At 41.5% G+C, this 144,179-nt stretch overlaps 4 protein-coding genes across 6 annotated transcripts in view; 2 read left to right on the forward strand and 2 right to left on the reverse strand.

The window, feature by feature from the left end:
* Positions 1-3,175: 3,175 nt before the first annotated feature.
* On the forward strand, positions 3,176-48,623 carry DAP (death associated protein). Its single transcript, XM_082752598.1, has 4 exons — positions 3,176-3,314; positions 9,393-9,489; positions 44,236-44,278; positions 45,983-48,623. Exons 1-4 carry the CDS (start codon positions 3,260-3,262, stop codon positions 46,100-46,102), a joined length of 315 nt encoding a protein of 104 aa, XP_082608724.1. The 5' UTR covers positions 3,176-3,259; the 3' UTR covers positions 46,103-48,623.
* A 17,046-nt stretch (positions 48,624-65,669) lies between these two features.
* On the reverse strand, positions 65,670-104,382 carry ANKRD33B (ankyrin repeat domain 33B; the record flags this gene model as incomplete). The annotated part of the gene is made up of 4 exons (XM_082752332.1): positions 65,670-67,189; positions 72,312-72,452; positions 77,619-77,748; positions 103,954-104,382. The coding sequence occupies 4 exons, from the start codon at positions 104,380-104,382 to the stop codon at positions 66,339-66,341; spliced, it is 1,551 nt and encodes a 516-aa protein (XP_082608458.1). The 3' UTR covers positions 65,670-66,338.
* A 32,394-nt stretch (positions 104,383-136,776) lies between these two features.
* On the forward strand, positions 136,777-143,124 carry SNRNP48 (small nuclear ribonucleoprotein U11/U12 subunit 48). Of its 2 annotated transcripts, none has more exons than XM_082755310.1 (9): positions 136,777-136,919; positions 137,032-137,145; positions 137,344-137,404; positions 138,222-138,296; positions 139,832-140,020; positions 140,941-141,062; positions 141,429-141,544; positions 142,533-142,697; positions 142,827-143,124. In XM_082755310.1, exons 1-9 carry the CDS (start codon positions 136,884-136,886, stop codon positions 142,864-142,866), a joined length of 918 nt encoding a protein of 305 aa, XP_082611436.1. In that variant the 5' UTR covers positions 136,777-136,883; the 3' UTR covers positions 142,867-143,124. The 2 variants fall into 2 exon arrangements, with proteins under 2 accessions (XP_082611436.1, XP_082611437.1); XM_082755311.1 differs by having other exon boundaries at positions 142,536-142,697.
* A 108-nt stretch (positions 143,125-143,232) lies between these two features.
* ROPN1L (rhophilin associated tail protein 1 like) overlaps positions 143,233-144,179 on the reverse strand; it is an 8,227-nt gene continuing 7,280 nt past the window's right edge. For both annotated transcript variants that reach the window (XM_082755313.1, XM_082755312.1), the window contains one exon: positions 143,233-143,616. In XM_082755313.1, coding sequence (XP_082611439.1) covers positions 143,553-143,616 — 64 coding nt within the window. In that variant the 3' untranslated portion in view covers positions 143,233-143,552. The remainder of the gene's footprint in view (positions 143,617-144,179) is intronic.

Below are 144,179 nucleotides of genomic sequence, written 5' to 3' on the forward strand. Positions count from 1 at the left end.
TTTATTTTTTCCTTTAACTGTGGGATGGGAAGGAACATGGAAAGCTGGGCTTTTGCCTCCACCATTGCCACAAAACACATAGCTACTTTCTGCTTGTTATTTTAGCTAAAATTAATAGTGGCTGGAGAGTGTTCTTTCCTGGTTGTCCCGGTTAGCACTGTCGATGCTTGAGATGCCTGTTAGGAGCTCTTAACCGTGAACTGAAGAGCTGTGCTGTGGAACCTTTCACAAGAGTGCTCTTATTCTAAAATAAACAATCGTCTTCAAAACAGGTTAAAGCAGGAAATAAAAATATTCTAAGCAGCCTGACTTATGTACTCTTCCCTCACCATGCTTCTGCATTTTGATGCCCTGTCCTGTGAAGCTCTTGTTTACTGCTTTTCCAGTAGAAACTTGCCTTTGCTACAACCCCTGAGACACGGGTGTCAGCACCAGGTATGGCTGGCGTGGCAGTGGAAGTTGGGCCAACTTTTTGTAAATGCTCTGCCTGTTTTCCTCACAAGTTTCCCACAGTTGTTATCCTTCGTGCCTCCTGGTAGAAATAACAGGACTGTTAGAAATGTCAGTGACTGACAGCTCCTGGCATTTTAATGTCTACCACCCACCTCTGTACTTCTTGCTTGTTGGCATCATCGGGAAGGACATTACTGCAATGCCTCGAGCAGGAGGAATGCCTGTAGCCTTAGATCTGCCAAGAAACCAAGTGCTCTGTTGCACAAAAATGAAATTTCTCTTAGAACCTTTATGTCATTTTCTCATTTGTTTGATTTTCCAAACCTCAATATATTATATATGTATGTATTTATTTATTTATTTATTTATTTTTAATTTGGATTTTTGCTTCTCTTGAAACACTTCAAATACACTAAAAAATTTAATAACTCAAAATTAAATTTTATCCTATGGCATACTGAAACCTATATAGCTCTTTTGCCAGCACAGAGACAGCTTTTGCACAGGCCCATTACTTATGCAAATGAGTAATTATACGAACACGTAAGTACAACACCACCCAAGAATCTTCAGGCTCTGGAAGGCAGCAAAGATCCTTTCCTCTCCCTTTCGGCAGCTTGATCCTTTGGGTGTTGTTCCTGCCTGACCTACCTTTGGCCTTTCCTCTCTCCCTCTGGGCTTCCCATCCTAGCCACATCCAGCCAGCCAGCTTCCCTTCACTGCACAACAAGAGGTGTTTCTGCTCTCCCACCCTGGTACTCTCCCTGCTGCCACAATTCTCATTTCACCTCTCAGCCGCCTCCTACTCAACTCTTTCTCGTCACCTCCTTGTCCACCCAGGCCAAGTCCTCCTGCACCTTGGCATCTCTGTTTCTTATCTCTATTCCCCCATGCCAGTTCTTGCACCAGGATGATTTGCTTGGCAATCCCTGCTCCCAAATCTGACGCACAGCTGCGTTTGCAGGAAATGCCCTGTTCCAGCCCTGCATTTCTGACACGTACTCAGGGTGGATGTTACGTTTTAGGAGTGAAGCCGCAGCAAGCCTTTATACAAGGACTTGTATTAACAGCAACATCCAAGTGTTGGAGCGTTATGAAATGTTGGCAGCTTTCCCAACAACAGCCAAGTACAACTTTGATGCAATGCTTCCTTGCAGCGCACCCCCACACATCAAATCCTTGCACTGAAATATGAAAGTATTACTGATTCTCGGAGGAAAAAAAAATTAATGTCATAAAGCACATTTTCTTGAATTTCACTTCTATAATGTTATCCTGGTTTAAATAAAACCTGCAACAGCAAAAAATCATACTGACTGCCATAACCAGCAGAGGGAATTCCAAGCCAAGCATACCTGGGAAAACCAAGAACAACCAAACACGTAATCTTTTCATTCAAATCAAGAGGAAAGTAGACAGGGAAACATTATAATCTCCATTTAGGAGATAATTCTGTCCTAGAAAAAGAATTATAATCTGAACAGACTTTGACAGAGACTGGAAGGGGAATTGGAGTAATTTGTGTTAGGCTACAGAGAAGGTGACAACTGAAAATATAATCTGAGACTTCAAAGTGCCGTATGTGTAAGGAAATTAAATTACCCGGCAGCAAAATGCAACAACTAAGTTACAGTATTTTGATAACATTTGTTCATGCAGACTGCTAAGGATACTATGATGTGATTATACTTTGGTCTGTTGCCAAAAATCCCCTCATGCCATTACCCATTACTTATATTTTGGCAAGGGTAATATAGTAATTGCAAAAAAAGACCTGCACCACATGGCTACATTAATTTCCCTGTGGTACACCTGGAAGGCAGTATGACTGCAGCGCTTTTGGGGGGTTCAACTTGCAGCCATTACCCGCTCAGCTTTTGGGGGCTAGATTTCCTTACGGCAAGTTGTACGAGAAAACCCAAACAGCTTGTACGGTTTACGCTTTGCTGATAATATAATTGATTTTGGCACTGTGCTCAATACCTTTCTGTGTTGTTTTGATAGTGTAACCAAAGTGTTTGGAAAAAAAAAAGAAATCTTGGATGGGTGTGAATCAGCAGGGTGATTTTAAAGGAAAAGGTAGGGAGATCTGAGGTGCAAGATGAGCGCTGTACACGCCACTTCACACGTGTGTGGTTGGCAGAACAAGGTGAAGGGGAAGGCCTGAGCTGCTGATGAGTTGCTGAGGATATGTTTCTTCTCAGAAAGAGAGGTTGGGCATTGGGACGAGTTGCCCAGGGGGGTGGTGGGGTCACCGTCCCTGGGGGTGTTCAAGGCAAGGTTGGACGTGGTGCTTGGGGACATGGTGACATTGGTGGTAGGGGGGTGGTTGGACCAGGTGATCTTGGAGGTCTCTTCCAACCTTAATGATGAAATAGAAAGGCGTACTGCCCTCTAAAGCAGCAGGCGCTACCCAAACGCGGTTTTCAGAGGCAGGAACCGGCTGCACAAACCGCGCGCGCGCAAAAAAAAATAAAAAATAATAAAAAAAAATAAAATGAAACCAGCAAGGCGGCGGCTTCACAGCGCTCACTTCACGGCGCAGAGGAAGCGCTGAGCCCCGGGCCCTGCCAACACCGAGAGCCTCCAGCCCCGGGCGGGGGGTCTGGGGGCTGCGGGCTGGGTCCGGGCTCCCCCCGCTCCGTGCCCGGGGAGGCCTCGCAGGGCCGGGCCGGGCCCGGAGCCGCCCCCACGGTGCCTGGGCGCGGCCTGGCGGAGCCCCGGGGCGGCCACGTTGACAGGGGGCGGGGAGCGGGGTCGGGGCGCTGCCAGCACCGCCAGCAGCAGCACCAGCACCGCCACCACCATGTCTTCGCCCCCCAAGGAGAAAGCCGAGACGCGGGCCGGACACCCTCCTGCCGGTACTGCCGCCGCCGCCCCGCTCCTTGCTGCGCTGCGCTGCTCGCCTCCGGGGACGGGGACGGGGACGGGGCTGGGAGGGGGGGGACGCAGCGGGGCTGGGCGGGCAGGGGCTGCTCCGGCAAAGCCCGAGGTGGGCAGGGGGGAGGCGAGCTGCCAGACCCTGCCCCTGCCCCTGCCCCTGCCCCTGCCCAGCCCGGCCGTGCTGGGCAGTGCTCGGGCATGGGGAGCAGCCGGGCCTGCCTCTGGGGGGGCGGCCAGCCGCAGCTCCGCAGCACGGTGTGGCCGGGCTGTGCCTTGCTGCTGCTTGGTTTTCTTCCTCTTCATCGCTGCTTTATGAAAAGGGGAACCTCAGTCCCCTGCACCGGCAGCTTTTTCCTAGTTTGCAACGTTGCCTGTTACACAGCAGTCCTCGTACCCGAACTGAATTCTGCTTCCTTCCTATAGCGACCTGAAATTCCTTTAAATAGATTTTAAAAAAGCGAGAGGTAATCGCTTTCCTGTGCGTGGCAAACACAATTCAGCAGCCGAGTTAAACTGATCCCCTGGCAAAAGCGGAGTTGTCCCCCCTTCTGCAGCCTGCCCTGTCCCAGCCTTAGCCCGTGCCTGCCCTGCTGGTGAGCTGGTTCAGGTAATTAAGGCAAATTAATTTGCCAGATGTCGATGGTTTTTGCTGCTGTAGCTCCTCAATTTCACTCACTTTCAGGTCACTTTCGGTGTGAAGAAATTATTGAGATGTTAGAGTGGTGCAGCCAGAGGACACAGCTAAACCATCGGCTGACAGGGAGGAAGGATGAATGGCATCTATATCTAGTTAGTTGCTTTGGGACCATGTTATTTATTTTGTTGTATGTTTTCAAGTTTTGTTTCAAAACCTGTGTTTTTTAAACAGGGGGAATTTCTTTTTTTAAAGGCCTAGTTCAGCCTTCACAAGCCACCTTTAGAAACAACCAGTGCACAGTGCTCAGTTGTAATTGCAGTACAATACAGGTTTTCATTGCTGCCAGAGCATTTTAGTATTTTCTTTTCCCTATTAAGACTTGCATCCACATACGAGCTGAAGACCTTTGTACCTCTTAAGGTCTGTAGCAACCCTGAGGGTATTCTGTGGGTATGCACCAATTCCGCTTTGGAAGGGGATCACCAGCCCTGTCTTTGAGGCCAGAGACAACCCATGTTTTGCAGTATCCTCAAGGCATTCCTGCAGGAGGGTGGTTTTGAACTGGTTGGCAGAAGAAGGTCCCTCTGACGTGTTGTCCTTTTAACACTTTGAGAATCCACAATAAACGTGCTGACTAATGGCAGTTTATACTTACTGCACAGGCTGAAGCTGGGTTTTAATCCTCTATCCCAAGCCGTTTTAGATCCTCGAATAATAACGTAAAGCCATATGGCAGTTTGCACAGAAGTTTTAATAAAACAGAAGTAAGGAATTCTTGAGAACAACAACAAAAAATGACTGCTTGTATACAGCTGGAATAGCACTCATAAATAAAAAGGCTAATTCCTAGCAAGGCGAAGATGCAAATGGGGGAACTCTTGACTAATGGCTCGACAGCTCTGTTTTTGCTGCATATGGTTGTTTCTGTAATTAGGGATGTATTACCCCACTGAGTATGAATCGCGTGCATAAAAGTTAGGAAAGATTTGGATCGTGAAATTGAAGCTGAATTGACAAACTCATAGTATTTCACATGTGCTGTTAGCCTTCGCTTACTGACTGCATGCAGTCTGTTAGCTTCCTCTCCACATTGATCTTTCCCATGGGGGGTGAGGGGGAAAGACAAGAAAAACACTTGAAAATAGAAAGGATAATGAAATGGAAGGAAACCTTAAGACCCCAGGTTGGCAACAGGGTACATGAAGCGACTTTGAACTCCGTTCTGAAACTTAATAAAGCTTAAGTTGGGACCCATATATATATATTTCCATCTGTCAGTAAGATCAATGCGTCCATAATACCATGCTGACTAGGTTTGTATGGCTTGCAGTCACTCTGCAAAGGGCTGTGTAATTACGCTTTCAGCTGTTCATTTCTTCTAATAGCTACTGTGGATGAATAAAGCAAGGTGATTGTATTAATAGTTTATTTATGAAGCTTTACAATAGATTAATGGAAATGGTTATGTGCTTTTGTTCTACATTTAAAAAAATAGCTCTAAGCCAGGATTTCTATGAAATAGTGGCATATAATAACTCTTACTTCTATTCTTGTTTTGTCAGACACTAATGTATGTTCCCTTAAGCGTGTGGAAGGGCTTGTTTAAAGTTTCCCTCAATATTAGCTTTTCATGCATCTTATAATAACAGATTCTATTATATTGATATGGTTCATGAGAAATAAATTCTGTATTAATATTTAACACTACGCTGAAGGAAAACAGGGAGGTGCTAAAGGTCTTGGTTGTACTGTTGATTTCTAGCACAGTGGGTGACTTCTCTTGCACCAGGAAGTTTGCCCAGAAGGGGCTGCCTCAGGCCATGACACTGAACATCACCTACCTAAATGAGCAGCGGCCAGGCAGCGGTGGTTCTGCAGGTACCTGGTGCTGTCTCTGACTTATTTCAGAAGTAAGTCTTGGAAACTAGGAGGAAGGAAGGGGTAAGTAAAATGAGAATGATTACTGATTCCAGAGCGTCTTAAATATTAATCGATTGACGTGGTTGCTTAATGCATTTCCAATAGGGTGTCTGGCAGAGGTGTACCCTTTAGAGGAACACAGGCTGCCAGTCACAGAATAAACAAGACGCTCCTGTCTGCCCCTCAAAGCAAACAAGGCAAGCGATAGCTAATAACCAAAGCTAAGCTGTCATCCAGCAACTAGGCAAACAGACTTCTGCTGTTGCTGGTAGCTGATCCCCTCTTTATTTCTCACCTTAGGAGCTGGTGGCTTCTCGTCAGCTCCCCACACCACCTGCAGCTGCTCCCTGGGCTCCTGCCCTTGCCGGGATCCCCCTCAGTAACTGCAGCCTGAGGCCCGTGAGTTCCCATCTTCAGTGCGGGAACTGGCGTCTTCCCACCCCCAGTCCAACTGTTGACACGTTCCTGTTTTGGGCATTTATTTTTGGCAGTGTTTTGGAAGGTGATTTCTCAGTTATTTAAATCCTTTTTCCGCTCTGTGAAGGGTTTGCTGTAGGAAAATCTGAGCTCATGTTCTCTTAAGAATAATGTTTAAGCAACAAAATGACTGTAGTAAGCATCTGTGAAGCTATAAGGTAAAAACCAGGCAAATAAGAAATAGATGAATCCTCTTAATCCAAGAAAATCTCACAAATGGAGCATTTTTTACTTTAGGTTGGTGCATATAATCATTTCTTCTCTGCCCAACACTGGCACGTAGCTGGGTTGAAATCTGTTGAAAACAGAAGTGCTTTATGTGGCAAAGAGATGCTTTCTCTTCCAAGGTGGAGTCTTTTGAAACCAGATTGGGTATGGCTGTATTGTATCTTGGGTGGCATAGATGCACCTCAGCTCCACGTACAGGATGTTTATATAAATATTTCACTTTTGTTCTCAGACATTCAGATTATTACTGTACTTGTTAGCCGGATTCTTCTTTTAGTTTCCAGATTTGCACAGTAACCCTGGGTTACTGAAGATCATTCAATTATGCACCAATGTGCTTCTAGATGACTATGTCAGTAGATATTAGTGAGGGGGAAAAAGACCCAAACCTGTTGCACTGGTCACTTGCTATCATGCCTTTTAATCGTCTGCTTATTTGTTTTTTAATCCTTCGTAACTCTATCTGCAGAAAAATCTGATGGTGTTAGCTGGATGTCCTTGCGAGTGACAAATAGCAAAAACAAGGGGTTGGTGGCCTGATGATAGATTATGTAGGCAGGGAGGGATTTTGGCCAGCTAAGTTAGTGCTAAGTCCTTGGATGTTGTTTCCCTTAGTTCTCTGTTAGGTGGTGAAAAGCTGCAGAGTGGGAGCGTGCAGGTGTTGTCTGGAAATGCTGTTTTGTGACCTGGCAGATGGGCAATAGCATCTTCCACAAAAAAAGTGATTTTAAATTGAGCTAAGAGGAAGTGATTGTGCAATGCTTTGAGTCTATAAACTACTGCTAATAAAAAAATATTGAAGGTAAAGTAAAACAAGTGCTGCAAGTAAGGATTTTAGGATTTTTTTTGCAGATTGATGCTGTCCCATCAGATTGTAGATTAAAAATAAATCATTTCTATAGCCTTGTACTCTTTTTAGTTCAATTGATAGGTTTTCTACAGACTGCAGATGAATACTTGGATTTGTAAAAGCATAAGTGTTTAGATGTAGTTTATTTCTGTCTCAGATGTGGCATACAGTGTCAGCTATTTAGATGATCAGTCTTGCTCTTATTCTAGCTTGTGGATGTATCAAGCACTTTGATTAAGTTAAATGGAGGCATTAGAACAGGACAGCACTCGACAGAATTCAGCGTTTGCTTTTATGAGCCAACTTGAATGCATAAGGACTTTGCATCAGGAAAAAATAATAGGGATTTTTATTTTTGTGCCATCTCTGAAGTTACGTTTATTTGATACCTCATCTTTCTGCCTTTCCCTGTGCCATGTCAACCATTTCACAAATTTAAGTATTGTAGATTTTATGCTGGAGAGAATACAAAAGCGGATAATACGTTGCGTGTTTGTTTTGTTTTGTGTTTTTTTTTGTTGTTTTTTTTTTTTTTCAATGCATGATAATGCCATAATTTTTATGGTCTACAGAAGTTGTGTTTTTTTCCCCTCTGTTAATTGCTTGTCTTTAAGGTCCTTTATCAAATCAGAATTCTGTCTTTCACATATCACAAAGCTTAAAAATATCTTTAACAAATCCAGGGACCAAACGTGTGGTTCTTCTTGGGGCAGGTCACTTTCCCTTTGTTTCCTTCCCTGAAGCAGGCTGCGAAACCTGTGCCCGGGAGTGTCTGCTCGTCCCAGCTCTGAAAAACTAAGTTAAAAACTAAGAACTTCATCTGCTCCTAGGCTTCAGAGATTGGTATTGAGTGAGGTGCCTTAATCTCTCTGTGGCTGGGTACAAAAGGGCTGTCAGAGGTCCCAGCCTCCCCTAACCACACACAGGCAAGCTGCTTCAGCTCCTTTTCAGTCACCCACTTCTGTGCTGTGGCAGTGTGTGATGCCCGTGGCCTTTCCAGCACAAACCAGCACATCTGTAGGTGTTCTCATTGACTTTTGGCTGCCCGAGGGGTTTTCTGGCTGGTTACTCGTTGCAGTGTTGTAACTAATCCAGTTAGCTACCAAGATGCCTCATACATCCCGTGTTTCACTGTAAGCACCTATAGCAATAGCTGAAGCACACAAAACCCTGCAGTATTAAAACAGAAAGCAGGTCAAAACCATCCTGCCTGTTGCTCCACTTTGTAGCTGCAGTGTTAAAGTCTGGGTTTAGCTCCTATTTCAAATTTAAGCATCACTGTGGATAGATGACGAACATCAGTGGATTTGCTTTCGCTTCTTGTTTTGTGTCTCAGAGAGATTCTTTTGTGTTTGCATCATTTCTAAAACTAAATCATGACAAGGATCTGAAATGTGGTAATTGTTCTGCAAAATTAAAAGCTCTGTTCTAAATGCAAGTTAGCAGGCCTCCTAAACTTTGCTTTTTACTGTGCTATTTACAAAATATGGCTATATAATAGCTGTAGTTTTTAACTTGAAATGACAAGTGAGATTCCTCAGCCCTTCTTGTTTTATGAGAGTATTTAATTTTTGAGTTTGTGGACTTTTGTGTAGTGTTATGCAAGCCATCACCTTGGTTTCTTCTGATTGCTACAAGTTAACAGAGGTGGGGGGAAGAGTTAAAACGGAGTTGAGTTTTCTAAAACTGTTGAAAGTGGGTGATAAAACAAGCTGCTGCCTCTCAGGATGAGTGGAGATGGCAGATACAGGCCTGAAGTAGCTGCTCCTTAGATTTGCCACTTCTAAACAGCTTGGGCCCCTTTCTCAAACTGTGATTATTATTAAATTACTGTGCAAAATACAGTGTGTATGAGGGGGATGTGTCACCCTTAAAAGTGTTGTTCTTTGCATACACTGGTTTGACTGAGACTTGTTGTGTCTTTCTCCATTATTTTTTTTCCAGTGAAAGCAGGGGGGATGCGGATTGTGCAGAAACACCCACACAATTCTGATGCCAAAGAAGAAAAAGATAAGGATGACCAAGACTGGGAAACCAGCAGGTGAGCATTTTGTTTTCGTGCATATGCTGCAGCTAATTTCCATCACCTTGAACGTTATCAGCAGTTTTTCCTTGCAGATAGTAAACAAATGGTACGGATGGCTGGTATCAAAATCGATTTCAAGCAGTAGCAAGTTGTATGTTCTTTTGAGATATTTGGGGAATTTAGGTATTTTTCCCTTGTCAAGCCTCCTTTATATGATTCTGTCAGGTAAGAGAAGGATAGAGGGGAAAAAAATGCAGTTAAAGAAAGACATCAACTTTCCTAAAAATCTCTGAACATCATTTCAGACTGTGCAGAAACAGTCTGGGTTCATTTGGACACAAGCATTAGACCGTCAGCCTACATATCCCACACGTGAAGTCTTCTTGCCATGTGCTAGTTGATTCCTTCTGCTGTTCAGTTCATAATCCCTCTTCTGAGTGGTATTTGATAATATGGCAGTCAAAGACAAGTAAAAATCAAGTCATTAATATTAGCCACTTTTATTTATATGGTAATTTCACTTTTGGTGCTGGAGGATACCAAGAGAGACAGCTGCTACACAGCAAATCTAAGTAGAAATGAAGGCAGGAAAGGTTCGACAAAGTAAGCTATGTGTTTATACAAAAGCTTTCTTTTTTTTTTTTTTCTGTTTTCCTTGGCTTATTGTTTTTCTTTGTAGCCAATAATATATTTACCCCAAATCCTTATGTAGTAGCATTGCTTTGTCCTTGCAATTTGCTCAAGGCAAAAAAAAAAAAAAAAAAAGCATAGCTATTCTTGTACTTTGGTAAGTAGGCAGACTTACATAATGCTTATTTAACATCTAGAACAATGGTAAGAAAATACAGGCGTTGTGAAAATGTCTGTGAATAAAACTAATTTATTTACTACATCAGAATGTGAATAGGAAAGAAGTGACATGTTTATGTGAAAGAGAAAGTAATTTTAATTTATATATTTAAATGCAAACTAAACTTTAACCAAATTAGTCATCTTGTAATTCTGCTTAGTGGAACTTAAGTTGCAACAGAGTTTGTATTGCACTTGAGTTTTGTCCAAAGGAAGAGATTGTATTTTGTAGTTAAATTTGGGAATGCATGCTTTTAATTACGGTATGTTTTATACCTGCCATTTCTTCCTTTTTCTTGGCATGCCGGTGTTGTGTTGAGGCAATCTCATTAGGATCCAAATGAGAGGACTTTTTGTGGCTGCTCGCAGATCTAAACCTGTAGTACAGCATAGCTATCTGCTTTATTCATTTCTTCAAACAAGTTTATCACTTTCGTCTCTCAGTCAAACAGTGTAGGGAAAAGTTAAAGTTTTACCTTGATATATTTGGCTGTGCCTGGTCGGGCAAGTACTGTGGCACAGTAAAAGCAAATCTACAGAGGGAAAAGATGTACAGAAAGAAACAGTGCTGGGAACTTAATGTTCACACACATGTGTTCTGGAGATTAGTTAGCCTGGTTCTCTGCTCCAGATGCCCAATAATAGCTGGCACGTATGAGGTGTGTCCTTGGAGTTCAGCTTTCTCTGCAGCAAGTCCAGGTCAGGTGCCCCGAGATCAATCCATGATGCAAAACAGAGCACAGCCAACAGAATGATTAGGAGGGGAAGTCCATGGTCTTAAATAAAAGGTTGGCAAATACATGCCCCCTATTAATACCATAAAGCTGGTCCAGGAGCAATTTTTGTGCCTAAAGGAGAGTAGAAAGTTGAATGATTTCCGGAGCTACTTCATTAACTAGGGTATAGTTAGCTGTTGCACCTCAAAATCCATTGCTTTAGCCATCCGATCGATTCATTGTCAAAATACACGCTTACACGCTTTTTACTTTGGTTTTCTTGTAGATAATCCTTTATCTGTCCCTTAGGCACTCATATGCATACAATTATTCTTGAGCATGTGTTTTAATACAAACAGCTTTGGTCTGAATTTCCTTTCTTTGATTTAAATCAAAGCTATAGGCAGAAAAAGCAAATTCCATGGGCCATAGTACATAAAGCAGTTGGCCAATTTTAAATTACATGGTTGCAGTGTGCCCTCTGCTTTCATTCTGGGAGGTGCAGTCCCTTAGAGTTTCTCTGACTGCTCATGGCGATCCATGGTGATGTTCTAAAACATTTGTATTTCTGATGCCAATGGAGAGAGGTTTATCAGCAGGGGTAGAAGAAGCCACTAGCCGCCTGTTCTGGTTTCTCTGGCATCAGTGTAGCTTTTGGTCACTGCTAGCTGGTCTTTTATGTCTCCTTGCTAAGCAGAGGAGGAGAGCAGATGTTTAACTTTCTCCTGTTACATTTTCAGTCTGCCATTTTAAGACAACAATTTTAAGGTAGTATTTTTGATATGATGCAATCTGTGCTCCCTGTTGCATTCAAAGTCAAAAGAAACAGTAGACCTTCAAGCAGTTCTTACTAGGTGATACTGTCAGCTGACAACAAAAAATAATAAAACACAGTAACAATTTGTGCATGTTAAGAGGGAGGCTAAGATTGACCTAGTGATTATTTTAATCTCACTGTAGGCTTAGTTAAGGACAGAATAGTGGAAATGGCAATAAATTGCAGCAGCAGATTTCAAATTCTTTCAGAATTCCCTGGGAACTCTAAGAATGTGTCCTGTCTGAGGTTGCACATCAGCATGGGAATCTAAATAGTTGCTGAGTGAAAAAGCTTTCTCAGCTAGAGCTCATAAAAGTACCTGTTGCTTTTGAGACAGAGAACATTGTTTTTGCAGTGTTTTTGCAGAATAAGGCATTGGGTTCGTGTTCCTAGCATTGATGTAAGCAAAGCTGAGACAGGTAGCTGAAGTAACTAACAGTGCAGTGACAAAGATGCCTTTAAAATAACATTCACCATGTAGATCTTAAATAATTCTTTCTTAGTTACTTAACACCTTGCAATCCAGTTACTGTAATTTACTTTGCAAAGTATTCTATTCGGTCTTGGTTTCTAAAATAAAAATGTTATGACAACCTGCCGTTTTATGGTAGGTTGACTTGTCATCGTGGCGGTTTGTGATTCCTTAAAACAATATGTGGTAAGACGATCTTATACTAATTTTAAATTCTTCCTACAAGACAATTCTCAGCCTTGAATGGTAATGGAAGTATTTTTATATGTCTGCTATAAATAAAGTTCTACTTAGAGGAATCGCTGGATCTGATTATATGGAGAAGAGCACAGTGAAGGAAGGGAAGAGGTGCATTGCTGGATTTAGGTAAACTAAAAATCACGTGTTCATGGCATCCAAAACCAGTGGCACCACTGTGGTCAGGATGTCAGCAGTGAACTTGAATGTGAGGGTGAGTGAGGTCTGTGGCCCACATGTTCTTTAGGACAACAGTGATTTTTGATCACAATGATTTTGATCAGCTTGGTTGGAGATAGTGTACTGTCTGGATGAACTTTGGTGTGATCATGTATTGTTTTTCTTGTGTTTCTGTAATTGCTTAAGACTTGCATTGACTTTTTTTAAAAAAAAAAAAAAAAAAAAAACTGCACCAGACATGGCTGCAGTTTTGATTGACAGTCATACTGATTACATACTGCTGGAAAGTTTTGTGCTACTGGATGAAGGTGAAACAATTAGCAGTAGGGTTATGAGTAGAAACCGTCATTTTTCAGGACTGTTTGTCATTTGGAACAAATAGGCTGCTCGTAATTCAGGACTTTATTAGAATGCATGTTTAACTGAGATTTGTAACGTCGTGCTCAGTCCTGTGCCAAAATCTGCCTGTAGCCATAATAAATACTGAAAAGCAGATAACTTGACGTAAGAATTACTCGTTCAGTTTTCGCACAACAGCTTCATTTAACTGTCACTCCAGGACCTCAGGAAGAAGAAACTATAATCATATATTGGTATCTGGATGGTTTCAGAAAAAGTAAAGCAAATCTGGCTCATTTTGTTCTGTAACAAACAGGATAAACTGCAAAGCCATTCATGACTAAAGAGTGTTTCCTTTTCTTTTGTTGTATTTCTAATACAAACTGGGGTAATTACAGGGATCTAATTACTGAATATAAATGCAGTAGTGGTATTTCAGTATACATACGTAAATTGTATGTGGTTTGTATCTTCAGCTTACCTGGAAATTGTGAATCTAGCATAACGTCTGACTTTCCCCTGAACTATGGAAAGAATAAATTATGCAGCCTGGATTTTAATTCAGTTTAGGATCTGGGTATTGGCCTTGGCTGTATTTATTGTGCAATAGAACAAGAAAAATTGAAGAGGATAATCTAGAACGTGGGGACTCAAAAGCAAAACCATGCTAATGAAGCATATGGGTGACCATATGTCAGAGAGCCTGTCTCTGTTCTTACTCAGTTTCACAGTGAGAGAGGAATTGTTGAAGGTCCCTGTCATTCTTCAGGTCTCTCTGTTATTTAAGCCTGAATATTCTAGTTAAGCTACACATGCTTTTTTTTCTTCCAGAAGTGCAGTGGAAATCTTTTAAGTCTAGGCTGTGGCTTTATACTTTCATTCAGAAATCAATTTGTTTTTCCTTTCCCTCGCTTAGCCTTCTTGTAACTGACAAGAAGTAAGCTGCAGGCAATATTTCCATTTTTCATTTGCCACTGAAGAGTCTGCTGTCACTGAAATATTTATTTTTTTGCCATGTAGTGTCCCTTGTTATGCAAACTTCTGACAGAAAAAAAAAAATATGATACAACTAAGCCATTAGAGCAGACGTGTATACTTCTTTACACCCTAAATATGGGAAGGCTGGAAATTATTTCTGTTCCTTGTTACTTCACCCTTTTCTGGTTATTTTAACTGGGGCAGGAGCTGTAGAGTCTAAGTCTTGACCCTTCAGTTTTGAAGCAGCTGCCATTCACTGTAGCCAGGAACTGGAAATGACATCTGGTGTTCAGTTCACTTGCACTGGCTTGTAGGAGGTAATTAACATCATGGGTGAAGATGTTTCAGTCCAATTTGTGCTAATATTGTCTGTGTTAGAGACAGAGATGCTTGACAGAAGGAAACCTTGAAAGTTCTAACTAAAAACAAAAGAGAGAGAGAGAATTTACAGCTTGTTAAGCACAGAAACCAGAGCCCTGTGAACGTGTAGCACTGCTGCACATGCTCAGAATGAATAGCGCATTAGTGTTTGTCTCATTTAGTTCACCAACATACACTTGAACAAACTCTATGTTCCTATATCTATAAAAACAAAACGCTGGAAAAATGGGCATTGATTTAGTGTAGTGAATATTCAAAACAATTTTTTTTTTTAAGAGGTGGAGTAGGACAGGCTCTATCATCTGCTTTAATTTTTTGAGAGGAAAATCTCTGGGTAGGTCGAGGATTGACTGGGACTCCTTTTCTGGCAACAGTGCCACCTTGCTGCCTTAAGAGGCCCCTTGTGCTACTGTGCTAGTGGAGACAGCTCTGAAGGAGTAAATTGATAGTATGTACAAGCATTAGTCATCTACATGCAGTTTCTTTTCTTTGACAGTATTCACATTTCTTTTACCACTCTTTTTCCTGATCTTTTGGGGGCCTCATTCTGTTACCTCTGCAAGCTAGGTTGGCTTGATACAAAGTTTATGTACAAAGAGTGAGTTTTCACATGGTCAAGCAAAAAAACAAAAAACTATTTAAATTAACTGTATGGGTACAGTGGATATGACTCCTGAGGATTTTATTCATGTCTTCGGTCTTTTAGCTCTGATTACTTAGGTATGGAATTTGGAGGCAGTTAGCCTTAGAGAATGAAATGTCTGGGGATAATGCAATGGAAAACGCAACCTGGCTGCAAATGCCATGCTTGCAGTTTCTGGAAAAGATGCAAGCTTCAGCAAACGTTGGGCATTATCTCCTTTTCATAAAAGAATTTGCTGTGACTTGAACTTTTTCTTTACTTGGTTAAATATTCCAAAGAGTAGAAGGAAGTTCTGCTGCAAAAAGGCTGCAAAAATCTGCAACTATAATTTTTGTGATACTATTAAGCAGAGAATAGAACATCTTAGCACAGTGAGGGAAAGTAGCTTTCAACTTCTCAAAGACATCTTTCTTTTCACAAAAGATGGTACTTTATGTTGTTTTGTTTTGATCCCCCCATCCTCTTCATCTCTACTTCAGTCTTAAATTTGCTTCACAGTAAAGAGAACAGCTTCTTACACATCACATTCTTCTCCTCTCCATAAGTGGTACTGCTCTCAACATATTTTCCCACCTCCTTCTTCATTTTCATGTCTTAATCTTTTGCATAGTGCTTATGATTAACTTTATTAGGCTTGAGCATCTGTTAATCCATGCATAATTTGTTTAATTATGAAAACAAAAACAGTATTAGCAATGTTCATGCAATTGTTTCAGGACAATACCTTCTCCAGATGACAAGTCACTAGGAGAAGTAGCAAAATAATTACCATGACCTGTGTTGAACCTTATCAAGTGCATGTATGGTTATAGATTCAACTATAAATACAAAAATAGCATACATAATACTGATTTTCAAATGCAGAACTTTCGTAAAGCAAGAAAAGAGTTTGTGAATATCTCTGATTCAGTGAAAACATCTGTGCATGTTGGGAATGGAAGAGAAGCTAAACGAGATTGTGAATGAAGCATTCTCTTACAGAAAGATACGAGTTTACTGAAACACTGTTGCGTGCTTCCAGTATTTCTTGATGCTTGAAGCAGTAAGTTGATAAATCCATCAATGTAAGTGCTAGTTATGGTATTATATGGATAGCTCTTTGCATATTCACCAAGTACTGTGTGCATGTGTGAAAAGAACTAAGAAAAGATCTGATGTTTCCCCCCCTCAAAGTGAATAAGAAGATACACCATCCATCTCAGTGAGAGCAGGGTTCAGTCCCAAAGAAACATATGTTGTCTTATGAAATTAGCTGGAAAGCTGAGTTGAATTGTCAGCCAAGCTGGTATAAGAAAATGATTTTAGAAGAATGAAAGCCTGTGATTTGTATTCTGTGTGATGAAGAAAGTGAGAAAAGCTTAGTCATATGCGGGAGTAAAATGATCTGAAGGGAAGTAGTGCCTTGAGCGACATAGCTTATTTAGCACGACACTGTGTCTGTACAAAAAGTAAAATACCTTAAGCCAATAACATTAGCAGTTATTTTGCATTGTGCTTTTCTCTTGGTTTCTTTCCAAAGTAGTGCAATACATGGAATGAAGGTCACTCTGCTAATTTGAAGGCAGAAAACAATGTTGAAAGATGTATTACATAGGCATTATAACACACAGGAATCTCCAAACCCAACAGTATAATCAAATGTTTTTCATTATGCCAACTAAGCCCAAATTGTTGTTATTTAAATATGCGGCAACTCTGGGGGCCTTTCTGAAGCTAAAGGTATGAATTTCTATGAAGAAAAAGCTGCCAAAGGACCAGATGCTATTCATTTATTTAGAATCAAAAACCTATGTTTGAAGTGAAATTGCCATGAGCTAAAAATGAGTAGGAGGTGTGACTGACACTATGTGTGCCAAGGGGGGCTCTAGTTTTTCAAGTAGCACCTTCCTCTCCCTTGTTAAGTTTCTTCTGCCTCAACTGTGTCAGGCACTGAATGCTGAAGCAATTGAGCATTAAAATAAACTTAGGATTTATCTTTAAAAAAAAAAAAAACTGTCATTGGGCAAAACAGAAAGGAATTTCACTCAGCTGCTTCCAGGACACTGGTACCAGAAGCCAGAAAGGCATGAGAGAATTAAAGAAAACATTGAAAACACTTGCTGTATCATCAGAGTTTTATTTAGTCTGCTGTTGCAGTTGATAGAGCTAGCTGTTCCATTGCAGCAGATTACTTGCCAGGAAGGCGTTTGCTGCAGTAGACTTGCTGCCTTCTGACTTTATTGTAATATTTATACGATTGCAGTTTGGTCAGAGGCATCCTGTTAAACTGCAACTAGCAAAAAATACTTAAGCAAGATTCACATAAATCTTAATTCTAATGAGTTCGAGTTTCTTTGGGACTCATTTCCTTAGCATGTATGCAGTACTGTAAGCCTAGGACTGCTAATGCATTGAAAGAGGAGATGCTTTCGTTGCTGTGGAGTATGACCAAATTCCAAGACATAGTCTCTAGGTTTAGATGCTGTGAGTTTTCTTTAATACAAAACAATATACAAGTTTTTTTTTTCTTCTTCTTCTTAAACTTTAGGTTTGATTGCCGGTGAGTTCTTCCTTGACTTCGGTTTTGGCACATCAATACGTGGGTCAGCATCTTAACTCATCTAGGCTTTATTTAGATTTGTTTCCATTATCTTTAATCTGCAGCATAAATTTAATATTAATTCTTTCCTTCTTTTTTCAGACTACAGTCACATGCATAAGTACAGACTGAGCTTTTGTATCAGAAAAGAGAGAAGAATGAAAATGATCATTAAAGCAAAGGGAATAGCAGCCTCAATTTATACAATTTCGTTTGATTTCTTCTTTTTTAAGATAAAGGGAGGTATGAGTTGCAGTGTTGGTTGATGATTCATGATCTGTCAAACACAGCTTGATTAAAAAGAGAACAAAAAAAACCCTAACATCACGTTTTAGCTTTCGAAATATGGAAAAGGAAGGAAATGTTAGAGTAGCGGAAAAAAAAAATTAAAAATCTTGCAGAGGTTTTGTACAGATTTGTCTGTTTTTTCAGTTGAAGACTGAGAAAACCTGATAAATATAGATGAGAAACTTAAGTATCATGTTAGTCTAACTAGCATAGTCTCTGCAAATAAATCCTGCAGTGAAGCTAGTCGGTCTTTGGATAGATGGCAAGGCATGGATGTTTTTGATCTAGAAGTTTAATTTGGTTCTGTACTCCTTCGTGTACTTTGATTTCCGTAAAGTAAACTGTTGGAATAGATGAAATGCCAGTGTATGTGAAGAAACCTTAAAAATATGCATGTGGAATACAGTTGCTGTAATTCAGTGTTTGGTACTTGATGTTCATGACTTGCTACTTGGTAATGAGCTTCTCTGCGTGTCCTCCTTACTGCACTCCTGGTGTGATAATTCTCATTTAGGGTGCAAGTCTCTGGTGCATCTGTTGCAAGGCATTTTGAAATAATTTGGAAATGATGTTTTGGAGGCAGTGTCCTCAAAGTGTTCCTATTTGATTGGCAGAGTAAACACTGACTTCTGTGGTAGCACTCGTGAACTAGTAATTACAGACAATCTTATAACTTTTCAGAACTGATGTCCGTCACTTACTCACATAGTAGTTGGGACCAGAGACACTTCTCCAACATCGTTAGAAAGTAAATCCTTTTAAGCTAGGGCAATAGAAGCATTTCCTGAGGCAAGAATTGCATTCTGAAGACGTTTGGCCTCTTACCTCTGGGAGTGCTAGCCAAGCAAGTGCTGGAAGCCTGCTTGTTATGTGGCTCGTACTGCGTGCTGGGAACCAAGCCAAAACCTCCCAGTTCAAAGTGCATACCTGGCCTGGAGCTGCCACGGTGCAGCAAGGCAGTGCCCCCAGTCCCACAGCAGGGACAGGGGGTCCTGGGGCAGCTCCCATCGCAGCCAGGTGAGGTGGTGGGTCAGGGCTGGGGTCTGCCTGGGAGCAGAGGTCAGCGAGCTGGGCCTCATGGCAGCCTGCAGCTCCCTCACGAGGGGAGCGGAGGGGCAGGCGCTGAGCTCTGCTCTCTGGGGACAGTGACAGGACCCGAGGGAATGGCATGGAGCTGGGACAGGGGAGGGTCAGGCTGGGGGTTAGGGAAAGGGTCTGCATCCAGAGGGTGATCAGGAACTAGAACAGGCTGCCCAGGGCAGTGGTCACAGCACTGAGCCTGCTGGAGTTCAAGAAACATTTGGACAGTGCTCTCAGACACATGGTCTGATTTTTGGGTGGTCTGTGTGGAGCCAGGAATTGGACTCTATGATCCTTGTAGGTCCCTTCCAACTTGGGATATTCTGTGATTATACTCAAAAATTTCACTAACAAAGGTTGTAAAAACAAAACAAACAAAAAAGTTGGTTGAAACAAATTAGTATCTTGTACCAATATTTTCAAAGTGCATTTGAAACAGCCTTCATGGGCAAAGGCTCTCCCTTTTAGAGAGCCTGATCACTGCATTATCTGTTAAGTAAACAGCTTAATGAGTGATTGTAGAGAAGATGGGGGTGGATTTTTCCCAGCAGTCCACAGTGAGAGGCAAGGATTGCAAATGGCAGCAAAGGAAAATCTGACTAGGTATTAGAGGGGGGAAAAAGATAATCTGTAATGATGATGGTGTCCAGGCCCCGAAGATGTCTGGAGATTTTCAGAATCCTTCTTGAAGGTATGCAAAAATTGACAGGTCAAATCACAGTAATGTTGCAGCACTTGGAAGTGACCAGCCCAACCTTCTGCTGCAAGTTCCTTGCAGTCTATCCTGTAATACTATGAAATAAGAAGGACCTAACAGAAGTAGCAGTAAATCAGGTCGAGAGGTGATGTGCGATGCTTTTATTTGCCCTCTTCCATAACACAAGACAAATATCCAGTGAACATAAAAATATTGAACATGTGTCCATTCTCAGATAAGCTAGAAAGAAATGACTGAAGTTTTTTTGGTAGGTCTCCTAGCAAACTGATCTATGTGTAGAGAATTTTTTATGATCATGCATCACAGCAATGTGAGAAGCTGATAAAGATTCCTTCAAGTGCACTGTAGTCTCTGTATTGCCTCACACATGGTAACACTTCTGAGATGCTTGCAGTCTGATTACTGTCTGAAATGTTCATGTGGTACCTTGCCATCTTTGCTAGATTCCTGTCTCTGGTATGGTAGTAGGAAAAGAAAGAAAGATGGAGTTAGAAATAGTGTGCTGTGAGCAGGGTAAGACAACTGATAAAATACTTGAATCTCTCTGTTCTGTAGCAAGAGCTCTGCTTTTGTTAGAAGCTTTAACCTTTGAGCCCTAATCATGGGCTAACACAATTTTATGCTAGTTAACAGATAAAATTACTCAAATCTAGGCTGCAGCCAGAAAGTGAATCATCCTCTTCCCCTTGCATCCACCTGCAAGGAAGAGTTTCAGTGCAGAAAGATGCAGAAGTTGACTTTGTCAATAAGTTTAACAGTAGTCTGTGCAGATGTGTTGGTTCTTACTTAAGTTAATGAAGCAAATGTGGCGTTTTGGTTTTGTCTGTAAATCCTAAATAGTTTTATTCTTCAGTACCTGGCATGCAATAAATATTGCTGCTGAACTTGATATTTTTCAATGCATTGTGCTGTAAGAGTGCTCTGAGGAGGTCGTAAAAATCTGACATACTCCAAATCTGTTAAAGAGACAGATCAGCTTTGTAAGATACTCTGGAACTTCCTGTCTAAGAGAGTGTAAGGACTGAGTTGAGACAGATTATATCTACAGTTAGTACTTTAATTATGTTGTTTCCTAGTTTGGTGAAATGTCAGATGACTGGGTAGCTTTTAACTGTATTTTTAGATGTCCAAGCAAAAAAATGACAGAAGCATGTTTGAGAAATGTGATGTCATTGCAAGTGAGAGCTTTGCAGGGTTTAAAAAGACTTAAAATAGCAATATTTATAGTATCATTTATGTATCAACTGTCCTAAAAGAAAAAACAAAAACAACTTACATGTGATATAGAAGGAATACATTTCCTTATCAGATTCTTACATAATTTGCTAACTGCTGTGTGTCTGACACTTTTTCCTGAGGCAAGATGAGCCTGTGAATGAAAGGGAACACTGGCTGATGCTAAATGAAAAAGAGGAAATCTTTAAGGCTAATTTTGCTAGTATTTCTCTAAGTGTTTCTTTTCATTTAGATATGGGAAGACAGCTGTCCTTCAGTGTCCTTAATTTCTGGTAGCTAAGTGGCCACTGTCCTCGTTGTGTTACTTTGGTTCTTGTTGCTCTCTCTCCTGGAGCAGCTTTGTAGATCTCAGCTGCAAAAGCATTAAGGGCATTGATAATTGCCTTCAATGAATCTGGCTGAGGATAAACAATGAAGTATAGAGGACACTGTGTTTGTTAAGCATCAGCTCCTCAGAGTATAGTGTCATCCTCCCTTAGTAGACTAATGTAGAAGTTCTCTCTGTCATTCTATTTTTATAAATTATTAGCTGCTACACTAGTGAATTATGGGGAGCCATAAGTCCAGATTTTATGTCCCTTTCTTTAGGGATGGAGGAAGGGAAGTCTTCATTTTGTATACCACCTAAGGGTAAGTTAGAGCTTTGCTGTGTTCACGGTAAGAATTTGTGGGATGACAGGAAGAACAAAGTCACCTAGTAGGAAGAGGCTATTGCAAAAGCTGTGTGCTTGGTGAAGGAGGTATTTCGAAAGAGAAGAGATGTTTTAGTTAATTTAACACATGTTCTTTCATCAAGGAACTGCCTGTCAGGTTTAATTTGAAATGAAACTAATTGTTAGGCTGACAGCTTGATGTGCTGGGAAACTCAATACATGGGTACCAAAATTGTTTTCAGCTGTATTATCTAACTGTTGTTTGACTTAATGAGAAAGGAAGAGCTGAAACATGCATGTTTTCAGGAATGAGTGCCTATAAATTGCACTTCTGTAGAAATAATGTAAGTTTTCGTACTCTTTTCATCAAAGGCTTTAAAAACTGTTTTGTTTTGTAATCTTTGCTAACTAGCGCAAGCATAAAAATACTGCTAGTTCTGGTGACATATTAGTATGTTTAGCCCTATGTTTTTGGTCTTGTTCGTGTTTCCTTTCCTTTGGTGTATCTGGGACAGAGAACAATCTGAATTCCCTAAACTATCAAGATGTAGAACTATCAAGATGTAGAATGCATTAATTTGCATTTTTGGTCATAAGAGATTTCATTAGAATCACTTGAACTTTAAAGAACTAATTGCAAGCTTATTTTACAGTTGGAATTAAAAGGACAACAAAGCCGTTTTCTCTGATCAAACCAGAGACTGAAAAGAACTGCTTGGCAACTGGTATAGGTAAGCTTGGAACCAGCTGAATGAGTAATCAGTTTTACTGCGATCTCTTCATACGAGTGCTATTAGGCATTACCTTTTAGGCAGTCACGGAACGCACTTGGTTCTCTCCAAAATGAAAAGAATCTTGCAAAACAGTTCTGCGAGACCAACTTTGAAGTTAGAAGCACAGTGTTTTCTCAGCAAAGTAAGACTTCAGGCACCAACCTGGATTAAGTGCTGTCTTTGAAGACAGCTGCCTTTACCTTTACCACTAGTTTCTTATCTTTGCTTTGTTCCACCAGTTATTTAGTTTTCCTGAAGAAGTAATGTACATTGATCAGCTCTTGCTTTGTGATAGTGGCCACATCTGCACAACAGTACCAGAAAGATTTTAGCACAACTTGTCAAGTTAAATTGACATTTAAATAAATATATGTAGGCATTTGTTTCTTCCTGAAGAATTATTTTTTTTTTTTCTTCTTCTTTGCAATCTGTTAAATTTTCAGTTTAGGAGTGTTACTGGTTATTGGCAGCAGAGAAATGTGCCACTTCCTGAATTTCCACTTTGCTTCTGCAACAAGATGTAAATCAGCAGAGGATCCTGGCTGTAGAAATATGCAGGGCCTAATGTCTCCAAGCAGCGATTTATCAGAGCTCGTTAATAAGGAGAAGAATTAAACGTCCTGAGGGGATGAGTGTCTTTCTAGGACGAAAGCAAGATTCAGGGCACTTGGAAGAAGAGATTGTAATTGTCTGAAAAGATAATGGGAAGGTGAAGCTGTTCAAGTATGAGACCTGAACTGTACTCAATAGTGCAGAGGGCCCACTAGTGAGTGAGAAGCCTGCTGAAATTTATATGGAGCTAGGTAGGAAGGGGGAAAGGAAGGAGGAGACTGAAATCAATATTCAAAGTGGAATGGCAGAAGAGATTAAACTTGAAGAACAGAAAGGAGTGCAGAGAAGCTTATTTGCTTCTAATTTTGCTACTACTATGTGGCCAGGAATTAGATGCAAAGTACTAGCAGTGTCCTTACCTCATGCAGTGCTGGCCAGTGCAGAGGATGACAGCTCATTGCTGCTATCATTTACTCGTCTGGCTGAAGTGAGAAATACTTACAGTGAATATAAGAAACTGCAGATGTTCATTGTTGTGATGGTCATTATGGTGATGTGTGATAAAACCGGTTCTCAGATTTCTCCAGTTTGTTTTTTAAAAGCACGCAGACCCCATGCAGACTTAACATCTGATGATCTGTGTGCAGTCCTTCAACCCTTGAAAAGTGATCTTCAGAAGAACAAAAGCTATCCTCCTTTTACTCACCCTGCTGCTGCAAGAGGGATTTCAGGTAGCCTGAATAATATTACTAGGTGAAACTAAGCTTAATACAAATAAATCTGTTTAACCTTCACTGAGCTTTGATTTAGCAATTTTCTTATAAAAACAGCAGGAGCTGTGAAAGACCTGTCTATTTTTTTTCAGACTATTGTTAAATGGAAGCATAAGTTGCGTTTTGGAGCTGATTACAGGTGTGTGCTGACAGCAAAGGCAATGGCGAGACTTCAAAAAATCTCTCAACTGCGGATTGCCAAGCTGGAGGGGAACAGATGAAGGCAAATAGCTGTTGATGAGATAAATAGCAGGGAACTGATTACAGTATGCTTTCATTAGCTATTATCAGCTTTGTTAAAGGTTTGTTGTTGATCATGGGAACCAAATTGCCTGGTGTAGGTTGGTTTAGGGTACTATGCTTCTAAATTTCTTGTGAACTACAGTGTGTTACTACCATGCTCCAGGCTCTGGACTATAGGATAATTCATGTTCAAGAGGACCTCAAGTCTGGACTGAAATCAGAGTCAGCTATGAAATCAGACCAGGATACTCAGGGCTATATCCAGTGTGGTCTTGAAAAGACGGAGCCCACAGAATCCCCCTGAGCAACCTGTTTCACTGCTCGACTGTCCTCAGAGCAAGTTCCTCCTTACAGCCCATGTGGACCTCTCGTTTCAATTTATGCCCATTGCCTGTTATCCTGCTACCATGAACTGCTGTTTAGAGCATGGCTCCATTTTCTTGATAGCCTCCTTGTAGGCATTGGCAGGCTATTGTTAGGTTTCCCCCAAAGCAGCTGAACAAACCCAGTTCGTTGTGCCTTTCCTCACAGGCTGAGTGGTCCAATGCCCTGGTAATCTAGGTGGCTCTACGGAGCTCACTCTACTATACTGATGTGTTACATATTTGAAGCCCAAAACTGTATACAGTATTCCAGATGTGGTCCAGTGAGTACTCAGCAGAAGGAGATAATCTCCAACGCAATCTCCCCATATTCCTCTCTGCTGGCAGGGAACACTGCTGGCGTGTTCAGTTTGCTGTTCACCAGGACAAGAAAAACACAGTATTAGATGTAAAACTTTCTGATCTCTTTTTTGGCCTTGTCACCTACAGCCTGTATTTTATCACTTAGCACTCTGTGTTAGGTTTCTCTCTGGTTTAGCTTCAGGTGTCTCTTCCTCTCTTCTGCAAATCCCAATCTGTCTTTTTTTTTTTTTTTTTTTTTGTATTCATCTGTTCCGGCTTTTCCTGTGAAGCTCATATTTTCTGCACTTAGACCTCTTGGGATTTGTCTGTGTAAGGGTATATAATAGGGACAACACAGAAGCAATGATAATAAAGATTAGATGGTGTTTTATGTGTTGTTCTTGGTAGATATTGCAGTCTGCTGAAATTGCAGGAAGTCCCATTTGACCTATGAAGCTTTGAGGAATCTTGTACAGGGTGAGCTGTATTCACTGTACCTGAGCAGAGGCCCAGTAAATAATTGCAAGCACAAATATTTTCAAAGCATAACTTACAAACACAGATGAAATATCTCATTAGACCATTGGAAATTTAGACAAGCTTTTGGGCTTGTGTACTTTTTTTATATTTCAAATATGAAGACTTCTGTTTCACACCTGAAAGCACCTACGCATCTTGCCTTGTCCGTGTTCTTATGCCATTGTGTGATGAATGCTATCTTCTATCACCTCAAGGACCCCTTATATTTTTTTTTGCCCCCCTCTCACAAATGCTGGAGGGAACATTCCTGACAAGGAAGCATCAGCTGAGGCTCTCCTCTAAGCTGTGGTAATGCTCCTGCTTCTTAAAGTTCCAGTTTTCATGTGGCAGAACAACTTACCTTCCCATTGAAGTTAGTTATTCAAACAGCTGGGCTACACCCTACTTTTTTTTTTTTCTCCTGTGAGAAGAATTCTACCTGCAGAGGGTAAGTAGCCTCTTTGCTGTGTGGGAAGTCAAGTCCCGGTGGGATCTGTCTGAGTTCTGCTGTCAGTCATACATGAATATTTCAAGAAGCATCAGGTTGAATTTTTTTAAAAGTTGAGTAGTAATATGCTCTGACTTCTGTATAGCTAGAGGTGTTCCAGTGAATCACGTTATGTGAATCCAACCCTTCTGAAGTCACCTCATGTGACTTTTGGTGTGCACCTTTTTTTTTTTAACCTTCCCTTACTTGATAAATTACAAGAATTATCTATTTCTGGAAAACAATCCTTAGCCAATCTGTATGGTGTTCTTAAACTACCTTTTTTTTTTTTCTCTCAGATACCTTGTCCTGTGTGTCATTTCTCAATTTGTAGAATACGTAATGCAGAGCATGTGGGATTATCGTTCCTCTGTTGCAAGTACTTTAGTGCCTCAGAACAGTTCCTGCAATGGATAAGGATTCATTTTCACTGGGACAGACATCTTGGATGAAGTTTCTAAAACTAGAGAAAGTGAGGAGTAATGCATGAAGTTACGCTGCCAGAGTACAGAACAGGAATACACAGGAAAGTTGGATCAAGTGAATCGAGGCTGGGCCCTAGAAGGTACTTTGCTTTGTTAGGATTGGCAACTTACCTTCTTGCACTGACACGCAGCCTCGTCAGTTGTGAGAAACAAGAAATGAAATGACCTCTCAGGGCTGCCCTGTCTGTACGGTATGCTTCCCAATGTTTCCTCTGCATCCCAGTAGGAAGCAGTTTAAAACATTGCTGGGCAGAGGGTGTGTGATTTACAGGTTTGATTACTGGCACTTAGGATTGCAGAATGCCATTGGCTTCCAGTTCTTGGTAGCACAGGTGAGCATCCCATCCAGCTGTTAGCACGATCAGAAATGATTCTTGATTGAAGTGGCTAATAATTGTAGACCTTATGAAGAAGTACCTTCATAGATTTTATTGTACAGTCTGTCATTTGACCTTCTTAGAGTCTGGAGACTCATCTCAAGATTGCTGATGATTTTGAAAGTTTTCTTTGTGTTCCTTCTTGGTTTAACTTTCAGTTCTTGCGATGTTCTTTCCTCACCCTGACAGAATATCCTTCAACAAGTAGATACTGGCAGTGTTCAGTCCTGGGCTGAACCCTAGCTGTTCATCAGACTAGTGCTGGTCAATCTACGAAACATAACAAAAACACGTCTTTTAAGGCAGTCAATCCATTAAGTATCTGTGTAAAAGTATCCTAATTACACACTCCTATACTTCAGTGTGCCCCTATGTGCTTATAGCTCCTCTAAGCAAAGCAGGCTAGGATATTAGAATGCTTGAATTCTTTTAGCAGAAGCTAAGTTCATGAATGCCAGGAAAGAGAAAATTGAATGCTGTTGTGCAGATAGTGCTATGTAAAAACTGTTTTATCTAGGTAGTAATTTTAAAACCTTGTGTAAATCCCAAACTTTTGGGGGGATGCAAGTGTTCTACTGCTGAAACTTCCTATTCTGCTTTTTGTAGAGGAATGTGTATGTGCATAGTTGATCGTAAACCACAGGGAAAAGTAAATGTGTATATTATAATTTATTTGTAGTTCATTGGTTATGTTTGGTATTTATTGCAGAATAATACTATGTAATCTTGTATATGTCTCAACTTCAAAAATTCTAATTGCTCTACATGGAGCTATCTTTGGCACTTAAAAGTTTCACTTAAGTGAAAAGCTGTGAGCCAAATTCATCAAACTACATGAAAATAAAATGTTTTGAAGAAAAGATCTTATTTGTATGTACCAGTAAAGTCCATTAATCTTCAAAAAAATTTTGTTTGTAACTGGCATATCAATCCCACCCTTGCAGTTGAATTTTTGTTTTCATGAAGTACACAAGATAAACTTGCAATACAGTAAGAATTGTACTTGACTCAGAGTTGATTAAGGGTCTGGAGCACCTCTCTGATGAGGAAAGGCTGAGAGAGCCAGGACTGTTCAGGCTTGAGAAGAGAAGGCTAAAATACCTAAAGGGGGGTGTAAGAAGATGGAGCCAGGCTCTTTTCAGTGGTGCCCAGTGCCAGGATGAGAGGCAGTGGGAACAAACTGGAAGGCAAGAGAGATTCTTTCTGTATAAACACCAAGAAGGCCTTCTTTACTGTGCCATGATGGAGCACTGGCAAAGGTTGCCCAGAGGGTTTGTCTTCCTCTTTGGAGATCTTCAGTAGCCACCTGGACGTGGTTTGAAACAGATGACTCCAGAGGTCCCCTGCAATTATCAGCCCTTCTGTAATTCTGTAATGGACTGCTCCGTAATTACAGCTCTGCGATTTTTTATTATTTGTGGTGTTTGTCTTCCAGATTTAGTGGTTCTTGTAGTTCTTAAAAGTCAGGGGAATCACTGAAGACAGTTTTACTTTATGAATTGTGTAAACAGTAAGTACGGTGAATAGGTTAGGAATTATTTTTTTCCGGTACTGTGAGCAGCCTTAAGAGACGTGTATCATTTTAAAGGAGTAATATAATCCAAGACAGCAATTTTAAATCAATCCAAAGTGCAGTGACCTTTAGTGAGAGTTGTCTGGGAGGAAGCACTTTCCTTTGTGCCACTGTCTAGGAGGAGCCAACTAAGCAGCAAATGCTGGAGCCTGGATGATCTAGCAGAGTCACTTAGCTTTTTCAGGGTGAAGCTTTGTGTAGGTATTCCCGGATGTTACTAATTGTGGGTGGAGTAACTGTGGTTACTGATTCCGGTGGGACAACTGAAAGCTACTTCTTGGTTATCTCTACAAGCCCACTGGTCCAAACTGTCTGATTTGATTTCTGACCAACAGAGTGCCAGTGTGAGATAACTGTGTCTGCAAAAAACGCTCGTATGCAGTGACACACTGTATAAAATATAATCAAATATAACAGTGACATACAAAGGAAGAAAAACCCAGTGGTCTTCCAAGTGGAACATGCTGCAAATTGCCATGGGCATTTGAATCTCCAGAGATATTCTGCCCTGAGCACTGAGCAAGTGCAACAGTGTAGTGATGAGCCTGTTATCTGTAGCCTGGTGCCTGTTGGCATGGCCAGCAGAGCCTGAGCTAACAGTCAGGAAAACCACCAGGGAAGATCACGAAGTGCAGGTCAGGAACAAGGTCACGATAGCAATGGTGTTTGAGGTTTGCCTCTGATTTCTTTGTCTCTTCTGTACTTTGAAGGACTGAGCTCTCTTGGCTGTCAAGTCTGCGTTTTGCACAATGTTGCATTTCCTTATCGCAGCCAAATTGTTCATAGGAGAATATTGGTTAGATACAGAAAACCAGCTTACATAGACTAGAAGAAGCAAGACCAAGCTGTGGACAACAGGCTCTCTTGCTTTGTCCGCTTTAATCAGCGCATTCGCTCTCAACTTCTGTTGGCATTTTATCCAAGGATTATGTCAGATGTTTGCCTTTTGCTGTGCTTCTCTGACAGCGGTCATTCAGGCTACGTTCTACTGAAAATTCAGAAGCGGTTTCTTGAGTGCAAGTACCCTGCTTGAGACTCTTCACAGTTTTCAGAGATACAGTATTCCTATTTACATCAGATGGAATTGTGAACGCCTAATCTGTGTGAAAACTAGGGCAGGTTATATTCATGTAAATACCCACATTTCAAGTCAGCCTGGTTTAGATTTTTAATTGATTTTTTCCTCAAGATTACAGTACCTAAAAGAAATAGTAGTAACAGGTGATCAAGTTGCTTCCTATGCCAAGAATGTCAGTGAGACCATTAAGTGAAATCAATATGAGAATTTTTGAGCACTTGATGAGTTGATGGGAAGGTTATGTGAGACTGCTTGCCGGTGTGTGAGGTGCAGCTTTGCAGAGGCAGCTGGATAGGCTAGATCAGTGGGCTGAGTCCAATTGCGTGATATTCAGCAAGGTTAAATGCAGGATCCTGCTCTTGGGGCATAACAACCCGATGCAGTAGTATAGCAACTGGGAAACTTGCCCAGCTGAGAAGGAGCAGGGGTGCTGTTTGACAGCTGGCTGAATGTGAGCTAGCAATGTACCCAGGTGGCCCAGAAGGTGAATGGCATCCTGCTCTGTGTCAGAAATAGTGTGGCCAAGACTAGGGAAGTGATTGTCCCCTTGTCCGTGGCACTGGTGAGACTGCACCTCAAATACTGTGTTCAGTTTTGGGTCCCCATGAAGGCTACTGAGTTGCTTGAGTGTGGAAAAGAGCAATAAAGCTGGTGAAGGGAATAGAAAACGTGGCTTCTGAGGAGCAGCTGAGGGAAGTGGGGTTGTTTCTTCTGGAGAAGAGGAGGCTCAGGGGAGACGTCATTGCCCTCTACAACTACCTGAAAGGAAGTTGTATTGAGGTGAGTGTCAGTTTCTCTTCTCAGGTGACAAGTGTTAGGACTAGAGGAAATGGCCTCAAGATGTGTCAAGGGAGGTTCAGGTTGTATGTGAGGAAGAGTTTCTTCGTGGAGAGGATGGTGAAGCATTGTAGCTGGAGGTGTTTAAGAGATGTGTGGATGTGGCATGAAGGGACAAGGTTTAGTGATGGCACTTGATAGGTCAGGTTGATGATCTTGAAGGTCTTTTCCAGCATAGACGATTATGATTCTGTGATTCTGTCTAAAGAAGGACGGGAATTACACAGAGGTGTGCTTTCTTAATAATGAATGGGTCCAACTAATGTTTTCATGTAGAATTTAATGTAGAGTTTCCATTCTGCCTTGGCACCCTACTATTACTTGAAGCTTTGCAAAGCAAATGCAGATGCAAATCAGCATGACTTCTTTTACTTCTGATAATGATCACAGCTCGCTCCCCCTTTAGCACAGGCTGGGAATATCCTTCATGTCACGCATTGTGATCGCGCTGTGCCAGAACAGAACAGATTCCAAGGCTGGGTGATTGCCTGCTGTTGACACTTGCTGGCTTCCTATTTGCAAGTGCATCTTTTGGTGCTCTCTTTTGGCAGAATGAGAGTGCTCGTTGTCCCTGCATAGACTACAAAACACTTGGATCACTTCTTCGTGTGACATGAATAAAATACATGTTTGAGGGGGAAACACGTGGAAAAGGGGGAAGAAAGTGCACAAAAATTCTAATGTTTGCTCCCTTTGTACGCTTAATAAGGTTGTAGCTGAGTTCTTTGTTTGGACCAGGCAGTAAGCCCATGGCAATATACCCATTAGTGATGCCCTGCAACATCTACAACAAAGGTTTTCATGGACAAATCAATGGCATTTTTGCAACGTATTTTCATAATCTTTCTCTACTATTTGTATTATCTACAAAACAAGGTACATTTATGGCTAATAATTCTAAGTGGCTTTGATTAGGCAGGATTTGCATTTAGAAAGGTTAACAAAAGTTAGCAAATTTAATACCATTTTAGCAGAAAGATCAGAAGCTAAGGTGTCTTTTCAGTTTATCAGTGTTCCCTGTAGTTTGTTGCTCCTATCAGGTGCCTGAAGCCATGAGAAGTTTTGATGCTGAAATTTGCAGGAGTTCAAGCAACAAAGTTTGGATACATAGAACAGCCAGAGAGGTTTTTTTAGATTAGTGTTTAAAAATGTGTTGTGAATATAAAATGAAGGATCAGAATGTGTCAAAGCTGTGTATTTTTTAAGGCCATAGTGCTTTTGCAGTAAGTAAAGAAACGTGGTTGTTTAACTTGCAGCATAAGGCTGTATTTTCCAAATGACTGAGGCTAAAGGTAGGTTGAACTTCCAGACTTCTGGCAGATAGCATTGAGCATGTGTTTATTTCCTTGTATAAAGAGGTATACTATGCTGAATATTTACTGGGCTATGTGTGCCTGGCTGTGAGGTAGGGGTTGGCTTCCCTTCCTGCATCCTTATTAACAGCTTTTGTTATTTGAACGAATCTCATTTTTGCTTCAGTCCTCCATTATCCTTGTAAGAGATCTTCACTACCAATCTGGAGGTAAGGCAGATTAATTGTTACCTTGCTCTAACTGTAGTTGCAAGGTGGTTTAATTGTATCTCACTAGGATGTTAGTTCTCGCTTCTGATATTCTGGGTTTTATTCAGTGCCCTGTTGGAGAACTCACCAGTCCTCTTGCTGTACTTCAGTGATCCTGTTGCAATGAACTGAGCTCTGTAATACCTGCCTGTTAACTGCCTCCCTGGTTATTTTTTAATGGAAGCACATCTGAGCCTGCAGGTTTCAGCCCTAGTTCTCGTAACAAGAAGTGCTTCTCTTGATGTCTCTTACTGCCCTGTTATTTAGGCCTGTCACAGGAACTTCACCTTCCACCATGTTTTAGGAAATCCTTTTCCCCATCCTTTCCCTCTTCTTGCCCCTACAGTTTACTGTTCTGTACTTACATGCCTCTTATTTAAAAAATAACAAGCAAAAATTGAGCTATCCGTTCCTTGGGAAGAATGGGCCCTCTCTTCTTACTTCTACCCACAGCACGAGTAGCGTGCTTCCTTTGTGATTTCTCTGAACAGTGGGTTGTGCTAGTATATATGTGTTGCACTGGGAAATGTTGCTGCTCTTTGTAGCAGAGCTTCATTAAAAAAAAAAAAAAAGAATTCTTTTATTGCTTGAAGCTCCTTTACACTCTTTTACTTTCTACTTCCCTTGATATGTACAGCAACGTGCGAGAATTGCTGCTGTAAAATTTGTGGAAATTTCCTTCATTGCGACTGGAAGTATCTAGACAAGATCCCTCTGATAGACAAAAAAGAAATTAAACTTCAGTTTGCAGCTGGCCATTATGTTGCAGCAATAGCATTGCTGTCATCTGGGTGCCTAGGGTATGTCTCGACGGACTTCTTCTCTATAAAGATTTTAAATAAATATGACAGGAGCCCAATACCCTTCTGTCAATTTTAATGTCATAGCAGCAAGAATTCAGAGCGAGTATACTCAAGAGGTCTGTGTTCTCTTCTGAACATGCAGGTTCATAATAGGAATGCCACACTGGTTAATACAAAATTTTGCCATAAAATAGAGGATGAAAATTAGAAAATGGTTTGGCCTTTTGATAAATTAAAGGTGTTCTCTTTACAGCTGGTCATTCTGCTTTCTTAGTGGTGATAAAACTCAGAATGAATGGGTAGGTATTTGGTATGAAAAATCTGCAAACTTTTTTTTGCCAGTTGAAGGTTTATATGTATCAATTTATAAAACAATCTCAGGAAAGACTGTGAAAGGAGGATTACAAATGAATACAAAAACAAGCAGTAAAAGTGTCCGGAGTTGTTATGGCTTTTTGTTCTTTGGGTTCATAAACATAACTATCATGTTTTGACCAAAAACCTGTAGTACTTCCCCTGACTGTTTTTTTAATCCTCCATCAGAGACTTAATTTTCACTGGACCCCAGCATGTTTCTGGGGGCAGAGTCCTGCCTCACCACTTGATTTGCACCTGCCATATGGAAGGGAATCACTACAAGACCGAGAATATGTGGCCACGGACCACATATTGCAGAGGTTTTGAGCTATTTATAAGATCACATGAATTCAGAAGAGTTTACCTGAATCAGGCAGTGCATCATCTTATGCTCCAGACTGCAGCAAAATTTGGTTGCTACAAATTCCCAATCTTTTTATTTACATGTGAAGTGATTGTGCAGTAAGTTAGAGGTGTGTTTTAGGAAAGCAGCAGGTTTGGAGCAGTGTTACCCGTAGTCCTCACTCCTCTGAAAATAAACAATTTGATGATTAATTTGCCATTGTGCACAGTTAATGTGTTACCATTAAAAACAAACAAAAAGCTATTGATTTGAGAGCTAGTCTTTGGGAGCTAAGAGACAGAGGCAGCTAGAGGTTGGGGGAATAGAGAGGATGGGATCATTGCCTTCCTTGTACCCTCTACCAAAAAGTACCATTAAAAATTTCCTCTTGGTTCCTGCTCCTGCAGATGTTGATCTCCCTCTAACCACTTGCTTTTGTAGTTAAATCTAAACGGAGCTGTTTTGTACGGAATTCTTAAAATAGTCAGCATTATGCAGTAATGCTGTAAGTCCCAGGAGCCTGGAGAGTCTTAGTAGTGGGAAGGGACATAAGGAAATGTTATAGAAGCATGAACTGAAAAACAAACAAATATATATATATATATTTTTTTGCAATTGAAATGTCTCATATTTACAAAATATTTCTTCAAAATGTGAACATTGAAAAGAATAAGCCATCAGTCACACTGCTTTATGAACTGTCCTGCACTATAGTGTTACAAATGCACACACCTGGCTGTGTGTGTGTGATGGAAGGTGCACTTACTTCAGTAATTGCTATTTCCATTTTTTTAATTGTTTGAAAACCTCATTCCGGTATCATATGTTATCCATTAATTTTCAGTGATTTACTGGGACTCCATTGCTCTGTTGACATCTGCAGAGTAAAAATGACCTACCGAATTGGTAGAGTTCTCCACCTTTAGATGTTGATGGATTTCTAGAAAAGCTATGTCCTATCTCATTAGGAAATTATTAATTAAAATGTTTGTATGTCCCAGTGCACACAGGATGACAGAAATGGCTCTTTGAAGTGTACAGGAGAATCAAGGATTCTTCTAAAATTTATTTATTTTTTTGCTAATTTAACTTGGATTGATGCTTAAGTGCAATTTATTTTTAAAATAAATGTGCTTTACTTATGTCTGTTGTCCCTGATTTCAAAGGTAAGGAAGGTGATAACATATTAAGTCAACTCCCGTTATTATATTGTCTCTTTTAATAATATCCAGACAGTAGCCAGAGGTACTACCACTATGCAGATGTTTTGGAGAAGCCGTGTTCTTGCTGAGGACACCCCATAGCTACAATTACAGAAACATAACTTCAGACAGCGCTCTAGCAAGAAATGCGCCACCAGGTAGTGGATACGGTAAAATGAGTCATTTTTACAGTCTTTTTATTTCTGTTGTCATCTGCATGGAAACGACCAGTGTAAAATACCATTGCAAACGACTGGTATGAAGTACCAACAGTATTACCGCTGTTTAATGAATTTAAATTCAGCTGAGACTCTTGTTTTGCTTGTTTTAATTCCTCAGACCAATCTGTTTGTCCTCTAAAAGCAAAGCGAAGAAGCAGAGCTATGTATGTGTCACAGAGAAAGGTGTAATCTAAACATGTTATACTAAGTGTTTGGTAATGAATGGTAGAAACCAGTGTAGGCAAGTGGTTAGCTGCCCTCTTGCAGGTGCTATAATACTTGATTAAGGAACAGAAGCTCTGTAGCTGTTATTAATACATGCCATTCAAACAAATGTACCAGGATGTGACAGATCTAACAGACCAAACTAGAAAATTAGCAGTTGTTTTTGTTAGATTAACAGAAAAATCGCTAAAGGTATTGACATTCAGGGGTTTTTAGTTGCTTGAAGACTCCTATATCCCATTTAAATGAATGGCTACGATTACAGAACTATATTCAGATTTAACAGCACATTGATCCGTTATCCATTTGAATTGCCACAGATTTTATTATCACTTAAAAATCTGGACATTTGTTTCACAGTGAGTGAAAGTTTAACATCCAAGAACTCCTTTTGAAATCCTCAAACTGTAATGCTTTAAATCCCATTGCTATTGATTTCTTCAGGGTCATTTTGTGTGTGTTTCCTCAGTATGAAGTTCCAGTCCCACTGACATTAGTGGAAGTTCTGCAGTTGATTTTAGTAATATCAAATGTTGACCTTCTGGATTAAACCCTTAAGATAAATAAGAAGGGAAGAAACCATCTGTTCTGACTGCTCAGGTGGCTGGATGCTTCTAGACGAAAAAGGAAGATTCTGGCTGTCCTAGCACCACAGATCAGCAGCATGGGGGTAGCAGTGGTAGCAGAGGAATTAAGTGGTTGCTTCCTGCCAGGTCAATGAAAGTTGTTTTATCTGTGGAGAAATTCAGTTTCTCAAAGTTCACTTAAACAAATAGCATATAGCAATCAAATAGCAAATAAATTAAATATATTTGTTTAAATAGCATATTAAACAAATAGCATATTTGTTTAAGTGAACTTTGAGAAACTGAATCTCTTTTTGAGAGCTTTGTTCTGTGCCTTCTGTTGTATTAAAAACCTAGCTGGGCTAAGTTCATTAGTGACTAGTGGTTTTTTTGTTGCTTACTTTTTAATATTAGAAATAAGCTGTTAAATTGAAAACATTTTTTAAACTCTGTCTTCTGTTGCTTCTTTATGAGCTCTAAATACAAGAATACAGCAAGCATGATTCCTTTGCTTCCTGCGTCTGAATTAAGAGGATGTTTTTGTTCTAAGATTTGCTAGTCTCTTATTCCTATGACAAGATTCATTCCCCTTGAAATTGCACTTGCCATTGGATGGTAAGGAGGATTGTGTCAATAATGTTGGAAAGGTTTGAACTAAAGCATGTTCCTGGCCAGGCGACTTGCACAATCTTCAGCCTGGGATCTGACAGTGCAAGACATAACCTTCCAAAGCACCCTTGGTTGTGCTTGGAGCCTTCCCAGGTGTGGCATTTTGAAATGGGCAAGAATTTTGTCACGATCTCTTCTGCTGCAGGGGGAGTTGTGAACATCCACAGGAGTAACAAAAAAGCTGATTTTTGTCTGTGTTGGCATTGGAGAGACTCATGCAACAGTAAGGCGCTACTGCAGCACGGAAACTGCGCCGCATGTGTAGTGCAGAATTGGGTTAAGGAGGCTTCTTGTAATAGTGCTGTGGATGTGGGAGATGGTGTAGTATTTACATACATGAATATGCATACGTGTCTCTCTGTGTCTAGAGTGTCGTTTGGAGTAATAAGGAAAGATAATGCAATTGTTGAAAGCGATAGAGTGAAATGTGCACGTCTGCTGAATTAGTTAATGGATTGAGGCGTGTGAAGGCGAGGGTGAGGTATGGCTTCTAACAGCTGTGATTGGGACGTTCTGGGCCACTGCTGCGTGTCTCTGAGATGAAGAAATTCACCAGGACAGGAGTGAGAAGCCTTCAGCCTTCTCATTAGCTTCTAACTTCTGCATCCCCTTCGTCGCACTCACATCACACATTCCTAGTGCAGTGTCAATGGCATTTTTCAAATTCTACTCCATCTTCCATCTGCTACAGATGTTGGAGGACCTGCAACAGTGCTGCAACTGAATAATGTATCTCTGATGCTGAGATGATGTAGTGCAGGCCCATAGTTGTCATATTCTCAGTGTGAAAGCGTGTTACCATCATGGGAACATATTCTGAAATGCACTTAACTGTGTGACTAGAGTGAAAAACTTGGTCCTCTCTTCCCTTGGCACCATGGTCTTTGCTGGCCAACCATTTTGCAAATGCTTGAAGTCTGCCCTTCTTAATTCCTTATTTTAGAGTTTCCTTTGAGTTATCAGCATTTAATTATTACTTGCTTTATGTCAGTTTTCGTAGCTCTCATTTTTCTTTTTAAGGGGCTACAAATGCTATGTGGGCTAATGCTGCAGTTAGATGAGGTTGAACCCTGATACACAAACCAACTGTGGACTGTTTCTAAATCCTCTGAGCCTATAGAAAAGGTGAAATACTTAAGTCTTTGTTCTGTGATCAGAAGAAGGCAAGAAAGAAATTTACTCTCTGTATAGCTTGTACAACAATGTAGATGAGAGATTGTGGATAGCAATCTCTCTTTCTTAAATAATTTTCTCCATGGCTAAAACATGCACTAAACCCAAAGATGAATGAGATTGATCTGGTGAGATTAATCAGGCCATATGCTGCGGCTAGTTGATGGTGATTGTAAGAACAATGAATGTCAATCGGTTGCTATCAGATGTAATGGGCAGTGATTTACCATCTCATTAAAAGATCAGGACACACAATTTGCTTGTGTATGAATAGCCAAGCAAATAGTCATTACAATGTCCTGCTAGGGCTTTAGGCTCTTCCTATGCAGACAAATGCAAGCTTTAAGGAAGAAAAGGGTTGAGCAGAGTGGAACCTAGCTTATGGGATATATTGGGACACAAACTAAACACGTGGGGACAAGAAAATTGTTCTCTAAAAGTAGCGTGTGGCTGTGTGTGCATGTATGTGTATGCCTGGGTATCCATATATATATAAATATATATGAACACATACATATACACACACTTCAGTTCATCGAGAGGAAACACTTCTTTTACTTGTTTTAGTGTCTGCCACAGCACCTGGATTTTTTCGAGGGTGTATACTTACTGTACAGAAAACTCAGAGGTTCAACAGTGCCATCCTGTGGGTGATCTTAAAGGTTTGAAAGTTATGGCAGATAAATAAATGACCTCAACAGGATAAATTAACATGGAATATCAGATACTGTACGTCCCTGCGCAATCAACTAGCATATTTCCCTCTGGTAGTCAGTCAGGCTAATTATTACTTTTCTGTCCAGAAAATTAATAACCTAAATGCATTACAGCCAATTGGAAAGTATTTCAGGCAAGCTGATGAGCAGTGTGCTTGTTAGTCTTTCTCTATTGCTGAGAAATGTGCTTTTAATCATCTCAGTGTGTTTTTAATCATCTCAGAATTTATTTTTGCAGACAATGCCAAAATTAAAAGCAACCACGTAAATTCAAATAAGCACCGCTAGAAAGTAGTATCTGGACATCTTTAAAAAGGAATTAAACTAGGAATAGTTAGCTTTAATGTTTCATAACCAGAATATATGAATTTCCAAGTAACCTTGAAGATTAAGCCGGGTGGTTTGAACAACTTGCCAAAACGGTTTTAATTCTAGAAAGCCAAGGGCGAGATTAAAGTCAGAAGTTTTGTTGACTGAAGTTGGATTTCCGACTAGAGTATTTTGAGGACTTTTTGTTCATAGAGCGACTGTTTTGGTAGGCACAAGGTATAAAACCTGCTCTAATTAGGGAACAGTTGGGGGATCAAGGGGTGATTGAACATACTACTTAATGTTATTCACTTTGCTTGCCTAAGCAACTTGTTAAGGAGGCTGCATGGTGTGTTTACTTGGAAAATGAGCAAAGAAATAGAGGGCAAGCTGGTCAATAGAAGGTTATTCTCCCTTTTCAAGTCCTTGCTATATTGGGGTGTTCGAGGGGCGAGGTGCTGTCTGCATGCTGCCTTTGCCCAGCAGTGCGGGTGCGTCTCCAGTTGGCAGCAGGTCTCTGGCATTGCTCCTTCACACTCCATAGTCAGGGAGGCCAGCTACAGGTCAGTGCATGCCACTGGGTGGCTTGAGAGAGGCAAGGAAACACAAAAAATTCACCATCGCTTTTTGATAGTTAAAAATTGTGACATGGTTTGTGGTTCCTAAGTCTCTGAAAAACATGTCATGCCATTATTTCATGCATCTGTTTGCCAGGCCCCTGTAACAGCAGATGATGACGACTGGTAAGAGGACAAATAATTATTTCCCACAAAGAGGAAAAGACAAATATGAGCTACACACGTTTAGAAGATAATGCAGTTTAATGTAGTTTTAAAGCAATTACCATTTTTGTACCTATTTAAAAAAAAAATAATTCTAGCCTAGCAAAAAAATGGTGTGTGTTCAGTTCTATCCTTTTTAAAGCAGGCTAGCCTGTTTAAATATTTCCATACTGGGAATCCTGAGTCTGTGCTTATACCCTGATCTACAGTACTGAAATGAATTCTGGATGAATCAGATGTATCAGGAAAATAATCTCTTGTGATATCTAATCGAAGACGGAGAAGATAATGAAATTTCCAAGTTTAACCTCTGCACGGGTGTCTCTTTGTAGTCCTTGTAATTTCAAGGTTAACTTGAGCCCCAGAATACCAGCACTTTTACAACTTTTTCATGTTTCTATACTGATGTGAATGTGTTTAAGCTGTATAAATGTCTAATTCTGGTTTTGAATCTCCTTAAACTCTTGGTCTTAATGTTACTTTATTTTCAGGAGGTTCTGCATTTAATTCTCTGGTATTTTAAAGGTGTCTGCTATTACTAGTTTTAAATGCATGTCTTTAACTTTCTGCAAGTGTTATTTTCTATGTATACTATAAAGAAGATAAATAGGAACAATATTCTCCAGCCTTGCGTATACAGAGCGCAAATAGGTCTTAGCTCTTTACTCATGTAGAAGGTTCTGCATGCCCTCTTGGTTATTTTTTCCATCTTTATTTCTGCTCTGATTCTTTTGTTATGGTGTTCCTGGACTGAATACAATATTTTATACGACATATATTGTGAGGTACTATGTTTACCATTGCTTTTTCCTGTTCTTTATTTGTTTTAGTGTGTTTTCATTTTTCCAATTGCCAGTGATTATTGAGTGCTAGCTTTGATCCATGGTTCTATTTCCTAGTTAGTTATCTCTAAATGCAGTCTTTTATTCTGAATCATGCTTTGAGTAATGCTTACCATCTTTTATCTAGATCAGGACCGCCACTCAACCAGCCACTGGAAACTGGCATCAGATCCACCCTGTCAAGTAACACGGTGCTAGGCAATCCAGGTGCTGCAAACAGGGCAGAGGCTGGGCTCCTTCCTGTGCTTTGGACCACTCTTAAAAAGTTGTGTGGTCTGTATATGTACGTAGCCTGTGCGTGTGTGTGCATACACTGCGCAGATTCAGTTAATGACTATAACAATCACTATTTACTTGGAAAACTGATTAGTTCAGTTTCTATATTTCAAATGGAATGGGATAAATAACCACCTCTGCATGTTTTCCGCGGGCTGTAGGAGATTCCACAGTAATGCCTTTGTGTTTGTCTTTACAATATTTCTGTCAGACTTGAGCTCAACCAATCCCTCTGAGGTGAAGACGTAAGATTTTAGTATTATTAATGCCTCATTTCATCTAGTTAATGATCTTTTCAAGTATTCCATTTACTTGCAATGTCAGATAAAGACCTTATTTAAGCTAAGTATTATGAAATAATGGAAATCTTTATTTTATGTGAATACAATCAGGATAAATGAATCTAGTGGAGATTCGGAAGTTAAACAGGTGCCGTTCTTAGCAGCGTCGCACATGTAAAATCAGGGTAAGTTCTTTGAGCACTGAAATCTTGACAGATGCGTTCTCTTCCTCCGTTATAATAAAACAAGTGTTCGCTCTGAAAATATTGACACACAATAAGCAGTCTGGGAAAATACACTGTTGTATTCCTGCACAACATCAGCTAAGGCTATCATTTAATGATAAACAAATGTGTTCATTAAACAGCTTTAAAACATATATTTGTAAACAAGTCCAATTTTTGTAAGAAAGTAATTTTTTTTTGCTTTCTTGCTTACTGATGCCTAAACAAAGGAATGCTGCATCTTCAAAACAACATCTGTCAAACCAATTTTCATCAGATTAAGTATATCCTCAAAGCAACCACCACGGCTTACAAAATAATAGAAATGTAGGTTGTGCTTTACATAAAACACCAATAGAATTTAAAGCACTTGACAGTGTTTTACAAATGTAGCAATAATAGCCTATGCATAGTCTCTAGTTTTGTGTCTATTTTTGGTAAGCTCTTTGGAAGGATAGCGAATGATGTTGGAATACCACAACTGCACTAGATGTCCTGGAGTGTGATTATGAAATTACGGGCCTGGCAGCTAATCTGTATCTGACAAAGCCAATGGTTTGAGAGTCTGGCAGTGGAGATTTGATTCATGCTTTAATTTCATTTTTAATGAGAGAAATCTTTTTGCAGATGATCTTCTTCACAATAAATTCAGTGAGTGATTATCCAGGTCTTTCTCTGATCAGTTGAATTCCTCATTAGTATAGGTGTATGATTATAGATGCTCCGGGCTGATTCTGGTTCAATAGATCATCTGAGATAATTGATAATATTAAAGTTTTAAAGATTTTTTCTGGGACAATGTGATCTAGTAGAAATTAGGAAAAAGATGGTGGCTCTAAGGTAGAATCATAAGGATACAGGCGCATTCAATCATTCACATTTCTGGCCAGCCTTCTGGCTTTTTCCCTGCTAAAGAATAATTAACGTATGTAAATGAGCTCAGTGGTCGGCTGGTGTTACTTCCACTGGAGTGAAGTGTTCACTTGTTGGCTTTTGTAATCAGTTAACTACAGAGGTGAAGCTTCATTGCGGCATTTATTGAGTGCAGTTGCTCAGGTCAGCCAGAAGTGAATGCAGGGTTTTCTGAGGAAAAAAAGAAAAAACAACAAAAGGCCTTTTGGATAGTAGAAGTGCTTGAGCTGGAAGTCAGGTCAGCATTCTCATTAGTTCCCATTGGCTGGAAATCTAGCACAAAGCAAGAGGAGTTCAATCAAAAAACCACAAGGAGGGCAAACAAGGGTGAAAATTGATGTCAAATCCTTTCCAAGTATGGCTGGATGTAGGTAAGTTTTTACAACTCTGGTTTCCATGTAGGTTGTTCCCCTTGTGTTCTGTGCCATCCTAAAATGTTCTGCGTTAACTTTAGGCAAGTTGGCATAAGGCATTCTGGTGACTACCCCACCTGTGAGTCCTGATTACTCTCTTATTCTTAAGATAGTGCTGCTAATGACAGTCCCAGAATAAGCTGTACACAAACAAGGCTAAATACATTATTTCATGATAGAGTTCAAGGTATAGTCTTCATATACAAAGGATATAGTTCTTACCAGGAAAATGGTATTACTGATTTCTTTTCATCTCTACAGGGAGATGTCAACTACATCTGTGTTACTACCTGAAATGTAGAATTCTGACTGGCTTTTAGCATAACTTTTTATGAAAATGATCCCTATATGATCTTCAGCCTAATTCCTGAGACAAAAGAACAGACAACTAAATGAAAAATAAGTACAGAAACGTACGGTATTTTCTATCTCTGTCCAACTTTGTTGTGTACCCAGGGAACTTAGCACTTGTGAGCTCAGGCTCCTTGAATATTAACAGCATTACATTCCTAAACAGGATACCAGAATTTCTGAGAAGACTTAAAATATACAGTGGAAAAACCTCAATTTGAAACAACCATTATGCTAGAGGTTCCTTCTGGTTTTCAATTTTGGCCAAAACAATGAAACATTTGTTTTTAAAGCAAGAAGTATGGCATGGTGGTGGTTAGACAAGCCATAGCACGTTCAGCAAATATAGGCTCTTTTCAGGAAATGTTGATTTGAATTTCATGCATCACCCAAGCATAGTGAACACTCAAAGGTCATAGTAAGAATATAAGAAAAAAATCGATCTGATTTGAATTTCTCACAATCTAATATTGTTAATAGGGAAAGAGCAATTTGTTTGATATTGCATTGAGTATGATTAAAGCCAGATCCCATGTGTAATTAAAGAACTTGCTATGTCTTTTTTCTGTTTTTGCCATTCATTTCCTTTATACTGTCGTGGTGTTAGTTTATGAATGGAGCTGTCAGCCACCACAGTACATCTGTGTTTTCTCAGAGTTATTTCTTTGAGTTTGTTGGTCGCCATACAAGATACCTTATCTAGACTGTAATGTACTAATTGGCTCAGTACAATCAGGGTAAAATGAAAGTACTTTGCTGTTGATCTTTGCTTGATATTAGTTTATATTAACAGAAAATTAGATTGAAGAGGTGCTAATTCAGCTAACAAAATACTCTTTCTCATTGCAGGAAATATTACTGGTACTTTGAAATGGAACTATTATAAAGCAAAACTTTTTTTCCCCCTTTTTCTAATCCTTCTACTCTTTATCACTTTTTAAAATTTCTAGGGTTGGTGAGTTTTCTTAAACATCTGGAGTGTTCAGAGACTCTAGCAATACCATGACTTAATCAGGGCTCTGGTGATATTTATTAGACCATTATATCAAGGTCTCATAGTGCACTGCTTATCACCTTAACTTCGCATAGCATCATACCAAAAATCTTTACAAGCTTTCTATGACAGAGATTTTGTGAATCTGCTGCTCTTGATCCTGTTGCAGACCTCCACGCGGGTGTATGGTTTTACCATATGCCACCAAAGTTGCTGAGCATATGAAATGTAGGTGCTATGGCAATGCTCACCACCATATGTGCTGGCCTGTCTGCAGTTTGGTCTTCTTGTAAAGGTTGTCAGTTCAGTAGGTCAGTGGTCCAGGGAATCTGATTCCTTGTGTTGACTAAGTGTGAGTTGAATTCTACTGTTGAGTCTGTTCCTATTGATGTGAATGGAAGTCTGCAAATCAAAAAGTGGAGCAGAGTTTGCTTTATGTTTTTTAGCATTTGTTTTATTGTGGACATAGTTCTCCTGTGTAATAGAGTAGATAAATATCTGCTTTAAAGTCCGTGATTTAAAGTATTAGGTCTTGTTTTTTCTAAGACTCGGAATCGTAATTCATTTGACTGACTTATATAAAGTTGGATTTTATTTTATTTTCCATAACAGCAGTAAGTTTAGTCTCATTGCAGTTTCCATTTTTTCTTGCAATACAAATATACTAAGCCCAAAGCATACTGGAGGCAGCTCATATATAAAATTGGACGATTAATAAACCAATGGAAACAAACCAAGACTCTCAGCTTTAAGTAACAAACTAAGCTTTCAGACTAGCCTTTCACTGCTGTCTCTCAATTAACATGAAGTAAGAGCAGTCAAAACATACAGGTCTGTATCAGTGTTCTTGGCTGTAATAAGGCAAAAGTCATTGGAAGAGGAAATTTTTCTTATTTGAAACATTAATTGCCAAAAATGCCACTTTTTTTTTTCATTGTATGTGTGACATGCTTTTGATTTTTACCTTCTAAATATTTGGTGAAAGTAATCCCTTTTTTTTTTTTTTTTTTTCAGCCCACCTAAGCCAACAGTGTTCATCTCTGGTGTCATTGCTCGGGTAAGATTATCATTAAATTTCTTTCAGCCATAGGAAAATGATTGTAGGCTTTTCAGAATTATTACTGATCAGAACAAAATTAATCTTTTTCATTCCCCTTTCTCTTTTATTATAAAGAGCTTTATGGTTTCTACATTTGTTTCAGTCCCTTTGAGCATTCTGTCTGGGTTTTGTGTGAAATTGAAATTATTGAAATGGCTTCCACTGTTTTAATTTCAGCACTTAAAGTTTATTGGATCTTCTTTTCATATCTAAGGCAGATATTACTGCATTCCTGTCTTTAAAGGCAATTGCATGTAAACCTGCTGCTACAGTTTGACCTGTGATGAGGAGCAGCACTTCTGCCTGTGGTGGCACATGTTTGAAGACACGGAGCTACCCTATGTGCCTTGGGGTACAGGGAGTTCTAGGTGTTTGTTCCCTGACCTTTAACAACAAGCAAGACCTGGAAATCCATAAGCTTAATCATCAGTATTAACAAGCCATTAATTATCTGGTCAGTAATTCGTGCCTTGTGCATAGGGTTTTTACCTTGGCTTTACATGATGGTTATCGCTAGGGTGTGTAAGGTGGTTTACATGTCTACAAACAAGTCAGAGAAGAGCTGCACTTGCATCTTCTGTTTGAGACAACAGGGTGTGAGGGGTCAGAGAAGTATGGAAAAGGCAGAACAGCATAAAGGGGAAAGAATGTAGAAAATGTTAATTCTGAGAAGAGGTGTTTGAAAATTAGAAGCAGCTTGGAGCAGAGAACAAAGTAGAAAAAATATAAAAAGCTAACCTCGTGATCAAGATAAAAATAAAATGCTGGCAGAGTAGAAGTGAAGAATTTGGAGTAGGTTGGAATGGGGTCAGGTGTGAACCAGGCAATCTGAGGTGTCTGCTTTATACAAAATATTTCTGTGTAACACTGTCACCCCATGAACCCATGGAATACAGACTGTTTTTGCCTGTGTTTGTCCCATTTTCCAAACAGAATTTGCAGTGCTGTTCTCTCCCTGTCACTGAGGACTGAGAGAAGTTGTTTCCCACTGCTTTTTGAAAACTTCATGGGACTGACCCTAGAAAAGAAAGTTCTAAGTTGGTGACATGAGGATTACATGTGAACTGATACTGTAGAACAGTAGCAAGTGAGAACTAAGACTAACAGACCTTGTTAGAAGAGCAAGTTAAACTTAAAAGCTAGGGAGCTCCAAGATTTGAGTCAAAAGTAGTTTTAGATCCTGCCTTTCTTCCTACAGAACTAGCATTTCTACAGTTGGTTTTCCTGTGCAGGTCATTTCTCAAGCTGCCTTAGATTATTTGTGAAATAGTTCCTCTTTCTTGCTGTGTTGTTAAAACCAAGTACATTGAATAGATCTGACTCTACGGAGACAGCGAAGAGTGACTTAGCACAAGCATCTATTAAATGCTGAAGTTAAAACATTGTTTGTTTTTTTTTCCCATTGGATTGCTTTAAGATACTGTGTTCTTAGGTGCTATGTATAATTGGAAGAAGCTAAATCTGTGCAGGTGAAATTTTGAACTTGTCTGAAAGAATAGCAAGATACTACGTGTACAGGGGACTTAGAGGAATATGTTGCACTGTTTTGCATCTGCTCTTTACATTAAAAAAAAAAAAAAAAAAAAAAAACTTATATCCACTTGAAACGGAACACAGGGATCTAAGGTGTCTTAAATTTTTCCTGATGTGTTCTTCAAACAGGGTGATAAGGACTTCCCTCCAGCTGCAGCTCAGGTGGCTCATCAGAAACCACATCCTTCTGTGGAAAAGCTTCCTCACCCTCAACACGTCAAGCAGCATATTCACCAACCTCGCAAGTGAGCTCTCCATCAAAATCTCAGCCAAACTGCCATCAGTGAACATGTTTGAGAGAAGACAATGACACTTAACGATTTACACTATCAAATCTGTAATATTGACCCCTAAAATTATATTCTGTTTCTTCTACTTTAATTCCAAAGGGCTAATAAGAACGAAGACATTCAGTTGATATACTAGATGGAGAATTTTCCCCTTCTCTGTTTAGTATTTGCGGATCAAGGGTGGGATTTTTTGATAAGACTCTCTTACTGCCAAGACAAAACTTTAGTATGAATATGATTAATGAGCTTAAAGCTTGTACTTTTAGTTCTGGCATTACAATAGCAGATAATTATGTAGTTTTTATGCTAAATCAGTACGGAACAACCCTTTTGTACTGGTACTTTTATTATCTGGAGGGAGTTTGTGTGTGAGACAGACAGATTCCATAGATAGCTTCCTAAAATGTTAGGTGTCAGTGGCTGTGCCCTCTGATTTGAACTAGTGAAATGATAAAAGGGTCCAAATATATTCTCAATTGGACAGAAATCCAGTTGAATCCTCTTTCTACCCCTTCGCACTCGTAGTCTTGCTGAAATTCTTCAGTGCAGGCTCTGCACGTATGGAGGTCTGTGGAATGGAGAGGAAGAAGCAGTCAGAGTTACAAGTACGCTGCTGCTGTAGATGACCGATCTGTGATCTCATGGGTCCCACTGCGGCCTGTATTTTTATGAGGTGGTAATTTCTCAGTTCTAATAACAAGCTGAAGCAGTTCAGGACCTTCCAGAACTGAACTTAAAATAAACTGAAGAAAAATCTGGTTTCTTTTTTAAATTACACTTTGAGATCACTGTTGGAAGATAAGTGGTAACATCATTAAATGTGTTTAGGTTTATGACCCAACCTCTGTTGTGCATCCTTTCTTTATTGTAAGGACAATAATGGTACAAGGGAATAAAAGTTACCTTTCAGATAAAGCAATTTGATTAGGTTAGGCCACATAATCACATCTTTTCATTACACAGTTCAAAAAGAAAAAAATCACAAGCTCTATCATCTTCCTTCTACAACTCATCTCTATAAAACCCAGGAAAAATATTTTTTTAAACATTCCACCTACATTTTTAAAGTGTACTTCTGTTTTTAACTGACTATAAATACAGTGCAGGTTTTAATGCCGTGTAGGTTCATAAAACTTCTAACATCCTCAAAAACTGGGTACAGGAGCTAGCTCTGCAATCATTTACCTGCCAGCTTAGTTAAAGTTTGTCATCACTTGGTGCTTTACTAGTTCATTTATGTTTAAAAGCAAATACTAGGAAAAACAGTGAACGGGGGTTTTCAAAACAATTTTCTTTAAGATTTTCCTTAAATATCTGCAGTTTCAATAATTATTCTTTGAATAACTGATTTAAAACAACAATTCTGTGAAATACGGCCCATTTCACAAGCAAAATAACTTGCTTCATGTAGGTAAAAGGGACCTGATACGTCCATCTATTTGTAGGCTTGAAATGGAAAAGGTGTTCTACAAAGGATAGGCATGCATGCATATATTTATTCTGCAACCAGGGAGGGATGTACAATCCATGTATGCAGTCCTTATTTTCAATTTAATTAGATGACTACTTGTCTTAGAGAATGAGAACATTGGTTTTAAGAATTATTCTGTATTAGAATATGCATAATTTTTAAATATGCTTTGTTTCTGATGTCGGTACTTCTGAGGCCTTGTTCATTGCCACTCATGAGTGTCCAAGTGATTCACAAATGAGTAATTTATTCATAAAGGTAGAATTGTTGAACCTTGTGGAATATTTATGTGAGCTAATGCACTGGCAGGAACATTTGGAAGATTCAGGACAGCAAGGGGTGGCATCTCATTGGTAGTGCATGGGACTATTGATTGCACTATAGTGCATGGACCATGATTGGGAATGATGTGGATGGGATTCAGCTCTAGTTTTGTGTCTACATCTAAAGTAGTGTCTACACTCAAACTGTAGACAATAATGTAGTCAAAATAGTCAGTGTGCGTATGACGTGACCAACATTTTCAAGACAACCTGAATCACTCTCAACTCTATTAACTGTAGTGGAAAACTAAATTTACTTTGGTATAGTTGCACAGAATTTTGTGGGGCTGGATACCTCTACTCTGTGTCTAGTAACAGCAGGTACAAATGTGTGTTTCTACCTTTTGCAAGCAACACCATATTTCTAGCCTTTTATTAAAAATTGCGAATACAGGTGCTTTTGACTTACGAACTGCTCCTGGTTGTTAATGCAATATATATATACAGCATATATAGACAGTATCTGAATTTTGTCTGTGATTACTTAGATGGATATATATACGTTTGTACAATGGAGTATGACTCCCAAGATAGCTTTAGTGCCTTTTAGAGTGCAGGAATTCCTATACAGTTAGAAAATGTCTCTGTATGAAAGCATATTCTGTATTGTTGGAAGGTATCCATGTTGATGCATAGGTTGCCTTACCAAAGTGTTACCTTGCTGAGAATAAAGAATCATAACTGGTGATCTGGATTGTCTACTGGTGATTATTATACTGGTGTTTATTATACTTTCTAAGTAAGTAAGTATGTCACAATAACATATTGCACAGCAGGTGTTCAGATATTAATATTAAATGATTGCAAAAGAAATTTTCTGGGACTGTCAAAGTGGCAATAATGCAACAATAAAGCATGAGATTGTATATTGGGCTCATTTTTCTATAAGCACAGTGCAAATCAGGGTGGAGTTTTGTGGGTTTTATGGAATTTTAGTACAGAATGCCACAAGACTAATCAACATTTTATAGTTATTGAAAATTATTAGGAGGTTTTATGACATAGTGGATGAACTGTTTTTGAATTCTTCCAACTAGAAGGCAAGTTGCTGTCTTCCACTATGAAACTGGAGTTTCCCCACTAGGTCTTTGCCAAGGTATAGAATCTTAGACTGGTAATAAATCAGTATGGTAAAGGAAATGAGATTTAACATTTTCTGCTACTTTTCAAGTCCTAGTCTTCTTTCAGAAACGAAAATTTTATAACCAGAGGAGTTGGCAGGCTTCCTGTAATACTAGTGGTAACATTGCATTGTACGTGCCATTACACAAGTGATTCACATAAGACTTTGGATAAGTGACCACAGGGTTTTTGGAAGCTTTCTGATATTTTTGGCATCCTATATTTAGTATATGGTTAGTGTGTATATAATAAACATAAAGGATACCTCACAGTACAAATATGATAGACTTGCTTTCTTGAGACTATTACAATATTAGCTCCTTAGCCTCAGCAGTCATGTACTACATTGTTCAAAAACTGTCTTCTTTCATTAAATTTTGGAAAAATACTTGGGCGTGACATCTGGCATGCTTGTTGATTGAGTTGTCCATAATTATTCCAAGTACCATGGCCCTGTTTTCAGCAGTTAGTAGTAATTAGAGTTTATTTACTTCTAATTTTAACAGCATGGCTTAACATTTTCTCACTGGATAGACTGAAACGGGAGTCTTAGACTCTTATCATGGTAGTATAATTATTACGTGCTCCTTGACTCTTTAATGAAAATGTTCCTAACAATCTCTTTCATACAGAGGTGAAAGGGATGGTTTGCACATATGTTTTTGTAACTTTAGAACATTATTCTGAATGCTTACAGTCTTCATAGAGGAGGAGGGTATGGATAGTATAAACCACTTGCCATGTCCCCTTCAGATTTTGGTATATCAAGTTTAAATGAGGTTGAAGTCTAGGTCAATGCTTTGACCTTTACGATTAGGATATATTCATTGCATTTGGGAAAATGTGGGTCTGTCAGTAAGGGTGCAGTTAATGTTAGAGCAGAAGGAGATGTAGCTCATTAGATGCTACGATCATGTAAAGGAGAAATCTGTGTGGGTTTTTTTGTGCACAAACCTCCATGCTCATAAGGTTGAAATGTCTTCATTGAAATGTCTTCAACACACTAGTGGTTACAGATAACATCTGCTTTATCAGTAAAAGTGGAATCCAGATTATATTGACTGTAAGAGCCTAGAGAAGAAACTGAGTCAAGCCTACAGTGGTGAATCTTCAAACTTCCTCAACAGATGGTTATAAATAACGTACATTGTCGGTGTAGCATTGGTAAGTGTTGTGCAGGATTGTATTATGTATAATTAGTAAAGGTACTTAACTTACTATTCTATGGAATTCCTTTTTTTTTCCTGAGAATTTCTCTGACACCTCTGGCACATACAGGTTTTTCTTAAGAAGGCAGAGTCTTGTAGTTTGCTTGTTGCTGTATTCTTGGGTCGCCTTTAAGAACACATTTATTGGTTTTCCTCATCTTGCATCAGAAAAGAGACTGCATCTGGTGTATATTATTTCTGCGAATCTTCTCATAAAATGTTAACACGGGTGTGTAGATAGGAAGCCCCAGAGGAGAGGTGGAATGTGTTATATTTTACAAAGCACTCCATGAATGAAGTATGTTACAAAGACTGTTCCCTTTACTTTGAGGATGCTGATTTCAGGTGAGAACAGAATACAATCTTAAATATAATTTTATATTACTTGGAGCTGACAGGCACACATGGATGCTGCTGACTTTTTTTTTTTTTTCCCCCAAAATTCACTCCCAACCCTGCCAGGTTGGGATAACACTGAAACACAGGCGTTAAAGCCATTGCAAGCATAAATCTTGCAAGTGACCTTGAAAGGACCCCCTGTAATATAATCTCTGCCGCCCAGCTTGTATTGAAGGTATTTTTAGAAAACTCAAGTGGCTAGGGTTCTGTAGGTCACTCCCAGCTTTAAAAAAGAAAAGCATTTGTAATCCACAGTGATTTTAAGGATTATAAAAATCGTTTAGCTGTTAACGAGCTGTGAGCTCTCTCCAGCCAAGAGCAGGACACATGGATTACCTTTGTTATATTCTCACATTGTTGTGCCTAAAGCTGGTTCAGCAAAATGTGTTTTATCCTTCAGTTTGGCTGACAAGCATCAGGTTATGAAAGGGAGTAAAGTAACTTCTTACCAGTCACTTTTGGTAGATGTGTCAGGTGTCGGTGGATGTCTGAAACCATGTTCAGAAAGATACTGACGTCGCTTTTGTACACACGGAGAAGCAAATGCATTAAAAAACACAACAACTAACCTGGCTTTGGGTCTAGTAGTTAATTCAGTAGTGTTCTGTGAAAGTGCTCTTAGAAGATCACAAGAGAAAAAAACCTGAGCTTTCATCATGTTTCAGGACCAGACACTGACCATTTCCTATAGTACACAACAACCACAGTTTGCACTGCTTAATTTTGTACTAAGCATACAATTCATTGATCCATAAATCTACATGGCCTTGAATCTTTTTGCATGGGAGAGAACTTTGGATGAGGAAAATCTACAAATGCAAACAAATTTTATCAACCTTACGGTTCTTTTAACCCAAAAGATTTAAAGAAATGCGTTCTCTTTGCTGCAAGAGCCAGCACTGGGTGTACACACATGTAGGCTGTGGGATTGAGATGTATTTCAGTTGAAGTGAGACCTAATTAATATTGTAGTGTGTGTGTGTATACCTACAAAGAAAGAAAGTAGTCAGATTTAGAACCTAAGATCTAATATTTTATTCATCCCAGGTGCATTCAACAAAGAGATCAGATTTCTAGGAACGCATAGCTTGGATGAACACCTTTGACATCCTTCTTGCAGGTACCTTTTCACTGCTTTAAATCCGAGTTGCTAATAAAAAATACATTAGAAGCAGATTCCCCACCTAATCCCTACTTGCTGGGTAAAATATAATGAATAGCAAATGCAAGAGTTCTTTTTTAGGGCCTGATTTATCATCCAGAACAGAATAAACATCAGCCCACTGCTGCTGATACGACAATTGTGACAGCTGGAGGGGTCAGGAATGAAAGGCTGAAACCTTAAATAAGCCTTTCAATTCAGCCTATTATGAGGACGTTTGTTAAACACACAGCCTTGCTTTTCACCGTGCCAAATAGCTCCTAAACCGTACACACCGGAAACCTATACTTTGTAGTGTAAGAGCTCTGCTTTACATGCTAATAGCTGGTTCACCATTAGCCAATTGTTTCTAAGATAAATATTTATGGAAAGTATAGAGCGTGATCTGACTATTTATTGTGACTCCGAATGCGCCTCTCTCCTAGGTTCATGGCATTTGGTTAGTTTATAGACAGCCTTTTTCCTGGCTGTCACTGTGCACGGCGAGTGTCACCCACGGATGGTTGGCCCCGTGTAAAAGGTGTGACTTTGTTCATCCGGGAGCAGGTTAAAAGGCAGAATCCTCTGCCAGCCCCCAGGTCGATGCACAACGTTAACACCAGATCTATCTTGAGAGGATTGATGATTCTTACAGATTCAGGTTTCTGTAATGCAAAATAGTATTTTTGCATCCTGTGAAGGCTACTGGTTTTTCAGAGAGGATTTTTACTTTGTATTTAGGGAGTCCTGCTTACATCAGTGATACTCTCCAAGGCCTAAAGCTAACTTCAGGTTTGTTCTGCAGGACTGGAGTGTCAAGCTAGATCTTACACGAACTAAAATATGGACCTCCAAATGTCTCTCTTTTCAGACCTCGTAAGCCTATCAACCTGAAAAATGGTGGAAGAGAAATCTTGAGGGCAGACCTTTTGCTTTATGTGCATTACTCTTGTGGAGCTCTGCAGAGGGATGTCAGTATTAGACAACTTTATTTGCTTCAGTTCTGGGGCTTGGTGGCTACTAAACCACTGCACTAATGTTGGCTTCTGGGCTTCTTGCTGACTCCCAAATGTGTTGTAAAGCCCTGGTTTCAGGGAGTGAAACAAAATTTGTCATGTAAAATAGAAGCCCAGTGTCTCATTGCCTAGGTCTCAGGATTTTGAAAACAGAGGATGGGAACTAACAGAGCTCCTTGGAGTCAGGAGCAACTGTCTATGCAATGATCCTTGCTGGAATAGCAACTTCAGAAAAAAAGATGTTTCTAATGGGGAAAAAAAAAAAAAAAAAAAAAAAAAAAAAAAAGTTATTTTGGAAAAGATTGAACAACATAGTGTGGAGTAAATTAGCTTACTAGACAGGAAGCAAAATAATCACTCATATAATATGTAGGTGTATATATATTTATGTATACGTTATATAATTCGGCATTACCTGATTTTAATAATTAGGGAAAAATTCCCTGATTTTTCTATTCCTAATAAATAAGTATATGGTATATCTAAGCAGAAATGTAAGTCTTACCACAGTCATTTTTCTGGGGTATGGTAAGAAACCCAAGTTAATCTACAAAAGCAGTCCCAGGTTTATTGTTCTTCAGTTTCTTTTAACTTCAGGCTTCACTTTTTGCTTATCCTATGACCAAGCAAGACTGCAAAGCAATTGCCAAAGTACCTGCTCAGCCCAGAAATAGGTACTACTGAAAGGCTTTTAATAGTCAGAATCAAGCGGGAACTTCACTCCTGATTTATTGTCCTTTATGTTCTGAAAATAAGAATATTTCTGTGGCTGTCCATAAGGAGCTGAGATTATGGAGTGAAAAGATTAAAGCACAGCACTTCAGGAATAAGAGGCGTACCAATTACCCTGAGAAGCAATTCTAAACAGCATTAGTGACCTGGCACTAGTGCGCTGAAAGGTGTCTAAAGATGGCACTTTTGTGTTCATTATGGGCCACTGCTTTTTGCTAGCTTATGATATGCACTCATGGTAAAATGCTAGTGCTGATGTAAATAGAGAATATTACTTCGATAGCATTATAGTTCTAATGGGTAATGTAAGCTCCAAGCAATGAATATGAGCCCTGTGTATTTTCAGCTATGTTTGCTGGCATTAATACCAGTGCGGCTGAAGACTTTTTGCTTTCCATCAGCTGTGCAGCAAAACCTGTTCAAGTGTAAAAGGAGAGGCAGGCTTGTTTTCACCATGCATGCTTAACAGAAATGCTTCTTGAGAAGAAATCCTCTGTCCCCATGCAGCTTGCTGGCAGCATTTGCTGGAGTTGGCTGTGGCATCACTTCCATCTGATCAGTGCTGATTTGGGTGAGGCTTTCTTTTGCTTCACAGACTTTTCCAATAGTAACAAGGGAGAAAAATATTTTGAAAAACCACCAGCTAAGGGATAGGAAGAGGGACTTAACTTGTGAGCCAAGCCTGTTGAGCCTGGAGTCCCTGGGAGGCAGCAGCATGTAACGCTAGGCCTGTCCCACCTGCTGGCATCTCTCAGGGACAGGCTGCCATGCCATGCCTTGGCCTGGCTCCCACACCTGCCTTGCAAATGGTATAGCAGCTGGGGCTGCTTGGTGCTGGGCTAGGTTTCTTTGAGGGGAGAGCTTGTCCAGGGTGTCTAAAGGCAGTGGCTGGAAGAGCACCCAGAGAGACCTCACGCTGAGCACATGTCTTTTCTGCTCCCTGAAATCACTACTGACCACTGAAGCCAGATAGGCGTTTTCTGTGGATTTGATGAGGGACGGTTTGGCAGATGGACAAAATCTGAGGAGGATATTACCAAAAGATTGTGGAAGCAAACTGAGCTGACTTAATTGTGAATTTGTGAGAGGGAAATGTTACAGGCGGCATTCTTGGAAATGCACCTGGTCCTGTTGAGGTTGGAGCTGGGAGGAGCAGACATGAGACCTCTTAAGGAAGGTGCAGTTCAGAAAAGAGTGTATACAGCTCCCATAATATTTCAGGATTACATTTTCTAAGGCACTCAGAATAAGCAAATCATGACGTAATGTGTAAGAGGGAGAAATACATGTGTGATGGACTAGCAGCTTTTACCTGTCTGGCCTCATCATTCCTGTAGGCACAGATCCCTTTTTTTTTTTTTTTTTTTTTCTTCACCTTTCCCATCAGCTCTTGCAGAAAAGGTGGCTGTTCTGTGGTCTTCTAGGGACCCCATCCCAAACTCTCCTGTCCTACTTGCCTGAAATTGATCCTCACTGGAGCTGCCCTGCTGGAGGCAACTATACTGCTGAAATCCCAGCTGACAGCAAGGGGATAAACAGTAATGCTGAAAAGGTGCCTTTGGCTTCCACAGAATTTCCTCAGCTGCACAGGGAGAGTCCAGGCATGACAGAAATTTGTACAGCAGAGAAAAGAGCAAATAGATACTCGAAGAAAAGGATTTTCAATGCTGTCTTTGATCATCTGAGCAATCAGCAGCAACAAAGCCTAAAAGATCTTCTGAAGTACCCAAAAGTGTTTGTGAGTCTTCTCAAAAGCTTCTGCCATTAGAAATGAGTCACCGTGTGTTGGTCTCTTCCAGTCAGCTGTAGGAATGATGTGATGTACAGCCCTTGGTCTTAACCAGAACGTGATCTCTGCATCCGTCCTTGGTGAGGCTCTCTGAGGTTTACACCCAAATGCCATTGATGTAGGAGCCTGGGGGGGGGGGCGCTGCTCTGGGCAACATCTTGCATGGCCTGTGAGGCTCAGGCAGCTCTGACAGCCCCAGCACATGGGGTGTTCCTGATGTCCAGCAGCATCCAGCCCTGCAGACACTGTGAAGGCTTGCTACTGGTGAGCTGCTGGCAGGAGGGGGGGGGGGACACAAGTGTTCGCCTCCAAACCACAGTATATGTTTAGAGTTTGCACCACACACAAAATGCATGGGTTTACCCACCACGTATGGCAATGTCTTTTGGTGATGCTTAATAAAAGCATGCACAAGTCCCTCAGTAAGCAGCGTTTACAGCAATGCCTGGAGCGTGGTACTCAGAATATGGACTCAGATTTTAAGGGATCTGAATTTCTAGCCCATTTCTGTAGAGGCTTTTGTTATCTTTCATCAAAATTGATTGCTTAACAGTAAAATGCATGTGGTCATTGTTACAATTTGATAGCGTTTGCCTGTGAAAACAGATGTGTAAAGGCCTTTAAATAGCTCCATGCCCTGCCAGCATCCCAGCATTCACTGCCTAACTCAGCAGATATTTTCTCAAGGGAAAAATGTCTGTATAATTAATGTTAGCAACAGTGCTTTTCAAGGAACCCTAGGAAAGGTGTGAGCCTCTCCTGAAAGATTGCACAGGTATAGACCTTGCTGCAGAGGTGTAGGTGCAGCTTGGTAAGCAAGAATTGCAGCTGCCCCTCCTTTCCACCATGAGGCTTTTCATGATTTTATCTTGAAATTGTGAACGGTGTCACTAGCACATTGATAAAGGAGTTTGCAGGCCACCTGAAACACCATTTCTGAGAAACAAGAGACTCCTCATGCATCTTAATGGCATTGTTGACTCTGAAAGCTGAAGCTGACAATTGGCAGCATCATTAAAATTGAAGCTGAAGGCAGGGTAAGACATACTCCATATCAAAATAAGATGTCTGATTCCTGTACTGACTGTAGCATTTCTTTTTATATTTAATTCAATAACTCCGTTTAAAGCAGATGAAAAACTGCTGCATGTCCTGCATCTTGTGACTGGGGATGGGCTCAGCTGGTTGTAGTGTCCCTGGGGCCATGCTCCCCATCTCTTGCTTCATCCTCACGCACGATTCTCCCCCACTGCACAGGAAGTTTTTACAACCCCATCCACACATCATCTGCCTCAGCTATATTTATGAAAAATCTCAAAGGAGCTGAGGAAAGATGATGCTGGAATACTGCATGGCTTTTAAAAAGTGATCTTGCCCAGGCTGAGGTAATGAAATATCTCATTCTAAAGCATGTATCAATTCGTGCTCAGAGCATCTTTTACTTGTTCCACAAGCTGTATTATCAGCTAGTCAGGTTGGTTTTGGTAATTATGGCAAGATAAATATCCCTGCCCTGGTGGGATGTGGGGTGCATTCAGGCTATATGAGAGAAGGCAATGCTACTTAATGAGCTCCACCCTAGGCCTAGAAATACAAAGGTTATTGGGGTGGGTGCAAACCCACAATTGCCTGAGAAGATTCAAAGTTCATGTCCATACATTAATGTGATTTTTAAATAACCCTGGTGGAAGACAATTGCTGTTAAATTAGAATTTGGCTTCATCTCATGTGTTGCTGCAGCTGGATTGCTGCCTCCATCTGTCCCCCTCTTGTCTCTGTGCATTCTGTCACTCTACCCCCAATTGACTTAAATCCCTTCTAAGTGTCATCTCTGATGTGTCTTCTGGGCTGCCATGAGGATTGCAGAAGAGTCTAGCTAATGGGAAATGGCAACACAGGGATTTAATGTCATTTAGACTGCACAGACCTGGCTTTTGCTTTCATGACTTCATAAATCTCTTAAATAGCTCACTGGAATCCCCAGAAGTTGGAGCTATTCAAAAATGTGGTGTGTGATGGTGGTATATGAGGCAAAAATTTTTAGCCTTGCGTTTCTAAGCAAAGCTTTCAGTATCTCATTTATCTGAGGAAAGCAGTTAGCGGGAAGATCAGGCCAAAGATGCTGTCAGCTTACTGTTTTTTCTGGGGAAAGCACGTGCATTTTTTATCTCATGGGTCTGAAGAAGCATGACCAATGTAGCACATGTTCCATATCCTGGGGTGATGGGCTGAGGAAGGGAAGAGACAGAGCTTTCCTACTGCATTTATAGATTTTCACCATTTCTTTTTCATGCAGGTAGGACACATCCTGAACCTGAGACATGTTTTTTAGTGGCTAAAAATAACTGGTGCTGTCGCTCTGCTTGCAGCATACATTTACATAAAGAACTGATCGATGGTTCTGAGTAAGCTCTAAGCTTGGTGGCTCAGAGGGCAGCTGCTTGTCTGTAGGACATGTTTAAACCCCATGGCTGACTTCCCTACAAGCTGTGCTTTGTAGGAGGAGGCAGCCTTGGGAAGACCTGCAAACAGGGAATTACTATAATCGAGCCTGGATGTCACAAAAGCATGGATTAATATTTCATCATCTGCCTCCGATTGTTGTCAGGCCCACTTTGTTCCTGAGCTGGGGCTGTGATCCTCTAAAGACAGCCTTGAATTAAAGATGAAGCCAGTGTCTTACCTGATGGAAGAAGAGCAGCTATCTGAGCAGGACTGTAGCAGTGTGGCTCCTCACCCTGCACTGCAGTACTTTAAAGTCACCCAAACAATAACACAAAGCCATAGCATGCTGCTGAGGAAGTTGCAAGCAGAAGTTGTGATCCGTGTTAATGAAAGGGAGACTGCTAATTGTCTGAGGGTAAGTAAGAGGCAATGAGCTGCAGCTGGAGGTGCCATTGACTCTGCTGTGTAGCAAAGAGCTCATGGGCTGTGGATGAGAAGCAAGGACTTTGCTGTCTTGCTGGAAAAATGAAAGCTACAAGAAAAACCCATCCCAGCTCAAGAAAGATGTAGACCTGTTAGAATATGTCCAGAGGAGGGCCACAAATTGATCAGAGGGCTGGAGCGCCTCTCCTATGGAGAAAGGCTGAGAGAGCTGGGGATGTTCAGCCTGGAGAAGAGAAGGCTCCAGGGAGACCTTAATCCACCTTTTCCATACTTAAATGGGGCTTATAAAAAAGATGGAGAGCAACTTTTTGCTTGGGAAGATAATGACAGAACAAGGGGAGATGGCTTTAAACTAAAAGAGGGGAGATTTAGATTACAGATTAGGAGGAAATTCTTCACTCAGAGGGTGGTGAGGCACAGGCACAGGCTGCCCAGAGAAGCTGTGGATGCCCCATCCCTGGAGGTGTTCAAGGCCAGGCTGGATGGGGCTCTGGGCAACCTGGTCTGGTGGGAGGTGTCCCTGCTCATGGCAGGGGGCCAGAACTGGGTGGTCTTTAAGGTCTCTTCCAGCCCAGGCTGTTCTGTGGTTCTATGAAAATGAAATGGATGGGCCCAGGGCTCAAGCCAGAGCTCAAGCAGGAAAGGAGGGTAAAGCCCTCTGCCCATGGAAGGGTAGCACTCCCTATTAAAAAAAAAAAAAAAAAAAAAAAAAAAAAAAAAAAAAAAGTAACACCAATGATTTATTTAAGAAGTAACTACCACTCTGTCCAGAAACTGTATGTGTAAGCCAAGTGAGTATTAGCCTGATTTAAACCAACATAAGAGAGTGAGTGTTGCTTGTTGTACCTATTTGTTCAACTCAGCTCTTCACTTACACAAGTTCAGCTGCTATTTATTTATTTTAAATACAGACATGACCTTACTGAGGTAGCTGGTTATGTCTTTTTTGGAGAGCTGACTTGCAGTTGAAGTCCAGCATGTTAGCCTTGTTTTTGTCTGAGCACAGCAGCTAGGTCAGTCATGAAAGCCTCATGACAGCTCAATTTAAGGTTCATAAATACTCGTAGCACCACTGGTGCAGAAAGCCCCAGGGAAGCCCAGAAAGGCTCTCAGAGAGGGATGCCTCATGATGGCTGGGAAACCACATGCAAATGCTGCTCGTTGTGACCATGGATGTATTTAAAAAAAAAAAAAAATATAGGCTAATCCAATCCATCATATACAGAATAAAAAATAGTTTGCAGAAACTACAAGCAAAAAACTGATCAAGTCAAACATCCACAGAGTACTTCTTTGAATGAGTTTCTTAGCAGAAGTCGAGTTTGCAAAACAAATTTTCAAGGAAAAAAAAAAAGCCTAAATTAATCTAGCACGGTTAGTCTGTTCAGTTCCGTTGCTCAGCAAAAGTGAGTTTCATTTCAGTTATAATGATACATTTGGGGAGCCTGAGATTATACCAGGTGGTCAAAGTGATCACTTCTAAGGCCATGGAAACTGGTCAAATCCAGAGCAGCAGCTATTTCACTGCACTTTCCTGGGAAAGCAGCCAAGCTGGTAATAAAACATGTCTATTTTCAACACAACTGCATTTGTATATTCTTTTGAAATGCTGTTTCACCTTGTGTTGGAATAGGGCTTTTAGTGGGGCAATTACTTAACCGAACCACGTATTGATTTGTGTCACATAATGAAGCAGATCATCCCAACATGACCAGCCTCTAAAAGAAACTGGCTTCAATACGGCAGCAGCAAGCATGGGGAAACCTTAGATCCGGTTGCCAGATGCAGTTGGGATGTAAATATTTTATCACCTTGAGTACAGATCCTCAGAAACACCTCAGGTGCTAACACTGCCCTGAGCAGGTCTTGGTTACTACAGCCCTGATAAAAATACCTTATGTGCACACACCGGGCAGAGAAGCTGGAGCATCTCTTGATCCACATTTACTCGTGCTCACAGTTCAATTGGTGCCTAAATGCATCCAGGATGGAGCCTTCTCGTGTGGGTTCTCCACATTTGTCTCTTCAGGGCTTGCATTCATTTTTTATTTTTCTGGGAGGAGGGCTTGTGCAAACAAACTACCACTCATGTAGGAAGCTGCTGTAGTGAGAGGGGGGAAAGGAGCCACCTGAAACCATTTCCCCAGCCTCTCCTGCTTTCCTAAGAGCAGCCCAAACCAGAAGCATTTGGCCTGCTAAATATCCACAAGCCTCTGTGTGGTTTTGTAACCACGAAAGAATGCTAACAACATTGTGAATTAAAACATGCAGAGAGAAGTGCCAAATTTTAACCTGACTAGGCAAAATTAATATGCATAAAAACTTTAATTACCCAATGAAGTATAATTTTTTCACAGAACCCCCTGCCTTTTTCCATGCAAGAGCTCCACAGTGTTCAGTGAAAAGGCAGCTGGTCTATTTTCTCTCTGTAGCCTCTGTATTATAGCCTGAATGAAAGGCTATTACAGAACAATTATTTACTGCTGGCTTTCCTACAGCGGTCACCATTAACATATTGGAGCACTCTACATCATCGCTGGGAGGTGAGAGGCCTTTTGTATGTGTATATTTTAAAAAAATTGTAAATACATATGAATATATAAATGCTAAGTATATAATTCTACTACTATATGTATTAATAATGTATGACTGTGTTACCTACAGATATTTTTATGGGTATGGTTTAATTTAATACCATGCATAATTAATATAATTTAATTACAAGGCAGGGAATTAAGGTGTTCCCTGGCATTCAGTTCACCACATTTGGGATGTCCTTATTCAGAATATTTAACATTATAAAGCATGTCTTGGTCTAAGTGTGGCTCTGGCTGACGAAATTTATGCTTAGTGGTCAGCAGCTCTACACCCAAGGCAGAGGGAGTGCACAGCTTATGAGGTTTTCCTTAAATGCTGCATTTAACTGTACTCAGGAATTCTCCAGGCAGAAGAAAATCCCTGTTCTCCAGAGCAATACGAGTTGGCCCTTCTCAACTACCAGGTGATGCTCTGTGTAACCCAGGCCTCTTTTCTAGCACTGTGACACCCTGCCGTACCTTTGGAGTTACGTATGAATGTTACACATTTTGCTTACTTGGATGACCCAAGAGTTGTGGTCAGAAACACTGCAAACATTATATCCTAATGCAATTTCCCAGTCCTTCGTGGACTTTCCAAAATGATTTTCCCTGGAAATATTTCTCCCTTGGCCTTCTGCAAGCAGAGGAAGTGGTTTGAGAGAAACATTATGTGGGGATGATAAGCATTTTTTTTAAATACCAGTTAAAATGAGCATTGCAATTATCATCATCATTATTACTATTATCCAACTCAGGATATTCTATCATTCTATTATTATTGTTGTTATTATTGTTATTATGATTTGGGTTGTGGGGGGAGACCCTAGAGAAACAGTGCTCCCAGGAAGATCAGATAAAAAGCCTGTAGAGCTCCCATGGAAAACCTGGTAGGACTGAGCTGATACACGACTGTGTGAGTTATTCAGCTGAAGAGCTTTATTTATCAGGAACCTGTTGCCTCACAAACTATTTAAAGTTGGTTTGTGTTCATCACCTTCGGCCTCCCTATTAACATAAAGGAACGATTTTGGACTTTAAGGAGGAGCAATAGCAGAAATGTGTCTATACAGTTACTGGATGTCTCCTGCTCTGAATGAGCTGTTTTCAGGCTTTCACTGTTGGATCTATGCATGCCCTACAAACAGCCTCTCATGGCTCTGCAGGCTTCCCCTTGCCTCCTGCTCCTCTTCTTTCTCCAAAGGGCAGGCCTGGTAGCCTTGAACATCTTTAGTCCATGGAAGGACCTAAGTGTTGTTGTTTGTGAATCAAAAAGTACTGCTTGCTTGCCTCTTCGTGGTGGATGGGCAGTGTGGTAACAATGCAGGCAAGCAGTGCTGGCCACGCTGAGGTGACAACTCTTGGAACAGCAGGTGGGTTGTTAGTTTGAGTTTGTACTTATCTGAACAGATTACATTTTGGTAGACTGGATGCTCTACATTTTAACAAGGGTCCCTGATGTCCAGCCTGTTTATTTGACTCTCTTTGTTTCAAGACATTGTCAAAGGCATTTTCCCCAATCTCAGATCAAGTCTTTCATAACTCTGTGTCCAAAGGCATCGCTGGATAAAAAGCTCCAAAAGAGCATCCTGGGACATAGCAGACCCCATTCAGGCTATCAGCTCATTTGTTTCTAGCATAAATAAGAACAAGATAAATTTGTCTTGTAAAAATTTAATGTACATGTTACCAAAGGAAGAGATACCTACTGGATACGGTGGTAATTGGGTACGTTACCCATTCAATATCCATTCAAACTCTTTTTTTCATATTACTTCTAATCTGTTTATTTTCTTTTCTCCTCCCCATGTTCTGTGGGATATATACTGCAGCTACATTACATCAGAACAACTGATAACAACTGATAACTGAGGGGCTGGGGGCTTGAGGTTTTGCTTGTTTTTTTGTTTGTTTTTGTAACAGTAACTTTTGCCTCCTAGTGGCTGCAGTGACATATTACTGGGTATTCATTGTTAAAATAAAAAAGAAACTTAAAACATTTCAATATCTATACCATCGCCTCTAAGAAAGTAAGTCAATGTATTTGCATATGCTGTACAAACCAATTACTCTGTGCTCAGGAAGGTGTGAAGAGGTGCTGAAAAAGGTTACTTGAAACAAGTAGAAAAGCCAGCCCTGAGAAACTTTGGAGATACTGAAGAAGGCCCATGCTGAATCCCATTTTTTTTGGGTAATATACTCCTTGGTGGACCACAGCAAACCTTTATGACTGCTTTTAACTCTTGTCTGCACAATAGCCAGAAATGGCTGGGTCAAAAAGCCAGTCTTGGTTTAGATCAGAGGAATCACAGCACCGTCAATGCATTTTCTTCCCCCTTCATTGCCTCCACTACCTCTTGTCCACTCTCCTCTCTGCCCGGGGATTACCTCTGCTGGTTGTTATCTCTAATAATGTTAGCTTAGCACTTTTCATTAGTGACTGGGAATTCGGAGGTTTAATTGCACAATTTACTGTACAGAGAGTCTGCAGAACTGTCAATCCAGCTCAGCTTGCCTGGAGAGGACTGCTGGCTGCCTCTTCGGCCGCTGTCTCTGCTGAATACACTCTCCTGGTGAGTAATTAACTAAGTAATGAACAGCCTCTCTAAATGACCCAGATGGCTGCACTGGTTTGTAACTCTACCTGTGATGATCTAAAAGGAGGAAAAATGTGAGGATAATTCCCGTTTCTTGCAGATCTTTTTGCCCTACTTTACAGCTGGCACCCCTGAGCAGCTCTGCTGCTGGTGCTCGTTGGGTCTGGCCACAGCAGGCTCAGAAGCAGCGTGAGGGGACAGGCTGGGGCCTTCCTGAGCATCCAAAAAACTGCCCAGGCTCCTTTCTTTGGGGCTTTGAAGAAACACAGACACCTGTCAGAGGGTGTCACCTCTGCGTTTCACCCAATGAGATGTCATTTGGAGCTGCCAAGCTCGTGCCAGGGACCTCTCTCTCCTCCTCCACCACCTGGTAGCTGTGCCCCTGCCCCTCCCTGCTCCCCTGCACCAAGGAGTGGCAGGCGACTTCCCCACTGCTCTCTGAAGAATAAGGTCAACAGATAAGTTCAACAGCTTGTGCCTCTTTTAATGGAAACACCACGTATTTATACACATTTACACAGTGAAGTACAAAGGGTTAGAAAACAGGCTTCATTTTCAGCCCCTGTATCTAACACACCGTATGGTAATCCCTGAGAGCACCTGGTAAGTGCGTGTCCCCTGCAAGTGGTCCTGAGAGTGCAAATTCCCCTGCAGCACAGGTTGCTTTCCGACACTGAATCCGAATGCTAACTCTTAAGTACACTGGGCTGGCAGTAAGCAGAAATTAGTAGTTAAACCACTCAACATGGTGTACCACATCAAAATCCATCCTGACATCTCTGCCACCGATGGCTAAAAGGGCATCTTCTTACCCTCCAGAGAAATGACTTCAGCTTCTACCTTATATTCCAGTCACAGAAAACCCATTACAACATTAGTGCCTGTGAATTGCACAGACCTGATGCAGTTGCAGACCAAAATCCTCTTTATATTCATAGTGCTGGAGAGGTTTATTAGCAGGATGCTTATTCCATCAGCTCTGGGCTGGAGGGCTATCTGGTAAAGCAGGCTAGCCTGCACAGCTATTCCAGCAAGATGTACAAAGAACAGGATCTGTGGAAAATCCTTGTTTCACGAGTCTGCTGTAACCTCTGTGGAGACCTGACCCCAGCCCTGCTAGCTGGCAATACCTGCCTGGGCACCAGTTTGCAATCGATTGAATTTATTTCTGCCATGACATGTACAGTTTCTTTACACATTCATTGAGACTCTGGCCAGCCTTTGTGCTGTGGGAGTGAAGGGTGTAAATGTTTTCTCTGTATTTAATTGTTGGAAGAAGCTGGTCAGAGCAGCAGCTGTGGTCAGCCTGGGCTCCAGCAGAGCAACCCCATGAGGAGAGCACACCACAGCCCATTTCTTATCAAACAGGAGCAAAGCCTGAGCAAAAATATGGCCATTTACTGTAGCATCTGCTTTTTGCTTTTGAACTCCACCGTTATGAATGTGCTTTATTTATTTATTTATTTGTTTATTTATTTATTTATTTTATTTTATTTTATTTTTAACTAAGCAGCAAGTTTAGACGATGTGTTTCCATAAGCACAATGTGCTGTTCTGGCCAACCCAACAATTTAGATCACATCTGGGTATGGGAGAATGGCTTTCACAGTCTTGAGGACAGTGTGTCCCCACATATCCAGTGGGCTTCAGGGTCTGGGACAGGATGTCTGATGTGGCAGTCTTTTACTGTGGACCGTCATGGTCCATTCCTGCTTTACCTTCAGTGCCAGGAAGTGTTTTCTTCCAGTGTTGAGAAAGGGGAGTAGTGTCCTGCCCTCTGGGGGCACCCAGGTGCATAATATCAAAGCTCACAATGAATCCGGCCATGGTTTCCAAACATCAGTGGCTGAGCTGCCTGATACTGACTGGATTTTCATAGCATATGGCTAGATTTGATAGCTCGGAAAATTGCTTGAATTTCCAGAAGGTGCATGATTATTCTGTCCTGGCTATAATGCAAAAAGGTCCTAAAGTAGACACTCACAATAAGCCTGGTGGTTTTGTTTTATTTTTAAAATAGGAATTTAAATATAAAGAAAAAAATAGCCCACCTGTGGTTCACCATCTCCCTCATTTCACAGTTAAATGCAAAGACAAAGAAATCCCTGAGACTGAAGAGGAGACAACAGATGGTGGATTCAGGGAAACTTAATGGGGGAGGCAAATGTTAGGTGACTGTGACATACAAAAATTAGTTCAGCTTCTCTGTTGCTCCAAAGAAATCAGTCCTTGCCCCTGATTTATATCTGCAGAGGATGCGAATACCTCAACTATAGAAATATTTCACATACAGCCCTTTTTTAAACTCAACAAAACAATATCATTAAGAATTGTATCCATACAGACCATATAGGACTGTACAGTTTAATACCTATGCTGTCTTAAACTTTGATTACTGTATTAATATAATATAAAGTGCTTGGTATATTCAGAACAATTATAGGATTGGATTTTCACTGCCCACTGAGACTCTGTGGTGTATTTTAAACTCTTCCTTATTACTATAAAACTTTGAAATACATCTACCTATACAAGGAGAGGAAAAACATCTAGTGTCAAAAGCACAACTCCTTAATTTTGTCCATTGCAAAATGAACAAACGCAAAATATGATCCTTTCATACGTGTTGTTTTTCAAGGTGCTCCTCTGTCATTCACCTGGAACTGGAAAAAAGGAAACCATAAAAGGACGGCACCTCTTAAGCTTCCTATCAGGAGCAGACAGGTAAACTTTTCTGTTTCCCACCCCAAAGTACCTTCACGTCCATGATCAGACAAGCCGAGGCATAGCCCTTGCCCTGTTTATGCACTGTAAAGGCCATCGCTCAGTATTCCAGCTCCAGAAACAGCAGGCATGCATGATGGCACGCAGTCTGCTATCTTGCTCAGATAACAAGACTAATGGCTCTCAAACCTTCCTCACTACCATTAAATCAGGTCCTGGATCTGGCAGGAGACACCTGCCTCTGTTTTTGAGCCTCTTCGGCTCTTTTCTTCTCCAGTTCCTCTGCTTTCTTCCGCTCCTCTTTTAGCTCCTTGTACCTCCATTTAGGAATCTGCAAATAGGGGTCGTCCTTAGCACTGCTCCTCCTTCTTGCCTTTTCTGGCTGGAAGGTGGGTGGAGGAGCCTTGCTGATACGGACTTTGGGGATGACAAATCCTGGTCTCACGCTGCTCCGTCTGAGCAGGTGGAGCGGCAAGAGGCTTGTTTTCCTGGTGGCTATAGTGTTCACTTGAGACACTGCAAGGCTGACGGGCTGCAGGCTGGCTCGCCGGTCCTTCTTCTTGGGGATCAATGTGATTTTGGAGTTCTGAAATAATTTCTCATAGCTGCTAACATGGTCTTTGTCCAGGGATCGGATCTCCTCGGCTCTCTGCTTCCTAAGGATTTCCTGCACAGCCAGTCTGCGTTTTCCCACAGCAGGTGGGCTTCCTGGGCACACAGTCCTGCATGACAGAGCAATGAATGGGCTGCCTAAGCTTGTGGTCACCTTCACCATGTGATCAAGGACCCCGTCTTCTTCTGGACCATGGAAAACCCGAAATGAGACAGCCGATCTCATGCACTCAGAAATCCTCTGCAAACAGGTCTTTGGCTCCGCAGCCTTGGCAAGGAGTTCCTTCATCTTTGGCCATTCTGGTTTGTATTGATCACATAACTGTTCTGGGCATGGTCTATCCATCAGCTTTTGCATGATGAAGGCAGATTCTGACCTTCCCGTAAAACAAGCCCATTCCCACGAAGTCAGCCCACGGCTTGGGTCAGTTGAGTGAACATTGGCCCCTCAAGGAAAAGAAAAACAAATACTGTTAGTTAATGAAACTTCCCATACTTCTGAGCACTTTCATATTCAATTTTTGTTTATATGTATCACTGGCAATGTAGATACCTTGAGTATATTGAAAAAGGTTTAAGCTAAAATATGAATGGGCTACAACTTTTGGTTTCTTGATGGGCTTCTCTGCCAGCGGAAGCACCATTCTCAAACAGCCAACACATAACTGACCTACACAGATCTTGGCATGAAAGAAAAGACATTCTGTCACATTGCTTTGGGAGACAGAAGTGTGCAGAGACAGAAATATCATGATAAACTATTTCTCTCAGATTGGGCTGTGGATAGAAGGCGGCACCCTAAGCAAATAAGTTGATCTTGATTTAAATGTAGTTTAAGCGAAGTTTAAAATGACTGCTACAAGAGAAAGCACTTCAAAGAGTCAAGTCTGACCCAGTCTGGAAGGAGGCAAAGAAGAGAAAGATGTAATCAAGTCAGAGAGTTCATTAGCTGTAGAGACAAGAAATGATTGTGAGAGCTCAAAGGCAGCTGGGTTTGAAGACATTCACTACAGCAGAAGCAACAGACAAACCAATGAGGGGAGAGTGGAAAAAGGTACACAAAAACGTGTCCTTCCACTTCACTAGCCTGTTTTTGAACCCACCCTACCCAAATTTCCTATTCCTGACTCTCTCCTTTCAGGCTAGCCACTTTTCCTGTCCCCTTCTTAACACTTGCCCGTGTCTGCACTCCTTCCCACTAGAGCTGACTGGAAACATGGCAAACTATGTGGAAGATGTTTCCTTGTTGTACACATAACAGGCATGGATTTACTGAAGGAAAAGTAGTAGCTAAAGGAACTGGGTCCAAATATATGTTTTAAGGAACAGTATGCTCTGGTTGTAAACAGACAAGAGGTGAAGACAGCTGTTTACCATTATCTTCAAGAAAAATAAGTGCCAGCTCTGATATGCTGCAGCTGTGGCACCCTGGATGAGTCCCAAACAAAAACAAGCTGTGTGAGAAAGTGCTGTGAGAAGTATCACTGGGGGCTCCCTGTCTTTGCTTGGTGGCAGCATTCAAGCTTGGACTCTCAGCTCTTGCCTGAGCTGTGTTGCAGCTGTCTCTGGTCTTGTGCCTTGCTGCTCTGGCCCCTGACTTGCAGGCTTGGCTCCTGGTCTGATCTCAGGCTTTGACCCTATGGACTTGCCTCATCACCACAGGCCTGCCTGGCAGTCACAGCAGTACAGGCTGACCGTGGTTGTTGCCACCAGACCCACCCAATTTCTTAAAGAAGCACCTTTGTTGGTGAAGCTAGAGCCTCCTCCGTGTGCCTTGCCGTCACCCTTGGCTCACCTTCCTTTGAGGTGAGGCCCACACTTGCTGATCCCTGACAGATGCGTCCCCAGGTGTTTTGGAAACTTTATGTAGGGAAACAATAGTACAGAGTATGGAAATCCTGATCTTTCAACAAAAATCAATGCTGACTTTGTAACTTGTATCACGAAATCTCTCTAAGGCGTGATTTACTACAGTGGTATTGATTTTCTGTACAAATCCAGAGGCGTTTCTAAACAAAGGTGTCACTCAACAGAACGTGTCACCTGCACAAGACATGAATAGTCTTGTCCCTTTTTAAATATTAACTAGACAGCTACAGTTTCAGCTCTCCATCTCAGACCCCCCATCAGATCCTAGTGGGTTTCCTGATGGGCAGCCAGGCCCCTTTTGCTTGGCCTTGCTGTGCCAAAGGGTCCAGGGAAAGGGAGAACTTAAAGATCAGCTCTGCGATTCCCTTCAGACAACACTCAGTGTGATTGTGGGGGCTTGAGTCCCCCTTGGTTCCCTCTGAAAGGATTGCGGTGGGCCTGGAAATGTCAAACACCACTGCATGTGCTTAAGAAGCATTGCTGGGCTTGCTCAGCAGGACAGGGGTAGAGCGGAGCAGGGCCTTTTCGGCACAGAGGCTCACACATGGTAACTCAGAAGACCTGCAAGAAGCAGGGCTTTGGGTTAGGGAGCTCTTAGCTCCAGAATATTCCTCGGACTCGGGTCCCAAGACAGCACATGGCTTAGGAATAGGCATCAGACCAAAAAGAAGAAAGCAAAACCATAGGACAGCTTTCCCAGGCGGGAGCGGAGTTTAATGACAGGGAGCGGGAGAGCTCAGAAAGGCAGGCATCTGTCACCGAGCTGTTTCACACACAGTATTTAAAGCCCAGTCGCTAGATCCACTTCCACTCCAGTGGCGTTACTAAAGCAGCACTCAGTGTACACTGGAGATCGCGATGGGTCTCGCGTGGTGAGTTATGGCTGGCATTTCTGCGCTCCTGCCCGGGCTCTCTGGCTGGCTGCTGGCAGCGCTGCGGCCCTGGCCGTGCAGCAGCCTGTGACAAACTGCCCGCGAGTGAGCGGCTCGGGTCCTCTCTTACTCGCTTTGCATTCCGAAACAGCAAATCCACGTATTTCAACGATTTGCTTTGAAAGAGCAGACATTATGGCCAAGTGTCTCAGCACACCTTCGTCGTGTAGTGATTGACCTTGGCTACCCTCCAGGAGCACAAGTTTTGGGAAGAGCAGTCACTTTGAAAATTCAGCTCCAGCCATCTGTCACACTCTGCTGCTGCCTCTGCTCTGTCTGACTGTTAAATCCTACTTAGGCAGCTGGAAAGGTGAGTTATTTTTCTTCACTGACCTCCTGCATGGCCCTAAGTAGGTGCCAGAAAACAGAGGTTTTACCCAAGCCATTAAGCAGATACTGGGGTTAAAAACTGCCTGGCTCTAACTCTTTTTTTTTCAAGACACACACCTGTTTTTGTGGCTGTACAACAGGCATAGGTTCTGCAAGAGGCCCATGGCTAATTACAGGTGTTTTCCCCCTATATTTCCAACTATTCTTACCTTTTAACATAGAATTTAACTAGAACCTGAGGGGTTGTTTTATTTGTGAAACTGATTTTTCCCCAAATCTTTCATTAATGATTTATTTCACCTTTTTCAGCAACCTAGCACTTCATTGCTGGCAGTCACTCAGTTCCCTTCAGCCCCCAACTCTGTCTAAATCCATTCTGAATAAGCTGCTCCCTCCCTACATCTCTCCAGACTATACAATGCTAGACAGTAATCGGATATTAAAAGGGGTGCAGGCAATTTGCCATATTTCCTTTGTGGCCCCAATTTTAAGCTGAAAATGTATGAACCCACAAAATACTCACTTAAACATGTAAGTAAACTGCACTATAGAAATTTGGAGTATATTAATCCTTTACTCTTTAGCCAATGTATCTATCCTCACTGTTCCTAATGAACAAACAGCCCAATATAACTTTCTGTAGGTAAACCTGATAGGAGGCTAACAAACCTATTTTCTGGCTGGCTGAAAGTTTGTTCTTCCCACCCTTCTGTTTGCTTAAGTAACATGAAAAAGAGAAGGTGGCTATCCAGATGACAGAGTCAGCAACCATATATTCAACTTTGATATTGATACTTTTTGTACAAGAAATCTAATAACTGGGACTCAGTTCTATAAAAAATTGAAAGGTTGTAAAATAGCTTCTAGTGACCAAAACAGAAGGAACAAGTTTCCATCAGATCTCCAGTGATAGTAATAGAAAGCCATGACACTGTCAGGTCAATTTGATAAATTTTAAGGTCTGGTGACTGAAGTTTCATTTTAAGTGATAACTTATAGCAGCCACTGGAAAATTCTGAACTAGCATCTGCACAAAGCAGATATTAGTCCAGAAACTGCATCTGTGTCTAGCAGTGCTCTAGCTCTAAAAGTAATTTTATAACTTTTATTCATAAAAATTCAACTCCAAAGTGACTGATCTGACTCCAAAACTTTGATTCCAGTGTAAGAAGCTAGAGGATCTTGCAGAAAATAATGTCAGTTACCATATCATTCAAGCATTTTCTGTGCCATATCAACATCTATAAACAGGATATTTTGAAAATGGATGAAAGTAATACCACTATGCTTGACAAATGCCTTCTACTTAAAACACTCAAATTATGAAGGGTTAGACTTCTGTGACAGCAAAACAGCTGAAATAAACCACCCATTCAACATCTCAGTCTACAATGAAATCGACCTGTAGGATTTTTGGTCTAAATAGCAACGATGTTCATATGTTATCTATTATCATGTCCATAAAATCAGATTTGTGCCAAATGCCTGCAATTGTAATAAAATAAAGTATACCAAAACACTTTCATACTCATGAACTAATAATTTATATATTAATAACACAACAAAAGCATCCAATATTGTGTCTAAAGGGTACTGTACAGCCCTGCCAGGGGTCTGGTACTGCTCCTGTAGGGGGTGTTGCCCCAATGTCTCTCACCCTTCCAGGTTTCCTCTCCAAGAGCTCTTCACTTCACCCTGACTACCGCTGGAAATTCAGCTGCAAAGTCCGGGGCCAATGACAAGAAACATATTTCCTGTTCCCAGATGCAAAGAGGCAAGTGGGCAGAGATGGACCTCCTCACTCTCTGTGCTGTGGTTCCTTACCTGCAGCTGGTACAGACTTGCTGGTACCATTCCTCATAAAACTTGAGACCCAACTCAGATCTGTAGAGGGGCTAGAAAGAGAAGTTTCTCCCTGTATTGCCAAATTTCCCAATTTTTTCCCATCCCTGGTGGGGTATGAACCCTGCACCCAAATCTCCCTACTCCACAGCTGGAGGGAGAGGTATAGGTCTGGCCACGAGGCCCCCTGGTGACACTACCATCACCCACCTGTGCACCATCACACCCACAGCAGCTGGCAGCAAGAGATCTGCATGTCTTTCCCAGGTGTGTCACAAATTTCATTAGCTCACCATCTACAAATCTCAGCGATCACATTCCCTGACCTGTCCTGGAGACAATAAATCTGGCACCGAGAGCACCTGGAGAGTTCACGGATGAGGGTTCACAGACAAGCAGAGCTCTCTTCCACCTGCAGCATGTGGCTTCACCTCCTGGTCTACAGTTTCATTAAAGTCTGCATCCCTTTCCAGGAAAGGCTGCACCACACCTCTCAGAAAAACACATCAAGAGGCAATTTTTGTTGTTGCTTGTGTGTGACTGTCTAGTATTTACAGGTAGATGATGAAGAAGAAGCAGCAAAGTGCTTTGCATACCTGCCAACATCAAGGCTTTCACACATTCCGTTCGTCCCTGCATTGCAGATTTCATCAGTGCTGTGAATCCGAACACGTTCCTCTTCTCAATGTCAAGCCCGGGAAAATAGTTCAGCAAGTAGTTTGTAATGGTTATGTGCCCTTTAAAGAAATGAAAAATAACAGAGAAAATCCACCACAGAATTAAGAGGCAGTCTCAAGGCAAAACCAAAAATCGATCCTGCAGGTTTGGAAACTTTAAAAATTAAGGCAATTAATGAGATCTGTTTTCCTCGTGTCCTTTTCTGATCATTGCAGTCACTAGCTTTAGCGTTAGATGGCACTGTCTTGTGGCAAGAGTGTTGGGATAGGAGCGTAGAAACCTGGGCTCCCATCTTCCCTCAAATTGCTCTCAGTGGGGGGTCCTCTCTGCAAATCATTCTGAGGTAAGGGAATGATTAAAGGCCAGAAGAGATTGCAAGGGGTCTCCGTTTCTTGAATCAATGGGTAGTACTGCCTGTCCCCTGGGAAAGTGGTTGCAAAGATTCAGCATTTTCACTCCTCTGGCAAATTTGAGCCTTTCCTTCACAGTGCTCCATTAAGACGCAATCACTTGTGGCGGTTCCTGCCAATACTACTAACAAACCACTACGGGCCTGATATTAGACAAAGAAATACGTTGCTTTGTATCCCACACATTTATTTTTGTCATGTGCCTCATGAGCCCAGATAACTGGTGTCAGCAAGGGTGTAGCAAGTAGTTGTAGGTGTCTCTAGCTAGATGGTGGGAAGACCAATTAAAACATCAAGCCGTTATAATTGGACTATCAGAACAGGAAAAAATATCTAGTGCCATTATGAGTCATCCAAACCAGCTTTTCCCTCACTTGTCATTCATTTTATGATGCTTTGATGCTTTATAAAATAACGCAGGCTGTCAGGCAGCTGCAACAATCACAATTTAATTACTAGGAGCTGTAAAAATATTCTCTCATCTCACTCTGCAGTCCAGCTGAATATTCTGTGATGCATGTCACTCAAATTCATCTACAAATGTAACTGAAGCAGATTATAATTCATACAGGATGATTTTTAAAGTCTGTGGTATCACACCTGGTGCAGAATTCATCAGCCATTGCTTTGTTCCAACACAGTCCTGCACTCTGGAAAGCAAGTTAAGAAAACCTTTACCAATTAATTTATTTCCTAGGTGTTGCTCTTGGTCTCCTAGAATTTGCTGGACTCTGCTACCTTGCTGCATAGCTGGAAACTGCTGAAACTTGAGCACGTGTGGAGATAGCACAGATCAGTTTAACAATGCCAGAGTCAGGGAAAATCAGGTGAAGAGCTCCCAGTTTGATGCAAATGAAACATAAAGATACAGCAAACTGAGCAAAGCAAAAGTGATCTGGGTTCATGGCAGGATCAAGTGACCCAGTCCTGCTTACTCAACACAGAGGCTTCAGCTTCACTGACTTTATGGCGTGAGACCAAATCCTGACATGATATCAGTTACTACCAGGAGAATCTTTGTTCCCGCACTGTTTTGCAGGACATGCTGTATTTTGTCTACGGACAGCGTGCTTCAGGATGGTTTTGGAACAGCTGAAATAATGTTTTTCAACCACAAAAATCAGAGACAGGAACTGAAACAAGGAGAAATAATAAAGGAAGAAGGAAGATTTTTCAGCACTTATTACATTATTAAAGATGTTCTTCGCTTTGCCAAAACCATAGCTGCATTAAGAGATGTTTTGCAAATCTAGGGTGATCCCTGAGAGTCAATCCTGAGAGGCCTTGTTCATGCAAAACTCTCCAGGGGACTACAGATGGCCTCGTATGATATGGAGAGAATAAAAAACAAAACCCAGCAATAAAACACAAAAAAAAAAAAAAAAAAAAAAAAAAAAAGAGAGAGAGAGAAAAAGAGAAATGGAAAGGGAAAGGGAAAAAAGAGGTTTGTGATTCTCAGAAGTTTCATGTCATGAGGGTTCCTGAAAACCGTTTCAGTTTCAATCTGCAGAAATCTCTGTCCTCTGAGGTTTGCTTCAAATTTCAAGTTCAAACAAATATCAAATTCAAAGCAAAACTCAGAGCTGCCAAGTTCTTGTTCAAACTGTGTCATATGCTTTTGATTTAAGGCCACAACGTTTGCTTCAGTTCTCCTGCATTTGCAGGAACCAAAAGCGCGTATCTAAATCGTAAACCAGGTGAGCCTTCAATGATTTAAAGCCTGCTCTGAAAGCTGTTTGCAGCTCTAAAATAAATGAGCGTGGCCTCAGCCAGTCTGGTCGTACTGAATTCGGATCAGGCTCCTGCTGTCTGCCAGCCTCATCTACCCCATGGCAGAACCGGCATGCTAAGGGCACAGTTCTTTGCCCTGCGAGACACATTTAGGGATCAGCACAGATGTCTGTAATAGCTTAATTCGCTTAATTGCTGCCACAAAAGAAATGCATATAATGAATACAATGCTACCTAATAATCTGTGTAATACAGGCAGAAGGATAATCTTCATAGTGAGGAAGATGCTCTGTCACAGACTGTGTGTGGTCTCTGAGCAGTGAATGCTTTCTGGGGGATAGAGGGAACCCAACCTTTTATGATCTGTGTGCTTTAGGTGGTTGTGTTCTCATGTCTTCGTTAATGAAAAGAGATTGGGTTACTTTGTGATTTTGTGTTTGAAGAGCTGCAGCCTGCCCCAAACTGGTTCTTGTATCATATAACATCTATAGTTTAAAAGGGAGCAAATAAACCCCTCTCTGTAAATACCAGTACATACCAATTATCATAGGTTGCCACTGATGTAACTACGTCCTCATGAACAGAGACTGAGAATCAGCAGATTCTAATTAATGTAATTTCCCTTCCTTTTCCCTTTTTTTTTTTTTTTTTTTTTTTTTTTTTTGTGACCACTTCCCTTCCTTCCTCTCTTTCCACTTCTTGTTATTCCATTCACTCATTTTCATCAATCTCCCATTTTTTCCATGCTGCCCTCGTATTGCCACGAGGTGACTTTGCGTCTGCTTTAGCACCCATTTCTGGGCACCATCCCCTGCAGGCTGCAACAAACTTTCAGCTTTGAAGGGCAAGCTCCCTTTGAGAAAGCATCCCATGTCTGTAAGAAATACTAAGGGCAAGCAAGCAGACTAAGTTTCTAAAATGGAATTGACACGTGAAGTTAAGTGCTTTGTTTGTGGTTATTTTTCTGTACTAATCAGCTTATTAAGAACCTACTGCTTTCCACTGATCCCTCCAGACTACTTTTTTTCAGGTCAGCCCATGCAGAAGACCTTCAGTTTCAGATTGGTTCTTTGAAATATGTGAATCTCAAGTCATCAAAAGCAGATGGGTATAAGGAGCTGAATTCAATTATCTTCTGAGACTTCACCTGGTCTTTAAAATAATTCTGTTTGCTTCAATCTGCCGTCTAGGTTGGAGCAGCATGTCTAGGCAGCCATGAACCTGCATAAGCAAGTGTGGATTTTAAACTCCTCTGGCGAAAGTAAAGAGGCTTCCCTGCTGTCTCCCCACTACCTGTGCCCTCTTGTGCAGATGCAGCCCCTGAAGCCCACAGAAGAATCCCACAGGACCGTGGCCTCTTCCCACCCCAAAGCTGCTTTCTGGGGTCAGACCGTCAGTGATGGGCCAGCTGAGAAGAGCATCATAACAAAACCAGAAGTGCTCTCTGAAAACATCTGATATCATCTTGCAATTAACTGAAAGAAAGTGGGTTTGCTACTAGACTTTTCACAAGAAAAACAAACAAACAAACAAACAAACAAAACAAAACAAAACAAAAAAAAAACAGTATTTTTGTCACAAATAGCAGTGATCTCTGTGAATAATTTATTTTGCAGAAATATTAGTATTTCCATGGCCTATAGTAAAAATTGAATAAACCCACCACTAAAGGACAGATTGTACAGACTTTGCCGTCGGTTCTTTACAATACACTGCTCGGTGTTAATACTTAAGGCTCAGCAGTAATTAAGCAACATCTAGCACGCTGCAGCTCCTCTGATTGCAACGTTAACCACATGGTAATCTGTACTAATGCTACAGCAGTATCTTGTGATAATGAATGAAATAACTGGTGTCAACGCCAGAGCTGGGGATTATTGCAGGCAGGGGAAAACATCCCAGTTGTTAGGAGTTTGCCTAAGCTTCTGCTGACTGCAGTTGTTTCCAGTTGCGTTGGGAATCAATAGCAAGTGCTGGCAGACAGAGTCAGGTCAATGTCAGCCCCCCGGATTAATTCTGAGCTTATTAGCATGAGTTATAAGGGTCAGGAAGGAGTCGGTATTAATGTTAAACCTTTTATAGTCCAGATTCATGTTAGGCAGCCAAATAGAAGTAGACGAGAGTTTTGGAGACTTCTCTGCTTTCTTTAGAGAACTGCTATCCCCATGGCTTTGCCAGAAACGTGACAACTCTGGTTGCTATTATTTCCTCCAGTGTTTAAGACCTGTCTCATAGTGACATCTTCAGCACTGTTCACTTTTTGGTACAACACAGAGCAAAGTTTAGTTGCTAAGTGGAAATTCTTAGTGGCAATATTACTGAGTTAAAATCAAACCCTAAGCTCTCCAATCTTGTAATGTACACTGGTGCTGTCTGACAGAAATTTGTTTCCTCCTTCCAGCCAGAGAAGAACAGGCAGGCTCTGGGAGGGAATGCTATTTCCAATGATCTCCCAAATTCTTCATCTGTGAGAAGAAATGGTAAAACTCAGTGTGCAGTCCTTACAAAGTGCCTTTGAGGAGCACACTTGAGTGAAGGAAAGGAACCCATGGACACAGATCCAGGCAGGCCCAGGGGATAGCTTTCAGACTACAAAGGGATAGCCCCCGCGCTCAGATTTTTCCTAATCCATATGCTTCAGCGTTTTGTTACCACTTGGAAAAGAAAGCTAGAGCTTTGCTGAAAGGCTTAACATTTATTGTCGCAGTTTTAACAGAGATAATCGGCAGATTGCTTTGTGTATGTGCACTTAGAGCCGGTGCTGCTTTAGGGAGCACCCCCTGCACGTATGTGATCTGTTACACTTGCTGACAGAATATCACCACGCTGGGTGGGATAAAAGACAGCCTGGAGACAAGCTCTGCTCTCACTCCAGTCTGCATCAGGATTAACACGGCTGATGTCAATACAGCCGGTCTGTGATAGAATCAGCACTGGTCAACGCTGAGTCCTGCTGAGGCTGTATAAGAAGGGCTTTTTGCTTTTTACTATGGACTAGTTGAAGAGAAAAAAATACTGGAAATAATAGTCACATCACACGTTTCTCCTAAGACCCTGTACAAGAGGCGAGGCAAAGAACCTTACCTGCCTGTGCAGCTGTGATGAGGGCCGTGTTCCCCTCGTTGTCCTGCCAGTTCACATCAAGGTGAGGGCATTGTGATAAGGCTATTACAATATCCACATACCCCTGGTAACAGGCAACGATAAGACCATTCTGTAAGCAAAGCATAAAGAGAGAGATAGGTTTACTGGACTCAGAAAAGTTCATTGAGAAATCAGAATAGTAGTCTTAGTAGTCTGCTTTTTTTTTTTTTTTTTTTTTTTTTTTGGCTGAAGAACTGAACAGGTATCAGCATAACTAGTCATCAGCTCCAGGCGCAATGTTCAGATCCAAAACACTGCTTTTTATCTCTTCCCTTTGGCAAGTGACACTTGTCATTCCTCAGAAATACCTCCGAGAGTAGGTGTTATATTGTACCACTTGGAAAGTAACTGTTTGTAAGTGTCGCATGCTCATACGGCTATATACTCCGTATCCAAATGAGAATAAATCAGATTTTATTGTATAATAAAATGAACCAGACAGGTAAGATGAATTCTACCCTACCTGAATATTAATCCTCTGAAAAACAAATGCTTGTTCTCTGAAGGGAAAGTGATAGGGAGGAGCCATGTGTTCGTGCTACCTGTTGCTGTCCTTAAATGTTTGGGATTTCCCATTAGAACCTGACATTTTTGATGAACACAAATAACATAAAATTGCGGTTAGAGTTCCTGTTTCATGTGCTTTATGACACCTGTAAAACTTCCAGGAGAAACCAAGCCAGGAAGTGAGCCTTATAACTCAGCGCGGTACCTTGCTCAGCTAGCATTTCACTCCAAGGCAATGAACTGAGAGCTTCTCTAAAATGTATCAAGACACACTCATCATTAATTACATGGAACTACAGTACGTAATCCTGATTCCTTGCTTGACCACAGGGATTAAATCCATTATCCCCAGTCGTCAGGATGACTCAGTAGCCCAGCATTTGCTTGCCTGGGGCTGATGGGTGCGGAGACGGGTGCTTGCAGATGCACCAAAGCTTCCTGCAGTCCCTCTGCATGGCCAACACGCGGCTCAGTTCTCTCCAGATCAGCACCAGCATCTGGCTATTGAAAGGACAGGAGAAGTGACACACATCTCAGCCTCTCTGGTGACCCTGCCTGCCAAAAACGCACTCATGCAGACTCACTACCAATTCACAATCACAAATGAGCAGCAGGAAATAGAATTTGATGAAAAAGAAAAGAAATGCAACAAAACAAAAACCACTAAAACCTTTATAAGTGTAAAATACTGCATGGTCCAGCTTGACTCCCTCACACTTTTTCTAAGTTGCTCTTGCCTCAATGCTCTTTTTATTTCTTTTCCCTGTGGACACTGCTGAGGCAGAGAAATTCACCAAATGACCACAACTGCGGCTTCTGATCTATTACCATGATAACCAGGTATTAATATTTCAGTGTCCTGCCTCATTGTTATTCTGGATGGTCTTTTTGGTTTAGTTGGCGATCGGCTTCATTAAGATACAGAGGCAATGCCAGGTCTTTGGGATACTCACGGGCTATGTATGATATTTTGCAATTGCATCATTGGGTAAGATCATTACTTTGAAAGATTTCTTTTGTTGGGGACTGTTCAGATTCATCCAAGTTTTGCTACAATGTAATCACTCACAGCTTTAAAGAAAGAAAACTGTGTCGGTGACAACTTGGTAAGGACTAGAACATTATTTTAGTTTCTAGTAATTTCATTTTTCACCTAATGTTTGGGATATAGGTCTTTACAAGTCCAAAAACTCTGCAGATATGAAACACCATTCAATCATTCAGAAAAATGACAATGACCAATGTATCAGAAAACTCAGCATACAATAATTTGGAGACCTAAAATTCTTGACAATAAAAGGCCTAAAATTCTTGACAATAATGTTTAATGAAAAATTCTTGAAGAGACTGGTATTTACAGCAAAGTCATGTGAATTATTTAGAGTAGATATGTAGATGTTGTCTCTAAGGGAATAATGTGTTTCATGCAGTGTCTGAGATGTATTTTCACAAATATTTTAACAGAATTTTGTGTTCCAAAATTATTTACCAGATGCTAAGGAAAAAATAAAAGGCTCATTTATTGTTCTTTTAAAAAGTGAAGCAAGCAGCAAGACAAGAAAAAAATGACGAGCATTAGTTCTTTTTGCAAGCAAGCTTTGGCATTACAGTATGTAGGGACCATTTGCTGACTTTCGGTGGGCATTTCCAACAAACGGAGCATTAACGACATGCCCAATACATCCCAACATTCTGATTTCAGGAGATATGAGGCACAAATTATCTCAGAATAAATCAGTCTCATTCGCCATTTGCATTTACAAAATGAGGAGATTAGTTAGATATCAACATTTTCTAAACTCAGTTTTCCAAAGATGCTGTCAAAGACTGTCTGCTTAAGGAAAAGGAAAGACAACAGAGAGCGGAGCTTGCTGGGGGATGATATGGTGCAGCAACATGGAAAATCACTTCTCAGGCACAATCGTGAGAAATCTGAAGTGGCTCGGGTAGGAATACAACAACCCAGCATTTGACAGTGAATGACCCATGTCCTCTGGCTGAGCAGCAAGACAAGCAGTTACCTGAGACCCTAAAACTCATTTACAGTGCCACATGCTTCCTGACACTGTCCAGGGCTGTAAAGCTGATGTGAGTTCCCCCCTGGGTCATGGCACAGTGGAGAGACGGTGTGCTGCAGGACTGCCCTCCTTGGCCTAGCACTCAGGAATGCCTTAGGTATGAAGGGAGTCACAGGAGGCTGCAGCTTTAGAATGAAATCTGTAATAAACCCTCGTATTCGCTGTTATTTCCCCAAACCTGCTTCAATAACACCATGACAACTTGTGGTTTCAGGTTGTTCTTTTTCCCCCTTTTTTCCTCCCTGCACCCATTTCTTGCCCTGCCTGCACTGTGCTTGCTGAAAGTTACTAATGCAGATTAGCCAGCACACACAATCAGTGCATCACATTTTTAACTTCCTCTACCAAATATCCACCACCATAATATGTTTTAAGCTCATTCAAAAAATCTCAATTAATAGTTATGACTGATATGACACTGTCTTCAGCAAATGGCTTTTTGAAGCAGTCAGTAAAGCAGTAGCCTGTATCTTAGCAGACTGCAATAAAATGCGGCTGAGTGCTCAATGTTTTTCAGAAGATAAACATAAAGCAGTATAAACTAATTTTATCTAGAAAATTCTGAGCCTGAGTCATCTGCTTATCCTCACAAAATGTATGACACTTCACCTCATTAATATTCTACCAAGGCATCAATTATTCTGCTCCACATATGAATGGTCTTAGGGCAGCTGTGAAATGGTCAGTGTATGTGCTTTGCGAGAAGAAAGATTGATAATACCTAGGACATGGTTTAGTGGGTGACGTTGGTAGTAGAGTGATGGTTGGACCAGATGATCTTGGAGGTTTTTTCCAACCTTAATAATTCTATGACTCTGTGATAATAATAATGAATGACTTGAAGGAATAGCTATGGTGTGTCACACCATGCAAGCACAGTATTCCTGCTTTCCAAGGGCTGTTTTTTTGGCTGAGACCTCTTCTCTCCTGTTCAGCAGCCAGGGTTGCTGCCTGTCATTCCCCAAGACCAATGAAACATGACAGGCAAAAAATCTGCTTCAATTCTCTGTGCAGAAGAAGAGCTGAGGAGACCATAAATGCGAAAAAGCATTGCTGCCTCTGGACTGTAAGAAAGGTGATTTCTTCATTAGAGGAGACTGGGGCTGCTGGCTTCCCTGGGCTGTGCAAGAGATACTATTTCATCTTCAGATATCACATGCAGACTCCATGTGACAAACAAGAAAGTATGAGCCATCCATCACATCAACTATGTTAAAATTTACTGCAGATTGTTTCACAGAAAGTGTGTGTGTGTGTGTGTGTGTGTGACATTGAGCTCAGTAAGAGTTTGGTGGTGTGGTTTTTTTTGTTTGTTTGTTTGTTTTTGTTTTGTTTTGTTTTTGTTTTTCCCAACTACAAATGATACTGCCAGGTGTGGAGGGCTCTGTATTTCTTCTGTGGAATATGTAGCACTACACAGAGCTGCCCCACAGTTTTTCTATACTTTATGACATATTTATTTTTATTTAACAAACATTTTTGTTTTGAAGTGACAGAGCAAAATTAACAGTATTTTATTTAAAATGTATAGCGAAGTAGTCAACCTGAGATAAATGACCATTTTTCCATATATTCTGCATAAAGTATTGCTAGGTTGATACTTAAATGGACAATTTCAGGCATGAGGCTACCTAAAGTTAACCAGATGTTGCAACATCTTCCTCAAGCCATGTTCAAGAAGATTCGCAATGTTGTTCTGTAACTGGAATAAATGTATTCTATAAAAATTTTCCATAGAAGCATAAACTTGAAATAGAACAAAATAGTCTTGGGAAACTTGTGATTCCTCTTAAACTGACATTTCTTCATGTGCCTTTGATTTCATGTAAGGCTTGAATAATGCTGCCACTACAAAAACAGTCCGTTTTGCTCTGTTGGCTAATGATACAGGAATGTGTCTGATTAAGTGAGACCGTGGATATCTCGGGAGACAATTTTATAAATCAGATTTTATGACAAAATTACAGATGTAATGCTATTTGTAAACTAGATAATTATGGATAATAGAGATTAAAAAAAAAAAAAGTACTAGAGGATCAATAAAGAACTCAAGCTGAGTATCAGAGCAAATCACATACCACACACAATTATTTTAGCTTTTAAAAAAATCTCTTCAGGCAACGTATTTTCCACCAAGATGTTGAAAATGAGAACAGATTATTATAGCTTTTTGCTTATTATCCCAAACAGAAATTTAGTCTGGCAGAAGATTCATTTGACACTACTCTCATCTTTTTATAAACATCGGGATAAACAACTGTCCACTTTGCTTTGCATACAGTCTGTATGGTATTAATGACAATTCTGCAAGGTTGGTTTAACAGCAATGATTAAACCAGCCTGTAATTCAATTAAATGAGATAATGATTCACTGCTATCCATAATCATATGCAGGGAGAACTATAAAAATTATGTCTAAGTTAAAAGCATATTACACAAACTATATGGTGAGTAACAGAAAAGGAAGATCAATAAAACATAAAGGAATAAAAAGCTGTTTTTAATTTTTTTTCTTATTAATTTCTGAAAATAAAAATAATTCATAAATCTAATATTTCATGTTACACATAACCTTAAAGTGTATCTCTTTTTAATTAGATAAAGCAAAACAATCAGTCTAAGAAAGAAATCTCCCAAAATTATCTGAGAGAAATTTGGATCTCCGTTAAATACTCTGCAACTGTTTGGAGCTTGAGTTAACAGGGAAACTACACATTTACATACTAGCGAAGAGTAAAATTTAGTGCTGAGCATCACTATTGGCTATATACTAATTTGTGTACAATGCATGAAAACTTCCTGTCCATATAAAACAACCTGAGAAACTTTTGTAAGTGGCTTGAGCTTGTAGTGTAATTGGTTTAGTTGATTATGTCAGTGGTGACTGAGATGAGGTAATTATTCAGGTCATCAGTCCCATGACAAGTGGTGTTTATGTGCTACAGAAATCCATCAGGCGCATAAGCTTCAACATTATCTGCACAAAATAATTCAGGCTGACCTTTGAGGGAAAGAACTGTTACAGCTTAGTCATATACACATTTATATTTGGAAACTGGAGGAAAAAAATCAGGAATTTCAATGATTTTTGTCCAACCGTTGTTTGGACAAAACCCCAGACACCTGGCCTGGGGAGATGTTGTTTCCACAGAGGAAAGCAATGAGACAAAAGCAGGGAGAGTATTCCTGCATGAAGTGATGCAGCGGCATGCAAAACCCCGTGATCTGCAGAGGAACACAGCAGCCTACAGCAGCACTTTGTACCCAAAAGCAAACTTGAAGGACCCTATCCATTCCAGCAGCTGAACATGAAAGGCACAAAAATGCCACCTTTGCTTCAGGGCATTACAAACAGATTTATGTTACACTGCAAATCCTACTCCAGGAGAAACAAACACAGGCTGGTCTTCAGACAGGAAGATGACGAACCACAGTTTTCCCCCTCCATTTTGTGGGATATGTTTTATGTCACTTATGCAATAACCCCCCCTTGTATCAGTCACGCTACATGTCTTTAAGTAAACGTATAGTTTAGCGTACGTATCATCTTTGCAAAGGTCTTTACTTAACCTCGTCTAATCTAAATCTCGGTAATCACCTCTAAGAATAGTTTCAGGAAAGTTCATTTTTGAATGAACTTGCAAAAGCTTGCATTACACAACCAATAAAACCACTTGTGTAATGAATCAAGTAAAAAGAGTGGGCAATTAAAGCCGTGTGATGTCTCTTTTTCAACAACATGTACAGTTTGAACTGGTCTCGGTGTTACTAGCAATACCAGCAGCTGGCAGAAGCCTTGGGAAGCTGCTTCTTGAGGATCTAAGGGGCATACAAGAAAAATGAACTCAATGAGATGAAAACAGGACTGCTACACAGAAAGTAGCAATCCTTTTTCCTTCTCACTCCTGCAGGAAGTTCTCGTGACCTTCCCTTGAGGCAAGCTGGTTGCACAGGAGCCCTTCACCACACTTCATCTCCTAAGCGAGGCTCAGACACAGAGGGCCACTTCTTCTCTCAGTCTGCAAAGCACTCCTTTATCCTTGCCATCTTCTGCATGCACTTTCCCCAAATCATGCTGTGTGTAAAGGACTGGAGAGCTGCTGCAGTACAGAAGGCATTTTTTGGTTGTATAACCTGACCAACAGCCGGTGCTTGCTAGTACCTCGCCATCCTGACTGCTGTAGTGCGTGGAGCAGAAGCAGGGCCATTTTTATCCCTTTCGTCCTTTTTATCATCCTCTTTGCTGCAGAAGGCCAAGAGCAGAGTGCATTCAGGAGTAGAAACAGCCCTGCATAAATAAAAAGATCTGAGGGGCACAGCTGAGTTGCAGGGGAAGTGGATCGCATTGCTAGATGTTTTGTTGTGGGGTCAGATGACACTTGATGATTATTCTTAAAACAGAAGCAATCAGAATCATGTTACTGCATGAAAAATGTTTTCTTGTAGTTTCTTTGTTTATTCTTCTGAGTTTTCCAAACTCAGGAATACTTTAACTTTTGGGCACCTGAGTTAGGAATTTTAATGTGCTTCCCTTGAAATAGATACAAGTTTATCTACATATATATATGTAGATAATTTATTTGTTCAAGATGTTAGCAGGTATACACACTCATGATAAATAAAAAAATGTTGTGAAATCAATATACAATTTTACAGTGACAGCTGGTGAGACTATATTAGAAATATACTGATCAGCCTTAAGTTCCATCAGGTAGGAGAAATGCCACTGCTGGTGACTGTAGGCTTGTGGAGCAGAACCTATAAAGATCATAAAGAAATTTATGTGGAAAGAGAGGGAACTGGGATTATTGTTATACAACTGAAAACAAAAGTTACTTTCAATGTATTAAGATCAATGCAAAATTAAGCAATGTATGTGACACATTCACAGCAGAAGTAAACAAGGTGCAATTTTAGAAAAGGAATATGTAAGGAAACTTTAGGGAAATGGTGTTTAATAAAAATGAAATGTACTTAAAATTAATGGACAGTCCATCTAGCAGTTGCCTTAGGCTAGTTTATTTCCATTAGCCATACATTAATAGGAAGCTATCTCTGGGTTCAATACCACTGAAAACAGACCAGGATTCTGCTTCTGGGGAAAAGTTCTGCCTTCTGCTTTCGAGGGCCTGGCTGTAAAGGACAAAATATACTGTGGGGAGATGGCGGGGGAAGTAACACTATTTTGATCAGGTTACATTTCACATTTTCAGTTTATTTTGACCATTATGTTAGGTACAACTACTAAGAAGTGATGATCCCTGACAAATAATGCAACCTTACTAATCCCAGCTTTACTGTTTTATAGCACATAGTAATCAGTGTTAATACTGTCAAATTTTAGTGCTATGTTTTGGTGGTGTTGACAGTAATAATGCAGGATACATGGCAGCCAAATTTGTACGTTCCTCCTTGCTGTGTCTGCTTTTCAGTGCTTGTGCTAGACACAGATCAGTCTTCTCCAGCAGTAAAGTAAGGGAAGAGAGATTTATAAGGCAGAAGCAAGAGGTCTGACTTCAGAAAACAATGTAAATGATGGACTTCATTTTAACAGGGATCCTGCCCCAGTGAATGGTGAGCTGATCTCAATTTCACATTCTTTGTCTTTCACCTTCTTCCTATGCAATGTTTAGCAAGGCTTCCAAGGGCTGTAAACAGTCCTGTAAACAAGGATAAAGTATTTCTGGTTCCTAAAATGAACGGCAGGTTAGGAAGCCTTGCTCAGAACTGTTGTTTCCAACGAGTGATGGATTTAAGACAGGGCAGCACTGAACACTTCCCCCCATGAATAAGTTTGGCTGGGAGCTTTGACTGCTCCTGCCGATGCTGTGCAAAGCTGCAGGGAGCCTGGGAACCACTGAAAGTAAAACAAGATTGTCATAAGCATCAGACTTACTATGGAAATAAGTGCATAGAAACCATTTTGGGGGATCTCTCAATTTTCAGTGACTTCAAAATATAGAGTTATAATAATTATCTTCCTATCAATTACACTATTGAAGCATTTTTTTCCCCTAAAAAGGCAAAAGACCTAAGATCTAAACAAAATGAAAGACAGATCATCTAACACCATAACCCAGACCTGATGTGACTTCAGTCCAGTGTCCTCTCTCAGCACAGTAAATTTAGGAATGTGCAGAAATCAGTTTAGATCTGAACTCCATGTCTTGGGCCTTATGAATGCTACTGTTCGTTTCTCTTCTGGCCTCTAAACACACACACACAAATATACACACACACATCCTTTCATCCATTCACACGCATTTAAAATTAAAAAGAAGAGTTTGCACCATTTTATAAATATAATATTCATATTATATTATTATCATATTATCGTATTATCAATGTGGATATTCAGAAGCAATGTGAAACACATTTTGTGCACTAACATAACTGTCACAAAATACTTCCCTTGTCTTTAAGGCTTATCATTCAGCTCTTCTTCTATGTGTTCAATAGATGCATTTTTCTTGCTGTTATGTTCTTTCAGACACACGCTGCCTCTAACCTAGATCTGTTGCAAGAGGCTACACAGTGTTTGAATGCATAGGATGTTGTTTTTTTGGGGGAGAGGGGGAGATCTCTCCAAAAATAATGATTCATAAAATCTTTGTCTGAAAACAATAACTTTAAATTTGACACTGGGTGATAAATAAATGCACAACTTTCTCCTCCCTCATAATCTATCATTGTTTCTAATCTCCCTCTCCTATAAAAAACATTTTGAAGGCCCTAGTGCAGTGCATTTTCATTGTGGAGCTCTCTGAAGAGACGCTGCCAGTGATGAGTTTGCAAGCACCCTCTTGTGGCAGTGAGCTCCTGTAGTCATATTGGGAAAGACTTCCCATGAAATTTCAATTCCTTTCCTCCAACTTCTGTAAATTAATTTGGCCTATATTTCTCTGAACCATCTCATAGTGGAATCACACCAGACCCAAACCTTGTTAAGAAAGAGCTTGATATAAATCAGGATGATATAAATCAGGCTTGTCAGCTCTCAGCTGTCTTGCACCTTACTTGTCTTGCATGCCAGCTCCCACACAGTGTGGCTGTGGGATGCACATGTGTGTCTCAACTCAAACTTCACATAGAGGCACAGACCAATCTCCATAACGAAAACGCTTTGATGGAGGGCAAAGAAAATTGTGCTCTTGTGATTTACACTATCAAGCACTGACAACTCTGTAACATTCATGACTGGTTAGAGAGCAAGGACTCCCGCTATTAAACCATCCAGCTACTGTTCTGCTATTTAATAAATACAGTAACTGATGCATACAGCCACTGGAATGGAAACCCAGTAAGGAACCTGTAGGTTCGGCACCACCCTAGGAGAAATGCATCTGCTTTAACAAAAGGCAGGATGGTATTTTTGAAAAATCAGAGACAAGTACTTGGCTAGATCAAGAGCACTGTTGCTACTGGCTTTCAAGCCCTAGCAAGTAGCCTTACATTTGTTTAGCACTGTGCTTAGGGAACAGGCTGGTCCACAATTATGCTTACCTGCAAGAAGCTTGGCTTGACTTTTTATTTGAGCAAACATGCGCCATGACATCGAATTCAGAAGGGACATTTTTACCTCTAGTAGCTGGCCATTTTTTGTAGATTCAATTTATTTATTTATTTTAATCTCGAAGAGGATGGCTTTTAGGCAGCTTTTCATTTATTTGTTTGTTTATTAATATACAGTCCAATTTTAAATTTCTCAGTATCTCAATAGGCTGCGTAAGGATTCATCATTCACTGCAGCTGTAATCAGTATCAATACATGAGCAAACAGCTCTATTAAGGGGAAAATTGTATTTATAGTATCCAAGTGAGACACTAGCATGAAGACCTTACCTGTCTTAAGTCAACTACAGTACTGCAGCTGGAGTTGAATAAGCCAAAGCATTACACATTTGAACTGTATGTCACTACTTAGCGTCAAGAGCTGAGTGAAGTTCTACCTGCCATTTGTGCAGTTCTTCCTCTTATCAAAGCCTGTGGCCACGCCATCCATCTCAGCTGAGTGTCTAGTTTCATGCCATAAAGGCAGGAAAGTGTCTTCTGCCTCTGTGTCTGGACCTAAGGCTCTCATCATGTTATGAGTACACCTCATTTACCTATATAATAAAGATATGTAGGGAGGGAACTGATCATTGATACATTGTTGGATTTGAAAAAAGAAGACAAAATTAACTACAAAAAAAAAAAAAAAAAAAGACGGAGGAGTAATTTCATATTTATATTCAAATACCTAGAATTACTAAAGATGACCTGCCTATATAAAGGACTGCTAAATCATTAATAGAGTATATCCACTTTATGGAATACTCTTTCAGTCAAACAATCCAGAAACTGTTTTTCTTCTGCTCTATAAAACTGGAAAATATTTGGGTCAGGACTCCAGGAATTCATATAAGCAACCTACCTCTTAAGGACTTGTGCCTATAAGAGAAATAGTAAACATTTAAAACACAGTATTCCAAAGAAAATTACACCTCTTGCTGAAAAGAAACCTGCTACCAAATAAATAAATAAATAAACAAACAGATAAATAAAGCAGTATACATCAAACATATCTGACAGAGTTTTTCAGAGCTGTTTGCAGTGAGCTTGACACAACAACTGAAGAATTACACTGGAGTGACACAGGGTCTTTGGGTACTTCAGGGCAGTGTTGGTATTTTTCCTGCTAGTGGCTCACTAATGAGAGCAGTATCTAGACACACTAAGGGTCTTTTGAATGATGCTCCAGGTCCTTGGAGAAAAGATTTCTGTCTTACAGAGAATTTTCAATACGCAGTCAGAAACTACACACTAAAAACAAAACAAAACCAAAACAAACAAATAAAACCAAGCAAACAAAAGAAAAATAGTTTTGCCTAGCTGGCTTCAAAGCAGCACAGAGCTTTCAAAAGAAAATAAACATAGTTTTATCCCCATGACTCACCACAAAAGCTTTCCAATCTCTCAATCTGAAGATCAGCAAATGAATACCTTTATATAAAATAACAGGATACAGAAAAATATTGGCTGGCTACCCGATGCACTCCATCTCAGTTTGTGTTAGCTATTACTGTTCACAAGAACAGTACGTTCGTCTTATTAAATCTTATAACAACGCGTTATTACATTCAGTGTTTGCCAAACATCATAGCAATTATTGGGCTCGCACTTTCATCTAACTACACATTTGGCTGCAGCCATAACTGTTCATGTCTTGAAAAAATTAGAGATTAACAAATGGGCCTGCACATCCATCAGCTCTGTGCGCTGCTTCCCAGGATTTGTACAGCAGAAGGATAGTTCCCATCGTACTGCATCGAGGTCGCACAGGCTGTCAGGGCTGATCTGTTGCTGTTAGAGAGCTCCATCTTAGCAAAACGGCTGGCAAGCGCAGAAAACTGGAAGTGTTTTTCTGCTAAAGGTATAAACAAAGGTATACCCACAACTGCTGAGATCCTGATATGGTAAATGAGGACCTCTGGTGGAAATGGATTTGGTTGCTTGGAGACGCTAAGCCATTAAACCAGTGCAGAGACGGCCTGGAAACACAATTTTCTTCATTTTTGTGGTGCCCAACTCCACAGCGCTGGACTAGGAAATGGGAACAAAGAAACACATTTTCCTTGAAGAAATATTGTAAAAATGATTCCATTAACATCTGGGCGATTTTTCTATTTCATAAAGATGGAGAGTGTGATAAAGAAACTCTCCAACAATTGGATGCCCATAGGAGGGTTAGCAGTAAACAGGAATAGTGAGAATAAAACAGTGGGATGAAGAGGTATTTCTGTGTCTGAAAGGAAGATAACATATAGAGGTGAGACTAAATATTATAGGGTGTTGGAACTAGATGATATTTAAGGTCTCTCCCAACCCAAGCCATTCCATGATTCTATTATTATAAATTTGGCATTTAGTTAGAAGTGACGCATGACATTCCTAATGTAAATTTTCAGTCCTGCAGCCTAATTATATACATTATTCTGAAGATAACAACAAAAAACAAGCAACCTAACTGACATTTCTACACTATAAATGAATAACAGTCATTTTTATAAAGTTAGCCCTCATCCTTTTAGCAATTACTCAAAGGTCACACTTGTGGACAAAGCAAATAATTTTGCAGTAGGCTGAATAAAACCAGAAGAGTGGCATTTCCAGGTTTGCTTGATGATTAAATATACCACAAGAAAGATGCTAAATGGTAAATATTTTGTTCTGCACCTGTTTAGCACTTGGCTCCTTGTCACATTGCCATAACTGAGTGTGTGGACCATTTACCATCCTCCTTCCACAGCAGACCCCTCTGAGCATCCTTGAAATGCTCTGTGTAAATCCAGCCTCCCTGATCTCCCCACAGAGCTGAGCCGGGGCACACCAACAGCACAAGGCATTGCCCCCAAGCTTGCTGTTCTGTTGGACCTCAGGACCCATGGGAGCCACAAGCACTGTCCTTCACTGCCACCAAATCCACATCTATGCTGTTTCTTCAACCATAATCTCTGAATTTAATGCATTAAGGTCTGCATTTTCTGTTGCTTTTGGTTTTGGTGGTGATGTTTTCTGTTTCTTTTTAATTATTATTTTTCTAATGTGTGTTTTATCATCTGATGCCAAATGTCTCATTTCCTAGGACTGACTTTCCCACTTCTTTTCCAAAGAAAATAAATGTACAGCTAACACTTCCAGTCCTGAAAAGGTAAGAAGGGACGTGTACACTTTGTAGCCTTCTAAACCTCCAGACCCTGCATTTGACAGAGAACTTAAAACTCCCCACAGAAGTCCACCACTCTCGTGCCAGCACTACTGAATGAGACCCAAAAGCCCCTTCCACACCTCAGGAAGTACATGAGAGGGTATCAGCCACACAATGGCAATGACTCATACAGGAGCAGTAAACAGAAGGCAGTGTGCACCTTGCTGATTCCAAAGAAAGCACTGTTTGCAGGATATGATTGTTTCTATTTTTAAGTCAGACATGTTTTGTTGTTGTTGTTTGTTTTTCTGTTAAAAATTGTGTGCTAACTCATTATACTCAGCTGGATTACAAAGCTCAGGGAGGAAATATCAAGGTCATGCCTCTGTCAGAAAACTGACATCTTACAATTTCCTTCTCTTTTTTAAGCTCATGAACAAGTAGAATAGTTTTCACAGCTAGATTTAAAAATTACTGATTTAATAGCATTTTACCTTCCATATATCTTCATTGGTTCATAGTAAATTGTTTGTGGCACGAGGAACTTCATCAGCATGTGGCTTTCTGCATCAGAAGTCTCTGGCCTAAACAATCACTTAAGAACGAAAACACCAGTAAACTTACAGAGATTTAAAATCTTTTCAGAGACTTTATAATTAAATATCTAAGTCATTTCTAGTTTCCCTATCAAGTCTACTAAAATTTTCATTACTCTTTAGAAACATTTTGATATGGAGATAGGCTGTGAAGCTCAGTTTCCACTGGCTTTTATTTTTAATTCAACAGGAATTAAGGTGACTTAGGTCTGTGCAGCAAAACTGCACTGTGGTAAAAACAAAAGGAAAGCTTGTTCAGATCTTCCTTCACTTTCACAGATGAGAAAGGCTATTTTTTACAGAAATGAAATGAAATAGAAACAAAAAAATATGAACAAGTATGGCCATGTGGTCAAGCTTCCACCTGCAGCTCATCAGGCAAAGCATCTTTGTCACAATTTCAGAAGCTACATGTTGTTGTATTTTTTTTTCTTTTCTTTCTTTGATGAGTAAAAGCTAATTTACTTAGATGGTTTACAGTTGCTAACTGAATGTTGCAGTTTCTTGTTTCAGACCTCATCTAAGGTCAGGTCATTTGGGAGTTTTATGGACAGCAAGAACAAAGTGCTAGACCTGACATATGAGAAGTAGAGAAGCAGCATCACCTTGCTAGAAACCTCCAGGCAAATTTTTCCTTTCTTATTTGAATTCAAATCCTTGGAGGGAGATCTGTTCACTGAATGCATGCAGTCCATGAAACGTACTGCAACAATCTCAAAGCTGCACATGAAAACAGCGCTGCTCCTTGGGCACCAACCTGTAGGCAGTCCTGCTGGGAGGCTCCTTGCACAGGGAGCTCTGCTCATAAATCAGCTGCACTGCCTGCCATAAGCATAAACTGGGTCAATCTAAAAGTGCTTGCAGAAGATAAAACGGCAATAGCGAGTGAAAGACATTTCACAATCCTGCATCTCAGAGAAGAACAATTTGGGTGATAAATTTTAAGAGAAAGGCTGACGTTCATTCACCATGTCTCCCTCCTTCATTCATTGTTTTCCTCCTTTTTTTTCCTGGAAACCTCATATGCCTTACTGCTTCTAAAGTGTCTCTGTTTAGCATTAAATATTTCAATTTGATTCACGTCGTATCACTAACAGGATGATTGGGAGGTAATGTATGGCAGTAAAGGCCTGCGGTATCTGCTTGTATTTTTAAAATTCAAAAGCAACTTTTTCAAAGTCTCCAGGCAGCTACATTTCTTGTAACAGGTATGACTGGTGAGGCAGCTCTTGTCTGTCACATCAAATTACTTCGCTTTCTCAGGGAGTTTTTCACATTTATGTCATGGATCCAGTGCACTTCAAGGGAACTTGTGTGGAGATGAGTGTTGTAAATGCATTGAGACACCTGAATTCAGCCAGCTGCACACAGGTTATTTTAGCTCAGGTAAGGCGCTAACACGATTATGAAGTACCTAGTTCTCAATTAGGGGTCCTATGCCACAAGCAATTATGCTCAGGAATACCTTTGCACATGGCTAACCCTGTTGTACCTTCATGAGGAAGAATATTTCTGGCTGAGAAATGCCCACAGCCCATGTGGCAGCAGGAGAAAACACCACCAATGCCAGAAGCAGCAAAACAAAGCAAAGCAAAACTGGTAGCAGCATCCTTCCCGTACAGGAGAGGCAGATGGCCAGGAAGATTCAGCCCTCCCCTAAGTCAGCGGCCAGAGGACAGCAGCTCAACATGGGCTGGTGCTGGTTTTGCTTTGCTTTTCTTCCATCCATGCCTAAAGGCACTTTTATGAGTACATGGCTGGTCTTCCCGTTTCCCAAGCAAATGGCATGCCAAGATTTTTTCGCAGGAGCTACAAATAGCAAGATACCTACTAGGTTTTCTAGAAAAATGCCAAAGTCCTCCTTTTATTTTTTTCAAGCATTATGAATGTATTCAATTACTTGCCAGTTTTCCTCTTCATAAAACTAATAACAACAGCTCACGTGCCAGCCTGCCCCTCTAGTAGCAATACTGACCAAACTTCCCTCCAGGGCCTCATTTTGGGCAGTGGCGGTGGCTGGCAGGTCTCAGCATCAGTGCTTGCCTACTTAAGGGCTGTTTCAAAGACAGGCCCTCATGTACAGAGAGGCAAAAGACAAAGAAACAAAAACAAAAGCAAAAACCTAGCACATATGTGAGAGGGTTTTAACATATCACCAGATCAGCCACCCAAGTATTACGGGGTCAGGCTCGAAACATTATACATCCGAAATGCATGAAGCAACAAAAGCCTGACAGTGAGTCATTCCCATTTTGAATCAGCTTGCTTTCAAATTACTCCCCATGGAATTTAACAGACATAATAGAAAATAATAGAATTGAAAAATGGGAACTATTTCCACATTGTGGGTTTTTCCCATAGTGGCTGCGATTTGAATTGCTAATTTGCTGCCAGATGTGCAACTACAGACTCTGTGACAACCATTCCCTTCATATGGTACTTAATTATTTCTTATTGTAATATTCTGGGCATGAAACAAAATTATACTTAGCCCAGGTTGGAGGGATTTTGGTTTTGTTTTTAATGGCGGAACCCTTCGAGATGAATAAATCCATATCTATGTGGCATAGCATTTTAAATAATTTAATAATATAACCTTCTGAGAGCAGCCTTATTTATGAAAGCATTAAAGGACAACTCCTGTCTCCAATAAAGCCAGTAAGAGTTCCTCATGGCTTGCACATACTCCAGAGATTTTGATTTCTATTTTAAAAACTACCAGCAGTTTTTAGTAAGTGGCATTTGTGCAGCTATATTTGACTCCACAGTACAACAGGAAGAACGCACAGAAAAATAGTTAGCCATTTGTTGAAAAGCCTGAAATAAATGACAAACTAGGAGAACCACTTGGGTCTCGTCCAAGTGCTAAATGTGTGGACACTGTTGGCCCGTTCCAGAGGGGCTGACCCTGGGCAAGGTGGACGTGAGCTGGGCTGGACACATCCTCCAGTGCCAGAGACCATCTCCTTTGGCCACAATCACACAGCCTGTGCTTATGGAATGTGTCCCTCTACATTAAAATGCTGCCAACTCTTTCCAAATCAATCTTCATTGCAAAATTAGCAGTGATTTTTACTTAATGATCACATATCACTTTTCTGTAGAGGAAGAAAATTGTGTTTTAATGAAATGTAATTTAAAATAAACCTGATATGCATTAAGCTCATCTGGCTCTAAGCAACCAACACCTGTAAAGTAATGCAAGAGTTACTATTGAATCTCTCTGAAAATGAAGTCCTACTCACATAGGACAGTACTGTGATAAATTACCTGATTTGGTCTTTGCTGGTCTCTGTTGCACAGTAGTTATTACCACTATGTATAACAGGGCTTTGGTTTTTTTATCTTCCAGCATACGACTTCTTGAACAGTAGGACAGATTTTGAATGTAATAGTACCTGCTGAAATGTCTGAATAGATACAAATAGGTATTTTGATTGTATTCCTTGTTCAACATTTTTCAGTATTTATTTTCACAGTTTATATTATTCCCAAGCACATACAGAAGATCACATGACTAAAATTATTATGGAAAAAAAAAAAAAAAAAGCAATTCCTGTGCCACTTGCAAAAGAGGCACATACATATTTCAAAACCATTTTGAAATGGCCCCTGAAACCCAGAGATAAGCCAAACTGAGTGGAAAACAAACACATCTCACATCTCTGAGAAGTGTACTAGCAGAAGGAAAGGCTGTAAGAGCCTCCTGCTGGGAGGGATGCCCAGCTCTTCCCTTCAACATGGCAGTGGTGACAGTGGTCCTTCAGAAGCCAAAACCCAAATCACTACTTCCAATACTACTGGGAGCAATGGACATGAAGATAACTCAAAACTAAACTCTCAGTGACTCTGAAAGATGTGGAATGAGAAACTGTTGTTACCCTCAGCCTTTACCTATATCCATTGCTCCCATGCTGTTTCATTTAGCAGAAAACTCTGAATCCAATGCCTGAGATGGAAGCATTTATTTTTCCTCTTTAGATGTCATGCCTCAAGACCAAAAACCTTAGTGTACAAGGACCCACTGGTACTTAGCTCAAAGTTAAATTCTGGAATTTTTGGACTCTTGTATCCACATCCTTTCCCAGTGTACTTGAAGCTCCTATAGCCTACTGAAACCCAACAGGACCCAGTTTTTCGGAATGAGTAGATGCTTCTTAACAGTGACATCTTGTTTAACTTCCACTTTTTTTTTTTTTTTTTTTTTTTTTATGAAAGATGGTATTGCCATGCACTTTGTTTCAGGTCAGGCTTGAGGTCTGAAAAGTGAGGAGGAGCACTCCTTGTCCAAAGATCTGAAATACCCTTATGGTCAAGCATTTGTGCTATCTTAGACACATAGAGAAGTGTTACTGAAAACTAAAAACTCTTATAATCTACATTAGATATCTTAGTCATTGAGGAAGGCAGAGGAATGTAGAAGAACAACATTGCTCAGAGACAAATCACTTCCACTAGTTTACATTTTAGTATGCCAGGTATCAGTAGAGTTGCTGGAATCAAAACAAGGGGATTCTCCATACAGTCACACATTCTTTAGATATGTCAGTGCTCACTGAAACTGAATGAATGGCTCAAAAATGAATGTTTTAATGCCACTACAAAACAGTACAGACCTCCAGCTTCATTTCATTTTGGTCTTATCCTCTTTGAAAAAAAAAAATCTATTAATGAAAATACACATGGCACAGAAAACCTAAGGCAGCAAGAACAGCAACCGAATGCTTTGGGGAATGTGAATTTTTGTATAGTTTTGTACTAGTGGAAGATGCCCCCTACTTCTGAACTTTTGATGCTGAATTTGCAGCAGCCACACTGTCTATATCCCACATGCAAGTTCTTTAAAACACTCCTCTTAAACATCTTCATATAGTTCTTGAGCTTCAAGTTTTTTGGTTGTTTTATTCCTAGAGGTGAATCATTACTGAAAGTTGATGGCCATCCCTCGAAAAACTTCCTGCCTTTTTGCTCTTTGAGAAGGACTGAACATCTCTGACATGTTTCAGGACACACAAACTCTGTCACAGATTTGATTTTATGCTGGAAGCATTAAGAAAATTTGATGCTTCCTCTGAGGTTTCTCAGTCCAAAGCGAAGTCCCTTTTAAGGCACCTTTGACACTACTAATGATCTGTGCAAGACTTTCTATGGAGCTGAAAAACAGAACTACAATACTTAAATTGAAAGGAGGCAAAACAGAACCAGGAAGAAATTATTAAGAATTGTTCGTTTCCTGCTACAAGACGATATATGACAGCTAGGATAGACAGCCAAAAGGAAAAATAACCTTCTATTTCATGTCCCAGGATGCTTCTATAGATTTCTTGTCCTTTATCAGGCTTCAGTTAAAAATCTAAGTCTTTTGTGTTGGAGTCTTTAGCCCCACCATAAGCAAGGAGGAGAGCAATATCACTATCTTTTTCCATATCCTTTATTATAGGATTTAAAACAGAATTTTCTAAAGACAATTGTTCTTAATGGATTTTTCTGAGCTCCTTTTTCCCTTTGCCTCTTTCTTTCTGCCTGTTCTTTTAGACCTACTTTTTTTTTTTTTTTTTTTTTTTTCAGTTTCAGCAACAAAAGGAACTTTTGTCTGAAGTTGCATAGATATCTATAATACCTATGCATTCCTTCCAAATAGCACTTTTATAATAGCAAATAGCAAACTACAAGAACTTGACATTTATCTAAATCCTGAAATTTGGAAAGCAGTTTATGCCTCAACAAAATTTCAGGGAAAGGAACTTAGGAGCATGTAAGTGAAAAAATTAGTGTTGGTATTCTTTCTAGAGTAATTCCTCCATAGTCCCCTGTCAAGAATATGAACTTGCATTTCCTAAAGGATGAGGAAATTAACAGTGTCACGTTGTGCACAGTAAAATAAACCTGAAAGGCTGTACTGGAGAAATGCAGTAAGGCTTAGTAAGGTTACATTTCTTATCCGTGTTACAGACATGTTCTACTGAAAACATTATTATAAATCTGTCATAATTATTAATGACAAATCTCCCAGAAATCAGTCTCATTAGAATACCATTACACTCTTAATGTAGCTATACTTTATTACATCTGGAGTAAACCTGTGCTCAGCTGGGTAACCAGGATCGTCACTGAGGAGCTCTGCAAGTCCAAATACTTAAGACACTGATGTGAAATACCACTTATATTGGAACAAAGGATTTTTATGACCTTTACTTCTGGGCTACTGCCCGGCTGAAATCCTCTCTCCTGTTCAATCCACTTTACAAGAAACAATTTGTCAAAATTCTTCAAGGAAACTGCTCTTCATCTGTTTTCTTTAATAGCTGCATTGCTTGAAACCAGATTAAACTTGTACAAGTTTCTCATGTTGATGACATCTTCAAATCTGAATCGATCAATTCCACTAAGTTGCATCTGTTAGCGAATGCTGCTTTTGACACTAAGTACGAATCATGCCTTACTACCTGCTTAATGAGTGGAGGATGCAGCGGGTCTCATTATGCATTTACAGTGGTCTGACAAAGGGTTTCTATTTATTTCTAAGCACCCTCATAATCCTTATTAACTGTTCTCTTGACTCCACAGAAATAACGTTCCATGTATATATCTCTTCTACGTTATTTTAAAGGATATGTGTCTGTGCCAGATTTAGAAAGGCATTAGTCACCTAACAAGGGCAGGCAGTCATCTAACCTGCCTACACTATCCTGATGATGCCTCCAAGTGCCCATTTGTATCAGGCTGGTCCATGCTGTGATTGGTTCAACAAATTCCCTCTTAGCCTATGACTTCATATTTTCCATGGTCTATCCACTCCTTTTTGATGGCTTTGCTTGAGCTGCAAATACAATATTTGAAGGGTTCACAATTCACTTTGAGCTGTTTCTGTATTTTGCCATCTACTATTCCTTGCTTTGTTTTGCTCGCTCACTTCCTTTTTAAATATGTAAATATCCCCAGGGACTTTTTTTGGTGTATTTGGATATTTCTGTACTATTTTGAAGGATTAAATTACAGTACTTTTGCCTTTAGGGTCTCTTTAAAACTAATTCCACCCTAAAAGATTCCCTTTTATGGTTTAATGTCATGATGTTAAGTTTCAATGCAATCCCTCCCATGAGAATACCTTTCATGAGAGAACACGAGGGAACTGAAACTGCCTATGGAAATATGAAAAATTTCCCACAAGCATAGCAGATGACATATTTTTTTTATTTTTCTGACATGGGATGACTTAGACACCATGTGTCACAACAGCTGAAAGTAGTATGCGACAGAGAACTTTATCTCCCACCGCAAAATACTGCAGTCCTAATTTCTCATTTCTACAAGTTCACGTCATGTAGACAGAACAAACAACAAACAACCACGTTACATATTACACAAGTTCTGGCACTTTTAGTGATACATGATTTTCTGGAACAGCCTTATCAAGCCCAGTACCCTCTTGCCCAGGAACTGGGAACCACTAGCTCCATGTCCCCCTCAGCCAGTCACAGTTCTAGAAGTACAGCCTTTTGGCAAAGGTAAATTCAGGTGTCATCTCCATGGAGTACTCACCGTGCATAACTCTGTGAAGGGTAACAGTACCTAAACTAGCTTGGAAACCTGAGGCAGTCTAGCTGTGGTGGCACAAAAGTCTGTGGGCTGTTTTGCCTTGCTGAGGAGCAGTCGGCAGTGCAAGGCAGGGAGAAAAATAAATGTTTTATGTCTTGAATGCTGTTACAAGTCCACCGAGGAGACTAGGTGAGCAATGCCATTCTGAAACATCCTTTTACAGCCAGAAACTCGCAACCAAATCTAGGTTGCATTCTGTGAAACATCTCCATTCGATTCAGGGGGTCAGTCTCTGGTTCCCTCCTATGCACCCTATCTGCTTCAGGAGGTGTTCACAGTGCCCAGACAAGGAGGGCAATCTCCGTAAACTCTCTCAAAAGCCAGCAGAGAGAGGCTCTTCAGCAGTGGCTTGAGGGGACAACAAACAGAGCACAAGCATAACAGACCCTTGAAACACCCCCTGGAGAAATCCACAGCTCTCTGTAGAGCAGAGAAGGAATGAGCAGAAACCTTCTTCCTAGTTCATGCACTGCACCATGGTGCAGACCCCCAGTGGGAAACTTCTCTCCTGCTCCTACTTCACTGGACTTATTGCCATGGCTGGCACAACCCCACATTCTCACAATCTTTTTAGGTAGGTGTCTAGACAGTACATTGCTACCTTGTTTTGCTTATTGAGTACAGCAACTTCCAGGCTTTTGAAGCATTGTTGTCTCTCCCCAGGTGTTTATTCTTTTGTTTTTTTTCTACTTAACATCAGTTGCTAATGAGAGGGGAAATCAAAAGAAACTTAGATTGTAAAGAATAACAACAACCTTGGAAACTGTTTTCTTCCTTCAAAAGAAAAAGGAGAGAAATGCCAAACAAACAGATTCAAGCCTGTTTGATGACAGAGCTACAGAACTATCATGCCTCAAAGCACAACCTGCTACAGAGCAGTACAGACTAACAGCATCCTTTATGAAGCATTTATGAGAAAAATTAGCTGTGCTCCTAGATGGGTTTAAGAATATTTTCGAAAGGAGAAGTAAGAGCTCAAAAGCTGAGCCACCTATATTATTTTGTTTCACACCTTTTAAAGGGGAGCAACTAAGATCACAAATATGCAATCTCCACTGTATAATGGTGTACTTACAACATTAAGGTGTTTAATTCCAATTGGTTTCCAAGTAGTGGTTCCTGGTTATGTGTGGAGCTGGGTGAAAGACCCCTTGAATACTGACGTAAAAATGAAAAGCTGAAGACTACAACAGAACATTTTTACACATATATCAGCTCTAAAATATGGACCTTCAGCATACATAATAAAATAGATTATACAACTTTGGTAGCTGACACAAAACCTTTCTGAGGATAAGCAACAGTGATTATTTTAAATCTGTCATGGGGATGTTCTTTGCCTTCTTTTCCTCCCTTCCTTGATTGACTTCTCTGTTGTCATGGCTCTCATTTGTGGTTAGGTAATACCAAATTTTGAAATTCTTTTTTTCTGAGTATACATAATCCTTGTCTCCAGACAGGATTTAATATTATGATAAACTTATGAAATGGAAATACCTGAAATCCTGAAAATGTAGCCAGTAAGGAGAAGTCCCCACACCACCTGGTGAAAAGTCTGTCACCAGACTGTCATTATCTGGATGGTGTTTTGGTCCCACTCAGGTCAAGAGATTTCACTGGAACCAAGATTTTATCTTCTCATATATATTTGCAGAGCCCTCAATGCTGCCAGTGTGAGGCAGGTAAACACAGTAAATACTGCCAATGTGAAGCAGGTAAACACATTAAGGAATGAGAGGCAATCCTGCCTGATCTGCAATTAGTATATTATATGTTGTCATAATTGTTTTCCAAATATTTTGATATGAGACCTGCCAAGGCGAGGAAAGAGGCACCATCAAGGAGGCCTTTCAGGACTCCCCACTCAGGCAGCAGAGGATGCAGGGATGAAGCATTTCGGGAACATACACAGACAATGGTACAAACTGCTGTTCTCTTCATGGCAATGAAAATGAGACAGTCTTCAGGCTACATGTGGTGACTAATAAATTGGGTGTAGCGAAGTCTGTTTTACTGCAGGAAGGTGAATTTAATGAAAGCCTGTGCCTGACAGGTGGTTCCTGTGCGGGAGATCCTGCAGCTCAAAAACCCAGCATGGGAAAAGTCAGCTCCTGCAGAAACCCTGCAAAAAGTCACCGTTTAGACTTGGAAAATAGACTCAAAACAGACAATTGGTGTATTTCAATAAAAGGATCAAGAAAAAATATGTAAGAAGTAAGGTTACCTCTGGATCTTAGCATTTTTGGAAATAATTTCTTCCAAATCTTAAATTTACACATGGAATCACTTCAGGGTTGGGGTCAAAAATTAAAAACAAAACAATGCCAAAACTCCAGATGTTTGCTCCCAAATTCATTTTAAGATTTTAACCATTAGGAAGTTTCTTCCTCATGTTATATTTTGAGATTTAGGTTTAATTACTTTGGGAATCAAAATATGGCCTTGTCTTACTACAGTTACTTATTACACTTTTTTTTTTTTATTATTTTGAAAAAAATAAATGTGAAAATGCAACTGCACACTACAAACATTACAGAAGTTATCAGATCAGAGATGTGAAAATAGTCACTTTACTCAGTTGGACAGCCTTCCCTTCACCACCTCAATTCTCAAGTTTTCTTTCTCATGCCTCACACAGAAAAGAAACAACATTTCAGAAGAAATGAAAGCTCACCTTATTTGTTCCCAGTGTAAAAAAACAACAACAACAAAAAAAAAAAAAAACAACCAACAATGTTAAAGGTGCTTTCCAATAAATGTAAGATGTAAGATAGCATTGTAAACAAACAGCATCCTGGCCAAAAAGAAGACTCTGCAAGCTAATATTGAAAATATGAGCAATTAAAAAAAAAAAAAAAAAAAGGATCCAGCACAAGCAGAATATGCAGAATATGATACGTAGCTTCTTAAGTTACTTTTTGGCAGTACAAATAAGTTTTGTTTATGTGTAACGTGCGATGATTTTATATAACTTGCAAATTTAAGAGAAGCAAAAATTCCATGGGAAAAAGAAATTGCTGAGAGAAACTTAACTTTTGTCAGGTAAAATTCCCCAAGAAATGTGGCTTTTCTTTTGCAAAATAATATATATTTGCCCTGATTTTCTGAGCAGCAGTGGCTGGGGAAAGTACTGGCAGTAGATGCACAAAATCGGAAGAGAAATCTGTTTTCTTGTACATTTTATTTAAACCCAATGGAGAATGCACTGTGGTTTAACCAGGCTGCCAGCTCATGGACTGACTCCACACAGGGCCTGAAAGAGGGTCCAGGAGTCCTGCCATGGGGCCAACAGCTTCTAGCATCCCATTTTCATTAGTCCAAAGAGTCATACTGCCATGCTCTGCATTGCTGTCTTTAGGTTACTTCTGTGTGGGGTCCTATCCCCTCAGGCAGAGGGAGGATTGAATTCACATTCCCCATGTCACCAGTGAGGCTTCCAGAAGTCGCTGAATTCCAGAATTTATTTTACTTATTGGTTTTGTTGATTTTTTTTTCCCACCAAAAGTGTCCCCGAAGGGACAGCTCCAGGCATTTTGTGCCAGAACTGTCCCTACTGCCACACATTTCTCAGGCCTTGATGAACGCATGCCGATGGAGGTCAGTGGCCATGGGTGGGGCTCAGGCCCAGGCCAGCACCACATGCACAGGCCTGAGCCTCATGCATGGGATGGAGGGACCTGAGCAGGGCTTTCACGACCTGCTACAACATAGGCTTGGATCTCACGTGATACCAGCAAGGAGTGTACCTGCACTATACCTTGCCTTTGGCAGAAAAGTAGATCTAAAGCATTTCTACACTCTGCAGCTCCTTCCCGACCCCATGGCATAGTTGGCTGCCCCTTGCATGTGTTAATACAACTTGTTGCATTGGTAGCTTTTGTAGAAATAGACTGAATTGGATCGCTGAAACAGTTGTATGAGGGAACAAAAGATTCTTTGTAGGAAAAATCCTACAGGTAAATACAATTAAGACCAAAGAAAAGTCCATCTCTGAACAGGTCCCAAGCCAAATTATTGTCTTATTTGCCATGCAAAGACCTCTTAAGTTGCCAAAACCTGCAAGTCACTTGCCCAATTAAAATCACTCATGCTTTCCTTCAAAATCTTCCTGTTACAGAGTAGTCACAGACATTTTTTGGAGATTCTTCATGCAAACAGCAAGTAAATTATGCAAATTACAAATAAAAATTACTTAGTTTTGTTAGTTTCAATATAAACGGTAGAAAAACAAGTGATTGGAGTTGCTCTTGCTAATTTTCTGTGTAACTCAAGTGTCCCAGCTGCACATTCCCATAAAAGTTTTCACTTTCTGACTTAGTGAAACACCCTTCCAGCCCTGCAGTTAGCTAACTAACAGCCAAAAACCAAATCACAGAGATTGCAATGACACAAGATCCAAAAATAGGCTACAAAGCGAATAGGAGGTGAATTCCACCAAGTCTGACTGTAGAGCAGGAATTCCCCAAACTCTGCCCCCGGCGTCCTGGGAACCGAGAGCAAGCTGAAAGTTTTAGGAGAGCTGAAGAGAAATAAACACAAAGCAGAGAGGGGAAGGCAGGCTTGGAGCAGTTTTCCAGATTCTCGATGTGACAAGGGGAGGGACGGGATGGCGAAGGGGAAGCTTTGGTCCTAAAGCAGAGATCCCTAAGGGGCAGCCTTGCCCCCCAGCGGGCTGCCCACCCTGGCGGTGCGGGATTTCGGCTCCCCCACACCTCATCGTTACCCCACGGGGCTGCGGACCCAAAACCCGAGCGGTTCCCCCCCCGTGCCCCCCAAATCCCGTCCCCGGGCCGTGCCGGGCTGCTCACCCGGCGGTTGCGGTCGGTCTCCCGCACCTCCTCCTCCTCGGGGCCCTGCCGGATGAGTGCCCGGAGCACCACGGCGTTGTTGGTGCAGCAGGCTCGGAAGAGGCTCAGCGCCTCGGGGCTGCCGCCGTCGCCTTGCTCCAGGGACCAGCTGTCCTCCGCCTCGTCCTCCAGCCCCCCCGGCGGGTAGAAGGAGTCGTCCGAGGCGATGCTGCAGGTGTCGGGCAGCTCGGAGAAATCCTCGTACTCCTCGCAGTCCTCTTCTTCTTCCTCTTCCTCCTCCTCCTCCTCGTCGCCCTGCCCCTGGCCGGCAGCCCCCTCCGCCCCCTGCTCGGGGCCGCTCTCCGCCTCGGGCAGCTCCTTGCCGGAGCCCGGAGCGGGGCAGACCCGCTCCCCGGCCAGCTGCCCCCCGGCCCCCGACAGCAGCACCATGTCGACAGCCCTGTCACCGACAGCCCTGTCGCCGACACCCCTGACACCGGCACCCCGGCACGCCGTCTAGGCGTCCCGGAGCCTGGGGGGGGTCTCGTCGCCCCCTGCTCGCCGGCCGCCCCCGAGCCGGGCCATGCCGCTGAGGGGATCCCTCCGGGTCCGGGAGGGAGGGGAGAGGGGTTTGGGAGGCAGGTCTGGGGTTTAGGAAGGGCGGCGAGCAAACTCCCGGCCCGTAAGCCGATCAGCATCTCTCGGAGCAGATTGGGGCTTGGGCTTAGCGCGCTGACATCAGGGACACGTCTGGAAAGCGATTTGCTCCGGGGAGGCGCAGCAAAAAGACGGGGAGAGCCTCGGAGGAGAGGGAGCGGCGGGACCCCAGCCCCTGGGGCCGGAGGGACCCCCTGAGGCAGCCCCCGAGAGCCCCCGAGCCCGGGATGGGCTCGTCGAGGGGGGAGAGAGGCGCCCGGAGCCTGCCTCTGGCCGAGGGGCTGCCGGCCGAGGGGGGGAGGAGGGCAGTTTGCAGAGCTCTGGGTCGGAAGGGAGAGCTCACTTTACTGTGAGCAGTTCATGAACAGAAAAAGCACAGCACCGACAGCTGAACACGTGCAGGCAGATGCCAGGCACATAGTTTCTGTGCAAGGCATCGAGAGATTACTTGGGGAGCAATCGTGCGTGCGTACACCGAGCTGTCACAGTGCCACGGTTCCTCTGTAGCCTTTCTCCCTTTTCAAGCTCCTTATCAGCACAACTCTCTGGCAGCGAGAAGGTAGGAGAAAGCCCACGAGCCAACCAAACAGGGCGTTTGGTTTCTCCCACAGCAATTTGAAGTGAGCCTGGGGTATATGAGAAGCTTTAGCTGGTCCAGGGACGGAGTGCCTGCCTGTCTGAAAGGAAAGCAAGTTTTCTGTGTGAGGTGAGACAGAGCATGAGACACATCTCTAAAATTAAGAGTATGAATTGAAGGGAAAGCAAAGGTACGTGTAAAGGTGTCTGAGCAGTGAGTGCTTGTAATCTTGCAAGAAAACCTTGTGCAAAGCAGATGTCTCCATTGATACCAAACCCAGCAGCTTCTTGCCGATGCCCGGCTGGGGGGTTTAGCCCAGCATCTAGCAGATGGATATCTGTAATCAGAATTAGCAATAAATAGCTCCCCGATTGGCTGCCTCTGCAAAGAGGCTAAACCGGGAAGAAATGAGATTAAACTGTTTGCTCACCTCCAGACACCTCTGAGATCAGGGCCGACGTTCATTCCCAGCGATGGGCGTGCTGATGCTGCCTGTTCCCATTTAGTTCTGTGTACAGCAAGGGCCCTGCTCCCCAACACCATCACTTCTGGCTGCTCCCCAGTCACACACTTCAAACATGGCTTTAATTGCAGCATGACAGCGCTGTGGGACTGACTTTTTACTCCTGTTGCCTACCGGTTTGTGGAGTTTAAGGGCTCCATTCAGTGAACTTTTTATTCCCTGCTCACTTAGTGTGGCCGTCAGTCTGGCCAACACAATGTGATTTCTTAGAGCACCACTTGTGTTTTGGAAGGGCTTCAATTTTCCTTGAGACCCTGCTGCTGACAGGGAACGTTTGCATTGTTCCCAGCCAGAACTTATCATAAAAGCTCGGTGCTCAGAAAGACTTCTGCCTGTAGTAACTCTGAATAGCAGAAAGGTTAAAAGAATGAATATAACAAAATGGGAACAAAAAGGTTTTGGTGAAAATTCGGCTCATCTGTAGGAACCAATTCATCAAATGTATTTGCTTTGAGTTTTATGAAATAAATGCACAAGAATAAAAGCTTTTTTTTTTTTTTTAACTAAGTATATATCATCTAATTATAATAAATATGTTAATGAAGATGCAGGCAGTAAAAACTTCAAAGAGAAAAAAAAAAAAAAAAAAAAGCACCCTGATTCCACCTAGAGGGATACAGAAATTATTTCAATTTAGGAAAAAAAAAAAAGTTTGATTCTGAAAATTTGTGGATTTTTTCCTATGTTCAGAATCTAGCTTATCTGCTGATTAGTGGAGGAGAAACGACTCAGTCCATTCCCACAGCTGTAGAGACACTGTGCAGGGACCTCAGGTGAAAACATTTCTCTCATCCAAGCTCAACACTTTCACCCTTTCTCTCAAAGAGCAGTGCTATATTCCTTGAGTTCTCAAAGCAAGGAGTCAGGCTAATACTCCTAATAAAGAGAAGTGACCATGTTTCCCATTTAATTCCATTGCTTTTACAAGTGCTGTCGAGCCCGTAGTTCACATTAGTTAATCTCTGTGCAGCCTGACAGTGAGCAGCGAGCTACCACAGAAGGGTGCAGGTAATTGGACATAAACCCTTGTGCAGGTCCCTGAGGTGATGCTGCAGCCATTTGTCTGCCAGCACAGAGGCTCCCACCAATGCTGGTCTGCTTGGGCATGGTTGTATATTTAAACCAGATTATGCTCAGTTTGTAAATTCCTCCAGCTTGTGCATGGCAAATGGGGTTTCTTGTCATTTGTGCTTCAGTGTGCAAATTGCATTAGAACAATGTGAAGAAAGGCCAAAAATGCCTGCACATGTTTTCAAATTATCAAAAAAGCTGTTCCTGTGGCTTTTGTAGGAGGACAGCCTCAAACATTTCATCTAGAAGAGGTACCAGTTAATGTCTATTAAGTTAAATACTGTATTTAGAAATTTTGTAGTAAAAACAAAAAAGCAAAGAAAATTAAAGATTATCTTGAAGCAATTAGCCCAACATTATCATCATTATCATCAACATCTGATCAAATTTTATTGATGGGAATTAACAAGTCAGGAGATTAAAATATCCAGAGCAGATCCCACTTGCTAGAGAGGCAGAATTTGTTTTAGTATTCACCCGACTGTGGGAAGTGTGAGGAGGAGCCTTTATAAATGTGAACCTAACAGCACTTGCTATGACCACACCATTTATAAAGTCCACCCCATTTAGAAGGAGCAGTATTGGAGCTTCAGTTTTCTTAAGTTCTGGCCAATATTTGATGAGAAATCCTGCCTGATCTGAGAAGTGACATCTGCTGAAGAGATACAGGTGGAAATTGCAAGATGTTTCCTAGAAACCAAAGCCTTGAGCTGAGTGATGAGAGTGGAGCCAGAGAATAGGAAATATTAGCAATCATCTTGCTAAATGTTAGTGTTTTCTCAGTTGCTGTTATTTTCCAGCTGGAGCTCAGTCAGAGGAAATGGTGCTTAAAGTATCTGTGGTACCAGCCTGTTGGTGTCTCTGTCCAGTTAATATAATAGAGGGGCCCAAGTGCAAAAATGTGATATTGGTTCTTTTCAATTCATTTACTAGCTATGATTGATCATAACTGGTGTTCTGCTTTTAATATGAACCTGTATTTTGTTTCTACTTGAAATCTAACACATGACTTATTCTAGAAAAAAAAAAAAAAAAAAGCTTATTTCCTTAAGGAATGGTACTGGATCTATCTGCTCTCAGCTTAGCTTGTATTGAACCTTGAAAGCCATGCCCATACTGAGCTCCCCGAGGAGCTCAAACTGTTGCAGCATGCTCCTGCTAAGGCACGTTGAATATATTGTGCTGTTATGTGTTGTTCTGATGTTTTTGAAGGTGTTGGGTGGTGAAGGAGCAAGTGCAAGAGAAGGGAGGGGGATAGAGATGGATGGAGGTTCCACTCCAGCTGCTCTTTTCTAATATATGCTACTGTAGACTATGTTAATGATGAAGAAGGCCCTTGAAGCTTCCAGTAATTCTCCAGTGTGCAACTTCTATTTTCATATTTCTCGTTGCTTCTGTCTCATTGCTTCATCAGAAAACTGATGAAGAAGTATTTTTGGGGTTCGTATGTTGTTTTATCAAAATATTGAGGGAAAACAGAAGTTTGTATTGTATCTCTGTCCATGGCTCTGCCACCTCTGGGGAGTGGATTAGAAAAATCTCTGCTTTAAAGTTGTTGTTGTTGTGGTGGTGGTGGTTGTTTTCTTTTTAGTTTGCATAGTCTTTCTTAAAATATTACACATTTGCACATAATGGCATTGCAACAGTCATTGTTTGATATGTCAGTTGCTGTCTTTTCTGTTGGACAACGGCTAAGGAATATTGACAGTAGAAGAGCAAAGTGTTTCTCAAATGATAAGCTTAATTTATCTTTTAATAAAATAATACTATACAATAAATAAATAAATGTATAAAAAGGACTAGGGAAAAATCCCATGTACATTCTATTCTAAGACTATAATTACTGGTTCATTTGTTGGTGTTTTTTGTTGTTGTTTTTAACTGGATTGTTAAGATTGATTGTTTGTAACTGGATTGTTGTTGTTTTAACTGGATGTAAGAGAATGTATTTGCAAACTGTTATTTTATTTTTGAAATTTGTGTAGCAGAGGACTCCCCACATATATGTGAAAACATATTACTGAATTGGGATCTAAAATTAATAAGCAATGTTATCTTTACACCGTAATCTTTTGTTCCTCCCTAGTAGGATTTCTTTCCACATACAGAGAGTAAGCTATGTAGTTGCTTCACATGTTCCTAAAATAATTCCTCTGACTTTATTGTCAAATTATGCAACCAAAAATAGGTTGTGTTGATACTGGTATGAATAAGCCTGATGATGCCACTCCATATGGACGAAATGTGTAGCACATCTACCCTTGCACTTCTAAAATTTAAGATCCGTTCACTCCTCTTCTGCAGATTTCCTGCATGACTGTGGGGGCTTAGAGCCTACCCATCCCTCAGTTTTATCTCATGAGTGACAATAATGATACATCTCTGTACTTTTGGGATGTTCAGGACACGGCATTACAGTTTGGAAGAGGTGTTTGACTTCAAGCCATGGGTACCAAGTACCAGCCAAGTACCACACATATATGCCCTTCTGTCCTCACCGTTTTCTCCAGCATCAGTAAACTGTACAGAAGTCAGTACTGAATTCATTATAATTCTGATTTTTTTCCAGCAAACTCCTGAGAAAACCTTAATATGTGACCTAGTTTCTGTTTCATAATATTTTCTGAAATATTATGTTTTTAATCCTCTTTTTTATTTCAGTTTTGTCTAATACAAATTGAGAGCTGGAGATTGCTATCTAATGCAATGCAGAACTGGAAAAACATTGACACAAAAACAGAAAAAGAAATGATTTCACAAAGTAAAGAAATTAAAGGCAAGATCTAGAAGTTTTGCTGCCCAACTTTTTTTGTATGTACCAACTCATCTTATCAGGCACCCTCTTGTGAGAATTTGGAGTGCTTTAACATATACCTTGCATCGGGTGGCATGTTTCAGCACAGAATCTGATTTCACGTTGTGAAAGTTAATATCATTCTCATTTGGTAGGTGCTGAAATTGAATTAGAGAGTATTCAGATGCAGCAGAGCAATGCAAAATATAACTTTAAACATGCAGATGTCTTATTTTGGCACTGCTCAACTGCTTTAAATGACTCATGGTTTAAATGTCTTGTCCAAAATCATACAGCTGGGAGGATGGAAATGGCTAGAGAAATCCATCGAAATACCTAGTGTGTACCTCCACCAAGGCAACAAGTCATCATCTTGAAGCTATTTCTCCTATCAGAATGTAACAAATGCCATCCAGTAAACACTGTAAAAGGCTCTTTGTGACATCTAAGTCAAACACAGTTATTATATTCAGTGTACTGCATTGTTCTCAGACTCTTTCTTCTAGATAGTTAAATCTAAACCAGAGCACTGATAAACAAAGTTGTCTCCAGCAAGGCTGCTTGGATACAAGACTACTTTGTTGCTTCAAATTTTACTTCAGAGTCTGCACTTATAAGGTATCAAAATAATAATACCTTATATCAGAAAATGTGATTTCCTTATATGTGCCAGGAATCATGCCTCAGAGGATTTATTTTTTTTTCCTCTCTCCCACCTCTTCCTGAGATAATTGGTCTTTCTGGCATTAACTGGTGTTTCACCAGACTATGCAATCACACAATTAACTAGTGGTTTGAACTGAAAGACAGATATGCTTAAATATTCTGGCAATGTTTTATGCATGTATTTTATCAATTTAGTGAATTAGTGCCGTGGTGAAGATATGTGTGCTTTGAAAACATTTTAGAAACTCATATAATGACTGTGAGGCTATTGTTATTTTCCTATTGTGCATGTATCTGTTAGCTTTTATTGTCTCTAACAGGAAAATACTCATTTTCATCTTTACAGAGATGTGTTCTTCAATGAGATTATTTATTTAACATTTTCCTGGAATCGTTTAAATTGTCATACTGCCAGGTTAAAATAAATAGACATTTGTCTCATCTGAAAGTTCCCTTGTTTCTTGCTGTTTTCATAATGCAATTTTCACAAATCAAAAATATAATGGGAGTTGTTCAGGAGACGCTCAAGTAAAAGCTGAATATTATACCTATAGTGTACCTCCTTAGAAGCCATAACTCCAATGTGATCATCAATTATGCAATTTGAAGTACCTTTCTTACTCCGTTGTATCTCTTTTTGTCAGCACCCTTTAGCAAGAAAATACCAAACGTATTTTCATTTGCTACAGAAGAAATTAGAGAGGTAGGTCAGTAAATAACATTGACTCAGTTTCTGTGGCAAACTATGCAGTTCTGCTGGTTTCATCTCTGTTGCCTTGCGCAGCTCTCTTCCACATGGATATAGTCTATGAAAATGAAGAGCTGTTTACAGTTCAAAGCATAGTATGGGTCTTACTGGCCCTCAATACCAGGCTAGTTAACAAGTAACACCAAACTGAGACTATGATATCTCCTTCCTGTGTTGTTCTTGTTCCTTTAAAGATAAAAAAAAATACAAAATAAATAAATAAATAAATCTGTGACTGATTCAGTAAAAGAAATATATGCTTCCGCGTGGTTGTGTTTTCTTTGGACACATCCTACGAGTCCTGTGTGTTTTCCTTTTGATTGCTTCTTGCACATCCAGCAACAAGAAAGTCTTTAACTTCCTCTGTAAGAAGGCAGCGTTGAGGGATGAAATTTCCACTGTCAAGCTGCTTCACAAACAGCAATTAATAATCAGAAGACACTGAGATAGGTAAATATTGTTATCTCTGCCTTTCAGTTGGTGAAGCTGAAATAAAGAGGTCAAGGTCAATGTCTTCCAATTTAAAATATATGGTTGTACTTCAACAGCTAAATGAGTGAAATGAATTGCAAATTTTTAAATCCTATGAAGTCAAAAGGACTGTGCATTCTTGGGAATCATGAAAATCTGAACTCATGTATATGCCGACAGTGGTGTAACCAAGTTAAACATTCTTGCTTTAATGATTAGGGCAATGTTAGGTCACAGTCAAAGATACCCTGAGTCTCCCTAGTTTCTGGGGTTCTGTCTTATGTTCAGCAGAAGACATCTGCACTTAAATTACCCCCTCTATTTATTTATACTTGTGTTGTACCAAGATCTTAGGAGGAGTTTTTCCTTTAAAATCTCAGTTGCTCTTGAAGCTATGTTGCACTTAGCTTTCCTCTAGTTTCCCTCACTACAGCCTGTCTCATGCTAATGAAGGAACTTGCACTCTTGCTGAAGGAAAAATGTATCATCCATCCTGTGGGTGGCTGTGGAAAAGATGAACACACGTACTTTCCTTATGACGAGAGAAGAGGGAAGAGAGAGCATCTTGTTTTCCCAGAAGGGAGTAGCAGGGACGGGACATGGTTGGTCAAGGCATCTTTTCAGGACAGGATTGGCAGTCAATTCTCTTTTGCATCCAAAAAACCCAGTCTGAAAAGGAGCCCAGAGTATGGTGGCAAGCAGTGATACAGACCTAGAGCAGTACGGCCGATGTGTTCTTTTTGCTTACGAGCAATTTTTTAGTAAAGTCCTGACCATCTGGCACTCAAAATGCATAGCAAGAATGCATGGATTTTGTAGAACTCTTAAAGGTGTGAGGTTTACTTAACTGTAAAACACAATTGCTTTGGACTGCTTGGCCCTTTTAGCCCCCTCTCTCATGTTATGTATGTGGCCAAAACCAAGTTTTTCCCATTTTCAGCAGACATGACAGGAGTGCATTAGTATAGAAGATACAACTCAAAACAAGAGGTCTTAGCTCATCCTTCACATGCTTTCAACCACCCTCACTGTGCATTTCTCTCCCCCTAGAAGATGTGAGAGTCAAGTCAGGCTTTCCTTTTCTCCTTACCACCCAGCAATGGCATGGCCTGCCTGGGGGCACAGAGCATCCTGGGCATGCTCTGCCCAACACAAGGCCAGCTAAAAAGGGGACTTATTAGCAATACAAGCAACATAATGAAGCGTAATTGGTACAAGGGCTCAGTGCGAACTAAGTGATCTGCAAAAAGTGCCATTTCAGAATGCAAGCAGGAAGCATAAACCTTAACATTTCCTAGAAATTTCCAGGAGGGATTTTACTGAAAAAATAGTCAGAGAGAATTTGGAACTTGCTAGCAAACTGACTTTTATTTTTTTGTTGACTGGTTTATAAAACCGTTATGTTGTTTATCACCTCGCAATGTGGTTTACCAGCAGGGACTTGTATATTGAGCTGTGTTTGATTGCAAACACTGCTGAAAATGCTGTTTTGGAAACAATGGGTTACAACACAATTGAGAAAAAGAAAGACTGTTGCTAATTTTTGTTGTAAAGGTAAAAATCTTCTAATAATATTACTGAGATAGGGAAACACATTCTTGCTGTAACAAATCTGTCAGTACCACTCTAAGATTTTTCATTGTGCCACGCTGTACTGCGTGCTCTGAAGTTAAACCATAAGAGATAAGCTTTTAACAGGTTTCCCTGGGATTTCGAAACACTTATCTGATCGATTGAGAAGGACAGTTTGCCAGTTAAGAATGAAATGGCCTTTAACTTTAAAAAAAACTCCTCCCATACCTCTCTTTTGTTCTTGACTAAATTATTTTTTTTTTTTTAAATAATAATAATTAAAAAGAAACCTAATAATTTAACAATTTAGGCTTTTGCTTACCCATTTATATCTAACTCTGTAATTGTGTTACTGGGATTTAGGTTTCCTTCTAGTGGCATATGCCATGCTCTTCACCCAACTTTTGTTTACCTCTGAGTAACGAATCCCTTGACAGCTAAGGCAAATGCATTTGCAATGCTTTGAAACACCACAGAATTGCAAGAGATGAAGATCTGAGTGCTGTGAGACACACATTCAATTCACACACAGTTTCCCTATTTGAATGTTTTGCAGTGAGTTGTTTTGGACTGCAGATGCTAGGGCAGCACGGGTGCTGCCATAGGTGGTGTTCCTCCCCCTGCATGGTGGTGGGGCCACACAGCACAGGTGCTGCCGCTCCCTGCCATCCACCTCCCCTCGTTAGTGCCATGGGTGGGTTCACTTTTGGTGTGGAGGAAGGAGGACTGAGGATCTTTCTGCATGCCAATTCTGATATGTGCCCCACCTGAAGACTCTGAAATAGGGATTACCTGCCAGGTCCAGGTGGTGAGGGAGGCTGCTGACACAGCTAAAGGGTCCCGGGTGAGGTTTTACTGAAGGATACTTTAAAGTGCTTTGAAAAGCTTTGGGATCCATTGGTAGTACTTTGAGAATGAGATATCAGCCAGTGGGGAAGCTCCCTGTGAGCAATAGGAGTAGGCTGTGGTCCCGGGTAACCAACTTTTTCAGTTTCTAGATGTCTCATGATAATCTCTCTCTTTTTTTTTTTTTTTCTTTCCTTTTCCACCAGAAGTCAGAGCTTCTGAAATTGCCAGCTTATCTGTAATGGCATTTTTAAACTAGAAAAGTAAGTAAAAGGAATAATAAGTCTGCTATTTTAAATACCTGGTGATTTTGAAGATTATGTGGTTAACTCTGTTGTTGAGTACAAGATCTTTGAAAGCTTGCATGTGGCAGTGCTTGAAACCTGTGACCTACCGTAATACATTTCCTACAAAATGATGTACAGACTGTGAGTAGCCCCCAAATTTGTGATTTTTCTGAACTAATTCTGTTGAGACTGAGATGCAGCTTCCACTCTCTGAATGCTTGCTGATGTGAGGCAGCATCTCAATGACTTCACAGGTTAGTCATTAATTAGTAAAAACTCTGCATAACTTAGCTGTTAGGAATCAGTGGTTTAGAAGTATACCTGGCTGATGGTTCTGATGAAGAAGATACAGGCTAGTGGTAGCTGGGTGCTCCCTCACCATATTGCCTGGCTAGAGAGCTCCCCCCTTAGAAATAATTGGCAGTCCAGCACCTACAACCCACCAAGTTCTTGGCTACTTTTCTGTGTCAGCCTTTAATTTCTGTTCCTTCACTGTATACTTTTTTGTGTGGCCTCAGGACATTGTAAAGTCAATTCACATGACCCACCTCTGTTAGTGGGGGGCAAGTTTCATTAGCTATAGATCCGTGCTGGACCTCCAAAGAGAAGTTCCTGATCGATACCAAGCCTTCCATAACAAGGTTTAGCCTCTCGGGTCCTTCTATGCTTAAGGCAGCTTAACACTTTCCCATTGCAAGGAATCCTTAAAACTTTGAGTTTCAAATGCTCAGGCAAAAATTATTGTTTTTTAGGAAGTCTGCTTTTATAAATTTGGTGGTTTTTTTGTTTGCTTGCTTTTAACCCTAATTTGTTTTGCTCTTTTCAAGGAAAAAATTGTATTCTGGCATTTTTTTAGGAACAACAAAAAGCACTTTTTTTTTTTTTTTTTTTTTTTGAAAATCAGATTTCCATAAAATTTTTAATGAAACCTTTTTCCTAAAGATACTTTCTTTCAGCCCATTACACCAAGCTGTCTAGTGGTCACTAGCTGTATGTTCCTTGTTTTCAGAGGATCTTGATTCTTTCCTTTCAAAGCTCTTGATCTGTTTTTTGAAAGTATGGAACGTTCACTGCTGCAAATGAAACATACCCATGTTATAGAGAAACAGTGAAATATAGGTGCTGTATAGTTCTTGAGGGAAAGATAGAAGCAATTAGGCATGTGTTAGGTATCCAAATATGTTTCTTTACCCTACATGCACTGAAAAAATCTGTCCTAAGCACCTCCAGCAGCAGCGTACTGTAAATCAGTGGACGTTTATGACCCATTTTTATGCTTTACCTTCTTTGAAAAAGCTTTTTTTGTATGTGACAAAACTTATTTCACAGTGAACCATTCTCTTTAAGAAGTAAGGCTTTACTTCACTTCTATTCCTTTTTTTCTCTCTCTTTTTTTTTTTTTAAAAAATGAAATATAAAAGTTAAGGGGAGATGGGGACTATAATAGTTTGTGCACTACCTTAGAAGAACGGAAATGTAAGAAAAAACAAATTTCTGCCAGACTCTCTCCATTTTCAGCAAACTCCTCCTTTTACTCTACCCCCTTAAAAAATGCAACTCAACCCGTTTCTAATCCCAACTCTGCATACCTAGGTTGTGCTGTGGTCCCTGTGTGAGGACATGTGTGGGGCTCTGATGCATCAAGATGCACTGAGCAGGCTCCTACCCTCTGTACAAAGCAGCTTCTCTGGGAGGAGACCCCGTGGGTGCCTCACCCCACCAGCCCATTACACAAGCCCTCAGGAGATATCTGCGGATTAGTGGTGTGAGTTGGGTTTACGTAAGGTACCCGGCTCCCAGGCAGCATCCATCCGTCCCTTGTCGGGGGTATTGTGCTGCTCTGCAAAAGGAGGTTGGTGTGGCCATCCTCAGCTTGCATCTTCAGCACCCTGGCTGGGAAAAAATAGTGTTTTCTTGTGGTCAGAGGCAGGACAGCTGGCGCAAAGATTCACAACGGTTGAGCTCTAAAGCAGTGTGCCTGAGTGGATGAGGATTGCCTGCATCCTAGCCTGACATAAGCCTGAATTACCTCTCTCTGCAAACTTTCAGTCATAAAATTGAACACTACTAATCACCAGGCTGTCTGACCTCTTCATATTTCAGGCCGCAGAGCTAGCAGTGCCTATAACTCGCTTTGCTCAAGTTTCCATAGGAAGACTTTGCTTTCAGTTGTATGCAGTTTGTGTGAGTGCACCCAGCTGCTCAGGCTGGGGTTGTCAGAGATCTCTAAAGGCCTTTTAGAAAAAGTGCTTCTGCAAAAACAAGTTGGCATAAATTCAGGTCAGGGGAAACTATCCCTGCATATATCACAGAGGGGTTTTGGCCTCACCCTGCCACTGGGTGCGGGCTTTAATGTTGCTGTTATTTAAGTGTCTGCACACCTCATGCCCTGTTCCCATAAGGCGTCTGCTTTTATTGCACAACTGTAAAATAAAATAGCAGTGCTGTCTTCTTGCAGTTTTTCCTCTGCTTTGTCTGTTTTGCCTCTGAGCTCTTTAGACCGGTCTCTCTTTCTTATAAACCCTGTCTGGCTTGTCTGGACCCTGGTGTTACCCCAGGAACTTGCTGTACCTTCACTTCAAAACATGTACTAATACAACATAATTGTTGGCTCTTTGATTTCACTGCTGGGCAGCATGTGAAAAGAAAAACACGTTTAGGAAGAGGAGCGCATCTCCTAGGAATGATCATTTGTTTGACCTTAATCTGTCATTGGCAAAGCTTCCAGGCTGCACTGCATTAACAGACGGATAATCGGCTCCAGCTGAAATTACTTGCACAGTTAAGTAGTTTATTTTCTCATTTTCCTACAGTGAGAGTCTCTAAGAACAGGGCTGGTGTATCAGCACCTACGTATGTGGCTGTATAAATGCATTGGGCTTGTGTGTTGGAATGCATGGGCATGGAGCAGAGGTGTTACCTGCTATTTTCCACCTTTTTGTGCAAGGAACAGAAGCTGGAGCCCAGACCTTTGTGGGTGGACAGTCTGGCAGCACTCTGTTCTGCCCTTTAGGGCCCTTTCCAAAAGACACAAGAAGGGAGGCTTTTCACAGCCTTCACTGGATCTTGGACCATCTTTTTTTTTTTTTTTTTTTTTTTTTTTTCCCTTAGAATAGCTTGCAAAACTTCTCTACATTGGGCTTTTCAATTACGTTTTTGTGCCATGTAGAGAGAAAGTAATTAAAAGAGAAAATTTACCATAGCAGTAAACCTAATTAGAAAATCATAAGATTCGGAGGAAATAGGATTTAGCTGACAAAATCAGAAAACTGTAGTTTTGCATGTATACAATCTTATTGCGTATTACTTCTGCTAGCAGGTTAAGGAGAGCTCTTAACAAGAACTCTATAAAAGTGTAAATAACCCCCCCCCCCCAAAAAAAAAAAAAAGTCCACAAAAATTATCAATGCTAATTGATAATTTAAATTATCAGAAGCTAAATACATAGCTTCTGATGAGTTTGATGTCTCTGGAAGGGAATTCCACATGCCACAACTGGATCAGATTTGCATGCCTTTTTTATCAAGGTGACCACTCCCTTAAACAATTAAAATGCTGCTAGAGCAGAATGAAGTGATGTGCAATTCCTGTCTGTATCCCCATCTGAATACAAGGCAGAGGGCTATTTGTTATAAATTAACAAGTAGTATTAGCAAGTTGTGCATAAACTAAGTGGCATATCCAATAATTTTTTTAGGGAAGAACGCATTTATTTACTCAGAAGTTACAAACAAAAATTTGCATCTGACAAATAATAATATATCTGCTCAGCAGTGTAATTACAGAACTAGTATGTTTGTGGTTTGGTGGAAAACTGACATTTGGAGCTGGGTTCTCTCCTTGACATGTAGACCTGGCATCACTGTTACCAATGACACGGGGGTATTTCTAATGAAATATAATTAAAAGGCAGGTTGGGTTTGTAACTCCCATATCAAATATATTAATTCTGCTTATATTAACACCATGCAAAAGAAATGTATTTAATTATGCTTGATTCCTAACAGAATCATGGGTAAATGGCATTCAAAAGAAACTGGGAAAAAAAAAAAAAAAAAAAAGAAAGAAGAGACATTCCTCTGCCTAAAGCTTCAAGAGCTGGATAAAGAGCAATATGGTCAGATATATATCCTCTGGAGAGGTGCATGGTATTAATTTAAAAACAAACCAGAAACAAACAAACAATCCCTCCACCCCACCCCACAAAAAAAGTTTTTAATCTTCTGTCAACTTTGTAGTGCAAAGTCCATTATTCCAGTGTAATAATTATATTCTTATAATTATTCTTCTGTGTCTGAATCAAGTAATAAATCAAGATTTGTTTTTGTTCTTTTTAGGGCAAAGAGGGGAATGACAAAAAATACTCGCAGAAACAATATGAAACCATATTTTTGCTGGACTTAAAATTCACAGGCAACATTTTCTCTTGTTCTGAGGAGTCCCTGGACTTTGCATAAATCAGCAAGCAGTGGCATTTTCCTAATGTCTCTAATGACATTTTGACCAAGAGAGTCTCAGCTGACTTCACTGCAGAACTGTGTGTGGCATATCCCGAGGGGAATTATTGCATCGCTGTGTTTGCTTGCATTACTCTTAGGCTGCCATGGCCAATAGGTGTAATTTGTTGTCCAGTGAAACAAGATCTTTCATTACCCTCTTTCTTAATGCTTAATCAAGGAATAATTCTCTGGGATATTTGCTTTATGTGGAGTAAATAAAACGTTTCCTCCTTAGCGTGGTGAAGAAACTTACCGCTGTCAAATGGAGAATGATGAAAGACGTGGTTTACACAAAGGCACTGTTCTGGGGGGGGGATAAATAAGGGAAAATGGACACTGATCTGCTTCAGTGTTGTAGAGGCTATTATATGACAAAATGAGTGAAGAACATATTATTCCAGGCTTGTACAGAATTATGTCAGCCAAGGGGCCAGCTAAGATTGTAAAAGCCTCTTACCAGGGGAAGAAAAACACACCGAATGTTTGGTAATAACTGTGCTGCTACTCAAGCGTCGGTGATGGATTAGTCCCTGGTTAAAGTAACTGAGCTGAACCCACAGATGCCGAATTACACGGGAGGGAGGTCTGATATCCACCCCGCTGCGCTCCAGAGAGCAGCCAGTGAGTGCTTACTCTAACTCTTGTACGTCTCTGCCACAGCACCTGGGCAGATTGTGCTCTTGGGGGATAATGAGGGAGGAAACTGGCCCAACAGAGCGAGGGCAGTTGTATAAATGTGCCTACATCACTTACGGATCATTAGGACTTGTGCATCTGAACCACCTCAAGACTTCTGTGGGTCTGTGCCCAGGATATCCAGCCAGCAGGGCAGCTGTGCCAGGGCTCTGGATGTGAGCAGGGTTACCCAGTGCTGTGTTTTAAAATACCCCACTTTAATTATCATTATTAATATGTTCAATGTCTGTGTATGGCCATCTTTCTTCTGAAAAGGTCAGTCTATGCCTAAATGGAGGTGAACATTGTAGGGGCATGCTGTTACACGTTGTGTGGTGTTGTTTGGCACACCATGCCTCTAAGGCTGTGACATCTCATTTCTTCACTGCGTTAGGGCAGGGCTGTGTTAGTGCTAATATCCCAGATCAGCTTTAGTAGAGGGCTCAGCATAATGAGGTGCACCAAGGGCTGAGGGAGGTGTGTGTTTATTTTATTTTTCATTAAATAAATAAAAAGGCTTCAGTGCACAGGGCCTATGCTTTCCACACTCTGCAGAGGTTAATTATATTTTGGGGAAAAGGGAAAAATAATGTCTCTGAGTGGCATGTCCCCCAGGAGGTTAAAATATTCTCTCATTAAATTGGGTGACTGATTCCCTTGCCATTAATAGCTATTGGACCAGTTTTAGTTGGGCAATAAGGCAGTGAAAGAGGTGCTGGAACAGCTCATTAGTCCGGGGACCATGACCTATTGCTCACCTTTGCTGGCCAGAGAAGGTGGGGGAGCTGGTGAGAACGAGGGGGTGGGCTGGGAGGAACGGGAAGGCCATCCTGGCATTTCTATCAAAATCAAGGTGGCAAACCAAGTTGTCACCTGTGCTATGTTCGATTAATAAAAGATAAAGCCTTGCTGATGTTTGGGGGCAAAGGAGCAAGTTTTTTTATTTGATCAAAAAGAACGCTATCGAAGAACAAGTATGAAAAAACATGGATTTCATCAGGCTGACACCAGTGCAAAGAGAGAGAGCAAGTTTGCACTAGATTCTGATGCAGGCAGGTTGGGCCAGTGAGGGAATAAAGTACAGCACTCATTGCACCTCCTGTAAAATGTTCTTCCCTTCTTGTTTAAACCCAGCTGCCCAATTTCATTTTGAATTACACTGTCAAACAGCTCTACAGCAGCTAGTTCATAGGAAAGACAAGTCATCCCCTTGCTTGAACTGCTCATCTCTCATGGCAGAACCTATTGCATAAAAAGGTGCAGTCTGCTCTAAAGCACTTAGCACATACTGAGGATAGCTGGCCTTGAGTTGTGCCCCAAACAGAAGTAAAGCAATTCTGGACTGCTGGAATAAAGTGTTCTTCCTTCCTTCTGATAAGGCAGAAGGAAGATGGACGGCTTTTGGGGAAAGCTAAGTTTCCAGTAAGTGTCCCAAAACTTGGTTAGATTTTTCTGTAAATGCAGAATCACAAAAAAATGAGATTGGACAGGTAGAACTGAAAGCATTTGGCTTACAAGATCTTAATCATTGGTGATTTGTACTGGGGGAAGTTTTTCAAAAGGCCTGTTTCCAACTAAAAAATGAAAAGTTATGTTAGATGTTTTGTAAAGTATATTTAATCACATGTTACATGTAACTAAATCTACTTGGTGATTTTCATTATCTCAGAAAAATATTTCAATAACGCTCAAAAATATTATTGAATTTATTTTAACATTATCTTTTCCTCCAACAATACCATTTTACTATATTCCTTTTTGGCTTGTATATGGTATTAAAATGTATTATTTTTAATTATTTTTCATGTATTAAATTGCAATATAAAAATACAGCTTAAAATGCCAGAATTTAGGTGTGAATCAGGAGTCCTGTTTGTTGAATAATAACTTTAGTAAGGCGTTGTCATCTGAAGATGATAGCTTGGGCTTTCAGCTGCAGGAGTAAGGTTGTAGGCCTGACCAGCAGCGAGTGGGGGTGTTCCAACAGATGATTTAACATCTTACCTTTGGACACTGGAGAAAATGGCTGTTGTGCTGTGCAGACCTCTCCTGTGGCTACAGAGCGGTCACTTTCTCTAGGCCTCATCCCTCTAGCTATAGGCACGACAATAAAAGCAATTTACAGGTGTGTTATGGGAGGACTGCATGAATGAACGCTGAAGTAGCTTTCCATGTACGTGAAGTATCTCTGGGGGTGGAAAGCAAGAAGATCTCATGGACAAGTGACTAAATTGCAAGAGAAAGTGGAAAACCTATAATCGTGTTTCTACCAACACTGTTTTTTAGAATTGGATCATTTTATTTTAATTTTAACCTCGTCATCAAACCTCCCATGATAGCCAAGAGTTTAATTGCTGCTTTAATGGACAAGCAACAACTGTTTTTTGTCAAATCCTTGTCGTATTATCTTGAAATACTATATGGGGGGAAAATAAGATATATACCCAGTAATGGTCCTTCATTTCTTGGCAGAATACCTGGAATATAAGCAGAAACAGCTTTTATAATAGAAGAACATGCCATGGGATAAGTCTTTTCCAAGCAATTACCTTCTTTCACAGAAATGCTTTCATGAGAAATAATCTGATGAAATTCTTTTGGTCCGGAGCCTATTTTTAATTAAATACCCTAAGGACAGCTCTACAAGATAAAAACATTTAGCTCGCTTGGTTTTAATGGTTGTCAGTAAACCCTCAATGATTCATGTGGTCAAATAAGCTGAATTTGTGAAAAAAAATCCTCATTCATTCCAGCCTGAACCTGTTATTGGGCAGAGGGGCTACAAAGCAAGTTAAAGGGACTCTCTCTGCTGTACAGACCTCTGGAGGGTGCCCAGAGAGAATACCCACTTGCCTTTCCCTATTGACATCTGGTTTGGGGCACTTTCAGGTAGACAACTGCTTTGATGCCATGCAGCTAGTCCTAAACTGCTGTGTCGAAACTCCCTAAAGCTTGATCTTTTCCATAGCTCTGCAGTCAAAAGAAGTCTTTTGTGCCCCAAACATAATGAGAGTTCAAGCATGCTCTCAGGAAAAGTTGGTATATTATCTCTGATCATTAGCAGCTGAGCATACTGGGGAGGGCAATCGATGGATTGATGCCTACAGCTCAAATAGAAAGGGGTCCTGAAAGCCTGTGTGTATTACACAGGCACATATATAATTCCCTTTATATTTATGTGTGGAGCTTATCCCCACAGGCTGAATGCGCAGTTGAGCCAAGACACACAGCTCACTGAGGTCCCTAGGAATGAGGGTCTGGGGATTTCTGTAAGACATTCTTCCTACGACTGCCACAGGGCTTCCTGACGGCAGGAACAGAAGTGTGTTAAGCCATACTGTGCCATTTTATATTTTGATTTCATTTCAGTGTTTTGAACACATCAGAAAAGTAAATTCGCTGAATGATACCTTGAGATAATACTCTAATGAGAACACGCTCGTTACAGGGGCAGCTGTCTGAGCCCATTAGCTGTACAGAGAGGAGAGTGCCTGAAAAACAGTCCTCAGAGCATATTAAAACCTTTGGATGATTATGGCTCCAGCTGATGGACTACCACGGAGGTGTAACCTCAGACGTGATGTGCCACAGACAGGCACAGCACCAAACGGGCAGCCACTCGGCATCAGTGGCTCGGCCTCTGCTGGAAAAGTGATGGGCTCCATCTTACAGTGTTATATGTGAGATTTTAATGAGCTCAGCAGCTGGAAGGGAGGTTTGCATTATGTGTGGCTAGCTCAGCTCGCTGGCTGCATGCGCAAATCCTAAAAATAGACGTAGCCATGTTGTCGGTGGTACAGTGAATGTATTTCAGTTTGGGGCTGACACATGGGCCCAGCAGCAGCAAACGGGGCCAAGTCAGGAAAATATACCTCACCCAGAAGCAAAATTGCAAGATTTATTTTGTTTTAAGTTTATGCTCCAAGAAATTTCTACAGAGAAAAGAAATAGCACGTGTGTCCTACTTTTCATTGAATATTTCTGTTGCTTACAAGTATTGATGGAATAATTTCCACTGTACATAGGAGTAATGTATTCAGTCTCACTAAGGAAACTCAAGGAACCAACAGTATGAGCTCCCTGAGATAACACAAAGTATTAATGCTCCATTTAGAAACACAGGTAAGACCTTTACACTAGCTATAAGCCCTCCTTTCCTGAAAGCTCCTTGAAAAAATAATGTCTGGATTAGGAGCCAAGAAATTCTTTATTGCACAGAAGCAAAGTTTGCAGGGCAGAAGCAGACAAACTTTGGGTGATGCTAACAAGCAATCAGCGAATCTCCACCTCTCCTTATCTTTGATATATTAAAACTATTGATATGAAGCTTCTGATTAAAGTGAGTGTTCCAGCAAGGTATTCATTAATCAAGTCAATTTGTCTTTTACTGAGCTGGAACAAATGCTCTCATCATCTGCAGTTAACACGCTTTTATTTAAAAACAGTCTGCAAGCCTTAACTTGGGCTTCAGATGAAAATATAACTAAATCCTGTAAAGGTCTGTCATAAAACCTTGTGAGTAAGGTTTTATTTCCACTATTCAGGTACGATATTTCTTTACGGGCAACCAATATTAGAGTGACTGGGACGTACCCTACAGTACTGAGATGAAAACTGCGAGTCATTATGACCAGCCACGTCCTGCAAATGGTCAGCACCAGCAGGATGGGCATCGGACCGGCTGCTTTGCTGAGCCACTGCAGCACGGCCGCGTGGCTAATGATGGATTTCCACAGCACTGAGCGTTCTTGCCGGCGCTGTTAATTTTTCCCTTGGCTCTTTCATGGGACTCTGGTTGTCTTTTAGGCGTAATACTGCCTTGCTAAAGTATGCTTAATGGTCTATAATTGCCATTTAAAGCACTTTTTTTTTTCTTTTCTGTAATTTTTACAATATGTGCTGGAGTAGAATACGGGGCATTGGCTTAGAAAATATGTTTATGACCAGCTCAGAAATTAATTTCTCCTGAGGGGCCTCAACACTGACCTGCTTGAAACCACAGGTTTCTCTAGAAATTAAAAGGCAGGGCTTTGCCCAGTCAGCCCTCTCACTCCATGTTGGACACAAACACCAGTGCTCACAGAGCCAGCAGCAAGGCACTTGCTCTAAACATTCGGAAAATGGTCTTTTCTCAGCAAAGTCACTTGATAGGGATCTGCTGTGGCTGATAAGGAAAGATTTATGAAAGAGGTGTTTGCTAAGGTAGAAAATGCTGTGGGATCTTCAAGCATTTTAAAACCAGAGCAGGTTCTGGAGGGCTGGGATGAGGCAGAGGCCAGCATGTGGGATGTAGAGCTGCAATTCAACCAAGAGAGTCCATGCCCCAGGAAGGAGGTTCCTGCTACACGCAAGTGTATTTTCTTGGCCGCATGCCCCCGCAGCAAGGGCTGTTGGTGGTAGATACAGGTGGGAAATGTGCAGCCATGGCAGCCTACAGCTGTGCTGTGAGCAGCCTCCTTCAGCTGCCTTTGGCAGGAGTGGCAGCATCATGCCCAGCATCCTCACAGCACAGGCAGCATCGGGGCAGCCAGCCGCAGAAGACCAGGCAAAGTGGGTTAAGGAGGTGAATCAAACAGCTTGTTAAATAATTAACCTCCCCCTAAGAAAGTGCCTTTTAATGAGAGAAGGAAGGAAGCCTGAGCTGTGTATTTTTTACAGGGATTTAGTGTTACCTATTCATGCCACAAGGCAGGATAGCGGAGGGAAACTTTTTAGTGCCTTCTGCCATCCAGCTGCTTCCTGGAGAAGTCTTGACATAAAGACAATTGTTACTAACACCATAACATGATCATCAGTAATAATGAGTAGACGTGGTAGGCCGTTACTCTGCTAGGCACAGGGCTATTATTATGCACTCTGTATAACCCCAGCTAAAAGAGGTCTCCTGTCCTAAGGGATTTAAAGCCTCGGGCGCTAGCCCTGTAAATTACAGAACACAGGTGCCGTGCCAGCACAGTCGGTTGCAGGGGAGCAGTCAGTCACAGCACTACAGCCCTCCTGGAGCCGAGCTGGAAATTGCCTGGGAGGACCCAGAGCTTGTTTGTGGACCCAGCTACTATGCTTGATCTTCTCGTAGAGCAGAGGCTGCTTTTGGTTGAGAAAGCATAATGCAGCACAGGATGACTCCGATAACTCACTGTGATCACCCAGTGAATATTGTCACGGTGAGCCTCTGTTGGTCCCTGAAGGACTCCTGAATGTGCTGTGCCTTTCCTGGAGGCTGGAAGTGGTTACAGCCACAAAGAAATGAACAACTCACCTAAGGTGCTGTAGTTGCCACCCTCTGGCTGGACAGATGGAAGCTCCTAAATCCACAGTCTTACTGCGAGCCTAAATATTGTCATTAGCAAATAACTACCATAATTTAGCCATGCCAACTTTACCACAGGAGAAATGTCTAGGAAAAGTCATGAATTTTAGTCATTCATAGCAGCTGGTGTCGATGAAGGCACGTGAATTTGTGTTCTTTTAAGCTGACAGGTAAATGGCAGTGAAAGAGGAACTTTGCTGTGTCAGTTTTGCCATGACTCTCCGGACTGTCACCACAGTTTGCTGTAGTCAATTGAGGGCTCACTCGGAGGGGACGTGGAGTCCCGGTGGGGGTGTGCTCTGCAGGCTCTGAACTGCAGGCAGAAATAAAGCCCCAGTGCAATAGCAGTACATTTATTGCCCAGCCTGGTGGTCCAGCCCCTCGCTTCGCTGCCTGCACAGCGATTGCACAGCCAAGCCCCATATGCACCATGAACATTTTATTGTATGTTTTGGAATACAGAGCACATATGTGGAAGAGACTCACTTGCTTTTCCAGCTGCATAGTCAAACTGTGTCTGAAGTGGAAGATCAGAAAAAAAAAAAAAGAAAACAAAAACAAAACAAACAAACAAATAGTGTTGTTTTTTTGTTTGTTTGTTTGTTTGTTTGTTTGTTTATTGCTGTTGCTGTAGATAGCACCATTGAAGATGCTCCTTGTGAATCCTTGGGTCTCATCACTCAGAAGTCCACTCTGACTTCTTTTCTCAGATGTCTAAACGAGCGTGCTTGGATGGACTTCCTTCTTCAGCCCCTTCAAAAAACTTGACTGGAGTACTTGGTATTTCTGTGCTGTCAATGTCTGATGAATTCCTCCTTCCAAAACCCAAAGGAAAATTAGCAGAGTGGGTTTCCCAATTAGTTCTGAATATGCATAGATCAAGACAGAAGAAGAAAAGGAAACATGAGGAGGGAAAACAGTTAAAAAGTCTTCATTTGGGGTAGATTTTTATTTTTTTTTAATCTATTATGTATTGTAGGGGGAGTTACTGCTTTAAAGTGGGGTGAGAAGTAGCAATGCATCTCAGAAGTCTTTACTTCATTTCTCTTAACACTGGGTATCATAAGATTTCTTTAAAAATGAGCTGCTTCCAGCTAACCTAAATTGGGGCTGTGCTTTGAGGAAAGCAATTCCCCAGCAAGTGTGGGTGAAGCCTGTTGGGGGATGGCAGTTCTTCCTCCCTGTCCATCTGCCAGCTGCCTCAGCCCACAGTCTGCTCTATTCCCAGCTGGGAAATAATGAGCTTCAAAAAAAAGATAGCAAAATAGTCAAACATATTTTGAAATAGCGGAACCATTGAAACTACATTTTAGAAAAAGCCATCATATTGGCTAATGCAGCTTAACAAGAGCAAAAAATCTTTGCATTAACCTTTGCACCGCTTACAGATGGGGTAATCTATTATTCTAGGGCAGGTTTACCTTCTAACACAAACAGTGAAATGTGAAAAGCAATACATGCAGCAGTTTAAAGCCATTCCTTATAAGAAGAGGAATAAAGTATTAAGAGGAGTATGATAAGCAGTTTACCCTCTGTAGTCTTTTCAATGCAAGTGTAGGTATTATGAGACCAATCTCTGAAAATATACATCAGTTTACTTTGTATTACATGGTGATCTATTGCTTCTCAAATTATTTCTATGCATTTTTATAAATATGCATAAGAAAATACTTTTCCTCACACCAGTACGTAGCAGCAATTTATACTGCTGTGAATATAGAAGACAGGCTCTCATGCTGAGAGCAATATTATTCTTTCCCCTATGTTCACCCTTCTCCTTAACCCCAGTTCAGCCTGGTGAGTGTGATGGCACCAAGCCTTGCCAAGTGTCATTTTTCTACCAAAATATTTCCTTTTCAGTGGGAGATAGCTGAGAGCTGCTGAGCACGTGGCTGCGTAGGAGAAGTAGACATTCGCAGCAGTGTAACTCAATAAATAACGTTGAATCTTACTCATCTGGGACAGTGGCATGAATATGCTGGTAGTGATAAAGGAGAGGAAGAACTGGAAGGAAAAAAAAACTAAACATGCTTGCTTTATGGGCAGTTTGGGTGTTTTTAGTCACAGCTGCAAGGGGAAGTACAGCCTGCCTGCTCCTGAAGCCCTGCCCAGCAGGGCGATCCCAGCTGGGTGAGGCTGAGCTCACGTCCTGGCTGTGCTGCCCCATCTCACTGCTGCTTTCAGCGAGCCCTCCTGCCTTTCTGGCTCCCTTCTCTGTTTGTCACGTGAGATTAATTGCAATCAGATTTGCCTTCCTGCTAGCGAGATTAGAAGGGTAAAGCCAAGCAAGTCTGTGAGGGACTCAGGAGGCACGCTTTTAGGAAACTGGCTGGTTGGTTTTGTGGATGTTCCTCTTCAGCAATGTGCAGTTGGGCAGGATCTGATCTCCCTGGACACCATTAGCCAGATCCTTCTCCACTGGGGAAGCCAAGAGCACAGCCCCATTTCCTAGTCTGTGCTGCTGCACCTTTGCATTTTTCTTACATGGTATTTTTTGGAGGTGCAGTGAAACCTTTGTGGCACTGGAACACGTGAAACACCACTGCCATCAACGCCTTTGCGGAGGAGCAGCACGGGTATCTTCCTTACTGTCTGCAAAGCCTGAAGTGTGAAATAGAGAAAGGAGAACAGACAGGGGCTTGCTATAGCTGCCTTTTTCTATCTAAAGGCTATTAATGTATTAAAAATATATTTAAGCTGTAAACAAACACATAAATAAACATGGACAGGTGATTCTAGTCATTGATTTCTTTTCATGTATAACTCTTACTGCTCCAAAGTTTCTATAGGGAGATTGGAGATCTTTGGTGACTACACCTTTTTTCTCTCTCTTGGGGTTTTTCTCCTGCAGCTAGGGGTTCTCTGACCCCCTTAACATGTTCACTTATTTCACAGCACCCTCTCATAGGTCTGTTCAGTTTATGACCCACTGCAGTCCCCAGAACCTGTTCTCCAACACTTCCTAACTATTTGGTCCCAATTTGTACTCGGGAAATTGATTATTCCTGCTCAAGTGTAATGCTTTGCACTTGTCTTTACAGATTTCCATCTTATTATTTTTGCAGTCTGTTTCTCCAGTTTGTCAATTTTAAATTCAAATCCTGCCTCTGGCACATTTGAGGTAGGGAAGTAGAGCAGCGATGTGCAGTGCCGGTCACATTGCCCCTACATCATTAGGAAACTGGAAAAAAAAGCGACAACGAGAAGAATTTGAGACTTCTCATGTTGTGTTGTCTCTTCTACAGCTGCAGCGGAAGGGGATCTGCATTCAACATCTGGAAGTGGAGCCTCCTGCACCATCAGGCGTAGCTGAGTCCTGTTCCTGCCCCAGTGCTCTCTGGAGGGAGATGAACACAGTGGTCAGAAACACAGAACTGTGCAGGCTGTACCCCGAAGCACTCGAATCCAGCAAAGCACTCGAGCATGGAGTGCCAGCACGTGCCTGTTCCCGTTGCTGGGAAGTTACTGGAACTATAAATCGAGGCCTGCTCGAAGCTAAGCGTGCATTTGTGTGCTTTGTTGGGTCAGGGCCCCAATCAATCTTTAGATGAGGGGTGAACAGGGGAATAAAAGTAAGATTAACTGCAACTGCTTTTTTCCTACCTCCTGGTAAGACTGGAAGAGTAAGGCCATGCACGTCTTGCCTTCGGACCTATATTGGGCTGACAGGAGAAAGAGAAGCAAGGGATGAAAGTTCATTATTGGCACTTAAACAGCAATACCCACTTCTAATAACAGCAGTCACCACAAATATGCAGGATGAGGAGGTTGTACTTTTAACAGTCTTGCTTTCAGTAGAAACGTTGTCTCGTTTACAGGCAGATTGGTGTGTTTGATAATGACTCCGGCATTTAGCAGTGGCTATTTTGGCCTGTTTGCTGGGAGCCTCTAACAGCTTAGTGTGGCTGAGCTCATTTCAGAGCTTCCCTTAGCTCTGGGACCATCTGTTAACCAGATCTTTTTTTTTTTTTTTTTTTTAAATTTATTTCCTTGATTGGTTTCACACAGGCCATTTAGTTTGTTTTAAATTAGGCTTGTTTGGGGAAAATTATACTCTAATTTTCAGTTGCTTTTCCCCCCCAGTAAGTCGATGGAAAGCACCCCATGATAAAGTGCCCTGTTGAATTCCCCAGGCTGAGTGGAAAAAGAGTGTGTGAGGGGATTTTCTCTGAGGCTACAAGGCACTGCAGGTGAGCCTACAGACCTGCAGAACAGGGTGATGATTGCCACCAGCCTTCGCTGCCGTCCTAGGTGACCCCCAGTGTCTCTCAAATTAAACAGAAGAGCTAGAAATACCAACTTGTTTTTCTTATTCATGCTGTTGACCTTTTATGTACAATCTTGTATGCATCCATACATACGTGCGTGTACGTAAATATACACCGTTGACCTTTTAAACATAAATATAAATGGTATATGTAATTCATCAATATGCATTAGATATCTGTGTACATATTAGAAGAACAGCTGCCTCATTTCCCCGGGGGGTTTCTACCTTAATTTAAAAATCTCCAGCTTCCAGCTTGTCCGGGTCACAAGTGAGGCTGGAGAAGCACAGGGGAGACAAAGCGATATTAGAGAACTGCTCAGAGCCTCTTGAAAAAATACCTCCAGATGAACTGAGAGGCTCATCTTATTTCTGGAAATTGTTGCTGTTGTTTTTTAAATTTTGCACTCTAAGCAAGAGGCAGGGAAGGCTGAAGTGAAGGGTTGCCACTGCAGGGAAGGTTTAGGAGTGCTGGGCTGGAGGAACCTTGCCTCGCTCCCATCGTGATCGTGTCATAGCAAACAGAGCCCTCCAAAATCCGCTGGGCTTACACCACTGACACTTCACACTGAAGAGAAAATAAAGATGAAGGAGTCACTGACAGGCTCTGGTGTCCTCTGTGCGGTCTGAGACACTGTTGCAGCGGGCTAAGCTGCTGACAAGCACAGAAGTGCTCTTAAATTGAGCTGCTAATTTTCAGCAGCTTCAAGAGGAGAGGGACAGAGACAGAGAAGGAGATGGGGAAGGGGATGGGGAAGTTTTTCGGGGGGTTCTTGTGAAGTCGGGAAAGAAAACCCCCAAATAAAACAGGAAAAGGCCGCGTGAAAGACATGCTCAAGGTTTATGCTGGGAGGATCTTTACATGATGTAAAGATGCCAGACCCCTCCAGAAGCTACGGGAAGGGGTTGGTGTAACTGATTCACTACTAAAATATCTCTGGGTCTGTGCTGCTATGCAGAGGGACCCAGGCCTGATTTCTCCCACCGCTGCCTGCAGCAGGCATGAGCAGGCAGAGGGCGAGCCGGCAGGGTGTGCACTGAAGGGCAGCGCCTCGGTGAGCTGCGGGGCTTCGCTGTCGCTTGTGCAGCTCCACCTGGCGTCAGGCCGCGACAACGAGCCCAGGATCGGATCCACGGCGTGGTTTGGGTCGGAAGGGACCTCAAATAGAATATAAATATAAATACAACATAAATCCAGCCCCCTGCCACGGGCAGGGACACCTCCCCCCAGACCAGGCTGCCCAAAGCCCCATCCGGCCTGGCCTTGAGCACCTCTGGGCAGGGGGTTCCTGGCTCTTCATGGTCCCAAACACCACGCTGCTGGGGTGCAGCTCTTGTGCTGAGAGCACCTGAGAGTACGCCAGCCTCCTTCAAGGGCATCCGTAATCCATGGGGCTAATCCTCCTGCAAGGGGGGGATGCTGGTAGGAGTGCCTGCAAATCCACACCCAGCACACGAGGCTTGTTATAAAACCCGCCCGGCGCTGTGCCTGCTGCTGGCTCCTTTTTCCACAAAACTGCTGTGGGTGAGTGGAGTTTCTCCTTCTGGAGCGCTTCCTTTGAAGCGTTGCTTCAGCTTAAAAATCACGTCGCTTGCTTCGCACACCCTTCTGGAAAGAAACGGCAAAGGAAAACACCCAGGGGCAGCTACCACTGCTCACCGAGAGAATAACAAGAGGCCGCGTTTTCAGGGCGACCTCTGCAGCTGCACAAGCCTGCGGTGGCAGCAGAAGCGAGCGGCTCTGCCTGCGTGTGCCTGGCCACTGAGCATTTGCTGGAGGGTGGAAGGGCTCCAGCTGGCCGTGGAGCATGGCCGGGACCCAGCTGGCTCACCTCGCGGCTCCAGGTGCTTCACAGGTCACAGGTGGCACGAAGGGAGGGATGCTCTCCCCCACAGAAAGCACTTCCCTGTGCCCTGCTAATAAAGGGCAGTGCAGGCGGCAAGGGGACCACGGGCTTCAGCTGATCTTTGGCAGGTGATCAGCTGGGCCAGCTCCCTGTGCTCGGGAAATAAAATAAAATCCTACCAACGCACGCCAGGCACGGGCAGCAGCAACCCAGGGACAAAGGCCTGGTGTCAAGCCATGACAGCAGCACTCAGAGCAGCAGCAGCCTGTGGCTGCAGCCCCAGGTACATGCTCAGAGGGAGGGAAACGCACCGTGCTCCTTGCTCGGGCAACACCTTTCGGGCCAAGTAACAAATTAACAAATATTTCATCCATTAGCCCTTGCTGCTGTTACTGTGGGAAATGAAGCGGAGAGGCAGTGACACGCATTTTCAGAGGTGGTTGTGTGTTGTCTGCTCTCCCCTGCCCGACTGGATGCTCAGCTCTTGCTTTTTGGGGGCGTTGAGGGCTCTTGGCCCATGTTCACCAGCAGGGAGCTGCCTCCAGGGCTGACACCTCTGCTCGGCAGAGACCGAGCTCCTGGTGGGGTGTGCTACAAAGCCTCACCTCCAGCTCCGGCTGTAAAGCCACCCCAGGAAGACTGGTGTGTGGAAATGGCAAGCAGATGGGCAAATTGTTGGGTCTCACCTCTGTGGGAGAAAAAAATCAATTAGACCTCATCTGTGTGGTTTTGGAAAGACTGCATGCCCTTCCCTCCTATCCAGCAGTGAGGACAAGCAACCCTGTGCCACAAGGGTCGCCACACCGAGAGCGTGTAGGGCACGATGCTTTATCATCGAGGGCATTAACCGAATTAACGTGCTGGAAGCAAAATTCAGGAGAAGGAGGCAGGTGAGCAACCTCAGCATTGAGCAGGCAGCAGGCATTGCCTGGCTGGAGAGCTCCTTGCAAAGCAGGAGTAGAGAAAGGGCCAAAGATCGCAGTGCAGTAGCCATGAAGGTGCGAGGGCTTATGTGGAAAAGTCCACACAGGAGCAAACCCACCCACATTAAAGCTTCAGCATGCAAAAGGAGGTTGGATTTGCTTCCACCTGCTTTCAGTGAGTTTCCAGGTCCACCATGCGAGGCTGTTTTCTGGCAGTACTCCTGCAGCAATACCTCTCGTTGTCGTGTGCAAGCACAGGTTGGCATGCAGGCTCCGTGCAAATCTGACATGCGGGGGCAACACCAAGCTTTCAGATTCTTTATCTTTAAAGATAAGGGTCATGCCAATCTGATCCGCCGATCTAAATCTGCTGCCTCCACCGGAGATCACAGGAGACACAAAAAGAAGAATCAATAAGGCATTAGCGGGTGCTAGAGCTGCCACCTGTAAATCAATTTTGGAGTGTCCAGCGTAGTGCAGTTTGTAACATACACCTTGGGCTGTAATTGTGAATGGGGCTAAGGTAAAAAACAGCAAGCAGTACGATGCAGGAGCCAAGGACCCATAGCAGGCTCTGGGTGGTACACAGCTGAATGAATAAACCAGCTGGGCTCCCGTGGCAGAGGAAATAATGAGGCCTGAGAGCAATCTCTGACTTCTCTGCTTACCATTAGCACCTGCTCTGCCCCACACCAGGGCTGGGGGTGACCTGGAAGGGCAGCAAAGCTGGAACTCAGACAGCAAATGATGGAAATTAATCTCTGGTAACAAATCTGGCATGGGGAATTTTGAGGAGTCTGCTTATGCCGTGAAGAATATTTCTCTAATTTGATTCACGCCTGCTAGAGAAGCTCACCTCGTGTCCCTGCAGATAACAAGGTTGATCCAGCTGAGCCTGTGCTGCGGATTTGGAGCGTGGCATCTTAGCTGAAGTCTAGGAGAGCAGGGAGCAATAGCTGCACTGACCAAAAAATAAAATTCAAGTGCCTGTGTGCTTTCTCCTGACAAAATCTCTGTCTAGTTCAGTAGTTTGCTGAGTGAACCCTGGGTTATCAGCCTGGGCACCACATCTTCCCTGGAGAAAATGAGTTTTATGCCCTGGTGGAGCACATACCAGTTTCAGGACATGTTGGTGGCTGCCAGGAGAAGGCTGCTCACTCCAAGCCCTGTGCTAGCTTGTAACTTTGCCAGGTATCTTGGGGTGGGGCCTGGCACTAATCTGTTCTAGTTGCGGGTCAAAAGCTGTCTTTTCTACCTGCCAAGCCAGCATGGGCTGCCTGGAGCTATAAGCCAGGCTGTTTCCATTTTGGCCTTTGAGTAGTCCCAAGAAGCATCTTTTCATCTTTCAGCTTGCTTTCCCTTGCTCCCTGGACCTTTCTCTTTCCAGAAACATGCAAGTACGCCATGGCAAGGCCTGAAAAGCGTGTTAAAATGCTTATTTAAATTCTCTTTACCAGAAACATGTTAAAAAGAATGAATAGTTTGAGATTTCATAGGTTTTTGTTGGTGGTGGTGTTTTGTGGGTTTTGTTTGTTTGTTTGTTTTTCCAGAAGGAACTTTTAACACAATACACCTCTAAGAATGAATCTAAGCAATAGAGGGAATGTTAAATATGAAAAGCGTGTTCTCTGCTACACTGGAAACAAATCATTTTGTTCAAGGAGCCAATATGCTTCTAAATACATATTTAAAAGGCTGCAGAGTGCCTGCAAGGTTTTGTTATCAGCGAATTAATAAAAATGCAAGCCATGGGTGAGGGATGCTCCTCCCTGTGTGATCTGTGTGAGGAAGGGTTTTGTCTCTCAGAATGAGACTCCCACCCCTGGTGCATGATCATCAGAAAGGTTTGGCCTGTATGAGCAGTATTAGAGGGTATCAGATGTGTAAGCAGCTGGATTTTCTAGCAGTATAAATTGTATCTGGAGGAGGAGGAGAGGTGGTACACTTATGGAGTTCCCCAGGAGTGCTGTACAGCCTTTATGCTGCCATAATGTATGCGCTATTTCCCTGTTGTGCCTTCTGCATATCCTGCAGTTTCAGATTGTTCTGCTGCACTGTGAGGGTATTTGGGGCCGGTTCCTGCAGTGACTTCCTCAGGAGATCAATATTGCTCAGAAAGAGCACCAGATTCCCAGCATACTCAGCACTGCAGCACTGCAAGGGGGGCAGGCTGTGTTCACGTACCCCCTTCTGGGAGGCTGTTCTGCGTGGGGAAATGCAGCTGTGTTGTTTCCTCTCTCCTCCTCAGAAGGGACCGCGGAGGCAGATATGTGTTAAACTCAATGGTGTGTTATCAGCCGTGTCGTTCAACCACAGGCTCACAAAGCTGCTGGCCTGCAGCCAGCATGGTCCTAACGTGCAGGGGAGGGTATGCCACAGGCTGGAATCAGCCACAAAAGGCTATGTAGCTGAACGTCTGTGGTGATCTCACCTCCCATTTGATGGGAAACCAATGTAAGTGTGCTGTTGCCTGTAAGGGAAAGCAGTGCTGTGAATTTTTGTGAGCTGGGAAAGTGGCTCATGGAAGCACCTTATCCCCTCATGCCCCAAAGGGACAAACGCAGCAAGAGCCACAGCAGCTTTCACAGCTGCCCTGAGGGCATCCCTGGGATGCACTGTGATTGCAGCCACTTCTCAAGGCACTGCTGAACCTAAAATCTTGTCCTCCAGTTTTTGGGAGCCCTACCCAAGGACCAGCTGGAGCATCTCCTCCCAGAGCGTTGTCACCACTTCAGCTGGCACAGGGGTGCGGGGCACTCGGTGCTGCCGCAGAGGATCCCCATGAAGCTGCACACTGACTTGCTGTGTCGTGGAGCTGCTTCACAGTATCCCGATGGATTTTTTAAAGGCCTTGGCTCACCTTTTGTCCTTGATTTTCTTGTAAACCTATTTCAGAGGCTTAATCTTAGCCCAGGCCCCACTGTGGTCTGTGCACTAGCGGCCTCGTAACTGGATTTACTGTATCACAGGAATGAAGCTTCTCTGGACTTTTTCTCCCAGAGCTCTAGAAAGGAGAACACTCACCCCAGTGGTTTGTTGCTCAGCCTTTTCATCAAATCCATACGGGCCAGAGGAAAAATGATCACAGGAGCTGTTATTTTAGGGGGGGAAAAAAGCACCCAAGGATTATTTTGAATCACACAAAATGTTCTGGTTTAACAGAGCAAATTATCTATACTGATTTCGATTTTTAAATATCATCTTATTTTGATATTATTTTTTTTTACTTATAAATTTAGTTTAATTCTATCTTTCTTTTTTTTTTTTTTTTAAAAAAAAAAAAACTGCTTTGATATTTTGTTGAACTCGACTTTTGTAATTTTGAAGAAACAGCATTTTCCAGTGGAGATGAGATGGTCAGCACCATTTTGCCCAGCTGTTCTCATTACTCTTATGACAAAATGTGCTAATGTTAGCTAGCACACCCTGCTACAGCATAGATGAAACGGCAAGGGCAGATGGGAAGTCTTCAGCTCCAAGTATTCTTTATTGTGTGAAGTCAGAGATCCTCAGGCAAACATAGCAAGAGCCAGCAAATCTCCCAGAGGGCTAAAATCCCAGCTGAGTCTCAAATTCACAGTGCAGGAGAGAAATGGCTGTAATCTGCTAAGGAAAGCAGATGTACAAGAGTCATTCTGGCAGCTACATCTGTCGTGCTTCCTCCACCCCACCCCGCCTTGTTACACTGACTCGTCTTTCGAGTCATATGCGCTTTTCTCACAGATGACAGAAATAGGCGAGCAAAAACTGTCAATCACACTAAATTTATTTCTTAGGATAGTTGTTCTTCCCTTGTTTTATGTTCCAGTTTTATTGAGTCCTAATGGTCCCTCAGCATCTAAGGGAAGGCTTTTGTAATTTGGTCAAACAGCGGACAGGATTCCTGGGGGCATGTGCCAGCTCTGTGGCTCTCTCCCACGCTGTCCCTTGGGCTGTGCATGTGTGGGGATGGTGCCAAGACTTAACGCACAACCCCTCCCTCTCTGTGCCATGCAGCACCACCCTTTGGTACCCCTGCCCCCCGGCGGGGCAGGCTGAGGAGGAGCCGGGGCGGAGCGGAGCGGCGCCTCCCTCGGCCCCTTCCCTCCCTCCCTGCCCTCAGCAGCCGGGCTGAAGCCGCCTCACAAAATGGCGCCGCCCCATCTCGGGGTGCGCCCGGAGTAAAGATGGCGGCGGTGGCGTCTCCTTCCCTCCCCTTCCTTGTGGCGCTCGGGGGCGATGGCGGCCGGCAGCGCCGTGTGGCTGGGCGACCTGGTAACGGCAAGAGGGCGGCGGTGGCGGTGGTGGTGTTGGCGGTGGCGGTGGGCTCCTCGGGGGTGCGGGAGCTTGGGGTGTCCGTGGGCGCTGACCTGTGTTTGGCCGGCAGCTGGAGCGGGTGGTGTGCCCCTACGACAGCCATCACCGGGTGCCCCGGGCGTCGCTGGAGAGGCATGCGGCGTCCTGCCGCCTCCGCAAGATGGGATACTCCGACCAGGAGCAGGTGCGATGCGGCTTAAGGGGGGGTCCTGCGTTGGGGGAGGAATTGGGGGGGGGTAATGGGGGCTTTTAAGGTGCTGCAAGTAGCCCCCATGCACGGATCCCGCCGGGGACCCCAAGTGAGGGCTGTGGACTGGGGACGCCACGGGCGGCTCAATGAGGTAGGGCTGCTGTGCTGTGACCAAGCTGTTGTGTCCCGCAGGCTGAGATGTACGACTCCAGCTTCTTCTACGAAAACCTGAAGGTGCCCGGCGTTGCGATGGGTAAGCGGGTGGGTGGGTGTGGGGGCGCTTTGCAGCGGGGCTGAGGTCAGAAGGGGATGCTGGAGGTCGCCTGGTCCAGCGCTGTGCTCAAGCAGGGCCACCTAGAGCTGCGTGCCCAGCACAGTGTCCAAACGGCTTTTGAGCCTCTCCAAGGTGAGAGAGCCACCACAACCTCTCTGGGCAACCTGTTAACACCATCCTTGCTCCTGCGGGGTGGCCTGTGTGGAGCACCTCAGGTGTGGTGAAACCTGTGTCCTCACACCAGCACACTGCACTACCTTGCCCATAAACTCTCCAAGACATCTTAGAAAAACTGAGTGTTTCCATCACATAGATTTATTTTGTCTTGTCACCGTGCTTTGCCTTGCTTTACCTTATTCATTTAACCTCTTTCATTGTGTAATTCTGCTCTGTAGGTCCTTGGCCATTTTAATAGTAAAACACAGAATCCTTTTTCTTCTTTGGTAATTTATATAGGTTCTTCCTTACATCAAGTGCAGAAAGTACATTAAAAAGCACTTTAATAAGGCAGAAAAACTGGCCCTAGAGTTTGGACATACAGTAATGATACAGGAGAGAGTTCCAATGTACATACACGTGTTTCCATATCCCTGTAACCCAGAAATCCTTTCCTTTTTTTACCCTTCCTCCCCATACTTCAAATATGGGATAGATTAAAATACTTTTAGTTTAGACTCCCTTATGCATCAATAAAACTACAATGTTCTGTAAAATACCATAAATCTCATAATAGAGGTTGGGGAATAAAGACTGGCCCTACCAAGTACTTGATGTAGAAGTTCTTCTCTATCTGCAGATAAAGATCTCCAGTTTCGTATTGTTCAGCAAGCTAAAGCTCAAAGTGTGAAAGAAGGCATAGGCTACAGTGAAGGTAAGTAGAATGCAGGTATGGAGATGATTTCTTTAGCTCTCTTGTGGAATTGCTGTGCAGGATCTTTTAAAGTTAATTTTTAATATTCCTTCTTGTCTTTATTTTGGGGTGTAACAACTTTCTTTATTCAGGTCAACCAGGTAAAAGAATTTGAGTCTGTTGTACTCAGACTTCTAGTTCTCTTCAGACGCAAAACTCAAGAATTTCCTGAAGCACTAGTCCTTTCCTTCCCATCCCATTATATACACTTCGTTTTCTGCCTGTATTCTCTGGTACTGTGTTCTGCCCTGTGTGGCCCCAGCTCTTTACAAGCAGCCTCCAGACTTCTTGTTCATGGAATGGATGAGGAGGAAAGGAAAAAGGAGGACTGTGTTTTAATTTTGTTTAAGGATTAGTTGCTAAACATGAACTGTGTGCGCTTGTCCAACACTTCGTAGATCAAAAACTGAGCGATGTTCACATTAGTATTATGTTGGATTGTTTCAAGGCTCTACATAGTTATATAATAGATACACATCTACAAATACAATAATGTCCTTTGCCGATGCTCTCAGCTCATTAGTTTGTCTCGTTTTTCAGTGGGTTTTGTGACTAGTCTGTAGAGTAGGTTGACTGTGACCTATGCTTCTCCTGAAGAGAGGATAAGGCTAAGAGTAGAAAAGTAGACTAAGAGTAGAAAAGTAGGGCCACTTATAGGAGCCACTGTAAAGCTGCAGTATGTAGTTCGGAAGTTACTGCAACACCTAAAAGATGCAGCATTTTGTGCCTGTACACTTTTGGTTTGGCTAGCACATGTGCAGAAGGAAAAGTGCACTTGTACTTTTCCTGACCTGACAAATAGAGCAGCGCTTGCTCGGGCATAGATTTCCATGTTGTTCTTCTTTCTCTGGCTTGGCAAAGCCTTCATCTGATTGACACATGTTTTTGGAATGCGTCGGGTGTATTTTGTTCTGGAGAGAAGTGGTAACTCAATTTGACACGTGTATATCCAGGTAGAGAAAATAAGCCTTTTGTCACCTGGTGCACCACAAAGATATGTCAGTGAGCCACTAGATGCCAGTGTTTGCTGTGCAGTTTTCACTCCAAGTTTGTGCTTCTGTGAAGATCTCACTAAAACTATACAGAGTGATTTTTATTGTGGTGTCTTGGCCTGTTCTAAGATTTACTGACTTGAGATTGCTTGTTTAATTGGAAATCTTTGTCAACAAAGACAAATGGGGAAAAAAAAAAACCAACGTAGCTGTATAATAGGACAGGAAGGCTGGTATTGATCATAAGCTGTAGGATTCTTATAAAATCATGAACACACAACTGTTAGGGCACTTTTATGGGGTTCTGTGACCCTGTAAGAACAGTGCATTCTAAAAATAAAATTCCTGTGTTACCCTTTCAAGTGAAGAAGGACTTAACTCCTTACAGATGTATAAGGGGAGGACGAACATAGCGTGCGTGTTTATGGCATTGCTGACCTTTTCCTTTTTTTTCCTGTATAATTATGCTGTCTTACTAATAACAGTTCTCTGTTCAACTTCCAGGATCTTATTCATCACTGCCTGTAGAAGTTCCTCAAAATCATAAGCGTTACACTTGTGACCTGACTCAAGCTGACCGCCTTGCTCTTTATGATTATGTTGTTGAGGAAACAAAGAAACAGAGGTCGAAGTCGCAAATCACAGAAAATGACAGCGATCTCTTTGTGGATTTAGCAGCAAAGATCACCCAAGGTTTGGAAGATGGTCTACTGTTGTTTTATTGCTCGGAGCTTTTATGTCATATAGGTAGATGACTTTTGGTGAAAGCCGACATGAATTTTGCTACTTTTATTGAGGAAAAACATACTGTTCTTCAAAGCCACAATGACAATCTGGCATCAGAAAATACTGGTCTGGTAGTCTTTGTGCTGACAGCTCTGAGAAAGCCGTGGTGTTCTTTCCTTGGCATAGATGTTATGTATATTTAATGGATAGATCTTCTGTCATAGCAACTGACTTCAGGTGTCTTAATACTGACAATTACTTGTGAAGTTTGGAACAGTATTTACTATAAGAGATGGCAAGATTAAAGATCATTTAAAATTAAAAAAAGCCTAACAAGGCAGGTTGGTGCAGTCATTCAGTTGAATTCTTGAGCATCATAGCAAGGGATATAATGGACAAGGCCTCCTACCACTATTGAGACGTGCTGCTGTGTAACTGTACCACGTGAAACTTGGTGTTATTCTGTGTTATTCTGTGACCCTGTTGTGCTTAGCAGATAGTGTTTGTTATCTATACAGGTAACTGTTCAACAGAACTTGGCTTTCTCAATCATTGTTTCTTACAGTAATACCAGCTTTGGATACATGGCTTGTGTTTTGTAGCATTTTGACCAAACTGCAACCCTGTATGTTGATTTGGGTCACTGCTGGGAGACAGATCACATAGTAACATCTGCGTGGTGTTTTTCTAGCCTTGTATAAACAGTAAGAAAGTTGGAAAGGAAGCTTGTGTTAAGTCCATAATTGCTACTAAGTATTGGAGAAACTTCAGAAACAATACAGTGTATTTTGTTTCAGACTCCTTTTACTAAATCCAGCAGACTTGCCTACCCACAGGTGCTAATGTTGTGCTAATGGCCATTTGTTTTACTTCTAATTTTTTGCTAGATGACAGTCAGAAAGGTCCAAAGTCCCATCTTGAAATTCTGGCTGAAATGCGAGACTACAAACGGCGACGGCAATCGTACAGGGCTAAGAACGTTCACATCACAAAGAAGTCTTACACTGAGGTGAGTGTCTTAAGACAAAGATATGAGTTGTTGTTTTTTTTTGTATACTTTATATTGGTATAAACAATACACCCATTGAGAGAAGACACCTATTCTGCTTCTTGTGCTCTGCCTTAAGAATTGCAAACTATAGAGAAATCTTCTTGTTTTGGTTAGTTGAAGCAAATTACAAATAACTGAAGCATTTCTGACATTAGTAAATTTTGAATGTGAAAATGCCAACCAGATACACCAGACTGTTGTGAAATGGTGCTATTAAATTTATGCTGAAATGTTGTGGGTTTTTTTTGTTTGTTTTTAAGATATATAGGCAACTACCATGGCATGCTGCTTTTCTGTTGTTTAAAATCTTTCTTTAATCTGCAGGTGATTCGGGATGTGATTGGTGTACATATGGAAGAACTCAGCAGTCAGTGGCAGGAAGAGAATAGGCTAGATAATGCAGAGATGTGTGAAGGAGGAAAGACAAAATCTTCAGGAAGGTATGTCACAGATAGCAAATTCCTCATGAATGCTAATATGTCCTTTCTGCGTGGACAGAGCAGCCTGACAGCCTGTAGTGTTATCCTGTACTGCTTTCTATATAGAACATACTACCTTCAGCTAAGACACATGCAGTTTATTGTATGCCAATTCTGTTAAGCTGTTGCTTGAGCAGCTCTGACTACATAAAGGACGGAGAAAAAAGAATTAATACTTTTCTTTCAGGGATGAGAAGATGAGCTGAAAGTGATCCACATGGATAGATAGTTTCTGATGTAGCTGGGGAACAAGCACTGCTTCCCTGTGTCCAAACATACACATAATAGCTGGGAACAGAAAGATACTTGAAAATACAAGTGCAGGATTTCTTCTTATTCTGTAGCATATTCTGTCATGTGGTACAGTAAAATATAATGCCTCAAAGAAAAGGCTTTCCAAGTTTACTAAATATTTGGACCTTCTTGAGTTCTTAACACAATGCATTTGTCAGTGGAATTATTACCTGGTCTACTTACGCTTCTTCACTGAGATGAAACAAACTGAAAGGTGACACTTTAGGTGTTTGTTTTCAGCACTAAAGTAAAGGTGAATAAAGGAATTAGGTCAAGCTTGCAGGCTCCTCTAATGGGAGGTAGCAGCTCAGGGCAGGTGGTTAAAGACTTGGGGATTTAAAGCAAAACAGAATGAATCCCTTCCACATTCTCCTGTTTCTTAAGTAGAGATAAGACTGCAATATTAGAGCAGCTTTGAGGAGCAAGGTTTGTAAGAAGTGATAATTGGATTAGTTAGTTTGCTGAAATGGGTGCATATAAGGGTATTGACCCAGGACCTTTTTTGGGGGAGGTATTGCATTTTGGGGGGAGATGGAGAAGACTCATTAAGCCTCTTGTTATTAGGCAGTATATTGCAAAAGTGATACTGAAAACAATAGTGATTGCAAAGCTTCTTATTGAATAATATCAGTACCAATCAATAACTATTCTTCAGAAGGGAAGACAGACGGTCAGCTTCAGTGGACTCGCGGCAGTCTGGAGGAAGCTCTAAGGACGCTGAACGCACCAGACACAGGAGAGAGACCAGCAGGAGTCCAAGTAAAAGAAAAAGGAGTCGTGAACGAGGCAAAGACAGAGAGTCACGGAGAAAAAGAGAGAGGTGAGCTTAAATGGTGTCAGCTGACTCCTGCTTCCGAGTCAGGCAGCTGTAGCCCTTGTGTGTAAGAATTTAGTACAGAGAATAAAGTATCAATCTAACAGCATGCACACTTCTCTTTTTTTCTTTCAGGGAAGAAGACAAATATCACAGCCATAAAAGAAGGAAGTAGGACCAAGAACGTAATGATTTTGTTTGCCAGCTGTTCAAAGAATTACTTGCACAGAACATACTGCTACTTGTGTTGTGCCAGGGCCAGTAATTCTGTGAACATAATACTGGTGTTGCTTCACAGCTGTGTTCGGAGACAAAATGAAATAGTGTTCAGGGGTTGTCAGGATGGAAGCAGTGTATGCCAGAAAATGTGTAAATGTGTAAGACTAATGTATCTATTAATAAATTATGTTGATCTCTTGTCTATTTGAGTTTAGTACAGCCTCTCTCAGATTTTATTCATCTCTGTCAGACTAATTTGCAGACAAGGTAGTCAAAAGACAACCTACACCAGTTAAAAATAAAAAAATAAAATCAGTGCTGTACAGAAGGATAATGAGAAATGCACCACTTGTCACTGTCCAGTCTTCTCTACACGTAGTTTTGTCTTTATGAAGTACAGATAGAAAGATTCATTAAAAATACATTTCACTGTGTATAAACAAATGAGTCAAAGTACCACTCTCAGGATGCCTGCATCTATTTGAGAGGCAGGAAATCGATATAACCACATATTCAATTAACATCTGATAAAGGGTAATTTCAGAAAAACAAAAAAAAATCCTGGAGAAAAGAATCTTCTTGTATGCTACTTAATCCTGTTTATTTTTTCCACCCTCGCCTGGTCCAGAAGGGTAGGCTTGATCAAAACAGTGTTGAAGGCTGGCTCAGAAAGTTTCTGAGCTGTACCATGCCATCTTGTTGGTCACTGGAAAGGAATAAAAACCAGATGTCTTAGAAAAGCACATATGGTAAATCCTAGCATGCAAGGCAAGATACAACTGAGGCCTATATTAACTGCAAGCAGAAGTGATTTTTACTTAGAACCATGTTTTAATAATAGCAATCTGGTATCTAATGACAAAAGTTCAGTTCATGTGTGTGCCTGTGCATTTTTGGATTCTTATGCGTGAAGTTGGTTCTGTCTTGACCGCAAAGACCCATTCCAAAAAGACTAACTCGGTATGAAAACCAAAACAGGATGAATTCAGGTGGGACTATGCACAGTCTGTCTTTTATACTCACTGAAGGCAACCAATGCCAAGACCATTCCAAGAAGGACAATTTACCATAGCTAATACTACAAAAATCGCATAGCCAAACTCTTTAAGGCCAGCTATACGTTAAATATTCCCCCCTTGAAGTACCAGGGAGAAGTAATATGGGAGAAACACAATAGAAACTTCACAGACTTCAAGTGGGAGCTCCTATTTTCTCTCTGATTTATGATCTCAACCACCACAAGAGCAGCCCATAAGACACGATAGTTCC

Source organism: Aythya marila, assembly GCF_965140915.1.
Source record: "Aythya marila genome assembly, chromosome: 2".
Classification (NCBI taxonomy): Eukaryota; Metazoa; Chordata; class Aves; order Anseriformes; family Anatidae; genus Aythya; species Aythya marila.

Bases quoted from the DNA above. Each gene is read 5' to 3' on its own strand.
- DAP (XM_082752598.1), top strand. From the start codon at position 3,260: ATGTCTTCGCCCCCCAAGGAGAAAGCCGAGACGCGGGCCGGACACCCT. The intron at 3,315-9,392 runs GTACTGCCGCCG...TTTTTTTTCCAG, and splicing joins GGCCGGACACCCTCCTGCCG to TGAAAGCAGGGGGGATGCGG. The intron at 9,490-44,235 runs GTGAGCATTTTG...TTTTTTTTTCAG, and splicing joins CAAGACTGGGAAACCAGCAG to CCCACCTAAGCCAACAGTGT.
- SNRNP48 (XM_082755310.1), top strand. From the start codon at position 136,884: ATGGCGGCCGGCAGCGCCGTGTGGCTGGGCGACCTG. The intron at 140,021-140,940 runs GTTTGGAAGATG...ATTTTTTGCTAG, and splicing joins AGCAGCAAAGATCACCCAAG to ATGACAGTCAGAAAGGTCCA. The intron at 142,698-142,826 runs GTGAGCTTAAAT...TTTTTCTTTCAG, and splicing joins TCACGGAGAAAAAGAGAGAG to GGAAGAAGACAAATATCACA.